The sequence below is a fragment of the Tiliqua scincoides genome, chromosome 2, assembly GCF_035046505.1.
Source record: "Tiliqua scincoides isolate rTilSci1 chromosome 2, rTilSci1.hap2, whole genome shotgun sequence".
Taxonomy (NCBI): domain Eukaryota; kingdom Metazoa; phylum Chordata; class Lepidosauria; order Squamata; family Scincidae; genus Tiliqua; species Tiliqua scincoides.
The window spans coordinates 251,843,312-251,986,109 of record NC_089822.1 but is presented as its reverse complement, the minus strand read 5'-3'; the positions used below and the strand labels follow the sequence as shown (position 1 = coordinate 251,986,109).

Here is a 142,798-nt window from a genome sequence, read left to right as displayed (position 1 = left end):
GTTATCTTTCTTTAAAATAAACTCAACTGGAAAAGGATCTGATTTCCCCATGTCTTTCAGCATCTTCACAGTGTAGTTGGCCTGCTCCACATTTTGGTCACTTTCAACAAGAGCTGCCTGGACAGTTTTTTCCTACAAAATAACAATAAATGCACTTAGCTGTTCCTTGGTCCATGAAAGGTTCCTCAGACAGCAAGCAAGTGCCCTCAGCCATGGAAATATTGATTACCTCCATCATGAGCCAATGCAACCCAAAGTTTCTCAGACCACAGTTCACACACATGCACGCAAAACTTTCATGCCTTTCTCTACTGCTCACCCCAAGTGAGAGAAGAGATGGCTGTGCTTTAAGGGTGAGACCATTGAAGAGTTGTGACAACAAAGGGCTCTGCTGTGCCACTGGCCAGTCTAGGATGCCATCTCACATACCAAACTCACAGATATCAAGAACAACTTGGGTTTTGCAACTACGTGTTCAGAAACCCACACGGAAATCATGCATTAGGAGGGCAAGAAATTGCAAAGAGATATGTTGATATCCCAGGGCACAAGATCCATGGGAAAGAAAACCCACAAATTTTGCATCTTAAGGTTTGCTTTTTTTTCTGCGGAAGATGTCCAGGACTACAGGGATTTCTGCATGTTTGGGTTGGGCCCCAGTTATACAGAATTACTCTTTCCATGAGGGAATTGAATGCCAAGTGTCAATGAAAAAGCAACATTTAACAGCCCAATCCTGTTCAGCGCTGGCGCAGTGGGGCTGCACAGCCCATGCCACACATGTGTAGTTCAAATCAAGATGGACCACACATGTACTTTATACTTGAGGAATTTGTTTGTTTTATTTATCTGCATACTGCCTTTCAGGTCAAAGCTTCCCCAAACAGTTCACGTACAAATAAAACCATGACAAAATAATCAGTATTTCTTCCCTATAGAGGCAGGGGCAGCACTGACTGCTACTTCCTCTTCCTTGTACTACATCTGTAGGTGGCAAGATGGGATGGGAGGATGAAATTGCACCAGTGCTCCACCTGATTCAGGTGTCCTGCTGGCATGTAAGAGATACAGAGAAGCCTTGATCAAAATAGCCCTCAGGTAGATGGCTGGGCCCTCCTTTGATTTGGGCCTGAATCCATCAATGCAGCTGTGACAAGGCGGATTAAGCTATATCCTGTGGGAAAGAGGGGTGTCATGACGCTATGGGAGAGGGAAGTAGGGCAGAGTTCTATTTATTTATTGCCATGGCCTCCTATGAGTCTCCTCAGACCTGAGGCAGCCTGTTAGCAGACACAAGTGAGAGGAGACAAAGGGGGATGCTGGTTGCTATTGGAAAGGATAGCATCCAGTGCCATCCCTCCCACCTCCATCATACCCTCTGCCCCGCTCCACCTTTCTCCCATTCCGTCCTCCCTCACTGAACTACCTGAGTAGTTGGTGGGGCTTCCTTGACCTGCTCCATCCTCTTTGCTGGGGTTCCAGAAGGGCACGGTTTCACACACTGCAGGAGCCGTTTTTGTGACTACCATAAGATAGGAACTGCTGCCAGAACATTAGGAATAGAATTGGGCTGTTGGACTGATGATTCCAGTTTCAGTCCATGCTTCTCTGAGACACTGTGTGATTCTCTGTGCCTTTTTCAGTTCTAGCAGTAAAGCCTGCCCCATCAGGCTCTCAAAGTGATCCCTGCCTGTGCAGTGACCCACCATGCCAAGATGATTGGATTTGGCATCGTGGAAGATGCTACTATTTTTCAAAAAAAGATAATGAGAAGAGTTGGACTGACAGTAAAGTAATGACCGTAATGCTACCCTGGTGATAGCTGAAAATGAAGACATTAAGGTGATATGTGTGTGTGCGCTTATGTCAACTATATGAATACTGCATGTTCAGTGTCTTTAAGAAAGTTCTGGGTTCTACCGTCCATCTCTTCCGGTCTTTTCAGGATTTCATAATCCGTTTCAAATGCTCTGATAACGATAACTATTGGTTTGACCTTGAGAAGAAAGATCAATCCTGGAAGTGGCTGAATTGAAATCTGGCAAAGTGAGTCCTCCTCTTTCCATTGTGGTCTTCAGCGGAAAGACCTCAAAATGAAATGAAATGTCTCTCAGGGGTATCCTTTTGTTTGTTTATGGGAATGGTCTGGTTATAACTCCAAGGAGTAGATAAGCTCTACTATCTTTACTTCATTTAAATTTAATCTGAAATTGGGGCTAGGATGCAGTGTGCCTGAAATACTGATTATGAACTCAGTGGGTCACTGAAGATGAAATCAACGCAATGTTTGTTTATTTAAGATCTCTTAACCCCCATTTTAGTTTGCTGACAGATCCATCCCCTCCCACAGCCTCCCTGCTCCATTCTGTCCTTATCATCTCCCAGTTTTGCCCCTTTCCTTCCCTCATTCTGCCCTCCTCCTCCCATCTTCCCCACTGGCTTACCTGCTCTGATGGGCGTCTAGTGATCCTCCGATGCATGGGAAGGCTCTGGCCTTCCCACCAGCTCTCAGGCAGCATTCTATGCTGCATGCTTCCTGAGTGTGCTTTAGGGGCACTTTGCAGCAGTTGGGCCCCAATAGACTGGCATTATGCCAGGTGGTCAAGGTATCTTACTTGTGGGCAAGAAAATGCACAACCCTTGTTGACTCTGGTTTCTTTTGCAGTGAGAAAGTCCTTGGAGAGGGAGGGTCCTGTGCTTTTGTCACCAGTGCAACCCATTATGAGGCCAGCTCCTCAAGATGCAGCTCTCATTTTCGTTGGATCTGCAGCAAACCTGATGCATTTCAAAATCCAAAGGGACCTTGAAGGAGGTTGGGACATGACTTGGTCTTCACAGCAGGGCCGTAGCTAGGGGGGCCCAGGGGGGTTTTGCCCCCCCCGAGCCAGCAGTTTGCCCCCCCCTAGAATTTTTTCCAACCCTGTCCTCTTTTTGTCTAGCCTGGCATCAGTTGGGGATGATTTGAAGCCCTTTTTGCAACTTTTTTCGTGCACAGGAGGAAAGAGGGCTTGGTGCTTCTGGCAGGGATGGGAGGGAGAGAGAGTGCATGTGTGTAGAGTGAGTAAAACAGGGTGCTGGAAGGCTCCTTGGAAGTTATGACCTGTGGTCACCCTACCCCCATCTAGAGCACATGAAGAGCAGAGTTGGTCAAAAAAAGCTACAAGGAAGGTAGGGAGAGATTTCTACTTGTATTGGCAGGGGAGGTGGGGAGGGTGCTATTTCTTCTACCGTGGAACATGCTAATTACCACAAAGTATTGCAGGAGGGCAGGGAGAAATGTTTCTGTTTGGAGACATCATGATGGGATTTTTGCCTTTCATATATATTTTTAAAATTAATGGCTGCTGCTTGGGGACTGGGTGGAGTCCCAGTTTTTCTGGTGGAGAAAGCATGGAAAGCATTTGAGCTAAAGAGAACCAAGCCGGGGCGGATCCAGGGGAGGCCATGGGTGCATACCCCCCCCCAACCGTCCTGCCAGCAGGGAAGGGCACCCACCGGGATGGAGAGCAAAATCGGGTATCCGGGAAACACCTACTGGGCAGGTGCCAAGGATATTGGTTGGAATGGGAGCCCAGGTCTACCCACCCATGAAATAGCCACAGAGGCTATAAGCTCAATGTGGAGCCCAGGTCTACCCAAGCAGGTAGACCTGGGCTCCAAGTCCAGCAAATAGCCACAGAGGCCTGAGGGAGGACATGAATGAGACATACAAAATTATGCAGGGCATGGATGGAGTGGATAGAGAGAGATACTCTTTTCCTTGTCACATAACACCAGAACCAGGGGACATCCACTAAAATTAAGTGTTGAGAAAGTTAGGACAGATAAAAGAAAATATTTCTTTACCCAGCATGTAATTAGTTTGTGGAACTCAGTGCCATAGGAAGTGGTGATGGTATCTTACCTAGATGCATTTAAGAGGGGATTGGACAAATTTCTGGAAGAAAAGTCCATCATGGGTTACGAGTCATGATAGGTATGTGCAAGTTCCTGAGTTTTGAAGTAGACTACCTTGGAATGCCAGATGCAGGGGAGGAGCAGGAGCCCAGATCTACTTGCCTGGTTAACCTGGGCTCTGCTCATGGTCTCCCCCTTATACAGACACTGGATCCACCCCTGATTCCAAGGAGATTCAACTCTCAGAAAGATAGAAGAATTCAGCTGTACTAGATAGATTCAATAATACGATTCTTCTGTACTTTGGTTTTTCAAAGTAATGAATATTGCAAAAAACTAATGTTCCAATGGCGTTACTGTATTTGACTTGCATATCTTTCCTCTTGCTTTTATGTAAATAAATTGTATTTTAGTATGTATCGATGCATCAGCAATGTGTCATTGGCTAATGAAAGGCTTTCAATACAAGCAAATACTACCTGCTTCGCAGTGATATGTTTTACTTTTGCAGGGATGCAAGCCTGTGTATTGTGCTGGTGTGTAAAATGAAAGGATATGTTGCATGTTATTTCTATGTAGACAAATACATTTTACATTGCATACAGAGTTATTCTATGCAAATTATTGTTACATTGCTTGACAGATAATGAATGCATGTTTCAATATCCCCCCCAAATTATTTTCTCTTCATGAAATTTGGGGGAGTTACTGGTCTTTGATGTTTCTCTGTACTTATCCCTTCATTTTGCACACCAGTATAGATACCCAACATAATTGCCCCCCCTGAAAAAATAGTCACCCCCCACCTCTAGAATCCTGGCTACGGGCCTGCTTCACAGTTGACTCTCCCGACATCTTTCCCTTCACATTCCTTATTGTCGCAACCTTCAGGGGGGTTTGGGGTGCTCAGAGTTCTTGGCTCTCGAACCCTAAAGCCCTCAGGGCCCCCTGTTCGTAGTACTGCCACCACCCTGTATGTGCCAGTGCCTCAGTCCAGGGACACTGAGACCCTCTAGGCTTAATTCTATCCCTTGCAGGCACTGAGCGCTTTCTCCAATTAAAGCTTCAGTCCTCAAGTTACTAGACCTCAATGAGCACGTGGTAGCTTGCTGAACGGCTAGGCAGGATTCTGAACCTTTGTCCCCAACAGACAATGAAACAACCTAGTAAAAGAGATTTTAGTTTATTAAATACATACCGTTACATAAGTTACATAAGGCAGCAAATGCTAGAGGCAAAAACATCTAGGACACGTATCAGCAATAAAATAATAAAGCTAGCTGGCTATCTCTATTAATCCTTATGTCTCACCTGGGTCAGCTTCTTGTAGATCTTTAGCCCCAGGCTACCTGTGAGGCCAGATGCCCATGGTGGACAATGGAGCTCACAGCATGCAAGATGTTGCACCCGAAAACCTCTGTCCAAAGGGGCGGACCCACTCTTTGGGCCTCATTATTATACTTCTTATGCTAATAGTACTGAGGTGACTTCATACCTATTTAGACTGTCCAATCAGAAACTTTTGAGGACAGAACCTCCTCAAAGTGGGCCTGGTTGCTAGCCCTCTTAGTTCTTACCCCTCCCAACTGGAGATCCACAGCTGCATTTCATCAGCTTGATAAGGTGCTGTTCTGTCTGCAAAGGTGCTACATTCCGAAGGATTGTAATTCTTGTTGTCTGTCCTTTCTGGCCAGCAGAGGAGAGACAACAATCTTTGTGTTTGTTTACTCACATTCTTGCAGCAACTTCTCCGTTACCGACTAAGTTTGGTTCAGGCTCCTCATGCTAACCAAGGCCTAACACGTACATATTCATGACACTTATGCAGTGTGCTTCTTTTTGGATTGTAAACACAACATGCATGCTGTGTTGGCATAGTGGTGATCTAGCATACATTAGGAGGAAATGACATTGGTGCTGGCTGTCTTGTGTAACATTTCTTAGATAAATCAGCAAGCAGTCTCAAGAATTTGGGACCACAGGCCAGGTTACCTCAGCAACCCTTCCTTCCATATGAGCCTGAGCCAGCATACCATACAATAGCGAAATCCCTGCTGATAGACCCTGATTAATGTTGGTAGGTGGTGGACCTTGGCAGGGCTTTTCAAATGTGGTGCTTAACTGTGAATTTCCTTCGTCAAATGAATGCCCTGTTTCCTTCTGATATTTTTTCTGTAATTTTGGACACTTTTAATTCCTCAAAATCTCCAGTGCAGGTTCAGCAGCCCCCCACTGCCCCAAAATAAAAAAAAAAACCCACTGGTAAGCTGTCCTTTTGTACTATATTTGAAACTCCATTATCCACTGGTCATGTGTAGATGTGGATTCAAAGAAAAGGGACCTTGGGTAACTGGTCTGCCTAGAGATAGACATGCCTGGCCAATTGGGGTGAAGTGGACAGGTGAGCAAAAGGGCCTACTCCTTCAGTCAGGTAGCTTGATCACATCCTCAAACCTTGGTTACTTGAGCCTAAGGAAGCTCTGTGCATTCTACCCATGATTTTAATTCCTAAGAAGCACAGCCACTGCAGTAAATGTAGGGGCCAAGAATCCTGTAAGTAAACACTAATAGGGATTGTCATCCTAGCTAAGCCGTCTGGGAATTAATTGTTATTTTGCTCTGTTTGCTTTTCCCCCCCTTAAATTGTATTGTATTACATAAACAGAACAAAACAAAAAAAAAGAAAAAGAGAGTATTACATTGATACATGCTTATGAATTACTTTTTAAAAAAGGGGGGGAATATTTATACATTCATGACCAGAGTATCTATATATCAACACTTCATGCAGCTTATGTTTTTATGTCAAGGAGTGACCTCCAGATATCCTCAAATAAATCCATACACAGTTGATGCTGATATGCCATTCGCTCGAATATTGATAAATGTAAAATATTGTTCGTCCATTGGGCATATGTAGGTGGTCATCTCTCCTTCCAATGAAGTAATATAAGTCTTTTTGCTACCATGAGGGCACAGAGAGTTCATTTCAATTGTCCAGGTGTGAGTCTCCAGATAACGGGTAGATAATTAAGAATTACATACATATCTGTAAAAATTAAAGGTTGCTGTAGCACTGTCTTTATAATATCAATTATTTCAGCCCAAAAGCTTACAATAACAGGACATGACCACAACATATGTGTAAGTGTAGCATTCAAACTTGAGCATCTCCGACATCTAGTTTCCTTGCTAAGTCCTTTAAGAAATAGCCTCTGTGGTGTCCAATATATTCTAAAGAGTATTTTTTGCTGTATTAGCTGTATTTAAGATCTCTAGATATCGTGTGTATATTCTTAAGTGCCACAGCCCATTCCACTCAGGAAAGGACATTCTAATTCAGAGTCCATTTAGTTCAGAGCAAATGTGTATCAAACTTAGTACATGACATTAGATATTTATAAACAAATATTACTGGTTTCTTCATATCAACAGACTGCATAAGTACTTCTAGGAGTGGGGGAGTTTGTGAAGCAGATAATGCAGAGGGACCAAATTTAGAAACTAATAAATGTTGCAACTGTAAATACTGCCATCTAGCGGACTTTGGAAGGTGATACTGTTCACTAAGCCTATCAAATGAGAAAAATTCCTGATCCTGATCAATAAGTTGATCTAATGTAAAAATTGCCCTATCAGTCCAGCTCCTCCATAAAAAAAATTCCATATTAATCTGTAAAGTTGGATTCATCCATAATGTTAATCTACAGTGGGAATAGGGATAAAATTCAAACTTCCGTGCCATCATATTCCAAATATACCTAACTGAGATTACTGTCACAGGTACTTGCTGATTATTAACATGTTTAGACCCCAATGCTACCCATTTACACAATGGAGCTAACACAAACATTTCTAACACCACCCATGATGGTATCTCACTCTGCTGGTTATTCCATCTATTGCAGAAAGTTAGCAAGTATGCAAAATGGGTCAGATTAAGATCAGGAAGTCCAAACCCTCCCGCCTTATGTGACAATTGCATCCATTTTAATGAAATTCTTCGAGTTGCAGAACCCCATAAAAACTTCCTAAACAAAATATAGAATTTATTAAAATAACTTTGTGGTATATAAGCTGGTCAAAACAATAAAGGGAACACTTAAACAACACAATGTCACTCCAAGTCAATCACACTTCTGTGAAATCAAACTGTCCACCTAGGAAGCCACACCGATTGACAATCAAGTTCACATGCTGTTGCACAAATGGAGTAGACAACAGGTGGAAATCATAGGCAAGTAACAAGACACCCCCAATAAAGGAGTGGTTCTGCAGGTGGTGACCACAGACCACTTCGCAGTCCCTATGCTTTCTGGCTGATGTTTGGGTGACCTTTGAATGCTGGCAGTGCTGTCACTCTAGTGGCAGCATGAGGCGGAGTCTGCAACCCACACAAGTGGCTCAGGTAGTGCAGCTCATCCAGGATGGCACATCAATGCGAGCTGTGGCAAGAAGGTTTGCTGTGTCTGTCAGTGTAGTGTCCAGAGCATGGAGGCGCTACCAGGAGACAGGCCAGTACACCAGGAGACATGGAGGAGGCCGTAGGAGGGCAACAACCCAGCATCAGGACCGCTACCTCCGCCTTCGTGCCAGGAGGAACAGGAGGAGCACTGCCAGAGTCCTGCAAAATGACCTCCAGCATGCCACAAATGTGCATGTGTCTGCTCAAACGGTCAGAAACAGACTCCATGAGGGTGGTATGAGGGCCCGACATCCACAGGTGGGGGTTGTGCTGACAGCCCGACACTGTGCAGGACGTTTGGCATTTGCCAGAGAACACCAGGATTGGCAACCTTGCCACTGGTGCCCTGTGCTCTTCACAGATGAAAGCAGGTTCACGCTGAGCACATGTGACAGACGTGACAGAGTCTGGAGACGGCAGGGAGAACGTTCTGCTGCCTGCAACATCCTCCAGCATGACCGGTTTGGCAGTGGGTCAGTAATGGTGTGGGGTGGCATTTCTTTGGGGGGCCGCACAGCCCTCCATGTGCTCGCCAGAGGTAGCCTGACTGCCATTAGGTACCGAGATGAGATCCTCAGACCCCTTGTGAGACCATATGCTGGCGCGGTTGGCCCTGGGTTCCTCCTAATGCAGGACAATGCTAGCCCTCATGTGGCTGGAGTGTGTCAACAGTTCCTGCAAGATGAAGGCATTGATGCTATGGACTGGCCCGCCCGTTCCCCAGACCTGAATCCAATTGAGCACATCTGGGACATCATGTCTCGCTCCATCCACCAGCGCCACGTTGCACCACAGACTGTCCAGGAGTTGGCGGATGCTTTAGTCCAGGTCTGGGAGGCAATCCCTCAGGAGACTATCCGCCACCTCATCAGGAGCATGCCCAGGTGTTGTAGGGAGGTCATACAGGCACGTGGAGGCCACACACACTACTGAGCCTCATTTTGACTTGCTTTATGGACGTTACATCGAAGTTGGATCAGCCTGTAGTGTGTTTTTCCACTTCAATTTTGAGTATGACACCAAACCCAGACCTCCATGGGTTAATAAATGTGATTTCCATTGATGATTGTTGTGTGATTTTGTTGTCAGCACATTCAACTATGTCAGGAACAAAGTATTTAATAGGAATATTTCATTCATTCAGATCTCGGATGTGTACATGCCCAATCCCGTCTGATCTTGGAAGCTAAGCAGGGTCAGGGCTGGTTAGTACTTGGATGGGAGACCGCTTGGGAATACCGGGTGCTGTAGGCTTATACCATAGTCTTTCGAGACTGAAGGTTGCCAACCATTTTTGTTTAAGTGTTCCCTTTATTGTTTTGAGCAGTGTATAAAAAAAATTGCACGTAGTACATATATAATATGAGGAATAATATTCATTTTTAAAGTATTCACTTTTCCCCATAGAGACAGATTTAGGGATGCCCATTTATCAAGCTCCAGTGAGATATCAAGTATCAGCTTATCAAAATTCAATTTAATCATCTGCTTGATATCTCTGGGAATAAGAATTCCCAAATACCTAATAAACTCAGGACACCACCTAAAATTCCATACACTAATTATATCTTGCAAAATACTTCTCCAAGAGGCAATACTTCGGATTTGCTCCAATTAATAGTGTAACCAGAAATATTACCAAAAATGTTAATGGGTTTCAGTAATTCGGGTATAGGCATGAGGGGGTCTGCAATAAATAACAATATATCATCAGCATTCCAAACAATCTTAAATTCACTATTATTATATTTAACTCCTTGAATTCTGGAGTTTTGCCTAATTGCACAGGCAAGAGGCTCTAAACTGAGATTAAAGATTAGAGGAGAGAGTGGACAACCCTGACTGGTTCCTTTACCCAAATATATTTTGGGAGATATACAACCATTTGTTATTATTTGTGATGTGGGCTGAGAGTATAAAATCTGGACCCATTGTACAAACTCTTGAGGTATTCTAAATTTTGTGAGGCTAGATAGAATAAATTGCCATTGAACCCTTCTCATTGGGTGGGTGCCATTGAACCCTTCAAAAGCCTTCTCAGCGTCCAATGAGATAATAGCAGACTGATGGGGTTTTTTGATTCCAAAGTAATCAGATCTACTACTAATCTTAGGTTATCAGCCCCTTGTCGACCATGTATAAATCCAACCTGATCAGGATGTACAAGTGTTTTGATAACTTGCTGCAATCTACTAGCCTGCACCATGGATAGAATTTTGGCATCCACATTCATTAACGATATAGGACAATAATTGGAACAGTCAGTATGATCCTTATCAGGTTTTGGAATGAGTATAAAGGGTAATGCGTAATGAGTGTAAATGAGTAGAAGGGGTAATATACCTGATGCAAAAATCTCATTGTAAAATAAAAATAATCGTGGGACGAAAACATCAGAAAACATCTGTACCATTCCAGGGGAATCTGTCAGGCGTTTTTCCTAATGACAACTTAAAAATCGCACTTTTAATTTCGTCCAACTTAATTGGTTCAGCCAAGATTTGTTGTTGGTCCACACTTAACCCAGGCAGCTTCACGTCTAAAAAGAAAGATTCTATATCCTCATTCAAAGGTTCCCTGTCACATACATATAATTTAGAATAGAATATGAAAAATTGTTCATTTATTCCCTTAGGATTAGAACAAAGATTACCATCCTCATCCTTTATAATAGGAATATGTTTGTTGACATGGTTCCCGTGGTTGGGGGACTGCCTGCCCTCTGGAGGTGAGGGGCAGCCTCCGGAGGAGTGTCTGAGCTCTGCCAGGCTTGGATTGTGCTTTAGAGCTCAAAACATGTGACTTCCGGTTTCACGGAAAATCTGGAAGTGACTTTTTAATGCCTTTTAAGGTCACAAGGGCGGTGCCCCAGACCCTATCTGTGGATAACTGAATCTGCGGATATGGGATCCACAAATATGGAGGCCCCCTGTATCTAAATGCATTTCAAAATAATGTTCCTTAAATAAACCACTTTTTAAAAATTTCAAACTTGTGTCTGTGTGAGTACAAAGGAACTGGGATTCATCTAACTCTGGCTTAGGTCACTTAGGGCCTGATCCTGAGCTCTGTGCGCCGACTTACCGCTGGCGCACAGTGTTGCAAACATGCCGTAAGGCACGTTTGCAAGCCCTTCCCATGGGTCAAGCGCAACCCCGCGCTGGGCTAGTTCCAGCTCTGGGCCCACGTTCTGCTGCCTGGCAGAGAGGTGAGTTGGGGGGGAGACAGGGGGAGGTGTTCCAGGACTGGGGGAGGTGGGCGGAGGGCAGGGTTGAGGCTTGGTGGGGGCAGGGAGTGGGGCAGGAGGGGGATGAGACCGGCAGAGCTCAGCTCCACTGGATCCTGAGCTCCTTGTCGAACTGTGCAGCCCAACGTGGGACTCAATTTGACTCAGTGGTGTGGTTATATATAGGTCCAAGGTGGGATTTTAGACACAGAGGACAAGGGAGAATGGGCAGTGATGTGGGAGAGAGAAAGAGACTTTTGAGACCACTGACCAGAAAGAGACCACTGAGGGCAAGAGTGTTAGAAGAGCAGAGTTAATGGGAGAAAAGGGCCAGGACAGATTTGCCTCTTGGACACTTATTCCATTTTGGGTATCTCTTTTGTGAGAAGTGCCACCTTGCCTTGGGTGCCTCTCCAAAGGATCTCTCTAAACTGGCAGAATGGGCAGCAAAATGGCAGATGCGTTTCAATGTAAGTAAGTGCAAAGTCATGCACATTGGGGCAAAAAATCAAAACTTCACATATAGGCTGATGGGTTCTGAGCTGTCTGTGACAGATCAGGAGAGAGATCTTGGGGGGGGGGGTGGCGGACAAGTCGATGAAAGTGTGGACCCAATGTGCGGTGGCAGTGAAGAAGGCCATTTCTATGCTTGGGATCATTAGAAAAGGTATTGAGAACAAAATGGATAATATTATAATGCCGTTGTAAAAATCAATGGTAAGGCCACACCTGGAATATTGTGTTCAATTCTGGTTGCCACATCACAAAAAGGATATAGTGGAAATGGAACAGGTGCAAAAGAGAGCGACTAAGATGATTACGGGGCTGGGGCACCTTCCTTATGAGGAAAGGCTACGGCGTTTGGGCCTCTTCAGCCTAGAAAAGAGACGTCTGAGGGGGGACATGATTGAGACATACAAAATTATGCATGGGGAGGATAAAGTGGATAGAGAGATGCTCTTTACACTCTCACAACACCAGAACCAGGGGACATCCACTAAAATTGAGTTTTGGGAGAGTTAGGACTGACAAAAGAAAATATTTCTTTACTCAGCATGTGGTTGGTCTGTGGAACTTTTTGCCGCAGGATGTGGTGATGGCATCTGGCCTGGATGCCTTTAAAAGGAGGTTGGACAAGTTTCTGGAGGAAAAATCCATTTCGGGTTACAAGCCATGATGTGTATGTGCAACCTCCTGATTTTAAAAATGGGCTATGTCAGATGCAAGGAAGGGCACCAGGATGCGGGACTCTTGTTATCTGGTGTGCTCCCTGGGGCATTTGGTGGGGCTGCTGTGAGATACAGGAAGCTGCACTAGATGGGCCTATGGCCTGATCCGGTGGGGCTGTTCTTATGTTCTTATTCATCATTGCTTTGAACTGGGAATTTCCCTGGTCACTGCTCACACTCATAGTGATTATTTATCTATTTTTATTTGTTTGAAAAATGTATATCCTGTCTTTCCCATTCCAAAGCAAATGCCCAAGGCAGCTTACCAAGTTCCGCAATAAAATATACAATGTATAAAAACAATAAATGAAATCATTTGAACAAACAAATCAAAACAAAACTTTAAAAAGTAGAGCAATTGGGGGATAACCTTTTGGTCCAGAGAGAAACAGGCAAGCCACAGCACTATTAAAGGGGTACATAGGGTAGACGTCAACCCATCACCCAAATACCAGATGAAACAGTCATGTTTGGAGCCCTTGCCGAACAGCTATGAAGGAGGGGGTAGTCTTAAGCCATTTCTGCCCAATGTTGCAGAAATCAACAGGGAACAAATGTGTACACCTGTGGGCTGGGCAGAAACGGGTTAATTCCCCTGGAAGGGAATTCCATAGTTGTGGTGCCACAACAAAGAAGGCTTGCCCCCGTGCCACCATCGTCTAACTTGGGACAGAGGCAGCACTTGAAGAAGAGCCCCCTCAGATGACCAGCTGGGATGTATGGGAGAAGGTGGTCAATCAGCCTGGACCCAAAACATGAAGAGCTTTAAAGGTCAATACCAGCACCTTGAATTGGGATTGGAAATGAGGTCCAGTCAAGTATAACCACAGCCAGCACATCAGCCAAAGCTGGACCTCCTAGCTACCTCTGCCATCTGGTTCTCCAGGGAGAACTGTGAGTCCAGGAACGCTCCCAAATTGTACATCAATTCCTGATTATATTACAACAGTTGTAAAAGAAACATATATTTCCCACCTGGTTAAACCAACTGGGCCACGCAATGACTTCCTCCTCAATGGTCAGTGTGAGGCCTGATGCAGCCTGGGTGTCCAGCTTCCCCATATTTATTCTTACAGCAGATTCATTGGGAAAGGTGACCACATTCACAAGATCATAATCGGCTGCCAGCTCTCCATCTTCATCAAAATAAACTTCATTCATGGTTGTACTGTTAAAGCGAATGCTTTTCAAGAAAGGGTGAAGCTAGAGAGAGATAAAATACCATCATTCTCATAATGCATAGAGACACATCTCTGTTGCTCTCCCTACCTCCAGTTTTACCATTTCTCTGGCAGAAACTGGTGGGGTTAGACAGAAATAAGTGAATTATGACAAGAAATTATGTTTTAGGGACATAGTGCAGGGAAATCATTGTTTTTTTCCAAAATTACACAGCTATTTATCTGATGCCCCATTTGCCATCAGTTTACTAAATGGGAGCATGACCTGAGCAAATAGGCCCCCTTTTCTGCTTTCTTCTTTACTAAAATTGAGTGTTGGGAGGGTTAGGACAGACAAAAGAAAATATTTCTTTACTCAGCGTGTGGTCGGTCTGTGAAACTCCTTGCCACAGGATGTGGTGATGGCATCTGGCCTGGATGCCTTTAAAAGGGGATTGGACAAGTTTCTGGAGGAAAAATCCATTACGGGTTACAAGCCATGATGTGATGCCTCCTGATTTTGGAAATGGGCTATGTCAGAATGCCAGATGCAAGGGAGGGCACCAGGAAGCAGGTCTCTTGTTATCTGGTGTACTCCCTGGGGCATTTGGTGGGCCGCTGTGAGATACAGGAAGCTGGACTAGATGGGCCTATGGCCTGATCCAGTGGGGCTGTTCTTATGTTCTTATGCCTTAGAGCACCTTTGAGGTGCTGCTTCTGGGCAGATGCTCCTGTCACATTCCAAGTGATCTCTAGACATCCTCTCTAGGATGTGCTTTAAGGAAGGGGCATTTTCTTTGGTGGGACTGGAATTGCTTTCTGTTACTCTCAAGAGAGAGGAATCAACAACTGCTCCACATCTCCTTCCAGCAGCAGTTCTAGATTTCCCCCCTTCTGAACACCTTCCCCTCTTCTAAGCACCCTCCCAAAGTCATAGAGAAGCTGAAGAAGATTTGCATTTTCCAAACTTGTTCAAGTAAGTCAATTACATATAGAGGAATCCCTTTGCTCATAGGAGCCTACTCAAGTTTTTCAATCAGTCTTGCAAGCCCTGCTTTATGACCTGCCCTTGGCATGAGCTGAATTTACAGGGAGCTAGGGAAAGGGCTTTCCTTGTGGTAGCACTGCAGCTTTGGAACTCGCTCCTCAGGGAAGAAGGTCCCTGGTCTGTCTTGAAAATTTTGAAATGGGCGGTTAAGACCTTTCTCTTATGCAAGGCTTTGAAATAGCTATTTGACTCTCTGCAGCTGTTTTGTTGTGATTATCTTTTTATTGCTGCAGTTTTAATATATTTTAACTACTGTTGTTAGCTGGTTGTGAAATTTTTAACCTGAAAGGGTACAGATATTTTAAATGAATAATATATAAATAAAATGCTAATAAAGCCTTAATTCTAATGAAACAACCAATAATACTTGGTTCAAAGTATTGGCAATTTAGAGTCCATCTGTGCTTGCAGATATATACACACAGTATTTAGGTGCTACCTATAGGGCATACCTATACCTATAGGGCTACCTATAGGTGTATAACTATAGGGCATACCTATACCTATAGGGTTACCTATAGGGCATACCTATAGGGCTACCTATAGGTGCTACCTATAGGGCAAGACGCCTGCGTTGGCTCGGTCATGCCGTGAAAATGGATGATGGCCGGATCCCAAAGGATCTCCTCTATGGAGAACTCGTGCAAGGAAAGCGCCCTACAGGTAGACCACAGCTGCGATACAAGGACATCTGCAAGAGGGACCTGAAGGCCTTAGGGATGGACCTCAACAGGTGGGAAACCCTGGCCCCTGAGCAGCCTGCTTGGAGGCAGGCTGTGCAGCATGGCCTTTCCCAGTTTGAAGAGACACTTGGCCAACAGACTGAGGCAAAGAGGCAAAGAAGGAAGGCCCAAAGCCAGGGAGACAGACCAGGGACAGACTGCACTTGCTCCCAGTGTGGAAGGGATTGTCACTCCCGAATTGGCCTTTTCAGCCACACTAGACGCTGTTCCAGAACCACCATTCAGAGCGCAATACCATAGTCTTTCGAGACTGAAGGTTGCCAACTACTACTATAGGGCATGTGGGCTGAAATGGGTTTTAAATGTCTGTGATTCTTGCTTGCCATAAGGCTTGCATAAACTCCTTTTTTTAAGCAAGGTGTACAGTTAAGGAAGACATTCATTATAAATAGACAAGCTGCTGGATGCAAAAAACAACCATTTGCTTTCCATATATACGTATGTGCTTGATGCATCTCGGAGACACTCTAATTTGGTAACACAGTAAGGCTGCAATCCTATGCACACTTTCCTGGGAGTAAGCTCCATTGAACACAATGGAACTTACTTCTGAGGTAACATGCAAAGGGTTATGCTGTTAGGTGCATTCCTGTTTAGTATGAAGAAATCACTAGTTTTCTATTCACTTATTTAAAGCTCCATCTGGAAATGCACCAGCCCCATTTGGTGATGAGAGGCAGCCATGAAAAAGCTCCCAAGAGAAGGGAATCAACAACTGCTCCACATCTCCTTCCAGCAGCTGCTCTAGATTTCTCCAAGATTTTCTAATATGTAAAGATTATTCTCCCTTGAAGGTGGATCTAGGTCAGGGATTGGTCAACCTTTCAAATTTAGGACTCCTGGACCTTTAACAGTTATCATCAGTGAGATGCTCCTGCTGAAATTCCCTCTTCTACACAATTTTTAAAGATCTAGAAGCCCTAAAGTTGACAGGTTGGCCACCCCAGTCTAGATTCTGTTGATGCAGCATTAGAACCATTTCAAGCTGTCATGAAGAACTGCCCTTGCTGAAGTTCTGATGATTCTTAGAAGTGCTCATGATACTGAGTTCTCCCAGCCGTTCCCTGGTTCAAGCTCACAGATACGTAGATGTTTGTCTTTTATCTTTTCTTGTGCTTCAGAATTAAAAATGAACCCAAGACAATTGCGAATGCTATGGATTTGTGTGGGCATCGCTGCTGCTTTGGCTGCCCTTGTCATTGCAATTGGTAAGTTACTCAAATGTGGGTGTTATTTTCTTGAAGTTTCTCTCCCAAGATCTCCGCGCATCAAGTACGGGTACCACGTGTCTGAGTTTCAACTGCACACATGTTCTTGTTTCTCTTTGAAATGAACCAAATAGGAGGTGACTCCCATTTTCCTTTCCTTACTACCTTGCAGGTGTAGTGTCCCTTCAGGTGAAGAGATAGTACCTCCAGCCTGCTGTCATCATCTGTTTATTTTTTATTTTCCCATGACTAAGCGTACAAGACTGCTTCTCCCACATGGGAAGTGAATGCCCAGCCTTAGTGAAAAGGCTGCATTTCATTTTGCCTCAGCTGGTGCCTGAAAAACAAAGTGACATCTTTTGAGCGCATATCTTCATCCCTTTACTCAGTTAGTATTCAGGCCGCCCTTTTCCTTTCATCTCGTGCTGACAGTTTCTCCTTCCCTCACAGAACTTGGCTCTAAGGCTGCAATCCTATACTGTACACACTTATCTGGGAGTAAATCTCATTCAGCTCAATGGGGCTTACTGCTGAGTAGACATGCATGGGCTTGCACTGTAACTGTCGTAACAGACACTCCCAACTGTCACCCTCACTCCCAGGCAATTCCACTTCTCACTTCTACAAACTAATCATAATCCTTTCCAGGTACCAGTAATATTATGGGTGTTGTAGTCCCTAAACCAGCACTTTTCAACCACTGTGCCATGGCACATTGGAGTGCAGTAAATGGTCTTCAGGTGTGCCATAGGAATTTGGGGGAGGGTCATGTACTAGCAGGGCCATTGGGAGATATGAGCCCCTAGCCTGCAGTGTGGTGTGCCCTGTCAGTTGTCAAAAACTGATGGTGTGCCTTGTCAGTGTGCTGTGTGATGAAAAAGTTGAAAAATCGCTAAACAAACAATAGGGAAGGTGGGGTTTACATTTCTTCCAAATTCCAAAGTTCCCTCTTCTCCAAGCTGTATTTTTTCCTCTCTAATAATAGTCACACATTAAATATTTAAACATTTTTTTAAAACTTGAATTTAAGATGACGTTTCATGTGCTTTCAATTTTTCACTCAGGTTGCACAAAGCATGAAAATTAGAAATTAAGGTGGTCGCCTTAAGTTTGGTCCCTCATAAACAATAAAGACTTTGTGTTGTCTCATATATTATAATGGTTGTACAAATTAAGGGCCCTATCCTATCCAACTTTCCAGTGCTGATGCTGCATCCTTCAGTGGAAAGGCAGTCACGGAGGTCTCCTCAAGATAAGGAAACAGTTGTTCTCTTATCTCAGGGCTGCATTGTGTCTGCTTTGGCACTGGAAAGTTGGATAGGATTGGGCCCTAAGCCTCATACATTCATTATTTGCTTTGATTGTCTGCTCAATTTGAGCTGGGTGGAGAGGTGACCAGGCAGAAATCATTATTAACAGTATTTGTATACTGCTTTCCAACAAAAAGTTCACAAAGTGGTTTACAGAAAAAAATCAAATAACTAATGGCTCCCTGTCCCAAAAGGGCTCACAATCTAAAAAGATGCAACACCAGCAGACAGCCACTAGAAAAGGCACTGCTGGGATGAGGTGGGCCAGTTACTCTCCCCCTGCTAAATAAAAGAGGAGCACCCACTTGAAAAAGTACCTCTTAACCAGTTAGCAGATGAAACTTCTCCAGCCACAAAAATATACCTTATGAAAGTCTGCCTGATGCATCTCCACAAGGCACAGTTGGTCCCCCAAAGGCCCCCTACAATAGCAAGGTATATCCCAATAGTCTCAAGTAAAAAACTGTTGCCAGCATGGCTGAACACACAAATAAAACCACTCAGACCTAAACTGGCATGTTCTGCACTACAGACTCACACTCCAGTTGCTCAAAGAATGACATATCACCTCCCACCACATACATGGCACATGCAGACAAGACACCACAACATGTTGCACACAACTTGCCAGCCACAAATGCTGACACTAGGTGTTGCATGCATGCAATAGGCAGACGGGCACTCTGATACTTTATCCACAAACAAGCACCTGCAAACAGGAGTTGCAATTCATCAGGCCTGTACTAACCCAGCCATTATTCATCCGAATAGAATGTTGAAGCTTCGTAGCAGTGGGATGTTAAAAAATATAGGATCGCTTTAAATATGCAGGTGCTCCTGTGCCTGTATAATTATGTGTAAACAACATGTTGATCCAATAAATTTAAAAGAAAAGCTGTTGATCTATCACAGCAGGAATCATAAAAACAGCTAAAAATACACAAATGTGCATAGCAGAGGCGTAATACTCTGCCCCAATGCCCAGGGCAGTGACATCACAATGTCACATGATGTTGTGACATCACTGCCAAGTTCTCCCCAGAAGAGGGAGCACTTGCTGTGGTGGCTTCATGCCCCCATTCCTTCTCATTCTCCTCTGGAAGCTCCCCTTAGAAGGAGAAAAAATGGGGGGCATGAAGCTGCCAGCACCTTCTCCATTATTAGGGCAGAGCCTGAGGGGCAGTCAAGCAACCCCAATGGCGTAGCACCCAGGGCATGTGCTTTGCATGCTCCACCCTAGTTACACTTGTGATGTGTAGTTCGAATCGAGGTGCACCATACATGTATTTAATGCTGGTATATATTTTGTTAATCTGTATCCTGCCTTTCAGGCCAAAGCTTCCCCAAACAGTTCACATACAACTAAAAACCATGACAAAATCATCAGTTTTTCTTCCCTTTGAGGCTACAGATGCAAAAGCAGTCCCGACTGCTACTTCATTTTCCTTGTGCAGCAGCACCAAGTGGTAACAAGGGCTGGGGGGGGGGGCGGCGAGATTGAACCAGTGCTCCCCCTGGCCCACGTGTCCTGCTGGCTGTCAGCTTGTAAGAGATACAGAGAAGCCTTGCTGAAAATAGGGATAGACAGCGGAGCCCTCCTTTGGTTTGGACTGAATTCCAGTTTTGGTCCATGTGTCTCAGAGGGTGGGGGCTTGGAAAAGACACCTTATAACTCTCTGTGCCTTTTTCAGTTACAGGGGTATTAATTGTGCGGTTCACCTGTACATGCCAGCATGTTCGGCACACAAGTGTATCTACTAGTAGTGTATCGTGCCCAGATGGCTGGGTTGGGTATCAGGGATCGTGCTACTATTTTTCACACGAAGAAAGGAACTGGACCTACAGCCAGAACTTCTGTGATTCCCACGATGCATCCCTGGTGACAATTGAGAAGAAGGAAACCAGGGTGAGAGGTGCAAATACTTTGCCGCAAATTAATTCTCTTGCAATAACAGCTCAATCCTATCAGTACGTCTCTTCTGCTTGTGCTGACTGCCACTCATCAAAGGTGCTCCAGCAGCACACTCAGTAGCCTTCAGTAGCTCTGGCCTCCCTACCAGCACCAGCAGATCCAGAGCTGCTCAAGATGAGGTGGTGGGAAGAGTGGAGGGTGGGGGGAGGGCAGAACACGGGCAGGGGTGGGCAAAATGGATGAGGGCAGGGAGGCCAATATGGGGTAGGGGTGGGGGATGGGGATATCAGGTCCAGGAATGGGACAGGTCCAGTGGCAACCATCAAATCCTTCAGATGCCATTGAATCCCTTTCCTGGACCCAATCCCACTGCACGGGTGCAAGTGGATCTGTGCCGGCTAAAAAGCTAGCTCAGGTTCAAATACACACACACACACACCTTGTCCCAATGTTAGCCATTTTGGTACTGCTGCATCAAGGGGGCGAATCGGCCTCTGATTGCTTTTTGGTTCATGCGTAGCCTTTTGGAAGCATGAGTAAGCCAGTGTGGTTTCCGAATTGAAACAGATAACGCCTGAAGATTCTAGAAGAATGTCTCCTGATCAACAAATAGGTATCTGTGAAGATTATTTGTTTACATTCCTATTCTTCAGAAATAAAAAAATAAGGTGGAAGGTCATAGGTTTTAGCAAATTCCTCAATCAAATTTTTATAGATGTGTGTGTACGGGTACTTCACTTAAAATATATGTATATCTGTATGTTCTGTTGCTATGGAGTCTTAAAATAATTAAGTTCTACCATCCATCTCTTCTGGTCTTGTCAGGATTTTGTGGCCCGTTTCAAATGCTCCAATAACTATTGGTTCGGCCTCAAGAAGGATGGTCCGTCTTGGAACTGGCTGAATGGAGAACATGCAAAGTGAGTCCCCCTCTTTCCATTGTAGTCTTCAGCAGGGAGAGCTCAAGATGAAATGTTTCTCAAGGGCATCTCTTCATTTATTTGAAGGGCAACCCTTCATTTGTGGGAGGGGGTCCAGTTATTACTCTTAGCAGTAGACAGTAGAGTGATGATAACTGACCGGATAATATGGATAAAATGAAGTACATCTGTAATACCGATCATGAAGCTCGGTGAAGTTACCGGCAATGTTTGTTTATGTATTTAAAATATTGCTACATCCATTTTTAGTGGGTAAGAGCCCAATCCTGAGCTCAGTGCGCCGGCTCACCACCAGTGCACACTGTCGCGAACATGCCATAAGGCACGTTTGCGGGCCCTAGTGGCAGTACTCTGCCAGTGCTAGTCAAGCACTGGCTGGTACTGGGCTAGCACCAGGCAAGTGCCAGAGCTCCGCCGCTCAGCAGTTGCATGGACCGCCAAGCAGCGGAGAGGTAAGTGGAGGCATGAGGGGAAGCAGGGAGGAGGTGTTTTTTTGGGGGGGGGAGAGCAGGAAGGAGGTGGGACCACCAGATTCAGACTTTTCAGCACCGCTGCAGCCCTGCACCCCAGGCAGCTCAGGATTGGGCTGCCCAACTCCCAGAGCAGCTCACATAAAATTGAAAACAAGAGAAAACCATTAAAACAAAACAAAAAATTAGGAATTTTCCTTTTCTTGCCTGAATGGCTCTTCTTTATCCTCATACAGTAGTTGATGGTTCTACTGACCTGCAATTAGCAAAGACACCAAGCTTCCTTCGCCAGGTGGTCAAAATATCTTATTTGTAGGCAAGGAAATGGTCAACCCTTGCTTGACTCCGGTTTCTGTTACAGAGTGAATGTCATTGGAACGGCTGGAGACTGTGCAGTTTTAGAAGGTGACGAAATCGCAGTCAGCTCCACAAGTTGCAGCACATCTCATAACTGGATCTGTTACAAACCTGGCTTATCTTAAAATGAAAGGGAAACCTTAAAGGAGGATGGGACATGACTTTGCCCTTATGGTTTACCTTCCCTGTATCTTCCTTTCCCATTCTTTATGCAATGTGTTTCTTCTTGGATTCTAAACAGAACCCAACATGCATGTTGGGTTAGCACAACAACTTTCTTACATGACAGCATACATAGGGATGGAATTACATTGCTACAAAGCTACCTGTGTAACATTTTTTGGAAAATTAGCATTTATTTATTTATTTATTTATTTATTCATTCATTCATTCATTTATTCATACATACCCACCCCACCTGTCTACCACACATTGGGGCACCCAAGGCAGCTCTTATTGCATGGCCTTTTCATTGCATTGTCTGTGCTTTTACAATGCGCTCATCCTCCTTGTGACAGGCTCCACATTATCTACCTCCTCCGAGGTAGTCTACATCAAGAGGGGCAGGGCATGGCAGCTTTTGGCAGTGGACAAGAGTGCAGCTGTTTGCCACAAGACTAGGGCTTATTTGTCCATTGGCAAAAACCTTTGAGCCCCTCAAAATTCTCTTCCTTATCCCTAAGTTCTGCACCCTGGAGAACCCCTCACTGTAGGTGGCTTACGATGAACTTCATTGGGTTATGTAGTGGGGTGCCTGGCAAAAAAAAAATCATGCCCAGCAAGGCACCCCAGCCACACTTTGAGGAACAGAGGAGAACCACTTATCTGGCTTGTGGTACCCCAAGCCTGGAAGATTAGACCCCCAATTCCTCATGAGTTAAGTGTTTCTCAAGTGCTATTAGTCTTTCTATTTCCTTGTCTGGTCCTCATCCTGCTCTGGCCCCTTTGTTTCTTCTGCTCTGACCCTTCTTCCCACTTGGCTTCTTTCCCTGGAACCCTTTGACCCTTGCTGTTCTTTGTCTCTATGTGCCTTTTCTTCTCACCCAGTATGGCCTCTCTGGTACACTCTTATCTCCTTGCCTTTCTTCTCCCTTCAGACCCACCAGCCCTTCCACCATTCCCTCCCATCCACCTATCCCAACTCTGAAAGACTGAGGAAGAAGGAAAAGAAGCAGAGAAGCAACCAAGTTCCAACCACTGTGTGAAACTATGGCTGAGTCTGCATTCTCTGTAGGCTGAACAAGGGCCATGGGCAAGGAATGAGCCCCTCATTCTTTCTGTATGTTCTCGGGCACAAAAGGTGGTGAAGATGATCTGGAACACCCTAAATAGTTTAGAACCCAGGTACTTGAAAGACTATCGGCTTCTGTGTGAGTCTGCCTGCCCCAGGAGGTCACCTCGGGTGGCCCTGCTGCAAGCGCAGCCATGTTCTCATGTTCAGTGATTGACTTGTGATTGGTCTTTTTTCTATGGCAGTACCTGGCCTTTGGCCCTCTCTGTCCCCTGGAGTTGCCTCATCTCTGATGACCTTCCCCTAGGATTTTTGTTCATTTCATCTTGTTTTTAATCTTGTTTTTAATCTCATCTTTGGCTTTCTTTTGTTGGCTGCTCTTCACTGTTGTATTGCCTCCTGTCACATGTTTTGTTATTGCATTTGCATTTCTTTGTGAGCTGCCTTCAGGTCCCATAAAGGTAGACAGGTGGGATAAACTATTTCAAAAAAATAGATAAAATGTTACATATCTTTTTTTTTTTTTAGGAGTCTTGCATTCCAATATGTTGGGATTTAGTAATATTGCAACATTACTACATGTAAAAATGCATTACTTTTGATCCTTCCTCTAAATATCTCTGCATGCACATCATTGTTTACAATACCTTCCCACTTGCAAGAACCACTCTACATACGTGATTTCCTTCTCCCATATGAGCCCTCCATGGGGTGACCCTGTGGTGGCCCAGTCCTGTGTGCAGTTCTTTTCTGAGTAGAGAGACTGGGTTTATTCAGGCATGGCATACATTGTGAGTGGAAGCTGGTATCTGACACTTGGCAAAGACTTCAGTTCTGCTGCTGCTTGATAAAATACCATGAACCAAATGTTCAAATGACATGATATTCCATGATTTGACTAGAGACCTTGATCTCTGTGAATGTCCATAAAGATGGTTTGTAAATATTGGAAATAAAATAGAGCAGCTTGAAGGAATATTGTGGTTGTTCTTCCTCTCTGTTCTCCACCAGGATTCACTGTCTTGCTCTGATGTGCACTTTCCCTAGATTGCATGAATTGTGTCGCGTCCTCTATATCATACTTATATTGCATATAAAAGATGAGTTTTTTTCATATTGCATGTGCCTGCTGTCAGTTGTATTTGGACTTTGCCCTAGTCCTCCTGTCTGTTTGGCTACATGCTACAGCACAGATTTTGGCAAATCTCCATGAAGCCAGGAGGGAATCTTTCAAGGACAGCCTCTCTCGGCCTGGCTCTTCTCCTGGTGGCAGAAGATTCCATTATTCTGGAGGAAGGCACCAGCCACATTCCAGTCACCGCCCATGTACTGGATTTATTCCATTTATTTATATTTCCAGAGCATCTCTCTCACAGATCCACCTGGTGACAGCAGTGCAGGCTTCAGCAACAATTTTGTTCATACTCAGTTTTCCACAGGAGTTTGATTCAGCTGGATTGGGAAGTTGTAATTTGCAGAAGAAAGGAGAAAGAGCCAGCTCCATTTGTCCCTATGTTTGTTTTTCCTCTGTTTTGTCTCATTCACTTCATTTTTGTACCTCTAGATTTTCCTCTTGGGCATAATCCAAATACATAGAAGGAAGATTCTCTGACTTGGCTGGGGTCAGCCCTACTAAGTGGAGGAAAAATTACCTGATCTATCACAAGGCCAGACAGTGTGATCAACAGGGACGGCAGCTGGACATCTAAATATTAGTAGCAGCAAACCCATCCCAACATACATCCCCAGGGGGTGGCACTTGCCATTTGTTCCTCATCTGTGCGTAGGATCAGGGTACTTGAGTCCCCATGACCATGGCTTCCTTCCATATTTTAATATGATGAGTACATTCTTAGAACAATGTTTCTCAAACTGTGGGTTGGGACCCTCTAGGTGGCTTGTGAGCCAATTTCAGGTGGGTCCCCATTCATTTCAATATTTTATTTTTAATATATTAGACTTGATGCTACCATACTATGTGACTGCATTTGGGGAAATGTTACAGAGCAGTATTTTAACAAGCTACTATGTATATGCTTTTAACAATGATAGTAAATGGGGCTTACTCCTGGCTAAATGTGGGTAGGAATGCAGTTTAGGATTGTTAAAACTCTTCCTGCTTGGTTATGTCACTTCTGGTCATGACATCACTTCTAGTGGGTCCTGACAGATTCCCATTCTAAAAAGTGGGTCCTGGTGGTAAAAGTTTGAGAACCACTGCCTTAGAACCATAAGGAATATGGCCATAGCTAGCTGGCCCCAGGTTGCTCCCATCCACTGCAATTGGCAGAGGAAAGGAAAGGAAGCAGTGATGATCAAAAGGTAAAGTATTTTAGTTGCTGTATTAGAGATTCTTGGCAGCCTGGTGCACTGTGTTCTCTTATTGAAGAATATGGCCCTAACTGGTAGAGAGAGTTATTCACAGTTTGCTGTCTAAAGGAGAGCTGTCCACCCAGGTCCATGTTCTGTTAGGGAATGTGGCTTCTAATCCAACCCAGAGCTGCGATGCCCTTCTGGTAATGTTCTTTATTGAAGTCTGTGAACAACATAATTGGCCTGTCAATGCTGTATCACAGTTTCTGTTTCTCTCTATAGATCTTAAACAGCACAGATACAGACAGAGGGCGGACTCATGTGCAGGCATGACTAATCTTTGTACACTGTACCCACTAACCCCGGCGGTCCCTGCCAAGCTCTGCTTCCTTCACTGACACATGCTTGAGCTAGGCCCCTGCTCACTATACAAACAGTGGTTGCTGCAGGGAAATTATCCCCATGAATGGGAACATAAGGCATGGTGGAAGGTGGGACACACCCAGGTAGCACCAGCCAAGAATCATGCGCCACCCTCACGTTCTTTCAGTCATCACACACTCAAGCACGGTATTATAATGTGTTACATAAATGGTAGCAAGAAATTTAATGGCAACTGCAATTTAATAGGAAACTTTTTCTTTATACTACTGTATTTGTTTGCACAAGCTTCTTTCATATCTCGGATGAAGAGGCTGGTCTATGCCATACTCACCAATTCTTCCTGATTCTGTATCACCATCAACTGAGAGCGTTTTGCTCCGCAGTCTTCCTTACTCTTGTGCCAGGTTTGTTTTTCTTTGGCGATCCAGTAGCACTCCTCAGAGATATGAAAGAAGCTGTGTGGGGATAATTTCTCTGCAGGCAACCACTGTTTGTATAGTGAGCAGGGGCCTAGCTCAAGCACGTGTCAGTGAAGGAAGCAGAGCTTGGCAGGGACCGCTGGGGTTAGTGGGTACAGTGTACAAAGGCTAGTCATGCCTGCACATGAGTCCGCCCTCTGTCTGTATCTGTGCTGTTTAAGATCTATAGAGAGAATCAGAAACTGTGATACAGCATTGACAGGCCAATTATGTTGTTTACAGGCTTCAATAATGAACATTATCAGAAGGACATCGCAGTTCTGGGTTGGATTAGAAGCCACATTCCCTAACAGAACATGGACCTGGGTGGATAGCTCTCCTTTAGACAGCAAACTGTGAGTATCTCTCTCTACCAGTTAGGGCCATATTCTTCAATAAGAGAACACAGTGCACCAGGCTGCCAAGAATCTCTAATACAGCCACTGAAATGCTTTTCTTTTGATCATCATTGCTTTCTTTCCTATCCTATGCGGATTGCAATGAATGGGAGCAGCCTGGGGCCAGTTTGCTATCATGGTTCTAAGGATGCACACATGCTGCAATACGGAAGGAATCCATGATCATAGGAACTCAGGCACCCTGATCCCAGGCAAGCAAGAAGAAGAGATGGCAAGTGCCACCCCCTGGGGATATATCTGGGATGGGTTGGTTGCTATGAATGTTTAATTATCCAGCTGCCGTCCCTGTTGATCACACTGTCTGGTCTTGTGATAAACTAAGGGCATTTTTCCTTTGCTTGGCGGGGGGGGGGCCCCCGCTGGCTCCAGCCAAGTCAGAGAATCTTCCTTCTATATAATTGGATTATACCCAGAGGAAAATCTTGAGGTCATGGTAGGTATGTGCATGCTCCTGGTTTTAGAGGTAGGCTACCTCAGACTGCCAGATGCAAGAGAAGGCACCAAGATGCAGATTGTGTCTTGTTGTCTTGATGCATTTGGTGGCCACTGTGAGATACAGGAAGCTGGACTAGATGGGCCTTTGGCATGATGCAGCAGTGCTCTTCTTACGCAAAGATGAAACAAATGAGACAAAACAGAGGAAGAACAAACATACAGACAAATGTAGCTGGCTCTCTCCTTTCTTCTATAGATTACAACAGCTAGGAAATATAACTGAAGCAAACTCCTGTGGAAAACTGAATGAGAAAAAAATTATCGCTGAACCCTGCACTGCTGTCAGCAAGTGGATCTGTGAGGGAGATACTCTGGAAATATAAATAAATGGCATGAATACAGTATATGCATGGTGACTGCATGTGGGATATGGTTTCCTCTGGGGCAATGGAATCTGCTACCACCAGGAAAATAGAGCCATTCTTAGAAGACTCCCTTCTGACTTCATGGAGATTTACCAGGCAGAAAGGCAAACTAGAGCAAAGTTCTTGCAGAATTCAACTGACGACAGGCACATAAAGAGCTAAAACATAACAAAGCTTATAGCCTCTGTGCCTATTTATAGCCTCTGTGTATACCGCAAAGAAAGAAGGGTTCCACTAAATCCAGGAGGGTGCCTGCATGGCTAACCAGCCAAGTTAGAGAGGCTGTGAAGGGCAAGGAAGCTTCCTTCCGTAAATGGAAGTCCTGCCCTAATGAGGAGAATAAAAAGGAACATAAACTGTGGCAAAAGAAATGTAAGAAGATGATATGGGAGGCCAAGCGAGACTATGAGGAACATTAAGGGGAATAATAAAAGCTTCTTCAAATATGTTAGAAGCAGGAAACCCGCCAGAGAAGCGGTTGGCCCTCTGGATGGTGAGGGAGGGAAAGGGGAGATAAAAGGAGACTTAGAGATGGCAGAGAAATTAAATGAGTTCTTTGCATCTGTCTTCAAGGCAGAAGACCTCGGGCAGATACCGCTGCCCGAACGGCCCCTCCTAACCAAGAAGATAGAGGTTAAAAGAGAAGATGTTTCAGACCTCATTGATAAATTAAAGATCAATAAGTCACCGGGCCCTGATGGCATCCACCCAAGGGTTATTAAGGAATTGAAGAATGAAGTTGCAGATCTCTTGACTAAGGTATGCAACTTGTCCCTCAAAACAGCCACGGTGCCAGAAGATTGGAGGATAGCAAATGTCACGCCTATTTTTAAAAAGAGAAAGAGGGGGGACCCGGGAAACTATAGGCCGCTCAGCCTAACATCCGTACCGGGTAAGATGGTGGAATGCCTCATCAAAGATAGGATCTCAAAACACATAGACGAACAGGTCTTGCTGAGGGAGAGTCAGCATGGCTTCTGTAAGGATAAGTCTTGCCTCACGAACCTTATAGAATTCTTTGAAAAGGTCAACAGGCATGTGGATGCGGGAGAACCCGTGGACACTATATATCTGGACTTTCAGAAGACGTTTGACACGGTCCCTCACCAAAGGCTACTGAAAAAACTCCACAGTCAAGGAATTAGAGGACAGGTCCTCTCCTGGATTGAGAACTGGTTGGAGGCCAGGAAGCAGAGAGTGGGTGTCAATGGGCAATTTTCACAATGGAGAGAGGTGAAAAGCGGTGTGCCCCAAGGATCTGTCCTGGGACCGGTGCTTTTCAACCTCTTCATAAATGACCTGGAGACAGGGTTGAGCAGTGAAGTGGCTAAGTTTGCAGACGACACCAAACTTTTCCAAGTGGTAAAGACCAGAAGTGATTGTGAGGAGCTCCAGAAGGATCTCTCCAGACTGGCAGAATGGGCAGCAAAATGGCAGATGCGCTTCAATGTCAGTAAGTGTAAAGTCATGCACATTGGGGCAAAAAATCAAAACTTTAGATATAGGCTGATGGGTTCTGAGCTGTCTGTGACAGATCAGGAGAGAGATCTTGGGGTGGTGGTGGACAGGTCGATGAAAGTGTCGACCAATGTGCGGCGGCAGTGAAGAAGGCCAATTCTATGCTTGGGATCATTAGGAAGGGTATTGAGAACAAAACGGCTAGTATTATAATGCCGTTGTACAAATCGATGGTAAGGCCACACCTGGAGTATTGTGTCCAGTTCTGGTCGCCGCATCTCAAAAAAGACATAGTGGAAATGGAAAAGGTGCAAAAGAGAACGACTAAGATGATTACGGGGCTGGGGCACCTTCCTTATGAGGAAAAGCTACGGCGTTTGGGCCTCTTCAGCCTAGAAAAGAGACGCTTGAGGGGGGACATGATTGAGACATACAAAATTATACAGGGGATGGACAGAGTGGATAGGGAGATGTTCTTTACACTCTCACATAATACCAGAACCAGGGGACATCCACTAAAATTGAGTGTTGGGAGGGTTAGGACAGACAAAAGAAAATATGTCTTTACTCAGCGCGTGGTCGGTCTATGGAACTCCTTGCCACAGGATGTGGTGCTGGCGCCTAGCCTAGACGCCTTTAAAAAGGGGATTGGACGAGTTTCTGGAGGAAAAATCCATTATGGGGTACAAGCCATGATGTGTATGCGCAACCTCCTGATTTTAGGAATGGGTTATGTCAGAATGCCAGATGCAAGGGAGGGCACCAGGATGAGGTCTCTTGTTATCTGGTGTGCTCCCTGGGGCATTTGGTGGGCCGCTGTGAGATATAGGAAGCTGGACTAGATGGGCCTATGGCCTGATCCAGTGGGGCTGTTCTTATGTTCTTATGTATTTGCTGGGTGGGTAGATCTGGGCTCCAGTTCCAACCAATCTCCTTGGCTCCTGCCCAGTGGATGTTTCCATGACACCTAATTTTGCTCTCCATCCTGGTGGGTGCCCTTCCCTGCTGGCAGGACAGTTGGGGTGGGGGTATGTACCCATGGCCTCCCCTGGATCTGCCCCTGCTTAGAACCTTTTTCACACTTAAGTTCTTGGTTCTAATATATATTAGATATATATATAATAATAGATATAATATATAATATAGATATAATATATAATAGATAATAGATAATATAGATATAATATATAATAGATAATATAATATTAATATATATATTAATGTTCATATATATAATGACATTATATATATGAAAGGCAATGAAAGGCAAAAACCCCACAATGATTTCTCCAAACAGAAATGTTTCTCTGTGCCCCTCCACAGCAATACCTTGTAGTAATTTGCATGTTCCACAGTAGAAGAAATAGCTGCCTCCCCACCCCCTCTGCCAGTACAAATCCCTTCCTTCCTTCCTTGTAGCTTCTCTTGACCGGGCCCGCTCTCCATGTGCTCTGGATGGGGACAAGGTGACCAGAGGTCATAACTTCCAAGGAGCCCTCCAGGACCCTGTTTTACTCACTTTACACACATGCACTCTCTCCCTCTCCCTCCCATCCCTGCCAGAAGCACCAAGCCCTCTTTCCTCCTGTGCATGAAAAAAGTTGCAAAAAGGACTTCAAATCATCCCCAACTGATGCCAGACTAGACAAAAAGAGGATAGGTTTTGAAAAAATTCTGGGGGGGAATAAATAAATAAATAAAAATAATAAAAATAAAAATAATAATAATAATACAGGTATTTCTATACCGCCTTTCTTGGTCCTCAGATTTCTTCCTTAGACTTTATTCAAGGCGGTTTACATAGGCAGGCAATTTTTAAATCCCGGTAGGGATTTTTACGATTTGAAAGAAGGTTTCTATCTTTCAAGAAACCACAACATTCAGATGTTTCTTTCTTGATCTGGCCGCACATTTTGGCTTCCATCCTCCCACGCTCAGAGCAGATGGAATAGCTCGGCTCAGCTGCTTCAAAGTCGCACGGTGCCAGTGGCCTCAAACTGGCGACCTTCGGATGTTATCTTCAGGCAAATGGAGGCTCAACCCTTCAGACCAGACCTCCTGCCCCTGGCCCCTCCCTAGCAACCCCCCTGGCCCCTCCCTAGCTACGGCCCTGGTTCCAAGCTAGGAAGCTTCCTAGGAAGCTCCCAAGGATGTGGCTTTTATTCACTGGGCCAAATGTCCGGTGTAAACAAGGTGCAGTCATGCATGAAATGTGCTTTTTCCAAATGTCTGGCCTGATTTGATAGAGGGGGGGCAGTGGATAATTGCTCTGATAATTAAAAATAATTAAAAGCACTCTGACAATTACGAGCTGCCTCATGGGGGGGACAATACAAAGCCCTGGGTCTGGCTCCTTGCTCCAAGAAGCCTTGAATTGGCCCAGCCAGCACTGACTTTGTGGAAACATCAGCCAGTCCAGCCTTGCTTGCAATCATTCCTGTGAGAAGCCATCACTTCGTTTAAGAAAACCCAGAATGCTTCTGCCGTTGCTAGAATAAAGCCTGGAATTCTGTGGATTAAGGTCCCCAGGAAATAAAAAACTGCTTCAGCCTCCCTTCCCTCCCCACAGCCTGGCTGGTCGTCCCTAGGCCTACACTTTAGGTAATCCATTGATGAAGTGAACTTGTTTTTTTTCAAATCTCCCTATACTTTAAAATTTTTTAATGGTTTTAATTGTTTATCTTAATTTTGTATTTTGCTGTTTTAATGATGATGTATTTGTTTTGTTGTACATTGCTTTGGGTTTTTGAAAAGCGGTAATCCTTTATAAATAAATAAATAAAAGTACGGCCTGCATCTAGGATCTCAAGCCTACTGCCATCAGTCCAGTGTCAAAGTCATGCTTCTGGCCTGAGTTTCATCAGACAACCACTGGACCATATTTTGCAGATACTTCTCTGAGCCTTCCACAAACTATAACTCCCAGGACCCTATAAGGAGAGCTATCACAGCAGTACACAGGCAGTGAAGCTATTTTCCTATTTCTGTGGTCTGTACTCCAACCTCTTCCTCAAAGAAAGACATTTTTCATCCCTGTACACTAGTGGTTCTCAAACTCGCAGGGAGTTCGAGGACCACCATAAGTATGTGCAGGGGAGCAGGGAAGGAGAGGAGAGGAGGGCAGGAACTTGCATGTACTTACCAATCCCTGCTGCAGCCTCCTGGGGGTGCAAAGAGCCCTTTGCAGGGCTCCCTTAGAAAGTAAAAGCGGAGCAATCAAAAGCTTCATTTTCACTTTCTACAGCATGAGAAGCCCTGCAGAGGGTAGCACAGGGCTCCCTGCATCCCCGGGGGACTGCAACAGGGACTGGTAAGTACATGCCAGTCCCTCCAGCCCCCTTAGCGATGCGATCCTGGGGATCACATCACTGCTTTCTTCTGTCCCCGCCCCCTATGGGGGCAAAGTCCAGGGCCCTCAGGCTGGGTCATCGTGACTCCCCAGTTTGAGAAGCCCTGCTGTACACTGTATGAGAGGAACTTCCAGATTACCCAGAGACCTGTCCCCTGCTGCGCTCCCATCCAAGCTCTCAATGCCACTTTACTATTTATGCAGGAGTACTTAGGCTGTTTCTCTCTCAGATGGCTCCTGCACAAAAAAAAAAAAATAAATAAATATTTGAGCACACAGAACAAGAGCCCAAACACAGGGAGAAGTGCCCTCCAAAAAAAGTACACCTCCTCCAAAGGGCAGCCAAGGGAGTTTCAGCTCATTTATGATACCGTGCCCCCAGGTTGGGGCTACCCTCCTCATCAAGAGACCCAGACCTGGTCTTGCCACAAGGGGGAGCGTGTGGGGCCATCAGGCAGAGCAGCTGCCATGCAGAGGTCATGCAGCCTGGCCACCAACTAATGGAGCAGAGGTTCCTACCTGGGGCATCTATCAATTCAGGATCAAATGATCTTCCTTACCTACAAAGATCACATTTTCACATTTCTCCATCATGACAGCCTGATACAGGAACCTTTGGTGTGGACTTGGCAGAGCCCACTCTTCACTGCTGAAATAGACAGCTATTTCTGTGAATGAAATCGGACCCTGAAAAAAAAAGGAGACATGACAACATTGGATCTGCCTGAGCCAAAAGGAAAAAAGGCAGCATTGGACCTGCCTGGGCCAAAAGGAAAAAAGGCAACATTGGACCTGCCTGGGCCAAAAGGAAAAAAGGCAACATTGGACCTGCCTGGGCCAAAAGGAAAAAAGGCAACATTGGACCTGCCTGGGCCATGACTGCTATCCAAAGGGAGGATGAATTCCAGTTTCCATGAAAGGACAAAAGATTTCCAAATTTGAAAACATCCTCACACAGTCCCTCTCAACTTTGCATTGCCATCTTTGGGACTTCCAGCTCCAATGAAGACTCCCACGTTCTCTGAAAGGAGACTCAGGGCGCAATCCCAACTTGTGCTAGAAGCAGGCAGGCCAGCGGGCATTAAGTGTGGGGCCAAAAGCAGTGCAGCCCGAAGCAAGGGGAAAGGTTCCCCCTTACCCTGTGTTGTGCTGCAGCAGCCCCAATGGGTCTGCTTGGACCTGCACCACCTGGCAAGATGGCGCAGATCCTGGCAGCCCAGAGCCGCAGGGTGCTGCCTGGGAACGGGGTCAGAATCTGGCATAACTGATGGCTGTTTGTCCTGATCAGGATGGTGAGAAGTCGACTGTCTTCGAATGAAATGCGTTCATTCTTCTGCTCTCAACACTAGGCGCTTTTTCCCCTCAGGCTCACCAAGCTATTTTTTTTTCCGAGCTCTAGGCTAGAAAACACAGGAGCCTCTTTAGCGCTGCCTTTGAGTTCTGTGGCTGGAAGCCATTTTGTCATTTGTAAATAGAATGGCGATGGAAGCCTGCTGGTGACTGGCGCTTTTCTAACCGAGCAATGAAGGCAGCCACAGTCTTGGGTGGGAGGAGGGCTGGAGAGGAGCTTTGCCTCTCTGCACTGACATGGGGGCTCCAGCAATCCCCTGATATCTGGCTCAGGAGAACAGATGGCTCAATGGGCCAGGCGCAGCAGGGGGGGCTGCAGTCTGGGGGGGGGTCAGAACCCCCAGGGGGCTGCAGGAGGTCCTGAGCCAGGCACTGGGGCTGCCAGTCCAGCCAGGCCCCCTCACAGCTGCAGGAGGAGAGTCCAGGAGGCCCTTCTTTGCGGGGCTCCCAGTGCAGCCACAGAGCCTCCTCCGCCTCTCCCTCCCCCCGCAGGCAAGAACTGCCACTTGCAGGACTCGCTGGGCCTCCACACACCTGCTCCCAGGTGGCCCTCACTGGGTTCAGGCCTCCCACTACACAACCCATCTGCTGCTCACAATATTCCTCTTACATGAGCTTAGAAGACCTCATGACAACACTGGATTATGCTGCAGCAGGGCTGTCATATACGATAGTCTCTCTCTGCTTCTTTTTGAGCTTACACCGCAGGATGAATTTGTCAAATGTTCAAAAGCTAAAAATCACAACCTTTCACCAGCCCAGTCACATGTTAGAATAACAGAGTAACCAGATAGAATGGAGGACAGAGTGCCTATACCTTCAGGGTGACCAGCTATCATAACCGCAAAAGAGAATGAGGCACCCCAAAATGTAGGACATTATTATTATTATTAACAGTATTTATATATCGCTTTTTATGTATATACATCCAAGAAAAATGTAGGAAATTACAAAATATAAGCTAAAAACACTTGTTTATTAATTTTATGTGGTTCATTTGAATACTAGATTACTTATTATTACATTTAAAACTATATTACATATAATTTATTACATATAATTTATTAATTACAAGAAGGCTATGTGCTGCCTGCAGGTGCCTGCCTATAGGGGAAAGGAGAACATTTAAACTCTTTTCTAGGACACAAGGCTAAAAAAGAGGACATGTCCTGGAAAAAGACGACATCTGGTAACTCTATACCTTTGCATACCTTTGAGCAAGGTTTCTCAAACTTTGAGGGAGCTTTACTCCCTCAGTATGTTCTTGGGGGAGGGGCTAGAGCAGCAACACAATCCCCAGGATTGCATCGCTAAGGGGAGCAAGGGGGGGATGCTTCAGACTTACTTGGACAGATGTAGGGCAGCACAAGGCTGCAAGAGTTGCAGGGAGCCCTGCGCAGCCCTCCGTAGCGCTCCCCGAGGCTTGGAATATACAACAGAAGTGGGCGCAAAACACTTCCGTTTTGCAGGAGGTGCTTTGCGCCCGTTTATATTGAAGCTTCCAAGAGTCGGGGAGCGCTGCAGAGGGCTCTCTGCAATTCCTGCAGCTAATGCAGCCCAACATCATTCACAATAAGTCACAAGCATGCCCCCTTGCCTCCCTTAGCGGCCCAATCCTGGGGATTGCATCGCTGCCTCCCTTCTCTTCTCCAGAAAGGGACAGGGCAAGCATTGCACGAACTGGTGCAATGCCTTTGAGCAGGGGTGCCCAAGCCCCGGCCCTGGGGCCACTTGCGGCCCTTGAGGCCTCTCAATGTGGCCTTCAGGGAGCCCCCAGTCTCCAATGAGTCTCTGGCCCTCCAGAGATTTGTTGGAGCCCACACTGGCCCGACGCAACTGCTCTCAGTGTGAGGGCGACTGTTCGCCCTCTCGTGTGAGCTGTGGGATGAGAGCTCCCTCCACTGCTTGTTGTTTCACGTCTGTGACGCAGTAGCAGAAGGAAAGGAAAAGCCAGCCTTGCTTTGTGCAAGGCCTTTTATAGGCCTCGAGCTATTGCAAGACCTTCATTCATTCATATAAGTTCATCTTTAATATATTCATTTATGTAAACTTATGTAAATTTATTCAAATTTTAAATGTATATTAATTCTTTTTTCCCCGGCCCCCGACACAGTGTCAGAGAGATGATGTGGCCCTCCTGCCAAAAACTTTGGACACCCCTGCCTTTGAGCATTGTATAGAAGAGGGAGGTTGGGCAGGTGCAGCTTTTTAAATCCCTTTTAAATCCTTCCATATTGAGCTGCACCTGCCAAAAATTCTGTTGTAGTGGTTCTCACACATTTAGCACAGGGACCCACTTTTTTGAATGAGAATCTGTCAGGACCCACCAGAAGTGATATCATAACCAGAAATGACATCATCAAGCAGGATCATTTTTAACAATCCTAGGCTGCAATCCTACCCACACTCAGTGGCATCACTAGGGTTCACGTCACCTGGTGCAGGAGGCCAGTGAGTCACCCCCAAGCAGTGGGCAGGGCAACACCCCGGATGGTGGGCATGGCGATGTGCCATTGCCCTACTACCACTGGTTTTTTGGCTGTACCTTTTGATAGTAGTAATAGTTGGCAACCTTCAGTCTCAAAAGACTAGATATTTCAACACTGTTTGTTTCATTGTATTCTGCATGAAATTACACATTGATTGATATATAACATGATGGTATTATTCCTCTAGTCTAAACTGTGATTTTAGTGATCTTGGTCACTAGTGGTGTCAGCCCCCCCCCCCCCCGGGGTGTCAACTTACTAACGCCTTATTGCAGCAGTTCTCAAACTTTTAGCACTGGGAACCACTTTTTAGAATGACAATCTGTCCAGGACCCACCAAAAGTGATGTCATGGCTGGAAGTGACATCATCAAGCAAATTAAAATAAATAATTATAAATAATTAAGTAAAGTTAAACAAATAATTAAATAAGGGGAAGCCAGCCCTGTTCCAAGAGAATTTTCTCTTACCCCCACCCTGCCAAAAAAAACAGTAAGGTTTTCAGTCCTACCCAGTGCCCAGTTCAAATGAACTTCTATTTAAACCAGATCACGGTCAGGATTCACGTGGCTTTGCATGTCTGAAAAAGAGAAAAGTTCATCTCATCAGCTGAAGCCTCTGTTTTTATCCTTTTTAGTGGTGGGGGGCTGCCTTCTGCAGCATTTGTTGAGCTCCACGTTCATCAGATAAGGACCATTCTGGTAGCCTCACTTTCCCCTTTGCCTGACCTAACAACGAACCAAGGCACGTTTGCTTACTCACGAGTAAACACAACTGTGTGGCTTAGCTTCACTTTCCATAGGGTTCAAAACAGGGGTGCTCAATACGTGGCTCGCGATCTACGGGTAGATCGCGAGGCAAAATGAGTAGATCGCGGAGTGCCGACCCCCCCTTCAGGTGCCTCTGGGAGGAAACGCCGTGAAGGGCGGTGGGGGAGAGGAAGGCGCGGCACGGGAGCGAGCGAGCGCGACCCCCTCCTCCATGTGAGCATGAGGCGAGGGGTTGCCCGCCCGCCGCCTGGGAGTCTCGGAGCAGCGCCCTGGGCCCAGCCCGCCACCCCACCGGCGGCGGCTCCCAGGTGCGAAGCCCGGACCCACAGCAATGGCATCCAACACGGGCCGAGAGGGAGATCCTCCTCCCCGAGCTCCAGGAGGTAAGGAGCGGCTGCCCTGCCTGCCTGCGCCCTCCTCCCCCAGGCCCCTCCTCGCCTGCCCGCCGCTCTCAGCTCCCCGCTGCAGCCCTGCTCCTGGGCAGGGCCCTGGTAGGCAGTGGGGCTTGCTCCCAGGGAAGGGTGGACTGCAGCCCGAGCCCGATCCTAGGCATGTCTACTCAGGTGTAAGGCCCATTGTACTCAATGGGGCTTACTCCCAGGTAAGTGTGGCTAAGATTGCAGCCTCACAGCCTAATCCTAGGCATGTCTACTCAGGAGTAAGGCCCATTGTATTCAATGGGGCTTACTCCCAGGTAAGTGTGGCTAGGATTGCAGCCTCACAGCCTAATCCTAGGCATGTCTACTCAGGAGTAAGTCCTGTTATACTCAGTGGGGCTCAAGGTACACCAACATACATTGTACACATAAATGTTATATGTTATGATGGTGCGAACATTGTAAAATAACTCTGGTAGATCTCCGGGCCTTGCTTTGTTTCAAAGTAGCCAAAAAAAGTGTGAGCACCCCTGGTTCAAAACATTCACCAGCTTGGAGGGAGGGACCTCCTTCTCGGGTGTTTTTTGGAGGCTGCATTCATTGGATCAGGACCATTCTGGTGTCATTGGAGGAATCAGCCTGCCCTTTCCGATGTACTAAGGCAAGTTTGCCTACTCATGAGTGAATGCACGATATGGCCCAGTTTCACTTTCCATAGGGTTCCATGCATTTGTGGTTTTCTGGGTTTTTGGCAATAACTTTTGATAGAAAGGAGATATTTTACTCCCGTTTTTTTCATTGCATTCTGCTGGAAATTCTGCATTCAACCGTATATGACATGGTGAGATTATTCCTAACCACTGCAATTTTAGCGCATCACCCCCAGTGCGCATCACCCCCAGTGCGCATCACCCCCAGTGTGACCCGCACCACCCACATCCCCGTAGCGATGCCACTACCCACACTTACACAGAAGTAAGTCCCACTGACTATCAATGTTCAAAGAATATACATAGTAGCTTGTTAAAAGTACAGCTCTGCAACATTTCCCCAAATGCAGTCACAGACCATGGTGGCATCAAGTCTAATATATATTAATAATAAAAGATTGAAATGAATGGGGACCCACCTGAAATTGGCTCACAACCCACCTGTTGGGTCCCGACCCACAGTTTAAGAAACACTGGATGGTCAAAGGTACAGGCACTCTGTCCTTCACTGTACGTGGTTGCCAAGACCCTGCTTATGGAAATGCTTAAGGAAATCTGCTTAAGGATTCTTTCTTGGAAAGGGAGACACCCTGTTGCAGAACCAGCCATTGGTTCTCCAGGAGCTCCTCCGCCTAGTGGAAAACTGGACCAATTGGAAAGCAGAGAGGAGTTTCTGGTTGGACACAGAAGGCGGAGCTAGCGGGCAGTTTGAAAATGAGTTTGAGGCTCATTGAATGAACCGCGAGCCTCATCTTGGCAGGTAGGAATGGCTTTCTTGGCTCCTATTTCCGTGTCTGTACGTTGCAGCTGGAATGTGTGTGCTGAGAAGGGGGCACCCTTAATTTGGATGTGCACCTGAATTGAGTGGGGGGATTATACAGGCTCTTGTGAAAGGAAGGCAACTTTCACAGTGGGGTTCTCTTTGATGACCAGTGGAAGACAACGGACTCTATATCACCCTGGTGTCCCTTGCATCCCTTCCAGTAGCTGGTGGCAGGTGTGTGTGTTTAAAAAAGAGTATCTTTGGGACGATTTCCAGAGGAGCAGCAGGAAGAAGAGGAAAGCCTTTTGTACCACCCTCGTATATTGCCACTTTTAATGTCAGCATAGGCGTTTGTGGGTTCCACGTGTTTAGGGAATCCCCTTCTTGATCCTTAGCGATGTGGGATGCTTTGGAAACGGTTGATTGAAAAGTTGTACGTACCTACTGAGAGAAAAGAGTGACTGCCTGCCTGTGGGGGAATGACTTGGACGGGTGCTGGATGCCAAGAGACACATGGGGCTAGGGGGCAATCAAGCAGTGGCAGCTAAGAGCTCAAGCCTAGACATGTCTACTCAGAAGTAAGTCCCATTATAGTCAGTGGGGCTTACTGCCAGGAAAGTGTGGATCGGGTTGCAGCCTGAGAGCCCAAGCCTAGGCATATCTGTTCAGAAGTAAGTCCCATTATAGTCAATGGGGTTTATTCTCAGGAAAGTGTGGAGCCTTAGTCCGGTGTGTGTGTGTGTTTTAAATAAAGGTAACGGTGACTGGTTCCTGTGCAAAGTTTGCTCCTGCCTCCAACGCTCTTGGGCCATGCCCTTCCTGTGGGGGAGGAAGGTCATCTGATGCAGCTACTTACCAAATGCAGGTTTTCAAACCATCATCCATTCTTACCCACCATGTCTATCCCACCCTGCCTTCAAGAAGCTCAGGGCAGCAAACAGATTTCTCCCCCCCCCCGACCCCCAGCGCTTGATCCTCACAACAACCCTTCTGGGTCTGAATCGGCCCCATCAAGCAACTATGCAACAGCTCTGGAGGGTCCAACTGTGCGTGTTTGTTTTTAAAAGTTAGTGGGGGGAGGAGGGAGTAGGGGCTGAGGAAATGGATCCCTAGAGTAGGATGGCGTGTGGAAATGAGCTTTTTCCTCCAATGCCAGATCTGTGCACAGGATCCACCACCCCCTTGCTGGTTTCCCACCAATGGCACAGAAATCGGGAGCTTTTTGTGTGTCTGTCTGCGTGGGAAAATGTTAAGACACCAAGAGGTGCAGCTGCCATGAACCCAGAGCCCCTCTGCCAACAACCTCTAAGGCTGCTCTGCGAGATTCTTCTACAGTATGTGCTGCGCTCAGCTTCTTTTTATGAGACTGAATTTCAAGGGAGCTTAAAACCCTCTTATTTTTGGCAGTGGCGTAGCTGGGGGGGACAAAGCGCCACGTTTTGCAGAGAGCCTCACCACAGCGTGCAAGCGGCGCCTTCCCTTCGGAGCCATTGGGAGGCGAGGCGGAGAGGGGCTGCTTGCACGTTGCACTGAGGCTCCCTGCAAAACTTAGTGGTTTGGCCCCCCCCTTTAGCTACGCCACTGATCTTGGGCATGCTGGAAGAAGCTTCTGGTTTCCAGTTGCGTCTGCTACTCTTGCAAGCGCCTTTGGCAAACATCTCCACCCCAAACGAAACCAAAAGTCCTTCCACTGCGGCTGGCTCTGACGCCAGCCCCTTGCTATTGGTGGCATTTGAAGAATGCTGAAGCAGGGGGCGGAGAAGGGGCGTTGGGAAACTTGCAGTGCAAGCTTTGAATGGAAGCTGCGAGCCTTGGAGGCGCCCGTGTTCCATCCTGGAAGATCAAAGGATTCCACTGGGGTTCTGTGCTGAACTACTGACATCAAAGATTCACCGGGGAAGCCCCTGCGAAAGAAGGGGGGATGGTTTCAGCTCAGGAACAGCCAAGCTGCCTGCAGTGTCTGATGCTTCACATTCCCAGGCAGGGGTGGATGGGGGGGGGGAATGGGTGTGTGGCCTCCCCAGACTGTCACACCAGCAGGAAGGGCACCCACTGGGATGGGGAGCAGCCAAGCATGACTGGGAGCCCAAGTCTCCCTGGCAGGTAGATATGGGTTGCAAGTTCGGGCAGGAGACCAGGGTTGGGGCAGACTTGGAACCCAGATCTACTGGTTCAGCAAACCTTAGCCACAGAAGCTGGTATATCTGGGGTCCCAAGTCTGAACACTGGCCACAGAGGCCAAAGTTCAGTGTGGAGCCCAGGTCTACCTGCCTGGTGGACTTGGGCTCTGGCATTAAGGTAGTGATCATTACCCCCCCCCCAACTGGATCCGCCCCTGTTCCTAGGAGAGTGGGAGTCTGGATCAGGGCCTCTGAGAAGAATTTTATCAGGGGGTACAAAGTGTCTTTTGCGCCCCTTCTCAAAAGGGGGGAGGGGATGAAACAGTGCGGGGGAGGGTGATGACAAGGGTGGACAGAGCAGGGATGGAGAGGGGGCAAAACAGGACAGAGGGAGGGTGGTGACAGCTTGAAAGGTCGTTGGAGCTCAGGTCTACTGGCCTTCCCAATGCAGAGCCCAGGTCTACCTGCCCATGCAACTTCTTCAGCTAGATTTAGTAATATGGAAGGCCGAATGTACTCCTAAGTCTCTCTAAAATTTTAGAAATATAGAAAATCATTGCAGAAAATGAACATCATTGTATTGAGGCTAGTACAAAAATGGGAAGTGTCCTGTTTGCACCAAAACATACTTCTACAGCAGCTGTAGTCCTGTATCTGTGTCCCTGAGCTCCTATACACTCCTTCTTGGCAAGCAGATCTACATACAAAGAGCTACTGTAGCAGGCCAGTTTCCTCCCAGATCTGACACTATGTTAAGGAGTGGCATGCATGCATTCCTTGGCCCTGCACTTACAGTTTTTGGTAGCAGCAGTTGCATACCTAACATTTCACCCGGGCAGTGGTCCAGCAAGGCTGCAGCGAGAGGGGGGGCCAGGGTGGGCAATGCCCACTCTGAGTCAGCAGCTTGCCTACCCTTGCATTTATAGGTCTCTGATGTTTCTTCATACTTATTATTTAATTTTGCACACCAGTATATATACCTGACATAATTGCCCACCTTGAAAAAATAGTGCCCGCCCACCCTTAGAATCCTATGGGCCTAGAGTCTGCCTGAGATAGGAAAATATGGTTTGGTTGGCAACCTACAGTCTCGAAAGACTGGTATAAGCCTACAGCGCCCAGTATTCCCATTAGCTTCTGAGATCAGATTCCAGGAAATTTCTGGGACCCCTTCTTTGGCTCCTAGGGCCTCTTTTTAACTCTGGGCCCAAGTACTTTACCCTCCTCTCATGGGCCCTGGTCTGGATGGTACCCACACAGGATTGGAACTGGTTCTTGCCCTGTGGGCATAATGTACAGATCTTCATGTTGCAGCTGCCAACTCTTTTTGAATTTCAGCATGAATTTAAATTCATGAATTTCTTGTTGCACATTCTATATGGCAAAATTATTCTTGAAAAGTGTCTTGTGAGTTGAGGAGGGGTTGAATTTGTTTTTCATATTTTATACTGCCCTTCTTCAAGGTGCTTCAGGTGGTGTACATGGTTCCTTCTTCCTCACAGGGTTGCTGTGAGGACAAAACAACCCTGTGAGGTAGGTGCTGCTGAGAATTAGGGAGGTTCTTGCAAAAGAAGGTACCTCCCAAAGTGGGGCTTCCTTTACATTAAGCAGAGAGAAAGCAACTGTTCCTGTATCTGTGTATATAGCATCTCTTCCAGTAGCTGTGTGTTGGTGTCTTTCATGTGATCCCCTTTAAAAATAATGATTTTAAAAAGCCTTTCTGAATCAACTTAAGGTGTAGCAACAAAAATGACAGATTGTACCTGTAGCACCTGTAAAGGTTATTTATTTTGTGGACTCCAGGATAGAGAAGCATCTTATTTCTTAACTATGTAAACTGCTTTGACAGCTTTTTGGTGAAAAGTGGTGTGTATAAATATTCAAAACAATTATAATTATTCCTCACAGGTATTTGTGGATCTAGTGATTCTGGGCAAAAAGCTACACCAAACCTGAATATTTGCAAGAACAGAAGAGCAGTGACAGCATGCAGGCAGATCAGGATCCATCCCTGCTATCCCTAGGTAGGACGGGACAATTCCTCTGAAACATATCTGAAAATAATCATCTGGTCTGTATTGACAATACTGTACTGACATAGATGCACCAAGGATATGACTTGTGTACAGGTGTTTAAAAATGGTTTTATTTACTCAGAAGTAAGCCCATTGTGTTCAGTAAGACTTAGGATTACATCCTATCTTACTCACTGCAAACAAACACCTCTCGGCATAAGGCAGCTTCCTATGACAAGTCTAGCTGTGCATATATTCTTTCCCAGAGTGGTGTCTGTAACGTAATGATTTCCTGCAACTATCTATATTTATAGAAAAGAGAAGTACTGACTGCAAATGGATGCCCTTAAATTAGTTTTGCGGTTGTTGGGGTTTGTTTAACTAGCGAAGAACATTGTAGATTATAAAACTGTGTACTGTGTAAAAACTGTTTTAAAGTACTTCATTTTTTGCCCCCAAATTTATGTGAGTTCCTTTCCTGTGTTGTGCCAGATCATTATCAATGGGGGCTTTTGGAGCTTTCAGAGAGGGAGAGTGCCCATCCTCAGCTGGCAGCTTATACAGTGAGTTTCTCTACCCTCCAGTGGGACCTCAGAGCAGTACAGGGACTTTCTCTACCCTCCAGGTGAGCCTTAGAGCCGTCTGGGAGAGGGGGATTGGGTCACACCCTGGTCCTCCTCTGAGCCATCGGGTTGGAGTCTTTCTCCTTGGGTCTGGTTGCCCCTATGTGGCCCTCAGACTTTACCTGACTGCCATCCTCATTCTTAACTGCACAAAGGAAATTAAAAGGTTGTCAGGACTCCACCCATTTCAGACTTTCTGCTTTGCCTCCCCCGCCCCCCCCTCCCGTGGTCTGGGTGCTGATCCCTCTGGGAGAGAAGGAGCCTCTCTGGCACCACCTCTTGCACCACGCCAATTAGGATGGTCTCCAAGAAGGTAGGGGGGCTGCAGCCAACACACACCACACATTTGGCCAGCTGCGCACATGCTGCAGGTGCCAAAAATGTCCCCTTTTGTCTCCTTAAGAAAAGAGTTCCAGAGTCTGGACACAACTGCAGAGAAGGCTGTCTCAAGTCATAGTGTGCCATTTCAAGCTGTAGCCAGGAACACTTAAAAGTTGGTCTCTTTGGGAGGAGGTGCCAGAGGTTTCTCCTGTTTCAAAAATCAGCTTTTTCTTGAAGAATGACAGCTTACTGTAAGAATAGGTAGGGGAGATGCCTGATCTTGACTGGTCTTAGAAGCTAAGCAGGGTCAGGCCTGGTTAGTACTTAGATGGGAGACCACTTGGGAATACCAGGTGCTGTAGGCTTCTACCAGTCTTTCGAGACTGAAGGTTGCCAACCAGGTAGGGGAACCCTGAATAAATGAAATCAGTAAAAGCCGGTACCTACCCCAGAGGAAGTACTGCCCCAACTCCTGTCAAGTGATCTATGTAGCAATGTCTGAAGCAGCAGCAGTGAAGGGTGTGAGAAATTGGTAACAACACGGAAGACGGCCTCCTGTTTTCCTCTCTGCAGTTCAGTGCCTCTGTTGGGCAAGGTGGGCAGGGAAAAGGCTACAGATGAATGTAGTCTGTGGCATATGTGTTATTTCCAAATGTTTGTCAACATGGTGTCCCTAACCTTCAAGCACCCTACCAAATGCTGTTAGCAAATTACTAAAAGCTGAATTTCAAAAACTCATTGAGGGGCAACAATACAAAGTTGCCTTAAAATCCTGAGTTTATATGATTAAAAAGCCCCAAACCACCTGATGCCTGAGGCAGCATGCCAAATGCTGCCTGTCCTTTACTGATGATATACGGGGTGGGGGGCAGTATCTGCAGTTCCTATATCCGCAGATTCACTTATCTGCGGTTCAGGTCTGCAGCCCCACTAGCGTGTGCCACCTCCAGAGGCAAGCTCTGTTCCCCTCACCTCTGGAAGGTTCTCTGAGCCCAGAAGAGGTTTTTTCTGAGAACCAGAAGTGACATTTTTTTCATTGTAAAGCTCAGTCTGAGCCCAACAGAGGCCGCAGATGTCTGTCCATGGCCTCTGCTGGGCTCAGCTAACCTTCTGGAGTTCAACTCCCCAAACTCCAGAGGATGGAGTTATCCTCCAAACTCCGGAGGATAAGACATCTCATATCTGCAGATTCAAATATCCATGAAGGGTTCTGGAGCAGAACCCTCACGGATATGGGGGCATGCCTGTACCAGTCTCCCAGTCACCTTAGCTAAGCACTCTGCTTCTCTTATTTCCCCTCTACCTTTTTCCAATCCAGGGAGAGCAAGGGGAAGGAGGAGCAGTGGAGGCAAGCAGGCAGACCAGTGAGTGCCCCCCTACCAATCTTCTGCCTGAGGCGACTGCTTCAGTTGGCCTCGTAGATGGGCCAGCCCTGATGAAATCCTCCAAATATCTGAGTTTGTGGTGGTTGTACAGTTGTAGCCCTGTATCCACAAGAGCTCTGTTCTGGACCCACCCATCCCCCACAGATACTGTGAATTAACCGATATTGGGGACACACATCAAAAAGGAAGGGAAAGTAAAGAAAAAAGCTAAAAACTGGAAAAAGCTTGCAATGCATTTTGGGGCAACACTGAGTGAAGGGGGGATACTTGTGTGGCCAGGAAGAAGCTGCAGGCAGCAGAGAAGACTGCCTGAAGCCCTTCAAACAAAATGGTTTTTCTGTGCAAGGGTAGGCACAAGTATTTTAAGTTTTTTTTCTGTCTCTTTGTTAAAGTGCATCCCTGGTATCCATGGAACTGCAGGTAACTGAAACCACGGATGCTGAATCTGCAGATACCAGGGCACACCTGTAATTTTCTGCTGAACCTTGCTTTTGTATAACGTCTATAAATCAATCTGTTTTATGCAAGATCCTTATTTATTTAAGGAAGATGTTCATTCTAAATTGGTTAATTTTTTTTGCATAAGTAACTTCATATTCCCACGTATGCGAGAATTTAATTGCAATTGAGTAACTGTTCTTAATTGACCTATATTTCTGGTGGTTGTGAGGAAATACATTTTTTTCTCTTCCCTTCTTTGAAGTCCCTGCAGGAAAAGTTATGGCTCCACAAAATGAAGAAGTTCAGCTGCAGCCATCCACACCATCCCCCTACAAGAGAAAAACCCAGAGAAACCCCACATCTTCTTGCCCCAGCTGCTGTGTGTTGTTCCAAGACACTCGGCATCTGGGCTCTCCTGAAGGTGTGTCAAAATTCTATTTCTTTGGCCAGTACATGCTGCAACACAGAGCAGTCCTTATCTGAATTGTAGTGGCTCATGCAGCTGTTAACCCTGAATTTTCCCAGTGCTTTGCTGGGTCAGGCTTGTAAACACTTACTCAAAAGTTGGTCTCTTAGGGAAGGGGTGCCAGAGGTTTCTGCTTTTTCAAATATCTGCTCTGCTTAAAGAATGACAGCTTACTATAAGAATAGGTGCAGGAACCTTTCGTAAATGAAATCAGTGAAAGTTGGTACCTCCCCAGATGTTGTATTGCCCCAACTATCACCAAGTGATCCATGCAGCTGTGTCTGAAGCAACAGCAGTAAGCTGTGGGAGAAATTGGTAACAACACAAAAGATGGCCTCATGTCTTCCTCTCAGCGGGGCAGCACCTCTGTCGGGTGGGGTGGGCAGGGGGCCGATAAATCTAGGGCTGCAGATTATAGTCTGTGGCATGGGTGTTCTTCCTTTCTGGTTGTCATCAGTGTGGTGTCTATAACTGTGCAGCTCCCTACCAAACACTGTGAGCAAATTACTAAAGGCTGAATTTTTAAAAATCATTGAGGGGGTAAACAATACAAAGTTGCCTTACATCCTGCCTTAGGTTTTCTGCCTAAGGCAGGAGGTTGGACTAGATGACCTATTAGGCCCCTTCCAACTCTATGATTCTGAGTTCTTACAGTTAAAAAACCCAAACCACCTGAGGCAGCATGTCAAATGCTGCCTCCCCTTTCCTGGTAATATGCCAACCTCCCATTCTCCAATATACCTGCTAAGCACTCTGCTCCTACATATTTCCTCTTCCTCTCAGGTCCTTCTTCCTTTTCCAATCCAGAGAGTGCAAGGGGAAGGCAGGTGTTCATTTCAAGCTAGTTAGTGTGTTTTTTTTTGTATATGTTCTTAATTGAGCTGTATTTCTGGTGGCTGTGAGGAAATACACTTTCCCCCCCTCCTTTTCACTTCCTTGAAGCCCCTGCAGGAAAAGTTATGGCTCCACCTAATGAAGAAGTTAAGCTACAGCCATCCACACCGTCTCCTTACAAGAGAGAAATCTGGAGAAACTCCACATCTTCTTGGCCCAGGTGTTGTGTGTCACTCCAAGACTCTCTGCATCTGTGCTCTCATGAAGGTGTGTAAAGGTTCCATGTCCTGTATTTTACAGCCAGTACCCTTATCTGAATTGTAGTAGCCCATGCAGATGTTAACTCTGAATTCTCCCAGTGCTTTGCTGGATCAGGCTTGTAAACTCTTCTGAGTTTGTCTGTTATCTCTTCTTGGCTTCTAGCCTTCATGAAGTTCCAGAAATATCTGTCTGTGAAAGATTTGATCATTGTGGTGCTCCTTAGTGTTGTTGTGATCCTTGCATGTGGTAAGTTGTCCAAATGTGAATGTTTTCTTACAGTTCACCTGTTGCCAAGTATTCTTATCTACCCTGAACCCACTAAGAAATGTAGGTCATGCTCTGACCCATGAATGTATTCTAAACCAACCCCTGTCCCATCCCAAAAGGGGTGGGTTTGGGCAGGACGCCTTGTAATTCTTGGTTCCTTTCTCTGTTCTGTGAAAAGTTGAAACACCCAAGCAATCAAACTGTGAATTAGCCTCGCCTGCACACTACGCTCTTCCATGCCCACGCCATTGGATTGGATATGAGGGAAAGTGCTACTATTTCTCAAGGGAAAAACGGAGTTGGGACTTCAGCCAGAATTATTGTTCTTCATACAATGCTTCCCTAGCTAGGATTGACGATGGAGAGAAGGTGAGAGATGTCTCCTTTGGGCAAGGAATACTGCAGCTCAGTTAGTCGTGCTGTGTTTTTAGGCAGCCTGTTGACATTCATGATATCTGTATGAGACTAACTCCTTATATATGGATTGATAAATATATCCAGCTTTTCTGCCCCAAAGGGCATTCAAGATGTTGTCTGCCAAGATGTTTGTAACAGCACTCAAAGTCTTTTAAGAGGGAAGCAAATTCGGGAGTGGGGTGGGGGGTGATGATGATTTAGAGAAGTGGTGTGGAGGTATACTTAGCCCAGACTTACCAGGGTCACAATGCCCCCACAGCCTCAGCTGGGCACCACCATCTTGGATTGTACAAAAGATCTTGCAAGATCCAAAATGGTGGTTACCAAACCTTGCAAGACCTTGGAATCACCCAAGATTTTGCACAATCTAATATGGCAGTACCTGGGACAGCCGGTAAGAGGCCACTGCGGACATGCCGTGGTGCCCCTGTGGGTGCACAGCAGTGCCATAAGGTACCATGGTGCGGTTTTGGGAACCACTAACTTAGCCCTTTTCCTGCCAGCCATTCTCCTCAAGTTTTCTCTCCCCCAGATACATGTTTACTGATAAACATTTATTTATATTAATCTATATTCTGAATTTCAATGCAGTAATTATAGGGTGGCTGGAAAACTCGCATCTGGACATGTGCACACTTGCAGGAGGAAAGGCAACTTGAGGGGAAGTATATGGGGCTTGAAGAAGTATACCCCTGCCTGCCTCTTCCCTGTTCTAATTCTCCACTCCTGAAGTTGTGGTGCTTTTAGAACCACCATGTCTGAGTCTTCAGACCTGTCGATGGAGTTGTGACCATATTTCAAAGAGCTGAGTGGCTTCTGGACTGTGGAACTGCAGGCACTTCCTTGCCAGCTGTTCTTCTACTCCAAATTCCATCACCACCACCTGCTTTCCAATTGTGAAGTTCCAGATAAAATGTTTAACCTCAGAGATGCCACCAGAATTTGTTAGGGAGAAAAGTAAGGTGTGGGTGGAGGGGGAATATGTAAATTTCAGGACAAGAATGGCTAGTATAAACTGTTTTAAGCACTTCTTGACATACCAAGCAAATCATGTGCACAATATGGTTATCTTGCAACAAGGTCCTGTGCACACTTGCCTAAAAGCAAGTGGTAGGTTTGCTACCTACATTTGGTAGGTTCCCAAGTAAGTGTATATAGGACTGCAGCTGAAGTCATTCCATGGAGAAGCATCATGGTACCAGCAAAGAAGATGTGCCTGTCTGTGAGGGAAGGAGGGGTCAACTTGTAAATAAACCCTCTACGTGAGGTCTCAGTTCAACTGTATTAATTGCTGCCTTTATTTTTTATCTAACACATGTTCCTGGGTGTTCGTTTTCAAGACTGTTGGTTTGTGACCTGTGATTCTTCCACTCTTTAAGGATTTTGTGGGCCATTTCAAAAGTGAAGACTGTTATTGGATTGGACTCAGGAGACAGTCAGGCCATGCCTGGAAGTGGCCAAATGGAGACAATTCAACGTGAGTCCTTTGCTTTCTCACTAGTTGAGGTCTGTCTGTGCCATCCTGTCCCCCCCCCCCAATAATGGTCAGCAAATGGTGGTGAATGGTTGCAAGAGCTTGATCTGCCGAGCCTGGAGAAGAGATGACAAAGGAGAGACAGAACAGTCTACAAGTATCTGAAAGGTTATCTGACAGAAGAAGGGGAGGACTTCCTCTCTGGCTGCTGAGGGCAGGACAGAACCAATGGAGTAAAACTATAGGGAAGCAGATTTCAACTACACAGAAAAGGTGTTTTCAGTCTGGAGAACTGTCCAGCACTGGCACAGTCTCACTCATGAAACAGTAGAGTCTTAACCACTGCCAGATTCAAGGTGGCTTTTGGGGTCAATTTCTTTGGGTCCCAGGTAGCAACCAATAGTCCCAGTTTGTCAATGCATCTTATCCTGAACCACTGGGGGGGGGGACCATTTTGTCTCTGTTTTTGTATAATCTGGCAGACAAGAGGAGAGAAAAGTAAGTTTGTCGTCCCCCCTTTTTTTTGGGGGGGGGGAACTAAAATCTGCCTCTTGAGTTGGTATTAAAACACTTTTCAAACCCAGTTGTCAGGGAGTTTTAATGAAATTTTATTCTAATGCATATTTACTTAGGAGTAAATCTAATGGAAATGAATAGGGATTTCTCTTGCATAACTGGGCATAGGACTGCAGCCTTGAACATCTGAAACTGCCTTGCACCGAATTAGAGTACTGGTGCCTCTGTTCCAAGCCCTTTCTCCTCTGAATGGCAGTGGATCTCAAAGCTTCAGGTAGAGTGCCTTCCTAATTCTACTGTCTGAGAGCCTTTTAACCAGGGAATTATAATAATAATAACAACAACAACAACAACAACAGTATTTATATACCGCTTTTCAACAAAAAGTTCACAAAGCGGTTTACAGAGAAATCAAATAACTAAATGGCTCCCTGTCCCAAAAGGCCTCACAATCTAAAAAGATGCAAAAGAACACCAGCAGACAGCCACTAGAAAAGACACTGCTGGGGTGAGGTGGGCCAGTTACTCTCCCCCTGCTAAAAAAAGAAGAGCACCCACTTGAAAAAGTGCCTCTTACTCAGTTAGCAGAGGTTAATGATTAAAGAATCATTAGACCACAGCAATGTTAGGATAATGGTAAAAGCAGATACCGAGCTGGAGACAACTTTTCCTATTTTGTAACGGGAGTATTCTTAGGGGCAGATTGTGTGCATGTGTGGCGTGGGGGACACTGGACAAATAAGAAAAGCAATGCTGGATCAGGTCCAGGACCCATCTAGTCCAGCTTCCTGCGTCTCACACCGGCCCACCAGATGCCTTAGGGAGCACACAAGATACTTGCATCTAACTGCCACTTCCCTGCTTCTGACATTCTACTTACCCTTGCACCCCCAATGAAGAAAAATATATATATAAAGCCAGCAAGCAGTGACCCCCTGATAACCTGTACGGTTTCCTTTTTGTGGGTTTCCTGTGTTGACTAGCAGAATGTTCTACATCTGTCTTGGATGATTTGGTGGTGTCCTCTCCTGGAAACTCCAGGCAGAATTAGGGTGTGGTGAACTACATTTTTGTCATGGCTGCAGTTATATCAGAGCGTTCACAGCCTTGGTTAGTTCACCCACACTACCTGCAGTGGCTTGAACCATTGCACGACTCTCATAGAAGCAACAGGAAACTCTAGCAAATGAACTACATTTTGACACTGTTTGCCTTTTTCAAGTGTTTTTTTTTTTTTTTAACAAAGCTTATTTCTGTGACTGGTTTCAAGATTTGGAAACCCAGAGCCTTATTTCTTTGCCAGTTTTTTCTCCCCTTGTTTGTACTAGACTGAGAAAATTTAAAGAATCATATGTCTGTTTCTCATAATACTTATACTTAATGTTCCTGACTTAGTCCGATGCTTTTCTTTCAACAAAAGCTTCTTAATGCTTCCTTGTTTCTGTGGTTTCTGCTGCAAACCCAGTAAACTCTTTTTCCATGTGTCAAAGCAGCCCTTTAGCCGAGGTTACTGTTTTAGCTTCTGGAACTTCCTTCTCTGCTGTTTAGTGACATCTTCATTACATTGCACACCCCACAGTGCTCACGTTTCTGAAAAGTGTGCAGACTACATCCTCTGAAATTGCTATTGCCATATACTAAGAAAACTATATAATTTGCCTTGCTTGCTGAGGATTTGTCTTCCCTATAAATGTTTGGCTCAGACCAATCTTGGCACAGTATTCCATGCTGGTGAGCTGACATTCAGAAATACTCACATACTGGATGCATATGGAAAGCATATCTTAGATCTAGACTTCCCTCTTTCTATGAACACATCTGTTTAGGATCTTGCCTATGGATTTATCCCTGGAAAAACGGAATTGATAACCAGATTGCATGTAACATTTTCACTGTGGCACACTCTCTACTTGAATTATTATTGAGTGTATTCTTTCAGGTTGTCAAGATAATGTTGTTTTGAAAAAAAAAAAGTATCTTGCTTGGATCCAGCTACATGGTATTTGTCTTGCAGGCTAGTGGTAATTGGCGGAGGAGGAAACTGTGTGTATATCGACGGTGAAGTCAAAGCCTTCTCCTCGGGCTGTCTTACAGAACTACCTTGGATCTGCAGCAAACCTACTACATGTATGAATTGAAATGGGTCAGCAGACTTGTAACCTGAAACCATCTGTGTGTGGAAGCAGGTGCAGCAGGTTTAAACATAATGCAAAATATTGTATATAAAAGATAGGTTTGTATTTTTCATATTGTTGCAATGCAAGGAGAATAACAAAGGCAGTAGCATGATGCTCTGCAATAAAGACCTGGGCTATGAATTGTCACCTTGTTCCTGATGGAGTTGCACTTCCCTGGAATAAGCTGGCCTGAGGTTAGGGTTATCAGTGCACTGGCAACATCTAGATGGGCCTATTGGTGCCCCCTCTTAAGCCTAGGAACTTCAATGAGGACTGAACGCAGCTGCTAGGATTCTTATGGGAACTAGGGACTGTGTCCATATCACAGCCCCACTAATCCTTCTGCACAGGCTGTCTGTATGTTAATGATATTTATACAGTGTGCCACTTTTCAACAAAAGTTCACAGCATTTTACTGACAGAATCAAATGGCTCCCTGTCCCAAAAGGGCTCACAGTCTAAAAAAGATGTACAAGAAACTCTAGCAATGACTACCAGATACCCAGGCTCTTTATTTCATCCTGCTTTTCATTGATCTATCCTCTTTGGCTCTCTTTTGTTGGCTGCTATTCATTGTTGTATTGCGTATTGGTTGTGATTTGTTGGTATGGTTGTGTTACTGTATCTGAGTGTGAGCTGTCTTAAATTCCTGTACAGTAGAAAGATGATATTAAGTCTTCAAAAAAATAAATGAAATTGTATCTTTTAAAGAGTTCTAAATGTCTTGGAATTTAGGAATATTGAATTTCTCTGCTCTTGATCTTTCCTCTAAATGTCTTTTTATGCACAGGCGCACAATTCCCTCAGTGCCTTACTGTGTGGTCCACATTTTCTCATATGGATCTTCCCTCCTAGAGAGGCCCAGCCACAGGTGTAGTTATTTTCTGAGTCAGAAGAGGCAGAGCTTAGTCAGCCATGGCACATTTCGTAAGTGGAGCCTGGTTATCCGTCACTTGGCAAAGACTTCTGTTCTGCTGCTGCTGCGTAATGACACTGTATTCAATGACATCGCTGTGTTAGAAGCTATCTGTATGAACACTAAAAACAGAGCAGCTAGAAGGAATATTATCGTTCTGTACTAGGATTCACTGTGCTGCTCTGATGCGTTTGCATGGATTCCACCATCCTTGGTAAACCCTATCAAAAATATCAACATTCTGTAAGTCTTTTTTAAAATGCAGAAATTTAACCATATTTTAAAAATGTGAAAGACAGCTACTTCTTATAACAGGAACATGTCCCTTGACCCCATAGCACGTATGGTCGTTGTCATCCAAGAGCTTCTGGGTTTAATGTAAGGTGCTTGTGGACCAAGGAACTCCAGTGGGATGAGAACCATCTCCCCTTTTCCCCTAAGAACCCAGCTGCTTAGCCCAAGATGCCCGCTTTATGGAATGGGAACTGGTAGTTCCAGTGGGTAAACGGCTTTGGACCCAGGTCACATTCCAACAACACGGTCAATGGTATCAAGAGAAATGGGGCAGGTAGAGAGTGAAGAGACATCTCTTCACGCGTCATTCATTGCCGTATAAGGGCCCAATCCTATCCAACTTTCCAGCGATGGTGCAGCTGCAGTGCAGCCCCCAGGTAAGGAAACAAATGTTCCCTTACCTTGTGGAGGCCTCCATAACTACCTTTTCACCACAAGATGCAGTGTGCACCCCATTGGCATAGCTACACCAGGGCTGGAAAGTGGAATAGGATTTGACCCTGAGACAGTCCCAGGGTATGCCCACTACACTCTGACCCAACTGGTTTCTCTTAGCATTTTCTGTAACACTCCACACCCATTTGGAAAGGACACCATGGCCAGATAGACAAAATGGCTTGTCTAATGGAGTCCACAGAAGGTGCTTGGATTTTTAATTGGGATCAATGAGGGAGTTGTGTCAGTGATTACTTGCTTTAACCATTTTTTCCCCCCTAATAAAATCCTTTGTTAAGTTTTCGCTCTTCATGTGCCTGTCATCAGTTGAATTCTGCAAGAGCTTTGCTCTAGTTCTCCTTTCTGCCTGGTAAATCTCCATGAAGCCAGAAGGGAGTCTTCTAAGGATGGCTCTATTTTCCTGGTGGTAGCAGATTCCATTCTTCTGGAGGAAACCATCTCCCACATGCAGTCACTATGCATATACTGTATTCATGCCATTTATATTTCCAGAGCACCTCGCTCACAGATCCACTTGGTGACAGCAGTGCAGGGTTCAGCGATAATTTTTTTCTCATTCAGTTTTCCACAGGAGTTTGCTTCAGTTATATTTCCTAGCTGTTGTAACCTATAGAAGAAAGGAGAGAGCCAGCTACATTTGTCTGTATGTTTGTTCTTCCTCTGTTTTGTCTCATTTGTTTCATCTTTGCGTAAGAAGAGCACTGCTGCATCAGGCCAAAGGCCCATCTAGTCCAGCTTCCTGTATCTCACAGTGGCCACCAAATGCTTCAAGACAACAAGACACAATCTGCATCTTGGTGCCTTCTCTTGCATCTGGCAGTCTGAGGTAGCCTACCTCTAAAACCAGGAGCATGCACATACCTACCATGACCTCAAGATTTTCCTCTGGGTATAATCCAATTACGTAGAAGGAAGATTCTCTGACTTGGCTAGAGCCAGCCATGCCACACACACACACACCCCCAAGCAGAGGAAAAAACTCTCCAGGTCTATCACAAGGCCAGACAGCGCGATCAACAGGGATGGCAGCTGGACAATTAAGCATTAATAGCAACCAACCCATCCCAGATACATCCCCAGGGGGTGGCACTTGCCATCTGTTCTTCATGCTTGCCTGGGATCAGGGTGCCTGAGTTCTCATGACCATGGATTCCTTTCTTATTGCAACATGTGAGAACCATGATAGCTAACTGGCCCCAGGCGGCTCCCATTCATTGCAATTGGCAGAGGAAAGGAGAGGAAGCAATGATGATCAAAAGGTAAAGCATTTCAGTGGCTGTATTAAAGATTATTGGCAGCCTGGTGCACTGTGTTCTCTTATTGAAGAATATGGCCCTAACTGGTAGAGAGAGATACTCACAGTTTGTTGTCGAAAGGAGAGCTATCCACCCAGGTCCATGTTCTGTTAGGGAATGTGGCTTCTAATCCAACCCAGAGCTGCAATGCCTTTCTGGTAATATTCTTTATTGAAGCCTGCAAACAACATAATTGGCCTGTGAATGCTGTATAACAGTTTCTGATTTTCTCTATTGATCTTAAACAGCACAGATACAGACAGAGGGTGGACTCATGTGCAGGCATGACTAGCCTTTGTACATTGTACCCACTAACCCCAGCGGTTCCTGCCAAGCTCTGCTTCCTTCACTGACACATGCTTGAGCTAGGCCCCTGCTCACTATACAAACAGTGGTTGCTGCAGGGAAATTATCCCCATGAATGGGAACACAAGGCATGGTGGAAGGTGGGACACACCCAGGCAACACCAGCCAAGAATCATGCGCCACCCTCACGTTCTTTCAGTCATCACACACTCAAGCACAGTATTATAATGTGTTACATACATGGTAGCAAGAAATTTAATGGGAACTGCAACACAAACATTTTCTCCCCATTTGTCTTGCAAAAGATACTACTGTATTTGTTTGCACAAGCTCCTCCTTGCAAATCTTGGACGAAGAGGCTAGTCTATGCCAAACTCACCAATTCTTCCTGATTCTGTATCACCATCAATTGAGAGAGTTTTGCTCTACAGTCTTCCTTACTCTTGTGCCAGGTTTGTTTTTCATGGGAGATCCAGTAGCACTTGTCCTCATGAAGGACCCAGTTCAGGGGGCAGAGTTTGCAGTTGGAGATCTCTGAAAGAAAGTAAACCCCCCCCCCACACACACACACACAGATGTTGAGCTCTTATGAGTACTTCTACGAATCTTGAGAATCTTAGACATCTTAGGGCACAATCCTAACCCCTTATGTCAGTGCTTTCCAGCGCTGGCAAAGCAGTACCAATGGGGCATGTGCTGCATCCTGCAGTTAAGTGTCACCCACGGAGGTCTCTTCAAAGTAAGGGAATGTTTGTTCCCTTACCGCAGAGCTGCATTGCCCTTATGTCAGTGCTGGAAAGGGTTAGGATTGTGCCTTTAATGTTTTAACTGTAGAAAACAATTGTTTATATGTAACTTGTTCAGATAATTTATACAGAAACGTTTATCTAACGTTTACAGAAATGTAACTACCTATCAAGTCACAAATGTGTTTAAAACAATTGTCTCCCCTTTGATTTAGCATTAGATTGATAGCTCTCTTCATACTAATGAGGTAAACACAACTTTACATTGAATTTCAGACTCATAATTTACAAAAAACCTACCTTCAAAAGTGTTTCTATCAGAGACAACAACAAAGCCTAAAACAATTGTTTGACTGTGCTCTTGAGTCTTGCAATTGAGAAACAACACTGAAGTTACCTGTTGTGTTGTCGTGTTACCTTGTGTTGTGTTGTTACACAAAAACTGCCGCACATGACACATGTTTCCCATGCATTGATTATTTTCTGTTCTTTGTGTGGGTTCCTTGGTTTTCTCCAGAGCATCCTTAGGTTGCCTTCCCTGGAAAGCTTCAAATAAGAATGCCTATTTAGGTGATCAGCACGTAGAGAAGGTAACTCAAAGACCATTCAGAGATTGTGCAGCAGCACTGAAACTCCAAGTTCAGCCAGTGGCTGAGCTATTATGGTGTCTTAGGGCACAATCCTAACTATATGTTAGACCTGCACAAGTCCCTTGCACAGGCCCAGGAAGGTTGCAAATGTGCCATAAAGCATGTTTGCGGCTCCTCAGGAGTTGGGTGGGCCAGTGCAGGGACTCACACTGACCCACGGAGGCTGCATCCAGCCTCCGCACTGACCTGGGGAGGGAGGGTTGCGTTGCGTTGGCCGATGCAGGGATCTGGGGAGGGTGGGCGGAGGGCATTCCAGGGGGCAGACAAGGTGCAGGAGGTGAGGCTGGGATCCCAACCCAGTTTCCCGAGCAGCGCGGAGCAACTCGAAACCGCTCCATTCTCCCCTGACTTGTACACCTCCTGAGGTGGTGCAAGTCTAAGGAGACCCATTGGGGCTGTGGTGGCTAACCCAGGGGTAAGGGGAAGAGTTTCCCCTTGCTTCCGGCTGAGCCACTTCTGGCCCCAATCTTGCCCTGGATACAGCGCAGGCCCCCTGGCCTGCCTGTTCCAGCGCAAGATAGGATTGCACTGTTAGAATGTTCGCAAACTTTCTAAGTGCAGAAGGAACAAAACTCTCTTTAACAGATTCACATATATAGTCCGAATGCTAGGAGAGGTCAGTCTGAATGAAGAAAACGCCCTTCACGTGAACTAGGAACAGAAGGAGTTGTGCAAGCAAGTTTAATCCCATGGAACCAGGAGGAAAATGGGTTTCTATACCCAAGGCTGTGAATAATGGATAAGTGGGTACAGTAGTGGTTCTCAAACTTTTTGGTTTCTGGAGCCTTTTACAATTCTAAAAGGAGGCTTGGGGAGCCCTTCTGGCGGATGTAGTTTCAGGGAGCCCCAGAGCTCCTGTGCATGAATGGAGTATCATGGCAGGGGGGCAGCCACTTATGGAGTGCTTATGGAGCTCTTGAAGGGGTCTCTGGGAGCCCCAGGACTGCTAGGCGCACACTTTGCAAAACGCTGGCATAGAGTATGATCACATAGCATTCTATTTGTATTAACATTTGAAGAGGCATTGGGGCTGGTGTCTCACTTGCCAAGAGTAATTGTCATACTTTACATTTTTGTATTCCTTTTGTAAACCACTTTGGTTTAAGCTGCCACATGAGTCTTCGTGGTTCTTTGAATGACATAAGCTGCATGTCTCTTCAGGTATCCTGCAATGTTGAACATCCAAGTGTGTGTTGTCGGCAAGCCTGGCTAAATTCCATAGCTCCACCCTCCTGATCAACATGCTTACAGTGTTTCCTCATCCCAAGAATAATCTCTTCCCAAGCACAGTACTTATCTATATAGACAAATATTGCAAGAGCAGAAAATGCAGCTATGGTGTGTGTCTGCAGTGGGTGCAGGGCTTCCTGGTGTGCTCCCAGAAACCATGGCAACTTTCAAGGTTTCTTACCTTCTAGAGCAGGGGTGCCTAAACACCGGCCCTGGGGCCACATACGGCCCTTGAGGTCTCTCAATGCAGCCCTCAGCGAGCCCCCAGTCTCCAATGAGCCTTTGGCCCTCTGGAGATTTGTTGGAGCCCTCACTGGCCCGATGCAACTACTCTCAGCATGAGGGCGACTGTTTGACCTCTCATGTGAGCTGTGGGATGAGGGCTTCCTCCACTGCTTGCTGTTTCAGGTCTATGATGCAGTAGCGGCAGCAAAGGAAAGGCCAGCCTTGCATTGTGCAAGGCCTTTATAGGTCTTGAGCTATTTCAAGACCTTCATTCATTCATATAAGTTCATCTTTAATATATTCATTTATGTAAACTTATGTAAATTTATTCAAATTTTAAATTTTAAATTAATTCTTTTTTTCCTCAGCCCCCAACACAGTGTCAGAGAGATGATGTGGCCCTCCTGCCAAAAACTTTGGAAACCCCTGTCCTAGAGGATGTTAGCTGTGCATTGTTTTACTCAGGCAGCAATCTCCGGACCAAGGGCCAGATCACACAATACTTTCCTTCCTGAACTGGCCTCTCACACTTACAAATGTGTGCTCATGGCACATGCACATCCTGGCCGCCAGTAAGCTGTCGCCAAGTCAGTGGGGCCACCTGTTGGCCGACAAGTGGGCCCAGCTCATTACTTGAGTGGTGCACCAGCTGGTGTTTCCAAGGTGCGCCAAGGTGTGGCAGACCAGTGAGTGGCACATTCAAGATACTCTGCATAAAAAGTGGCAAGTGGTGTGCTGCAGGTTGGCCACCCTTGTTGTATAGCATCATACCTTTTAGTTAGCTGAGTAACTGATCTAAATACAGTGGTGCCTCGCCTAACAAAATTAATCTGTTCCACAAGTCCTCTCATTATGCGAGTTTTTCATTTTGCGAAGCGCGTTTTCCCATAGGAATGCATTGAAATTTAATTAATGCGTTGCTATGGGCAAGAAAAGTCAGAAGTCAAATTTGGTTTACAAAGTGTTTATTAAGTGCTCTTTAAAGGCATACATACTGTACAGAGGATTTCAAAAAAGGGGGGATGCTGAATGGGGAGCTTGAAGGCTGTAATCCTGTGTACACTTTCCTGGGAGTAAGCACAATGGGACTTACTTCTGAGGAGACACACACAGGATTGTGCTCTAAGCTGGGGAGGACAGAGCAGCTGCACTCAATTGCTTGCTTTTGCCGTGATCATGGGGGGAAATGTGAAGGAAATGGGGCAGTGAGAGAGTGAATGAGCGATGGGGGATGCTGAGTGGGGAGTTTGAAGGCTGTAATCCTGTGTAAACTTTCCTGGGAGCAAGCACAATGGGGCTTACTTACATAAAGATCTGCCCCTTACTAGGGTGAAGGGGATCATAAACTGGCATGAAGATCCACCCCTTACTAGGGTGAAGGGGATCATAAACTGGCATGAAGATCCGCCCCTTACTAGGGTGAAGGGGATCATAAACTGGCATGAAGATCCGCCCCTTACTAGGGTGAAGGGGATCATAAACTGACATGAAGATCCGCCCCTTACTAGGGTGGACGGGATCATAAACTGACATGAAGATCCGCCCCTTACTAGGGTGGACGGGATCATAAACTGACATGAAGATCCGCCCCTTAAGTCAAACCAAAAAAAAAAAATTCGTCTTGCGAAGCAGGGGTCATAAAAATTCGTTGTGCGAGTTACCAAACTTTGCAAAACGCTTTCGTTCTGCGAGTTTTTCACTGCGCGGGGCATTCGTTATGCAAGGTACCACTGTACTTGAAATGTGACATTCTGATCTGCATGGAGCACACACTGACAAAGCTATGCCCAATGCACTGCAAGACAACACCGTTGTAATGCAACACTATATCAGTAAAGAGTAGTAGGCAAAGGGGACACTTGTCTGTTCCAAATAAATCTGTTCTAGACTTACCCAGCACTATCACAGTGACCACCAGGATGACATTTCCAGTCCATCCAATCCAGAGAGCAATCCAGTGCCAACGGCATCTGCACTGGGAGGCATCTGCAAATATTATAATGCAAATAAAGAGGCCATCATAAGGTGGCCTACAGAGGCCAAAATAATTCAGAATCCAACCATAAATGTAACACTTCATGCCATCAAGTGCATAAATTTCACACTTAAAGTGAAATGCATTTCTAACTAGCACCATAAGAAAACAAGACATTTTCAACTTGTTAAGGAAGCATAGAATATGAGGGTGAGTAATTTTGTCCAAGATATGACTCATGTTGTGCAAAATTGACAACATTGCCTATGAACCAAATTAAGTACAAAAATGCAATACCACAAAATTGCTGTTGTGTTTTTTTGGTGTTTTTTTTAAAAAAACATTTGCTCTTAGTTGGTAAGGTAAAGGTAAGGCAGGATACACATTTTAAAAATCACCTGGTGCAGCCCACACACCCCTAACGACACAACTGGTGATATATAACAATATTACCTGTTGATCAGAAAACAATTAGCACTTGTCAAACTATGCTCCACAGGTTTCAGTGACAAAGAAGAACTAACATTTGACCAGAGATTACCAGTTCCTATGACAATTATTTCTCTGTTGCTTCCTTGTCCCTCATATGCTTGTTGCATAAGACAAGATGTTTGAATATAAAATGGCATCTAATGTTCGACAAACTGGTGATAGAGACCTCTTAGAGACAATAGTATCACAAGGTAAAAATGTCACTGTTGATGCAACTGAAGTAATAAAGTCACAGATCAGATCATTGAAATGCAAGAAGGGAGCCTGATCTCTCCACCTTCACAACAGTTCCCAAAGAATAAATATATCTTCAGTCAGGTAATGAATGCTCTGTCAATGATTGCCCTAGCCCATGGCTTCAAATCAAAGACCATGGAAAGAAAAGAATCAAGCTATTAATTAAGAATTAAGGACTATTACTAATTAAGAATTAATAGCATTCATCCATGAGACAACAGAGATGGGTGAATTCTGTTTATTATGCCATTGGTTTTGTATGCTTTGGAAGCATATCAAGAGATTAAGCAATTCTCTGTAGTGGCCAGAAGCACCAGAGATACTGCAAGCAGATTCCATTGAGAAGGATCAACCTGTTAGTTTGCTTTCTTGAACAGATCTCAGAGAGAAAGTACAGACTAAATGCAGTTTGGTGGCTATTCTCTTAAAATTGTTTTTTTAGAGCGCAGTCCTGCACTGGAACAGGCAAGCCAAGAGGCTTGTGCTGTATCCAGCGCAGGATTGTGGCCAGAAGTGGCTTAGCCAGAGGCAAGGGGAAACTTTTCCCCTTACCCCTGGGTAAGGACTGCTGGCCCCAATAGGTCTCCAGACTTGCGCCACCTCAGGAGGTTGCACAAGTCCGAGGAGAGCGGAGTGGCTTGGAGCTGCTCTGTTCTCCCTGGGAATGGGGGTTGGGATCTAGCATAACTGCCAGTGCAACCTCATGCCTCAGTGCAACCTCTGCAATCCATTGAGTTTGCCTTATCAATGTTGCCATCCATGTGCCACCTTCAGAGAGCAACTGATGCATAGGAAGAAGCTAATACCTTAAGGCAGTGCTTCTCTAACTTTTTAGCACTAGGCCCCACTTTTAAAAACAACAATCTATTGAGATCCACTAGACCAGGGGTCGGCAACCTTAAAAACCCAAAGAGCCACTTGGACCTGTTTTCCGGAAGAAAAAAACCTCAGGAGCCACAAAACCCTTTTGACATCTAAAATGAAAATAACACTGCATATATAGTTGTTTTTTTTTTTTTTACCTTTATGCTCTTATAGGTCCCATTTTTATAATGTCCCTCTTGTAGCTTTTAGTTAGTTTTGTCATATATTCTTGTCCTGTGTTTTCAGACGCCTGGTCCTCTATGGTGTTTTGCCTTATTCCAAGGCCATTCTCTGCCTGGAGAATTATGCCCTTTAAGCAAATTAGCTCCCCTTCTTTCCCCCAACAAATGACCCTAGTTCTGCCCTGCAGTCCTGCTGGACCCCACCTCCAGGGTAGCTCCTCTGTTCAACCTGCAGAGGTCCTCTCTCCTGCCAGCAGCCTCCCACCACTACAGCAGACCCTGGGTCCTCAGCAGGTCTTAGACACAGCAGCCACACTTCAAACTCCAGTGTCTCCAGCAGTCCCTTAGTCACAAAGTCAGTCAGAGTATCCAGGGCAGAGTCCAAAGTCAATAAGCCAAGTCACAGTCCAAGGTCAGATTCCAAAGTAAGTCAGTCAAATCAGTCAAAGTATCCAAGTCAAAGTCAATAAGCCCAATCAGTCTCCTGTCCAACCTGCACTCCTTCTCCAACCCACATCCCTCTTCCTGCCTCAGGTGCTCCTTATATCCCTGAGGGCCCTATTGCCTTCAAGTGGCTGCAGCTGTGCAGCACACTCTGCTGGATGCCCAGGCCTTACCCTTAAAGGGGCCACTGCTGACACCACAACTACCTCCTCACCAGATCTTCCAGGATTCCAATACATGTGTGGGTTATGACATCTGCTTATCTTACATGGATACTAAAGAACTCTCCCCATCTTCCAGAGGAACCCTGCTAGAAGGAAAAAAGGACACAGACTCCAGAGGTGGGGAAGAGAAGCCAGAGCTGGGGGGGGGGCAGCCACAGGCCAGCTTCTGCCCTGCCTGCCTGCCTTCCCTCACTCAGGCTGCAACCTTCTCCACACTATCCTGGGAGTAAGCCCCATTGACTACAATGGGACTTCTGAGCAGACAAGTTGGTTGGAGCTCTCAGGTTGTAGTCCTCTCCACACTTTCCTGGGAGGAAGCCTCACTGACTACTTGTGAGTAGACCTGCATAGGAGGGGGCTAAGGCTGCCCCTCCCTGTCTACTCAGAAGTCAGCCCCACTAGAGTCAACGGGGCTTCATCCCAGGGAAGTGTGGACAGGAGTGCAGCTCACCTTGCTCATTCCTGCCCATTGCCTCAGCAGCGCTGCCTCTCCTGCACTTCTCCGACCAGCCTCACCTCTTCTGTTCAGCCCCCTGCCCGCTGCAGGGCGAAGGAAGGAAGGGCGCAGGGAAGAGGTGCCCGGCTGCCCCCCCCCGCACCTGCTCGCAGTGGGGCGCGGAGAGCAGGTCCAGGAGAGCGCCGCTGCCCCTGCCTGCCTGCCAAGGAAGGAGCTGCTGTGCACACGGGAGGGGGGCGCTTTGCAGGGAAGGAGCTGCAGGGAAGGAGCTGCAGCTTTGCAGGGAGGAGCAGCGCCCCGGCCCCGCACTCACCAGCAGCCAGCGCCCACAGCCCGCTGGAGTGAGGCGCCCTCAGGGCTGGGCTGGCTGGGCAGCGGCCGAGGGGAAGACGCCCCGCTTCCAGCCCCCACTGGGGAGCCGCATCAGAGGACTGAAAGAGCCGCATGTGGCTCTAAAAACAAAGGTTGCCGACCCCAGCACTAGACAAAAAAGAGATCTAGAAATAAATAATACTAACTAGTAAATTAGTAATTAATAATAAGTGAGGTCCTGTGCTCCTGAGGCTGCTAGAAACCTTGCATGTGTGCATAGACAATTGCTAGACTTTTCTTAGAAATGAAGTGCAAGGACTGTTCCCCCAAACCTTTACAGTCATTCTAGGGTACCCAGAAGGCTGGACAAGATGCAGGATGTACAATTAGGGACTTCCAGGCCAGACTGGGTTCTCATGTGATCTATGCCAAACCAATAACTAGAAAAAATTAGAAAATGTGGCATTTTAATTTGGGGGTATGAAGATTACCTCATATCAGTGAACTATTTTCTTCTACAAACCAGGCAAGTGTACTTACAAGGTTGTTTTTTTTTTAATGTTTCAAAAACTTTTCACAACCCACCAAAGATCAGTTCAGGGTCCTGACCCACAGTTTGGGAAACATTTTCTTAAGGGTGCCCCTAAATCACCTCCTTGGATGAAACAGCTGCTCACATCCTTTTAATCAAAAGCCTGCTTTGTTTACCACACTGCTGAGATGAAAAATAAAATGCAGCCAGGAAAACAACCTCTCTACAACTTTCACAGAATTGCCACATGGCATGAAAGCCTGCTGTCAAAGGAGAAAATGCTGTCATATTTTGCCCATGCCAAAAGTAACTCTATGGTTATCGCATAGAGAGAGCGACTAAGAAGATTACTGGGCTGGGGCACCTTCCTTATGAGGAAAGGCCTCTTCAGGCATTTGGGCCTCTTCAGCCTAGAAAAGAGGCGCCTGAAGGAGGGCATGATTGAGACATACAAAATTATGCAGGGGATGGACAGAGTGGATGGAGAGATGCTCTTTACACTCTCACATAACACCAGAAACAGGGGACATCCACTAAAATTGAGTGTTGGGAGAGTTAGAACAGATAAAGAAAATATTTCTTTACTCAGCATGTGGTTGGTCTGTGGAACTCCTTGCCACAGGATGTGGTGATGGCATCTGGCCTGGATGCCTTTAAAAGGGGATTGGACAAGTTTCTGGAGGAAAAATCCATTATGGGTTACAAGCCATGATATGTATGTGCAACCTCCTGATTTTAGAAATGGGCTATGTCAGAATGCCAGATGCAAGGGAGGGCAACAGGATGCAGGTCTCTTCTTATCTGGTGTGCTCCCTGAGGCATTTGGTGGGCCACTGTGAGATACAGGAAGCTGGACTAGATGGGTCTATGGCCTGATCCAGTGGGGCTGTTCTTATGCCATAGGTGAAAACCAGGATGGTGTAATAATTCAAGAGTTAGACCCAGAAGATCCAGGTTCAAATCTCTGCTCAGCCATGAAGCTGCCTGGGTGACCCTGAGCCAGTCACTCTCTCTCAGCCTCACCTACCTCACAGGATTGTTGTGAGGACAAAAGGAGGGAAGGAGCTACATACACTGCCCTGAGCTCCTTGGAGGAAGGGTGGTACAGAAATGTGAAAAATAAATTAATTGCCTCTGTCCCAGAGGCGTAGCTAGGTCATTTGACACCCGGGGCCCATAAATTTTTGTCACCCCATATGACATAATTAATTAATTATTAATTAATTATTAATTCACATTTTTATACCACCCTTCCTCTAAGTAGCTCAGGGTGGTGTACATGGTTCCTCCCCTTATTTCGTCCTCACAACAACCCTGTGAGGTAGGTGAGACTGAGAGATAGTAATAGTCTTGACATGAAATGAACAATAATAATAATAATAATAATAATAATAATAATAATAATAATGGCCAGAAAATAAATGCAGTGAATATTTCCCCACAAGCAATTGATGAAATTCTGCATCAAATGGTATATGACATGATGGTATTATTCCTAAAAGCCACGATTTCCAGAATTTTGGTCACTAGGGTGTCACCCCCCCCCCCCCGATGTCTCATTGGCCTATCTTGAGTTAAGGCAGTTGTTCTCAAACTTTTAACACTGGGACCCACTTATTAGAATGACAATCTGTGCAGGACCCACCGGAAGTGATGTCATGGCTGGAAGTGACATCATCAAGCAAAATAAAATAATTATAAATAATTAAATTAAAGAAAAACAGATAATTAAATAAGGGGAAGCCAGCCCTGTTTCACCAAGTGAATTTTCTCCGTAGCCTGCCTGCAATAACATCCCCCCCCCCACAAAAATATCAGTGAGTTTTTTCAGCCCTCTCCAGTGCCCAGTTCAGTGTGAATTCTTATATTTCAAGCATAGCACTATCAGGACCCACCTGGCTTTACAAGTCTAAAAACAAATAAAATGGACCTTACCAGTTGAAGCCTGTTTTATTCTTTGGGGGGGGGGGGGTGCTGCCTTCTGGAGCATTTGTTGAGCTCCACTTTCATCAGATGGGGACCATGCTGCCAGCCTTGCATTCCCCTTTGCCTGACTCGACCAGGAGCCAAGGCACATTTGCTTACTCACGAGTAAACACGACCTTGTGGCTTACTTTCTCTTTCCATACAGCTCATTCAAACTGCTTGGAGGGGGGGACTTCCTTTTTGGGTGTTTTTTGGGGGCTGCTCTCATTGGATAGGAACCATTCTGGTGTCATTGGATTTCTCTCAGCCTGCCCTTTCTGACGAACTATGGCAAGTTCGTCTACTCGCCAGTAAACGCGCAATATGGCTCGGTTTCATTTTTCATAGGATTCCATGCATTTTTTTGTTTCCATTTTTTTGGCCATAACTTTTGATGGAAAGGAGATATTTCAATCCGGTTTTTTGCATTGCATGCCGCTGGAAAGTCCACATCCAATGGTATATGGTATGATGGGGTTACTCCTAACCTTCGCGATGTTAGCAATGTTGGGGCATTTGTGGTGTGTCACCCCCCAAGGGTGGTGCCCAGGGCAGACCGCCCCCGCCCCCCACTAGCTACACCACTGCTCTGTCCCACTCCGACTGAACAGAAGTGCACCTGTTCAGTATGTGACAGAGCTTTCTTCTTTCCCAGCTGCAAGACCCAGAATGTGGAACTCTTTGCTGCAGGAAGCTAATTCTGCATCCTCACTGTTGATTCTGCCATCTTACAAAGCCCATCTTGATTCAATGAGCCTTCCATATGCTGCAGGTTCCCCTCCTTATCTGAAAGATAGTTCTGTGATGCAGATTTTTGTGTGCTTGCTTATTTGCCGACAACCTATTTCTCAGGCTGCTCTAAATGAATCTGTTTTTGTTCCATTTATAGTGACCTTGTTATTTTATTCTTTGGTTTATATAACCTACGATTGGTTGTTGGTCACTCACATAAAAACCCAATTCCAGCACCTTTTCGTTAACAAATTAACATGCACACAAGAACAAGATTCATACAAAATTCTACTCCTGTGGCTTTATGTGCTCTAAAAATATTTCAGCCCACAAAGTCCTACCTTGCGACAATTAAGAGAAACCAATTGACGCCTTCATCACATTTTTTGACAATATGGAAACTTACTGAAAACTTGAGATGGCTGAGACAGGCTTGCAGGGCTGGGTTCTGAAGGGTGGCCGAGTTCAGCATACACGCTTTCTAGTGCCACAGCCATGTTGTGAGCAGCAAAGAAGAGGCAAGACCCTGTGTGCGTATGTGTGAGATAAGGGACATATAGCTGCAGCTAGTGAGGTTGTCACTATTTGTCAGACTAACCAACCCATGCACGTTCCAGTCAGGAAGTGCTACGTAGCTGAAGTCTGTATAATTCATCAGCCTTCTACAGGCTGAAGCTGAGTTTTCTATTGCAAAAAAAATGAAAAGGATAACAAGATCCGGAGTCAACAAATCATAGATAGCCCATGTTGGTCCATTAGTAGAAAAATCCACAGTCCTAAATGCTTCATTTAGGACCAACTAAAAACAAAGTTGAAAAACAGACCAATGAGTTTTTGAATGCTACAGAATTCTTCATCAGACAGATAAGAACATAAGAACAGCCCCGCTGGACCAGGACATAGGCCCATCTAGTCCAGTTCCCTGTATCTCACAGAGGCCCACCACCTGCATCCTGGTGCCCTCCCTTGCATCTGACATAGCCCATTTCTAAAATCAGGAGGTTACACATACACATCATGGCTTGTAACCCGTAATGGATTTTTCCTCCAGAAGCTTGTCCAATTCCATTTAAGTGCCATCACCACATCCTGTGGCAAGGAGTTCCACAGACCAACCACATGCTGAGTAAAGAAATATTTTCTGTCTTAACCCTCCCAACACTCAATTTTAGTGGATGTCCCCTGGTTCTGGTGTTATGTGAGAGTGTAAAGAGCATCCCTCTATCCACTCTGTCCTTCCCGTGCATAATTTTGTATGTCTCAATCATGATGCCAAGCAAAAGATCAAGGCAGAAGGCAAAAGGAGTCCCCACAGTTTGCACTCTGTAAAACCTAAATCAGTTTTTCTAAATCAGTGATTTTCAACGTTTTTCTTCTCATGGCACACAGACCTCTATGGTCTTCTCTATAGTCTTCACCTCTTGTGATGTCACTTCCAGCTTCCAGGGAACACTTCTGACTTCTGCAGCTGTTTCTAGGGCAATAAACTGTCCCTCTTCCTCCACTGGCTAATTTCCAGCAACCTGGGCCTGGCATCGACAACGGCTATCCCCTGCCTCTGATCTCCCCTTACTATAGTCAAATTAAGATCCACCATAGCCTGGCAAAAGCAGTAGCTGGGAGCAACACAAACATATACACGGCAAGAGTCAGGCCCCTCTGCCTGCCCCCTGCCCATAATTTGAGCATGGCTGAAGGATTATCCATCTGAACAAGGGGGGAATGGAAGCATATGGTATGCATAGAGGCCTTTGAGATTGCAACCATAATTATGTCAGTCTTATCTGGACTCAGTTCCTGTTTATTTCTCCGACACTTATTTTGCGTCCTCTTGGCACTGCTCCTAGATTTGATGGAAAAGATAGGTGCACCCTGACTATTCTCAGCATGTTACTACATCAGCCCTTCAGCTGGTCTCACCCATCACTTCAGGATGAGTGCTAAAAAAAAAAAACATTGAGGACAGAAAAGAAAGTGGTAGAACCCTGTCAGTTAATTCCCATGTGATGATATCATAAAAACTCAGCATTCCTGGGCCTGAAACAATGAATATGAGTCTCCTGAAAAGCAGTATGAATTGATCCAGGTTCTTTCACAGGTCCGAATAAAACACAATTTTATTTGCAATTTGCGCAATTTGGGCACAAACCAAATTTCCAGCACTGGCATATCGGTGCCAGTGGGGCATGTGTGTTGGGGAATAACACTGAGTAGTGGTTATCAGTTGAGTATCTGGTTCTTTAAAATTGAAATTGTATGTGGTCCCTTTAATGGTCTTTCTAAAGGGTGTGTCCCCTTGCTGATTCCTCCCTATGTATATATAGCTTCTTGTTTGCTGACCTTGGCAGGACAGGAGAGTGTACTTTAATCTCTGTTTTTAAGCTATTGGTTTATTATATTTGTGTGCTTCCAGGGGTAGCTTTTTGGGGCTCCTGGTCTTCCAGTTTTAAGAATCTTGATATGAGAAAATGTTTGTATAAGTCTGCATCAGATTGTAAGTAAACTGCCTTTGGTCTTAACTTTTAGATCTGAGTTTTTGTGCCTTGGTTTGCAAGCAGCCTGGGTAGATGACTTTAAGAGTTTTTGCCTGAACCAACAATGTGCTGCATCCTGCAGTTGGGGGACAGTCACAGAGGCCTCCTCAAGGTAAGACAATGTTTGTTCCCTTGCCTCAGAGTTGCATTGTCTTTATGTCAGTGCTGGAAAGTGGGTTAGGATTGTGCCCTAAGTTAAGTTGCATTAAAATGTCCTCTGTTACCAGTTCAAGCCCCAGGCCCCACCTGCTAGTCACAGAGACATAAGAGAGATTCTCGAAAGGTCCAGTGGGCAAGTCTGTTACAACTGAAAAGTATGGGCTTACTGGTACTAAATGTTTATTATAGTTATTATGTATGCCATGTGCTCCAGTGATGTAAGGCACATTTCCAACTGTTAGTCAACACAGTGTATCTAGCTGTTGCAAAATGCAACACACCAGTATGCACAGCTTGGCCACCACTGTGAGCAGCGAGCAGCCTACTCTGCACGCCAGCAGACAATGGATGCCTGCTGCCATCAGTAAACTTGTGCTGACAGTGAGTGGACAGGGGTGAAGGTGGGCAAAACAGGGTGGGGTGGGCAGAATGGGGTGGTGGTAGGGGTGGGGAGGAGGGTGGAAAGGGACCAGGAAGGGGGTAGTTTTGGCAACAGTGCTGTGCACCAAAACACAGTACTCTTCTTGGCCTTGATTCTCCTGACCCAGGTCCATGTGGCCTTGTGTCAGAGGTCTGAGTAGATCTGGCAGGTTTGCATGGGCTTACCCTGGGACAAGGGAACAGATGTTCTCTTAGCCTGAGGAGGCCACTGAAAGCAGAAACTCTACTGTGGGATAAAGTGGGTGCTACATTGGCACAGATGTATTGCCTCATGGGCAGTTGTATTGGATTGGGCTGCAAATCCAAGGAATTTCTTAACCCAAACAGCCAAGAAGTATGTTACTACAGGATCTGCTAGCTCTCCCCCTAGCCCCTGCTTTCATTCCTTTAGCTTACAGTGACATTTTTGAGGGGAAAAATTGACTTGATCCCAGTTGCCTCCCCCTGACCTTCTTCTCTGGAATTGTCACCCTGTGTTGATTCACATTTTATGGAGATTCCACACAGCACTGTTTCAAAAAAAGATGCAATCCAGTGCTTTCTATGTTGGCTGGTGACAATAGACAGGTGTCCATAAGGCAGGCGAATGCTTATGTGGTATTATCAAAAGGGTGAAATAGTCTGACAGCACAATCCTACCTTGCCCTGGAACAGGCAGGCCAGGAGGAGGAGGCCTGCGCTGTATCCAGCGCAAGATTGGGACCAGAAGTGGCTCAGCTGGAGGTAAGGAACAACTCTTCCCCTTACCCCTGAGTAAGCCACCACGGCCCCAGTGGGTCTCCTTGGATTTGCACCACCTCAGGAGGTGGCATTAGTCCAAGGAGAATGGCATAACTTCAAGCCTCTCAGAATTGCTTGGGGAAAAGGGTTGGGATCTGGCGTAACAGCTGGATTCCATCACTGCCTCCTACTGGTCTAAAATAAAGGCAGGTTTGTGATAACAGTTGGAGGGTGATATTTCTTTCCTCAAAAGTCCAATGTATTCTTTGATTAAACGAGCTTAGCAAAATTTGGAACTTAAACGATTTTCATTTTTACCCATCAAATGTCAGTTATTTGACAGACGATGTGACACAGCCCCACTCCAGAGCCAGCCATGGGATCCTTCAACCATTAAGTCACAGGCCATTGACAAAGATCTGGCAAAGAGGATCCCACACCTGTGTAATAAAACTGTCCTGTTGAAGGAACATCAGGGTACTTCTGCTTGCACGTCTTTTCTTGTGAGTTACTCTTTATGGGTAAAGGAACCACACTGTAGCTTGGTCTGAAGGATGCTGCAGCTGTTCAATTCCTGGAATACAGGAATCTTCACCCCTGCAAAGCAATATAGGGCTTATGTTGACATTTTTGGACTCTGGATTGAGTCTTGGGCGTGCAAGCACATGTGCAAGCAACTGCGATAGTAGAAACTGGGTGAAGTCCAAAGGGAGTTACTCCCAATATCTTGAAAGAAGCAGCCATAAACTGATGTCATCAGACTGCACTTTGGCTGTCAAGATTAATGTAATAAAGGAATGTTCATTCACAGCTGACTTGGTGACTCCCTTGCTAGAGCAAACAAAGTCTTGACTCTCGGCAACAATCTGCTCTGTCTTCTATGGCAGTCAGCTGAGAAGCATTTGTGGCTACAGGGCTGTGACAGTATTCTCAACAGGAAAACAACAGGTGCCGACTCATGCTTTGACAAGCACGTTCTCCTCCTTGCAGTTCACAACTTTGCTGCTGAAGAGGAATCCCTCCTGCACTGGTAAGCAGAGGGAAGACCAGGGAGAGGGTGGAAGATGGGGATGGGGGAGAGTTATGGACATGGAAAGGAAGAGCATGTTTGTTAGTGCTGCAGGTCCTGCTTGAAACCGCCTTGGAACTGCCTGGCTTGTTTTAATGACGGATGGGTTTCCTTGATCCCCTCCTCCTGTTGGGCAATAGTTTCTTGCCATTTTGTGGTTCCTACAACCTACTACAAAAGTGCATTTAGCCTTTCCTCGGTTTTGTCATGAAGAGGCTCACTTGGAGAATGTCAGCTAAAGCCAGCAAAAGATCCCAGCACAGGCAGCCCTGAGTGAGTTTGCACAGCCAGGGAATGAATGTCTGTGTGGGGAAGCAGCAGGACCCCAGACCCAGAAATTGCTGGAAGGAGGAGAGTGGACCAGGAAAGGGTCTGGCTGACTTGGCACAGCTATCAGGTGAGGGCAAAAAAGAGGTTTTCTTAGAGTTTGAGAAGCGAAAGACCAGATCACAGGAGTGAGAAGAATAAACTGTGGGAAACTTTCTCTCATATGCAGAGTTTAGTACTCCTGATTTAGTACACAGTTTCCTGACTCTATATTCTTCCCAGGACCTTGTGCACATCAATCAACAATTTGAGGTGGGAGGGGGGGGGAGACCAGTGTATCAAGTGTGGGGAAAAGTTTTGGATAGAAAATACTTTTCTTTTTCCTCAATTGCCCCCAAAGTCTTGGGTTGTTCTGTGGCGGAATAGCGGCTGCAGATGTCTGCTGCCTTCCACAGTTCTTTGACACTGCCATGCTCCAGAAATTGAATCCTGGGGGAATTGTGGGCTGGGGTTGAAGTCTCTCTACACTGGCAGTGTCTATGCCCTCTTGGGATGAGAGGGAGGGAGTACCTGCTGCTTGGCTAGTTGCTTTCTTGTCTCTCCTCTTTCTTCTGAGACCACTATCCATTCTCATGCACCTGACCTCCTCAGAGCACTCATGTACCTCCAGTTCAGACACTGTCACATACCTAAGACAAGAATTGCAGACCACACTCTAGACTGAAGGCACATGATACAGCAGTCTTGTTACTTGCTAAGTACGTCTGGTCTGCTCAGTGCTACATGCCCTGCCTTGAGTGGTGGTGAAGAAAGGTGGGATAGAGACATATAGGAAAGGAGAGCCAATGTGATGTAGGGCTGAAAGTGCCAGGCTAGGTCTTGGGAGACCTGGTTCAATTAGCTATGAAGCTCACTGAGTGACACAGTGCCAGTTACTGCCTCTTGTCCCAATCTCCGTCAGGGGTTGTCATGAGGATAAAATGGGGGGGGGGGAGGATGACGAAGAGCTATGTGTGCCACCCTGAGCTCTCTGGAGGAAAGGCAAAATAGAAATAAGTCCTTTTGACTTCAGGTTAATGACCCAAGACAGCTATTCCTCTTCTGCGTCGGCAAAACACGCTTTGCAACAGCGTTACAGGCCGACATGCCAGCAAGAAAGCCTTCCCACATGTGCTGGCAGAGCGAAGGACACCCACCAGACCAGGTACATTTGGTGTGGGGGTGGAATGAGGCAGGGGAGGGTGTCGATGAGGACCAAGGTGGACAGATCAGGCCCCGGGGATTAGCTGCACTGGCACACACCATATCCTACCCCTCCTTCCTGGGCCTAATTCGCCTGCACAGATCAATTCAGATTTGCACCAGCAACATTGCTGGTGCAGGTCCAAGTTGACTCATAGTGGCTGCTGGGACAAATGTCCCCTTATCCCAAGGAGATTTCCAGCAGCTGAAATTTCCCTGTGGAATCCAGCCTAGTCCACGCTGGTGGTGCTGCATCGCCACATGAAAATTTAGTTTTGATTGGGCTGCTTGACAATCAGTAGAGAGGAGACAGTGCAGGACAAGGTGGAGTAGATCTGCTCCAGACAGATGCTGCTCTATAAAGAGGTTTGATGGCAGATCTTCTGTAGGCTCTTAGCCAAGAGTCCATGTTTGCCTCCCAGTCCTTTCTCACCACACATATCACCATCAAGACATATTTGTTCAGCATTTAAAAATTGCTAGCAAATCAAACACACCCTAAGTGAAGCAAACAAACCTAAGAAGCCAACAACTTTCTTTAGTGACCGTTTTTATTTCTTTATTGTTCATGCTTCCTTCTCTGAGCTCTGCTCAGCTATGATGATAAACAAGTGAGCAAAAGGCAGCCCACTCCTATCCTTATATGATAAAAATATGAGACTCATTGTCACCAAGACGTTGCTCACTTGTTTGTAGAGATCTCCTCCTGCTCCCCACCTAGGCCCCATCAGATGTAGACATGCTCCCCGAGCTCGGATCAGATTGGGTCGGGAAGTTACAAGCAGTAAGGGAGGACTCTTAGCAAGCTGTTTGTTGCCCCTTGAAGAGTTCTAAATTTGCTCTTGATAGCCAAGCCCCTCTATGGGTCTCTACACTCGTCTATGAGCCCCCAATACTCCATGCGGGCTCCCAAACATCAACCGGTAGCTGTTCCAATTGGTGCCGTAGAAGCCTCTCTCTGCTGTTCTCTCATCCTCTAGCAGCTGCTCTGACTGGAGGAAGTCTTCACTTATCTTCCATCCTCATCTTGTCATTCCTGACACAGGATATGAGGCTAGAACACTACTGAGTACTAGAAGGATGGGGGAAATACCTTTACCAGGGCTCCTTTATCAAATGTTGTACTGGCAACATTCTATGTGGGAGGAGGAAAAGAGGAAGGAAGGAGAGTGAAAGAAAGAGTACTTAAGGGTTTTCTCCCTCCCACGGCTTCTGTCTTCAACTGGAGCCACTGCAGTAGCAAAACCAATGTGAATCAGAGAGTGAGCAGGTCTGTGAATGTTGGAGGGAGGGAGCGAAGGGGTTCTTCTTCAGCTTAGATTAATATTTTACTCAGAGAACTCGGGACTGAAACGCTCATCTGAGTCCCAAACTGGAGCCATTGTGAATCAAAAGTGAAAGAACAGGAAAGAGGCAGAGTTCGGTTCCATTTTGTTTTATTTGTTAACTCTAGACAAGGCTCCATTTTGTTTTATTTGTGAAATTTTGTAGTATTTTGTACTTCCTTTACTCTTGAAAAGTTGGTTGCTCAATCTATATTCCTATTTGTTTAGCATGGAGCTCAGTTCATTATTAGGTTTACAAATCTGCATTACAAAGGAGATAGCCCTTGAGGCCATAGACCACTCTCAGGAAGCAACCTTGGGTGACTTCCCCATTTAGTTCAGTTGCCACTAAGCATATATTTTTTAACAATGAAGACTGCTGCCCTGTTCATTCCACTCCCTGCCCCTATCCTTCCCCAAACAACCCACAAACTCTCCTCTTCATTGCCTTACCTGCATCAGTAGAGCATCTGGGTGGGTCTGGCATGTGCTCGGATCCTCTGGCCATTTCTGCCAGTGGATCTTTGGCAGGCAACAGTGACACAACATTTGCACTGTTGCAAGGTGACTTACAGCAGTGAATGACTGAATCTGCTGCCATAAGCCACCCGTAGAACTGGGCCATTAGATAACTTTAAAAGGGATTTGAGAAATGCATGGAGGTCTATCAGGACCCATTTGCTGTGATATCTATAAATGGACTCTCCAGGTTGCTGGGGTGGATAGAAATGTCTAGTTGCTGGGATAGATGAGAAGCATAAGAGGCTCAGTGCCCTGCATGTGGGCTTCCCGGACACATCTAGCTGGCCACTCTGGAGGACAGGGTGCTGGAGTAGATGGGCCCTTGGACCAGGCAACTGTCTTATGTTCTTTAAGTAGAAGTGATGCTGCTCTGAAGAAACGGCCGGCGGAGACGTGTAAAAAAATGGAGGCCCCTCAAGAAGCGATTCAAGGTAGGCTGGAATAACCTCGTATATCCTCCATGACAGGTCTCAGGGCACCTGGACTCAATGTGTTGTCCACAAGGCAATTCTATTCTTATACAAGCTTCAAGAGACTTCTTGGCACCTGGCTTTCATTCTAGCCCTTTCTAAGTATTCAGAACATACAGAATGAATGTCCATTGATAGAGAGACCGCATTGTGGTGGCAGCAGTGCTGGGGTGGGAGAAGGTGATCCACTGCCTGACACCTCTGCTACACATCCACTGTCCACCGCTAGGTTCTATATGTAAGCCATTGCTATAAAGCAGGAAAAGAAGGAGGAGGAAGAAGGAAAAGAGGGGTGCAATGGCTTGAGTGTTTGGGGGTGGGAAGGAGAACATAAAAAGAGTTCAAGACGCTTTTTATCAAACAGAAGTGTGTATTTCATTTGAAACGTATTTTCTCTGGAAACTACTGGTCCCCTTGTTATCATTCAGAAGGAAATATTTATTAATAATTCCCCCAATCCTGCTCCTTTAGTAACATAACCCACTATGTGGGATCACTGTCATGAGGATTTTACAGCCCAATCCTAGCCATACTTTCCTGGGAGTAAGCCCCATTGACTCTAATGGGACTTCTGAGTAGACATGCATAGTTAGGCATTTTGTTCATGTAGCCAGAGTAGAAACATGCCGGTTCCACATGAAATCAATACTTTCTTTTCCTTCCTATGGAGACTGTCACCACCAGCATCATTTATGTGTTGTTTCCTTTCAGAGAATCACTGTGGCTGGTTGAAAACAGTCCTTCTTATCATAGTATTACCTATCGTGATTGCTTTTATCATGCCTGATATGTTGTTATGGCCAGGTGAGTCTTCTCTTCTAGGCCTCTTCTAGGTTACTTTGATGTTGCCATTTAGTTACCTGTCTTTGTTTTAGCAGTTTGGCTTCCAAGGACAATGCAAAGTCTACTTCCTTGTGGCTTCTTCCCAGTCCCACTAGGAAGGCAATGCTGGTCTGCTTTTATTCTTCTGTTTAAATGGCTGGTCTTTGTGGACAAGCCTAGTCACATTTTTCATGATCTTATTCACAAAACTGGTCCAATCCCTGTGAAAATCTCTGCCCCACTGAGGCAGCCAGTTATGGGCAAAAGTTGCTTCAGGAGTTGGGGAACCCTCTTCCAGGAAGAATGTCAAGAAAAGATCAGGCAGTGGCATGGTGAAGAAGGCCCACCAACACTGATAAGTCAGCAGGATGGGCAAACAGGGTGGGCAAACAGGGCAAAACAGGGGGGATGGCTAGGGGAATGTTGGAAGCAGGAGGGGGTGGCACCCAGATGTGGGTGACTTGTGCCAGATATTATCCACCTGGAGTGAGCCGACACACTCCCTTTATTTCTCAATGGGAAGCTTTAAAATATAGATGTACGGAAAGGATGTCAGGCACATACAAGCAGGAGGCAGCAATTGCACAATACAAAGAGAAAGGAATGACATCATTATTCCTTCCCAAGGTGTGTGTCCCACAAAAAGGCAAGCAAGTTTATGGAGTTTGAGACTTGAACTGTGTTTCAGGAAAAGCAGTGTCCAAAGTTAATATACTATAACCCATCTGGAGTATATAGATTAACAGAAAAAAAGTAATGTAATATTGGTAATAACCGATGTGGGCAGGCAAGGCTGACCTGAGTGGTGAACATAAGAACAGCCCCGCTGGATCAGGCCATAGGCCCATTTAGTCCAGCTTTCTGTTTCTCACAGTGGCCCATCAAATGCCCCAGGAAGCACACAAGTCAACAAGAGACCTCGTCCTGGTGCCCTCCCTTGCATCTGGCATTCTGACATAGCCCATTTCTAAAATCAGGAGGTTGCACATACACATCATGGCTTGTAATCCATGATGTTTTCCTTCAGAAATTTGTCTAATCCCCTTTTAAAGGCATCTAGGCCAGATGCCATCATCACAACCTGTGGCAAGGGGTTCCACATACTAACTACGTGCTGAGTAAAGAAATATTTTCTTTTGTCTATTCTAACTCTCCCAACACTCAATTATAGTGGATATCTTGGTAATTTTAGTGGTGCTTCCTGGCAAAAATGTATACACTGTCAATGATTCACAGATTATATGAATATGGGGGCGTAATACAGAGGTAACACAAAATAGAATGATGAAATGCATCTGTTGTAACATTCATCTTTTGATAAAGGAATTGTCTTTTACTTTCTGCCAGGAGGTATTTCCCCTTGCTTGTGTCATTCACTCAAGCTATGCTCCTTGCGCCCTCCTCACATCTCTTCGCTGAATCACCAAACTGCCATATAGCAATGGGGTTGGGAAGATGATCTATTTGATTCCTATGAGCCACAGGAAAAAGGCATACTCCAAGATGAAACTTTTTCTTTTTCATATCAGCACAGAAACAGCAGTGCCCTCCTGTGGCATCACCCATAGCATGTCCAGATGGCTGGCTGAACTATGAAGGAAGGTGCTACTTTTTCTCAGAAGAAGAAAGAAGCTGGACTTCTAGCCAGAATTTTTGTGCTTCATATGAGTCTTCCCTGGTCATAATAGAGAATGGGACAGAAAAGGTGAGACCAACAAATATGTGTGAGAAAATTTTGAATATGTGAGAGAATTATTCCCTCAGGTGCTCAAGACCATCTGTACTGCCCCTGAAATAAGTCCCATGAAGACTTCAAATGTAACTTGCATTACCATAACTTGGCATAAACCTTCTTGGCTTCTTGGTTCTCCTTTTTGGCTGTTGGAGGACCACAATTTCAGCTGACAGTGTTTCCAAAAAGTTCAGCGAGGATCTTGAAGAGCAGGATTTGGGAAAAGTATTGAGAGAGACACGAGGATGTTCTTTATTTACCTGCAATGTGTGAGATAGGCTAGAATGGTCCTAGGACCAATCAGGTGCAATGGACTATTGATTAGAGCAGGGGTGCCCAAACCCCGGCCCTGGGGCCACTTGCGGCCCTCAAGGCCTCTCTATGCGGCCCTCAGGGAGCCCCTAGTCTCCAATGAGCCTCTGGCCCTCCAGAGATTTGTTGGAGCCCACACTGGCCTGATGCAACTGCTCTCAGCGTGAGGCCAGCTGTCTGGCCTCTCGAGTGAGCTGTGGGATGAGGGCTCCCTCCACTGCTTGTTTCATGTCTGTGATACAGTAGCAGCAGCAAAGGAAAGGCCACCCTTGCTTTGTGCAAGGCCTTTTATAGGCCTTGAGCCATTGCAAGACCTTCATTCATTCATATAAATTCATCTTTAATATATTCATTTATGTAAATTTATTCAGTTTTGAAATGTGAATTAATTCAGCTCCTGACACGGTGTCAGAGAGATGATGTGGCCCTCCTGCCAAAAACTTTGGACACCCCTGGATTAGAAGACTGACGGAGTTACCATGGCTCACATAGTGGTTTACAAGAAGAAATTGCAGTCAGTACACCTTGTCAGGTCCAGCGGTGTAGTTGAGGAAGAATGGGAGAGTGGAGCTGCTGCCTCTGAAACAAGAGGCAAACTGAGACATTTGCCTTCAGCAGATGTTAATGTCTAGAGGTCATCCTTCTTTTCCAAGGGCTATCTGAGACTATATAATTCATATTCTATTAATGCCCCAATCCTATTGGCACCCGATGCCACAGGAACAAGTGTTCTGGTGGCACTAGGCACTTTCTGGCTGTTCAAAAAGGCAACACACCATAGTACATATCCTCACCACTGCGAGAAGCTGCAGTGGCCAGCTTCACATGCCAGTGAGCTCCAGATGCCAGCCCACCCCAGTGAGTTCATGTAGAGAGTGAGGCGGGGTGGGCGGAATGGGACGGTGATGGCGGTGAGGAGGAGAGTGGACTGGGAATGGGAAGTGGGGGGATTCACCACCAGCAGCAGCATCTACAGAATCCAAACCCTCTTCCTGGTCTCAGTCCCCCAACCCTGGTCCATGCAGACCTGCACCAGCTATAGAGTTGGGCACAGGTCCAAGTAGACCCAGTAGCTTGGCACAGGCTTACCCCAAGGAGACCCCTGGATGCCAAAACACCATGAGATTAAGCAGGTACAATGTTGGTGCTGCTATACCACCACATGAGTAGTTAGTTAGGATTGGGCAATAGAGCTACAATCATCTGGAAATTTACCTAAGTCCTATTGAACGCAGTGGGACTTACAGCTAAGTAAAAATGCCTATGGGATCAATCCAATATACCTCTTATATTTTTCTGGGATTTTTTTTTGAGTTTCATTTTTCAGTGTTTGCTTCAAACTATTGCAAACCTCTCCAAGCGTGGGGAAGGAAGTGAGCTAGATTTTTAAAAGAAATCTAATAAGATTCACAGGAGGAAAAACAGGCAAGAGAAGAAAACACTCAAATGAAGACATTAAAAGATGACGTTTCTGTTGAATAGTCTTGTGAGATTTGGCTACAGGGGCTGTCAAGAAGAGCTCCTGCACTTCTAAATTTACCAGTACATTAGTCAGGCCAGACACCACAAGTCCCAGAGCTTCCTGTAAAAAGATACAAAGGGGGAAAAGTTAAACTGGTCATGCACATACCGGTAATTATGCAAAGTGGCTGAATGGGTGGGTTAGATTTCTTTCTAAATAGCAAGATGGGGGAGAGGCTCAAAAAGTGGGGAAACCACATGTGGCAGGTGAAAGGATCCTTTAATGCAAACCTAGCCACATCTACTCAGAAGTAAATTCTCTTGAATTCAGTTGGTCTTATTCCCAAGTAAATGTGCATAAGATTTATATAAATTCCCTTATATTATTTTATAATAAATTATGTACATTCCCTCTGTATAAGATGGGGGAGGCTCAAAACTTGGGGAAACCACAGCAGAGGAAAGGTGTCTTTAGTGCAAGTCTAAGCATGTCTAATTAAAAGTAAATTCTCTTGAATTCAGGGAGTCTTAGGATTGCAGTCTTTGGTATTTTGATCCCAGTCAATGCTCCCCCAACTGCACAGAATTTTGATATGGAAAAAAATCTTCCATTGTGGTAGTCATGGTAATGGGCTTGGAGCCTGGACTGGGCCATTCCAGGTCTAGTAAGGTTAGCCATTCCCTACTGGTCCTTTGGATTGGTATTTCTTGATTATTTAGTTAAAATAAAAGCATGTTGCTTTGAGAATATGAAGACAAATGTATGTGTGGTCTGCTTCAGCTGTCTTCACCACAAGGCCTTCTCCATGGCCTTGACCAGAACTCAAGAGTTCTGGGTGAACACCTTCCTCTGGTGCTGTCTAGAGCTCAACTGAGGTCTTCAGTGTCCTGATGCCTAACCTATCCCCCCTAGGTAATGCCACGACAGGGGTTTCGTAAGGGGGCAGCTTCTGGTCTGCAAACTTTTTCCATTCCTCCTGTTTAGCCTGTTCCTGCTTTGCTGCCAGCACCTCTGAGCAGGTGTGAAGGCATGTGGGATATGGACAGGGCTTAGGGATCTGGCTCTGATTGCAGGCTGAGTGCTCTTCTCCCAGGGGCTCCTGGCTCATGGGTCCCATATCCAACCTAGATTGGGAGCCTGAGTCCAGTGCTGATCCTACATCAACAGTCTCTGACTATAACCTACAATACTAAGTAACGCACTCCAGGTATTCAAATGTTGCAACATAACAGCAGGTGGCAGCCACTCAGTAACTGAAGAAGCCATTTTGATTATGATCAGCAGAGGGCAGCATAAATTGGTTGCAACAGTTGGATTTTGCTAGCAAGAATAAGGCCCATAACAATCATGCAGCAATTCCATGGGGAAAAATACATCCGTTCAGGCATGTATTGTACACCAAGGTTGCATATTAGATCGGAGTCTGGTTCTAAAGTCGTAGCCCGTAAGGCAAAAATTGCATGTAGACAAAATTACTGTAGTCAGTGCATACCTTTCAACACTGTGTAAGGCAAGGAGAACTGAATCCGACTGAGGAAACAGCAGAGTCATGTCTCCCATCTCACTGAGTGGATGCTCATCCTGGGGAATACACTCATTGAGTGAAATAGTGGGTGCAATAACTTGCGCTATTTAAATTGTTTTTCTCTTTTCCTTTTGGCCGAGTGTGTAATTAACAGAGGTTAAATGAACACATGATTCAACCCCACTATACTGTGATTCCTTCCCTGACATTCACAAGGAAGTTTTTTTTCTTCACATGTTTTGCAATTCTATTCTTCAACCAAGAAAGTGGGGGTCCCCTGAAGGGAAACCCCTTTTTAAAAAAATGGGCTCCCTTCCCTGTTTCCGAGCAGGAAGATTCCACCAAAATCAAAAGTTTGGGGCGGGGGAGGGGGGGGAGGGGAGACTGACTGGGAGGTTTCCTAGGGCAACCTTCCTGTTCCAAACCAGGGAAGAGAGCTCTTGAGTATCATCTACAAGTGTAATCTCTCCAGCATAACTGATTTGCACATAGTGGAGGCAGGTCGAGCATGCTGCTGACTCACCTTCTGCATTACAACTTCTGGGGTCCACAACAAGAGGGAAGATTGGGGGGGGCGACTTCTGAATGGAGAACATAGTCCAAGGAAGGAAAGTATTGTGAAAACCACACCTTTCACATGCACCAATTTGTCTGATTTTCTTTGGGCAAGGGAAAAAACAAGCCCCATGACCACCTAGGGCACAACTGCATATGGGGGCTGGTGGTGCATGTGCTAGCTTGCCTGATGGCCTGCCCTTCCCAGGATGGTGTGGCTTCACTGTTCTGAATCTGTCTTTGTGTGTATCTCAGGTGTTCTTGCTCCGTTACATGGGAACTGCTGGTCATTGGATTGGACTACAGAAGGACCCTCACCAGACCTGGAAATGGGTGGATGGAACAGAAATCAACACCTTGTGAGTCCCTGGTTTTCATTATCTTTTGTGTGCAGAAACCGCAGGAGGAGGAGAGTCCCAGGATTTCTACTATCCTTCAAGGGGGAGGGGCCACCATATTGATCTCACCTTTAATAATACATACTCTTTGATTCCCTCCCTTCCAGCATCCCCAACCCTTGACCCTGATAAGCAGCTGCCTTCGCTGGAAATTTGCACTGGGGAACAGGCTGTGGGGAGAAATGGATGGCAAACTTGTCTGGCAAATGTTTAATTTTTTGAAAGACCTGCAAAGATACATAGACAGTCCTGCTTCCTAAGGAGCACCCCTGGGATCTCCAGTACCATGGAAATTCCTCAGGAGTTGGCTTCCCCCTTTGATTTCAGGTTGGGGAAAGCAAGAGCCTGAGATGTTGCATGGGAAGAGAGGAGGACACGCAAATCCTGATATGTATAAATGCTTTTGGCCAGCATGGAAGTGAGCAGGAGAACCTGACACGGCTGTGGGAGTCAGGGAAGCCATAGCTTCTAGCTGCACTCAGTCTCACACACACCAGTACACTCCTGGTACACTCCTTGGCATTCCTGGAGGAGGCGGGGAGACAAATGCCCTGGGACACCATGCTTTCAAAAACTGGAAGTAGTGTTCAAAGGCCCCCTGGAGACCTCAGAAGGTTTTTGGAGGGTCAGAGGATGTCATGTGAGGTTCTGAAGGCTCTGGTAAGTAGGAGGGTGGTGTTCTACAGCCCTGGCCCCAGGTGGCGCTTGGGCCAGGATCGCAACAGCATGCGTGCGCTCTCTCAAACACTCACAAGTATATTGAGCCACCTTAAGAATGGGATACATTAGGGCAGGGAGGAAGCCTTGATCTCAGCAGTCACAGCTTCTTCCCACTCCTCTTCAGAGACTGCAGCCCTCTCCCCTTGTCAGGAGCTTCTTGTTTCCTAGTGGGACTTCCCTGCACCTGTCAAATCGTCCTTCCCCTCCTTCATGTGGAACTCTGTCTTATGAGGAGCTGTTCAATGGGTGCGAACCCAGAAGCCAGTCAGTTGGCTGACTTCGGCTTGTCCTTCTCTGACATGTGCCAATCTCACTTTTAAAGGGCCACTCTGGCTTTTGTCCCACCACTCGCAGTAGGGCTGAAGAGCATTGAGAGTAGCAACGACCCAGAGCAGTTGCTGGCAATATCACACTCCTTGGAAAGGGGTAGCTCCCTTGTTTGGCTGTTTTCAGCCACTCCAAGTTGCTTAATTGTGTTCACGCAAGCAAAAGGGACCACAAAAGAACAACTTGGAGCAGCTGAAGACCACTGAGCCTGGGCAGTGCAGTGGTAGTCGTGTCACCCCCAAATTGGTGTCACCTGTTGCCCTCTGCACCAGCCACATCACCCAAACACTGGTGTGAAGGAATGGGTTAAGCTCATGTTTTCTGTCTTGACAAAATACACTGCATGATTGATGCAACTTTGAAGTATACAAGGAGACAATAACCCTGTCTTCTAAATATGCAGAGGGCAGAGGCTTGGGGGGGGGGGGGTTGAACACAAGTCTTTTTAAGGAATGGTAATGGAATACAGCTTTGCTCTGACTTGTATGGTTTTGAACGTCTTCCCCTGGCTGTGAAGTAGCCTGGTTTGACTCCACCATTACCTTGGTGTGCTGCAGGTTGGAGGTGATAGGAGAAACTGGAGACTGTGCATTTCTAAGCACTGGCTTTGCCATGTCCTCTGACTGCCAAATAGCAAGGAAGTGGATCTGCAGCAGGCCTGATGCTTACACAAGGAGTAAGAGTACCAAGAAAGGACACTGACAAGCCAGGGGCTGCTATGGTAAATGTAAGTGTGACCTGACCCCAATGAAAAGTTTCAGGTATCAGATAGCGCAGGCAGTGTTACAAACACCCTCTTTTTCCCCAGGCATGCATACAGTTGTCATTCAATATTGGATTTCTGGACAGGCATTTCTGAGATCAAGATGCTGGAACCCTCAGGAGATTTGTTAATTCATTAAGGTTGGAACCTGGGACATCTGCACATCTCCTTCTTCCTCAGGTCTTGCAAATTCTGTCTCTATTGTGACAATAATTGCGGTGCATTTCAAGTCCTGCCTGCATATTAGCACATTTTTGCCTGTCTCACCTTTGTGCACATTTGGTTCCTGTTGCATATATGCAAGGTTGGGCAGAAACGGCTTAAATTAAGCTCCAATTGCCACAGTTTGGCAATCTTTTCAGTCTCTGGCCCAAGAGGTATCTCCTATTAAACAATCTAAACTTGAGGTAGCACTCACGTTTGTCATGCCTTTTGTCACTCAGCTCATCAAGCCTTTTGTGTGCTCCTGGAAGGGCACATTCAAACTCAGTCAAGTCCAGGAAACCTGGGCTGCATAGTTAAAGAGAAATCCCAAACTCCTTTTTCTACCCAGGAATGCTTTGTTTCCTTTATGCAAATTCCTGTAGCTTCCCTTGCTCCAGGCAGAACTGGGTCACCTCCAGCAATTTATCCATACAGGTAGGACCTCAGTATCCACTGATTTGGCATCCACTGATTTAACTCACCACTGATACTGGGGTCCACCTTTAAATGCCTTCCAACAAGGAAAAAAAGCACCAAAATCCAAGTTCCTACCTTCATGCTGTTAAATTACACTGGTTGCATGCTTCTTGGGGTTAAAGATAGCTTTAAAGACTCACTTCCAGGTTTCTTGTGCCTCTATTTTTCGCCCCAGAATGCATCGTATGGATGCTATACTGCATTCAGCCACTAGGAGTGTCAAACATAAGGCCCAGGGGCTGGATGTGGCCCACGGAAGCTTTTTATCAGGCCCTCGGGCTCTCAGCTGCTTGGCAGTGCTAAGGTGGCACTGCTGAAAGGGCAGCCCACATGAAAATTAGGCTTTCCTATGCCTTGAAAAATGATCAAGATTTGTGTGTTTTCTCTTCTGTCATTTGCAGCTAATGAGTTCCTAAATGAGATAAAGTATTTATTTTTGGTTATGAGCTGTTTAATGACATCACTTCCTGCCGAATGGCATCATTTTCGGTCCTCAGCAGGCATTGTAAATGCTATTCGGCTCTCGGTATGAAACAAGTTTGACACCCCTGCACTAGTGAATAATGAATAATGGAATCTAATGGAATAATTTCATTCCATTAGATTCCATTATTTATCCCATACAGTGGCTGAATGCAGTATCGCGCCTATACCAATGCATTCTGGGTGACAACGGAGGAGCAAGAACCCTAGAAGTGGGCCATTAAAGCTATTTTCCACTGGTTTTGTATTCACTGATTTTTTTTTAATTCACTGTTGGTTCCGGCAGCCCCGTGTGCACATCACCCTACGCAGCCCGCACCCCCAGTGAAGCCACTGCACCCTGGTAAGAGTGTATAGGAATGCAGTCTGAATAGACCACTTGGGTTTTTTAGAATTCCAAGCAATTGTGCTGATACACCAACCCCCTGCCCCCCCCCCCCCCCGGCCAACTGATGGAAGAACCAGATAGATGTAATCAAGAAACTTTGTATAATCAAACCCTTATTCACCTTTTTCCTTGAGATGTACAGATATATAGAATTAAGCATTTAAGAATTAAGCAGATATTAAGAACTAAGCCCCTCTATGTTGCCAATGATAAACTTGACCTTTATAGACAAGAGGGAAAGTTGCTATAGTTGCTAAGTTGCAACATACTCTGTGACCACACAAGACGCTAAAGCAATAGCCTCCAAACCATGGCCCACAAGCTGGATCCGGTATGCCAAAATTGCCTGCCCGGTTATGGTGGTGGCAGAGGCTTTCCATTCTCCATTGTCAAAGTCACCATGTTTCACTGCTGATCTTCTCAGAAACTGGTGCTGGACAGCTGCTTCCACCCAAAAATTGCAGCACGGAGCCTGCTGGTATAACGGGCAGCAGAAGCAGCTGTCTGGTGCCAGTTTCTGAGAAGATCAGCTGTAAACATGGGGGCAGGCTGTGCAGAACTGAAAGCCACTGCCACTGAGACGCTGCACCTGGACCAGTGAATTTGGCATGTAGCAGGCCAAGGTTTGGAGACTAGAGGCAGAAAGACTGGAACCTCATCAACCCAATCTCAGCTTCAGAAAACAGGGACCAAACTCAGGTGATTACGGAGGATAGGGCCCCAACCCCTGTTGTTTGAGCAAACTTCTCTTCTGGGGTAAGAAAAATGGGAACTGCTGATGAAATCAACACAGCTATGTAATTCTTACATAAAAAATAGAGCATCCTTGTCGTCTCTCCTTTCCTACATATCACCTAAAAATAGAGCAACTTTGGGCCCAATCCTTTCCAATTTTCCATCCCCTTGCTAATGGGCTTGCACTGCATCCTGCAAGGGGGGGGGCAGTCATGGAGGCCTCCTTGAACTAAGGGAGCATTTGTTCTCTTACATCGGAGCTGCATTACACCTGCATTGGTGCTGGAAAATTGAATAGGATTGGGCCCTTTGTCTCTTTCTACTGACCACTGTAGACAGGGCATTTATCAGCACATTCTCCAGTGCTGGGCCACTATCCCATCTACTTTACTCCTCCCACAATCCCACACAATTTACCTGTTTCTCATCGTCCTTTTGCCGCCCTTTGTTAAATTAGGATTGCAAAGCTGAGTCAGAATAAGGAAACTGGGAAAAGTGAGAGTGAGTTAGTGCTTCTCCCCAGCTGTCTTCCTCTGTCCCTGTTTTGTCGCTAGAGAGATTACATGTCTGCAAAATAGCTACTATTGATCTTGTTCAACGCCTATCACACACTGACTGTATTTGGTCCTTCACTCCATAGATCTTTTCCAGACACATTTCTGAAGAACAGCTGTGGCTCCTTAACAGCAACTGGAATCAATCCTGAGTTATGCTATACAGAACTCCAGTGGATTTGTCAGAAAGAATCCGTATTCATTTGAGTAAATTAAACAAAACTGTTGTCCAGGTTTTGTATGACTAATATATATATATATATATATATATATATATATATATATATATATAGGCAACCTTCAAACCTTCAGTCTCGAAAGACCATGGTATCGCGCTCTGAAAGGTGGTTCTGGCACAGCGTCTAGTGTGGCTGAAAAGGCCAATCCGGGAGTGACAATCCCTTCCACACCAGGAGCAAGTGCAGTCTGTCCCTGGTGTGTCTCCCTGGCTATGGGCCTTCCTTCTTTGCCTCTTTGCCTCAGACTGTTGGCCAAGTGTCGCTTCAAACTGGGAAAGGCCATGCTGCACAGCCTGCCTCCAAGCAGGCCGCTCAGAGGCCAGGGTTTCCCACTTTTTGAGGTCCATCCCTAAGGCCTTCAGATCCCTCTTGCAGATGTCCTTGTATCACAGCTGTGGTCTACCTGTAGTGCGCTTTCCTTGCACGGGTTCTCCATAGAGGAGATCCTTTGGGATCCGGCCATCACCAGAAAGGTGGCCATGTTACAGCCCAATCCAATCTGTTACAGCTGAAGCGACAAAGGGCATCTTATAGCACCTTAAAAATTAACCAGTTTATTTCAGCATTCAAGGACTGTACAGTGGTGCCTCGCATAACGAATGCCCCGCACAGCGAAAAACCCGCAAAACGAAAGCGGTGTGCGAAGTTTGGTAACTCGCATAACGAATTTTTATGACTTATGCTTCGCATAACGAATTTTTTTTTTATTGTCCTGGTTTGTCTTAAGGGGGGGGATCTTCATGTCCCTTTATGATCCCGTCCACCCTAGTAAGGGGCAGATCTTCATGTCCCTTTATGATTCTGTCCACCCTAGTAAGGGGAGGATCTTCATGTCAGCTTGCTCCCAGGAAAGTGTGCACAGGATTACAGCCTTCAAACTCCCCACTCAGCACCCCCCCATCGCTCATTCACCCTCTCACTGCTCCATTTCCTTCACATTTCCCCCCATGATCACGGCAAAAGCAAGCAATTGAATGCAACTGCTGTGTCCTCCCCAGCTTAGAGCACAATCCTGTGCGTGTCTCCTCAGAAGTAAGTCCCATTGTGCTTACTCCCAGGAAAGTGTGCACAGGATTACAGCCTTCAAGCTCCCCACTCAGCATCCCCCCCTTTTTTGAAATCCTCTGTACAGTATGTATGCCTTTAAAGAGCACTTAATAAACACTTTGTAAACCAAATTTGACTTTGTTCTGACTTTTCTTGCCCATAGGAACGCATTAATTAAATTTCAATGCATTCCTATGGGAAAACGCGCTTCGCAAAACGAAAAACTCGCATAACGAAAGGACTTGCGGAACGGATTAATTTCGTTATGCAAGGCACCACTGTATTGGCACCTGAGAAACTGGACAGTTAACTTGGGCTGTTTTCCCTTCTCCTCCTCCTCTGATGGATATTACTGCACATTATCACTGAGAATGCCACTACAGTGATGGAAGAAACCACATCCACTAATGGGGGCCCTTCACAGGAGAGACTGCATGTCTCTTTTGACCAAGTGCCACCTGCTCTGATGCTGAGGTGTCCTGCAGTGACTTTTTGAACTCACAAATAGGGAATAGGCTAAGCAGCTTTCATGACAATGTTGAGCTTTAAGTTGGCTGAAGACATTCCAAGCCAAGGCTATCACCTGGGCATTCAGGGTTAAAGCCAGGTCCAAAAGCACCCGCCCCCTTGCACTGCAAACCTAATCAGGAATTGGATGCAACTGTGATTCTTTAGTTCGGAGGGGTCAGAGTGGGTGACTGACAGTGGGCTTAAGCGATGAGATCATTTTCCAGAAGCTTTGAGTGGTCCAAATCTCTGGTTGGCTAAGAACTAAGTTTAAGGTATTAAAAAAAAAAAAAAAAACCCCACTAAATCTAACACTGTGTGTATTCAAACACCAGTGGACAAGGGTTAGTTTAAGAAACCCTACCCTATTGGATTAGATTTGGGGGTATTTCCCCCAGGCAAATCTGCAGGAGTGGGTGAGGGCATACTACCTTCTCCCTGCTACCTTGGTAAAAGCTAGAGTGGGGGATGTGGCAGAGGGGATCTTGGTCCCATGTTGTATTCTGCAAAGGGATATGTAAGAGCTCTCGTGGGGTTGAGGATGTATTTGGGAGTTGTGCTGTAAGCTGTTGCAACTGGGGAAGAGGTGGGAAGTGTAAGGCCTTCTTTGTTTTCTCTCCCTCCTCAACCCTGCTGGTTGGTGTTATGTGCTTTGGCAAACTAGGGGGTAGTGCCACAGTTTGAAGGGCAATAGGCAAAGGGAGATAATGGCAGTGGAGGTCAGGCAGGCTGTTACAGGAGGAGGATGGTTGGTCAGTCAAAGGCAGACCATCTCTCTTTCTGGCCCTTCCTCTGTCCTTGGTAGCCCTAACATCTGCCCTATAGGCCTGAGTTCCGGGTCAGTGATTAATAAGACAGTCATTTCTCTTGCTGTGTTAACTGCTTTGTGAACTTTTGTTGAAAAGTGGCATGTACATATTTTAAATATTCATAGACATCTGTTTTATACTGAATCAAACTTTTGGTCCATATTTTCTGCCCTCCTTGGAGCTGTCATGGATTGAATCTGGGACCTTCTGCATATGAAGCATCTGCTCTGTCACTGGGCCATGGCCCTTGCCTGTATAATAAGAATAAAAGAGTAAGAATTGGTGCCTCCCTTTCCATTTTGTCACTAACTACGTCAGTGCTATTGGCTGTGTTAGCATTTCTGCCCATCGTGGTTGTCACTAAAGCACAGGTCAGAAACAGTCTGCAAATGGTTGCATGTTCCAACAATGGTCAGCACAATTGCCAGTGCATCATAATGCCAAGGTACACAAAGTCATGGACAACCTCCAGTTCATGCTCAGAGATTGTAATGCAGGGAGGTGAGTCCGCATCCTGAACCATGACCTGTGTTTTCTTCAGGCTGATTGTCAGTCCAAAATCTTGGCAGGCCTTGCTAAAACGATCCATGAGCTGCTGAAGATCTTTGGCAGAGTGGGTAGTGACAGCTGCATCGTCGGCAAAGAGGAAGTCACGCAGACATTTCAGCTGGACTTTGGATTTTGCTCTCAGTCTGGAGAGGTTGAAGAGCTTTCCGTCTGATCTGGTCCGGAGATAGATGCCTTCTGTTGCAGTTCCAAAGGCCTGCTTCAGCAGGACAGAGAAGAAAATCCCAAACAAGGTTGGTGCAAGAACACAGCCCTGCTTCACTCCGCTTCGGATGTCAAAAGGGTCTGATGTGGAGCCATCGAAGACAACAGTGCCCTTCATGTCCTTGTGGAAGGATCTGATTCCGACACTCATTCTCTCGATACCGAGCTAAACAAGCGCATCGGTAAAGCAGCTACCACGCTTTCCAGACTCACAAAGAGAGTCTGGTCCAACAAGAAGCTGACAGAACATACCAAGATCCAGGTCTACAGAGCTTGCGTCCTGAGTACACTTTTGTACTGCAGCGAGTCATGGACTCTTCGCTCACAACAGGAGAGGAAATTGAGCGCTTTCCACATGCGCTGCCTCCAACGCATCCTCGGCATCACCTGGCAGGACAAAGTTCCAAACAACACAGTCCTGGAACATGCTGGAATCCCTAGCATGTATTCACTGCTGAAACAGAGACGCCTGCGTTGGCTTGGTCATGTCGTGAGAATGGATGATGGCCGGATCCCAAAGGATCTCCTCTATGGAGAACTTGTGCAAGGAAAGCGCCCTACAGGTAGACCACAGCTGCGATACAAGGACATCTGCAAGAGGGATCTGAAGGCCTTAGGGATGGACCTCAACAAGTGGGAAACCCTGGCCTCTGAGCGGCCCGCTTGGAGGCAGGCTGTGCAGCATGGCCTTTCCCAGTTTGAAGAGACACTTTGCCAACAGTCTGAGGCTAAGAGGCAAAGAAGGAAGGCCCATAGCCAGGGAGACAGACCAGGGACAGACTGCACTTGCTCCCGGTGTGGAAGGGATTGTCACTCCCGGATTGGCCTTTTCAGCCACACTAGATGCTGTGCCAGAACCACCTTTCAGAGCGCGATACCATAGTCTTTCGAGACTGAAGGTTGCCAATACAATACATAATGCCAAGCATCATTGTTTAAAAAAAGAAGTCTTTTTAGTTTCCAAAACTTATAGTTTTGGGGGCAGAGAAAATCCTGTTTTTCAACCACCTTTGCTGGCCCATTCATGAGGCCAATTGAAGCAGTTGCCTCAGGCAGCAGATTGGTGAAAGGATGCCCATCTCTGTCCACCTACTTGCCTGCACTGCTCCTCCTCTTCCTTCTATTTCCTGGATTGGAAAAAGAAGAGAATGACAGAGTGGGAAAAGAATTGTGGAGGGGAGGAGAGTGCTCAGCTAGAACATTGGAGAGTGGAGGGGCAGAGGCTGGCATATCATCGGGTAAGGTGAGGCAGCATTTGACATGTTGCCTCAGGCGTCAGGTGGTGTTGGCCTGGCCTTGATCCATAGTTGTTGTTGGCAACCTTCAGTCTCGAAAGACTATGGTATCGCGCTCTGAATGGTGGTTCTGGCACAGCATCTAGTGTGGCTGAAAAGGCCAATTCGGGAGTGACAATTCCTTCCACACTGGGAGCAAGTATAGTGTGTCCCTGGTCTGTCTCCCTGGCTATGGGCCTTCCTTCTTTGGTTCTTTGCCTCAGTCTGCTGGCAAAGTGTCTCTTCAAACTGGGAAAGGCCATGCTGCACAGCCTGCCTCCAAGCAGAACGCTCAGAGGCCAAGGTTTCCCATCTGTTGAAGTTCATTCCTAAGGCTTTCAGATCCATCTTGCAGATATCCTTGTATCGCAGCTGTGGTCTACCCATAGGGCGCTTTCCATGCACAAGTTCTCCATAGAGGAGATCCTTTGGGATCTGACCATTGCCCATTCTCACTACATGACGAAGCCAACACAGGTGTCTCTGTTTCAGCAGTGTATACACACTGGGGATTCCAGCTCATTCCAGGATTGTGTTTGGAACTTTGTCCTGCCAGGTGATGCCAAGGATGCGTCGGAGGCAGCGCATGTGGAAAGCGTTCAGTTTCCTCTCCTGTTGTGATAGAAGAGTCCATGACCTGCTGCAGTACAGAAGTGTACTCAGGACGCAAGCTCTGTAGACCTGGATCTTGGTATGTTCTGTCAGCTTCTTGTTGGACCAGACTCTCTTTGTGATTCGGGAAAACGTGGTAGCTTTAGTAAGAAAGAGAGATTTACTACTCTTCCTTGAGATGGATGCCTGCCAGGTCACACTTGGGAAGGCAAGTTGAAGCTCTGTTCTTCAGTTGTAAGTACAACCTTTGGGTGAGAGGAGTTAGTTTTTTATTATTTTTAAGTCTGATATGTATTGTCTATGTTCTGTCAGAGTTTCATCTAAGTGCCTGTCTTTGTTTTTTTTTGTATTTGTCTGTAACTTAAAGTTAAATTCTTAAATAAAACTGTATATATTTACAGAAGTATTCTAAGGAGTATAGGAGAGGGTTGGGGATGTATCTAAATTCGTTCTTGGCTATTCAGCCACTAACACAGTGATTGTCAACCCTTTTCACCTCATGGCACACTGGGAAGGTATTAAAATGGTCACGGCACAACATCAGATTTTTGACAACTGACAAGGCACACCAAACCGCTGGTGGGGGGCTCACATCCCCCAATGACCCCATTAATAAATAATTATCTCCCAAATTCCCATGGCACACTTGGAGACCATTCATGGCATACCAGTGTGTCACGGCACAGTGGTTGAAAATGGCTGCACTAACATAGATGCCCTGTTTAAGCTGCTGTTGGACCCTAGGGCCTCTGGCCAAAGCCAAGCCCCAGGTTGGGTCAGAAGTTGCTTGGTGTTAAGTGGCTCCTTGTATTATTGGGCATTACTCTGTTGGTGTTTTAGAATCTTTAGCTGTTCAGAAGGGTTGATTGGTTTCTTGCCCTGTCTGGCTGCTGGAGACAGACCTAGATCAATTCTTGGGGTTAATTATTGCCCTGGCTGATCATTGGAGACGGACCAGCTGAAACTCATATCTAGTGTAATCCTTAGTGTTGAAAGACTAGGCTAATGCTAAGCTATGCATGGTGCAGGTTAGGGGTGTCAAACTCATTTCATATAGTGGGCTGAATAGTTTTCATGGTGCCTGCTGAGGCCTGGAAGTGAAATTGAGCAGGAAGGGATGTCATTAAGTAGATGATGGCCAAAAAGAAGCACTTTGTTCTCATATAAATGTATTAGCTGCAAATGACAGAAAAGAAAATGTGCAAATCTTAATTTAAATATTTTTTTTCAAAAATACTCATGTATGTGTATGCAGAAATAGCATTGGATCAGTGGTTCTAGTGAAGAGGCTGCCTAATCCCCTGCCCCCCCCTCCAAAAAAAAAAAAAGGTCAGGTGGGAAAAACCACAAAAGATCTATTTTTCCCTAGTGGAGTCAATAGTGACATCAAGGGAGAATTTTAATTGTCAAAAGTGAAACAGATGAAAGTGGTTAAAACTCCCCTTTCATATTGCCCTTATTCAATTTCCTACCCCACCCTGCCACCTGCTTTTGTTTTCTAGAAAAAACACTGACATGTATCACCATAGCACAGAGAGATCTGCTCATGGCTGCCCTGTGTTTGCCACTGAAGTATTGGCAGAACCTCTGCCTTTAACAGCTGCAGAAGTCCAGAGGTCACTGGGCTGTGGAATAGCTGTTGATTGGTGCCTGTTATGCAACTGGTAAAGCTGTGGAGTCTCTTTTCCTTTAAAATAAAAGCATTCTTATAGATTTGAGTAGTCGAATGCAAAGGGGGAAAGGAAGGTTGCTGTACTCTAGCAACAACAATAATCATATTTCACACATACCCTTTGAGATACAGGACTTCAAGTTTCAGAATGAACCACACAGACATTTTTCTCCCTTTAACTTCAATAGGATTCTGCATAGAAAACCCACAAAATAAGCAAAATTGCTTGTAATACAGAAAGTTAATCTCTTTCTGTTAATAAAATGTTATACTCTCATATCAGAGCTATTCCCATAATCAGAATGACCAGATACAGTGGAAGACAATGCCTCTACCTTTAACCATTGCATAGAAGAGGGAATTTTGGCAGGTGCAGCTCAACATGGAAGGGTTTAAGAAGCAGCACCTTCTTCTATACCAGGAGTGTCCAGACTTTTTGGCAGAAGGGCCACATCATCTCTCTGACACTGTCAGGGGAAAAAGAGTTAATTTACATTTAAAATTTGAATAAAGTTACATAAATGAATACATTAAAGATGGAACTTATATGAATGAATGAAGGTCTTGCAATAGCTCATGGCCTATAAAAGGTCTTGCACAAAGCAAGGCTGGCCTTTGCTGCCACTACTGCATCACAGATGTGAAGCAACAAGCAGTGGAGGAAGCCCTTGTCCCACAGCTCAAGTGAGAGGTTGAACAGTTGGCCATCATGCTGAGAGCAGTTGCATAGGGCCAGCATGGGCTCCAGCAAGTCTCCGGAGGGACAGAGCTCATTGGAGACTGGGGGCTTCCAGCAGGCTGGATGGGGAGTTCTTGAGAGCCACAAGTGGCCCCAGGGCCAGGGTTTGGGCACTCCTGCTCTAAACAATAGTTAAAGGCATAGGTACTCTGACGTTTATTGTATCTAACCACCCTACCCATAATGCAAAAGGGCAAAAGATTGCCTTGCAACTTGGGTGGCATTTACAGTAGTTTCTTGATCATGTGTGAGGGCACAGTTCTGATGAGCCATCAGTAATGGCACCTTTTCAGATGAACAATTGGGAGAGGATGGAGGGTGTGCCAGGAGGGAATGAAGTATGTGTGCCATCCCACTCCTATTCACACATATCATAGGAATGTAGGCAGCAGCCTTACACTGTGTCACCCTATTTTTCAACTTCACTTTTTCAAGCAATCTTCCATTCTGTAAATGGAAGCTGATCTTTCACAAATTAGAAAGCCAGTTCTTATCCAGAATCTTAGACAGCATGGTGCATATACTGGTCTGACCCTGGCTATAGTTCTTCCCTCCCCTCCCCTCCCTCAGTACTTCAAGGACTGTGCCAAACACAATAGCTTTGAAATTGCTTTAAGGCACTTCCTCTTCTTCCTTTCACCAGCACTGCAGTCTTGAGATTGTTTGCTCACACTGTTTATATAAGGTCTGATGTCAGGGACGCTGGCAACTTTCTCTTGGATTAACTTGCAGCCATCCCATTACATACAGCTCAGGGAGAAACAAGTCTGAGCTTTTCAGAAGTGCCTGCCTGCCTTGTACTGGGGGAGAGAGGTAAGACTCCATTTGGATCTTCAGATTCTTTTGCTGTGCTATTCAGATCTATACGGAAAGATAAACGTCTTTGGCTCCTTTATCAGGATATAAAATTTGCTACTGTTCACCAGCAAATGAAATGGTAGAGAAGCAGGAGCCAGAGCCCAATCTGATGCATGCCTACTCAAAATGAAGTCCCATTATAGTCCATGGAGACTTACTCCCAGGAGACTAAGATGACTCCTGGAGAAGTGAGAGAGAAGGATCCAGGAAAAGGTGAGAGGGTCATAGTCATAGTGGGGCGAGGTGACTTCAATATTCAGAGAGACCTTGGATCACTACGTAGGACTAAAAGGCTTTGGTGGATTCAGTTGTTGGCACTTTGCAGGACATCTGGCAGCTATTGGTACTGGAGAGAGAACTGTGACTCCCAGTTGCATCTGGTCAGAGGATTCTACGAGGCATCTGGCACCGGGATAGGCAGCCCTGGAGTGAGTGTTGGCAGAAAAGGAAACGCATGTCTGTGCCCAGTAGTTTTCTAGGCTGCTTAGTCTGAAGTGGCTCCCAGACACGAGGCAGATCCAGACTTCCCAAGAACCCTGTTTCCCACGCTGTTGCTACACAGTAGCAGCATTTCTTGTAATCCATTTTAATTGGCAGCACTACAGGAGTAGGGCAACACCAGTGCTCTTGCCAGCTGATGATCTCTGCTATTCTTGTCACACTTAAGGAAGAGAGGTGTCAGCCATCAATGCTGCTGTGGCTGCTTTCGCTTTCCCACTCTCATCCTGTTGCAACCTCCTCCCTTTAGAAAGACTAGCGGCCCCTATTTCCTGTAGTAGTTGGAATCGCCATTTTATACTCTGTGATAAAAGCACACACCCAGCCTGGGTGAGTATACCAGGGTATGGTGGTGATGGATTTAAAGGCTGACTACTGTTGGCAAAAGCTACATTTTCCATTTCTGCAGTCCTTGACTGCACTGCCTGTTTTCAGCAAGCTTAATTAATTCAATTTTGTTAGACACACAGAAACTGTGTTTGGTTTGAAACATTTGTATGTTTTATTTATGTTTCAATTTATATTCCACCTTCCGTAATAGCTAACAAATTTAAACCCACAATTTTTTTCACACACATACATCATAAAACTTAACACAGTAGACAATAAAACATCCAGCTATTGCATGAAAACAGCATTTCAAGAGGCTTCTTCCAATTATCCATTGAGGGTCTTGCAAAATAGATAAGGTTTTAGACATTCCCGAGGGGAAGACGTTGCAAACCTCTTGTGGCATGGAATTCAAGAACCTGAGGGCTACCACAGAAAAGATCCTGGCCCATCGGCCAAGCTAGTTGACTCTCAGCCAAGGATGACATGTGGAGCAGGACTCTTCCAGAAGACCTCAATAGACAGGCACATCATGTGGCAGTAAGGGGGTCCTTCAGGTATCCAGGGCTGAAGCTTTAAAGGGAACAACGAGCACATGGAATTTAATCTAGAAACACATGAGAAGCTGAAGTAGATGGAATCAAAATAATTTGCTCAAAGTGGGAGAACTGCCCCGCCCCCAACACATCAACAATCTGGTTGCAGCACTTTGAACCAGTTGAACCTTTTTTTCATGCCACATACTGCAATCTCAACAGTTCATAAATTCTTGGCTAGAATTTGAGAATCCAAAAGATGCCAGTCCAATCACCTGGTAGACTGTGAAAGTTTAAATAACAACAACAGGGTAGGGGGAGAGAATAAACCATGTACCACACAGAGGTCCTTGGAGAAAGGATAGGATAAAAGTGTAATAAGAATTTCCAACTAATCTTGCTTTGTATTTTAAATCACCATTAATCAGAGGTTTCTTTTTATAAACCAATTTACAACCAATAGCTTTCTGTCCTTCTGGTAATTTCATGGGAGTAACCACTCTGTGCATGCTCATTGACCTCATTTCTTCATCCATTATCTCTTTCCATTTTTGCTGTTCTGCTCTAGGTAATTGTAAAACTTCCTGGTAATTTTGAGGCTCATAATAAATGTGACACACACTCACCTCCCCAACTGTGAATCTGTCAGGGGGAACCCCTTTACTTGCTCTCTCTGATCTGCACAGAGCAACAAGTTCCTGTTTTACCTGGTCCTCATCAGTTACTTTGCTCTCTGAACTAGCAGTGTCTTGGGCAATTTGTTGCTGTGGCAATGGCTTTTCACCTTGTGGGGGACCTTGACTGGTAGCAAGAAAAACTTCAGAATTGGCATGTATTTTCCCCCAGTTCTAATTTTCAGAGAGATAACCCATAGTTTGGTCACAATGTAGTTAGATTATTGCAGTGCACCCTACTTGAAATTGCCCGTGAAAAGCATTCACAAATGTTCAACTTGAGTTGTCCCCCTAAAGTTCTGAGTGTTTCATAACTGATTCCAGATGGGTCTGGGTCAGGAGCTGAGCATCTGACAACCATTTGCAGAGCATAGTGTTTCTCATGAGCTGTGAGAGAGTGTTTGAATAGAGGAAAGATGGCATCAGAAGAAGTTGCTCTTCGTGAACGGAGGTCTCTCGTGGAACCTGGGGGAGCATCTCATCAAAGAAATAGAGAAGGTACTGGTGATTCTTTTTTTCTGGAAACAAGCGGTACAGAATTTAATGAATTGAACAGACGTAACAAGGGTGTACAGACTTAATATGTGAAGACTTTGCTGCTGCATATCTGTCCCAGCTGTGCTAAGTACTAAGCTTAGTAATACAGTAATATTTTACTGCTTGGTTTCGAAGCATTTGTAGCACATTTTGTAGTAGTATTCTGAGTCATTTTTCTGTATTCTAGATTTCATTGTTTATTTACCTCATTTCTATCATGCCTTTCTCCCCCTGAGGGGACCTGAAGATGCTGCACTGTAAATTGTTGCAGAAACAAATATTTAAGTGTTCATCAAAACCTGTGCAGAGCATCATTTTCCCATGTTGGGACGTCAGGATGTGGGTGGTCCATAGAGGGGCTTCAGATGAAGATCTTAGCCTCAGGCTATTTAGAAGGCAAACCATAATGCAGTGGCTTGCCATGCTCCTTGCATGACACACCCCATGGCTACACCCCCTACTCTCCCCACATTCAGTGCTTGTCGGCAGAGACAAGCATTAAACTCTTCTGGATTCGGAGTTTGCCTGTGTGGATGTTTGAACGTGTGGAGAGCAGTATGATACTGGAAGAATGCATGAAGATGGCTTTTGAGTACACCTGGAGGGCTCTTAATTTCTGGGCATACTCGTGTGGGAGATGATCCTTGTATGTGAAAGTAGTACTGAGTTGTTGACCTAAGGTCAGTATTATAAACCAATGCTGAAGTAGTATAACCGGTTTTTCAGAACTGCTGTTATCTCTGCTATAGTAGTTCACTAAAATCTGAACTTCCAATCCCAGGAGCAGTAATTAGTTTTCTCCTCAATCTTATGATTTAGCAATTTGCAAGATCCAGGAAGTGCTATCAAATGAAAGAGTTGTCAAGTTCATAGCTTTGTTGTATCGTGTAATTAGCCTCTTCCTCCTCTTCGCCATTGCGACTGTAGTCGGTAAGTTTTGAAAACTTTGGTGCTTTTTTCTTGAACCTTCTGTTGAATAGCAGGTAGAAAATAGGGGCTTGAGTATCCTCTGCCTCCAAAAAAAAAACCCTTCCAAAACCTATAGATCAGCAGTTCCCAAACTTCTCAGTGCCATAACCTACCTCATCCTCTGCAGTGGGCCACAGTGTTCCTGGTGGTGCCAGAGGGAGCGCAAGGGAGCCTCCAGGGGAGCTCCTCTGGGTCACACCAGGCTGCTAATCCACTCTGTCAGTCTCCACAGGCCTCAGAATGGCTCACAGACTCCTCCAAAAGCAGTTTTCAGACACATATGGGTGTCTGCTGGCCTCTTTGACATTTTTCAAATCATGTCTGTCCTGGGCTGGTTGGCAACCTTCAGTCTCGAAAGACTATGGTATAAGCCTACAGCACCCGGTATTCCCAGGAGGTCTCCCATCCAAGTACTAACCAGGCCTGACCCTGCTTAGCTTCCGAGATCAGACGAGATCAGGCTTGTGCAGGGTAACAGTTGCTGCCACACCAAAGAGCAGAGAACAGAACTTGCAACCTGAACCGGCACTGTAAATCGGGAATGAACGCAAGATCTTCTACTGTTCACACTATACAATACACTGCACAAGTGCATCTTGTATTCGTGCTATATACACACCTCCTCTGTTCATACTTCATGAGTGCTCCTTCTGCAGTCCATAATGTGCAGCCTGCTTAGCTCCACACACTGCCGCTTTCTTCACTTAAAAAAAAGTCTTGGACAAAAATGTCTGGATTTTGGAATAGATCGAATTTTAGATGTCTGGATAAGGGATAATCTACCTGTAGTAGCAGATTCTCATGAAACAGGAGTGTCTGAAAGCATACATAAAAATCTGCACATATGAGCTTTGTTAAATGACAGGCATACCAAATTTGAGAGCCATTATGTTGGACTTGGAGTTCAAATCTCTGCTCAGTCATAAATCTAGTGGGCAACCTTGGGATAGTCATCCTCACTCAGCCTAGCATGTCTCACAGAGTTGCTTTGTGAATAAAAGAAGTGTGTGTGGGGGGGGGAGCCATGTATACTGCTTTGAGAAAGAGCATTATAGAAGTGTGAAAAATAAATGTCTGTCTTTTGGCTTGTGTGGAATCAGGGTTCCACACAACCCTGCATACAAGCCATGATGTGTACATCCCGGGGTACAAGCCATGATGTGTATGCGCAACCTCCTGATTTTAGAAATGGGCTATGTCAGAATGCCAAATGCAAGGGAGGGCACCTGGATGAGGTCTTTTGTTATCTGGTGTGCTCCCTGGGGCATTTGGTGGGCCGCTGTGAGATACAGGAAGCTGGACTAGATGGGCCTATGGCCTGATTCAGTGGGGCTGTTCTTATGTTCTTAGGGTTGACTCCTTTGGGCCCCACACCTGTTGAGGACCCACTGCTCAATCCCCAAGAACTGGATTGCTCTAGAGAACAATATTTTTCAACCTTGTCCCCCAATGTACCACTTCTATCACTGTCTATCTTCTCTTAAAGTGACATTAACCCATGGCCTCTTCCCTTCCAGTCCCACTGTGCAGAAGCTCCCAGGGAAAGTGGGAAACCATTCCAAGAGGTGCACTCTTGCTGGCAGCTCACCAGCTGAGTGTCAGAACTGCTGCTGCCAGTCAGCAGGTGACCAGGGGCAGTGGCATAGCTAAGGACTGTGGAGCCCAGAGCCAAGCACAAAATGATGCCCCCAGAAGTGACATCACACCTAGAAGCTATGACACACCCACGCTTTTTTAAAAAAAGTGAAAAATGAAGAAAAAAATCCCCCCTTGCTCTGCCACCTTCCCCCAGCCCCAGCCTTCCTTTTGCTTGCCCCCGGCACCCCAATCCCCCTCCCCTGAGCAAGAGGCAGCAAGCAGCCAGAGACTGTGTTCGCTACTACTGTCTCTAGCAAAAAAGTGCCTTTTTTCTTCCTTTGGAGAGGAGAAAAGGCACTCTTTACAAGAGGCAGCAGAGTGACGAACACAGTCTCTGGCCACTCACCATCTCTTGCTCCGCTACCTCCCCCCAGCACCTGCCCCCCCAAGTACCTGTTGTTGCTGCCACCACCTCCTGCAGGCTGCAGTCTTAGGTGCACGTTGGCCACCATCATCTTGGCTGAGCCCAGTGTGACACCCTCCCATGAGTGGAACCTGGGGCAAATGACCCTTCCCCCCCCATTTTAGCAACACCACTGAAACAGAAGCTGATCCTTCAGCCAAATTCAGCTTGGGCTTCTCGCTCAAGAACAAACCACATTCCAGATGAATCTTTCACAGTCTGGTATCATTTCTGGCCATGGTTGCCTCCCATGTTGACTGATAAACAGCTCCTTCTCTCACATGGAAGGACAACAGAGACAGCTTCTTCTCTCTGGAGCAGCTGGAATGTCTCAGCTCAGCTTGTCAGTCACTTCTTGAGGTCTCACTGCTCACAGAAACTTCCAGTGATCTTGAACTGGTGACCTTCAGATGTTATCTTTGGCCTTAATGGCGGCTCTACCACCAGACCTCCTGCCCTGTTAAAATGCCTAGCCCTGCCCCTCCTCTGTTAAAATGTGAATTTTCTTCCCATCAACAGTGGTGATCCTTAAAGGAGTTGAGACCAAAGTTTCTTTCTCTGCTTTGCGTTTCATGATAGGAGGGACTTTAGCTAAGAAAGTAATCTACAGCTCCATGAGCTCATTAAAATGAGGGCAGGAGGTCTGGTCTAGAGGGTTGAGCCTTCATTTGCCTGAAGGTCCCTCCATCTGAAGTTCGCCAGTTTGAGGCCACCGGCACCGTGCGACAAACTGAGCCGAGTTATTCCATCTGCTCTAAGCGTGGGAGGATGGAGGCCAGAATGTGCAACCAGATCAAGAAAGAAACATCTGAGTGTTGCGGTTTCTTGAAAGATAGAAACCTTCTTTCAAATTGTAAAAATCCCTACGGGGATTTAATTTGCCTGCCTATGTAAACCGCCTTGAATAAAGTCTAAGGAGAAATCTGAGGACCAAGAAAGGCGGTATAGAAATACCTGTATTATTATTATTATTATTATTATTATTATTATTATTATTATTATTATTATTATTATTATTATTATTATTTAAAAGAGAGAGATCAGTTCTAATCTGCCCACCCCAGTTTCTGTCCATGTTACAGGAGGTGGGGGATAGACTGGGCTGGACGCTATCTAATTTTGTTCCTTTCGCAGTCCTAGCAGGAAATCAAATAGAGCAGCTGGCTCGTGCAATGGTTTCCCCTGCACACTGTGGTCCACCCTGTCCTCGCCACTGGATTGACTATGAGGGGAAATGCTACTTCTTTTCAAGGGAGAAAAGGAATTGGACTTCCAGCCAGAATTTCTGCTCTTCATTCAATGCTTCCCTCGCCAGGATTGAAATTGGGGAGAAGGTAAGAAGTGCAATTATTTTCCCCAAGGTATTCCTCCCACCCTGCCAGAAAGTTTCTCTTAGCTCACAAACCAAAAAACCCCACACAAACAATAAGATTATCCAGGTCAATTCTATGTTGACCCGCCCTGGGTCCCTTTAGGGAGAAGGGCGGGATATAAATAAAGTTTATAAAGTTTATTTATTATTATTTATTATGTTCCAGCTAAGGTGGCTGCCAACATGACAGGGCATGCGCGGTAGCAAATTGTGCCAAATCATGTGGAGAGGCATGCACATGTCTGTGTCTTCCTCCTCCATCCCGCATGCTGTTCTGCGATGCATAATCCAAGAAAGAGGGAAGAAAGGAAAACTTGATTGACATACTCCTTTAAAGTAGTCTTCAAAGTAGATGAGGGCCCAATCCTATCCCAGGCCAGCACTGGTCTCCTGCATGCTGCCAGGGAGGTGGCAGTCGCAAACCTGCCCTAAGGCACTTAGTGACAGCCAGAATGAGGGAGGCACTGGCGTGGAGGCCAGTGTGGCTGGGCACTGGGCCTCTATGCCAGTCTTTGGAGCCCCAGGGCTGTTGGTGACAAGTATCCTGCCAAGTGGTGCAGGCGTATTCTGGACAGGGGGGAGGTGGAGAGGTGGCAAAACTGGGTGAGGGGAGGGCAGGGGGAGGCGGGGATGGTGGAGGAGACCTCTGCTGCATCCAAACCCCATCCCAGACTGGAAAGCCCTACACAGGGCTACTCGGTTCTGCACCAGTGGTTCAGCTGGTGCGGCTTTGAGTAGATCCATGGAGGCTGCTGGGGCTTGACACAGGATAAGGGTCGCAAGGAGACCTCTGGTTGCTTCTTTGCCTGTGCAGGATACAGCAGCTGCTGTTTCAGTGCTGCTGGTAGCCTGAACAGGATTGAGCTGTAAGTAACCTCCATGCTTCGGCTGCATACTTTGGTGTAGTAGGGGATAGGGTTGAGTTGTTATACATGTAAGTATGTTCTTTAGTACCTTTACTGCATAAGTAACACATCAGCGTTTTAACATTCATCTTTTGTCACTTTTGAAGGATTTTGTGATGCGCCTCAAATGCAAAGATATCAGTTGGATTGGCCTCTGGAGGAATTCAGATAACTCCTGGTTATGGTCAGATGGGGAAATGTCAATGTAAGTTCTTCTCTTCCCCTTTACTCTTTAGTAGTGAAGTGTCAGTTGATGAAATGTTGACTTTGTGCAGGTCTGCATTTATTTATTTAGCGTATGGCATATAATACATGGACTTTTTATCAACTAGACTAGATCAAATGTCAATGTCTAGTTCGTCCAGCCATTCAAGGACAGAGTTACCTTCATTGAAAAAGTTAGACCATGGGACAGTATACGCCCTCAGTTTGCAGCCAGACACAGTGTGGTATATGGTTTGGTGGGAGAACTCACAATCACACTGGGGGTAGATACTAGCCCCCATTTAAACATTGAGTCCTGACAAACACTGTAGGGTATGGATCCTGTTCAAAGTTTTCCAGTGCTGGGTACCCTGCACATACCTTATCTTGTCTGATCTCAGAAGCTAAGCAGAGTCAGGCCTGGTCAGTACTTGGATGGGAGACCGCCTGGGAATACCGGGTGCTATAGGCTTATACCATAGTCTTTTGAGACTGAAGGTAAGGTAAGGTAAGACTTACCTTACCACTGAGGTAAGTCAAAACCTGGCACCTTAAGTGTAGGATCATCTATAACAGGGGTGTCCAAAGTTTTTGGCAGGAGGGCCACATCATCTCTCTGACACCGTGTCGGGGGCTGAATTAATTTACATTTCAAATTTGAATAAATTTACATAAATGAATATATTAAAGATGAACTTATATGAATGAATGAAGGTCTTGCAATAGCTCAAGGCCTATAAAAGGCCTTGCACAAAGCAAGGCTGGCCTTTCCTTTGCTGCTGCTATTGCATCACAGACATGAAACAACAAGCAGTGGAGGGAGCCCTCATCCCACAGCTGACTTGAGAGGCCAAACAGTTGCCCTCACGCTGAGAGCAGTTGCATCAGGCCAGTGTGGGCTCCAACAAATCTCTGGAGGGCAAGGCTCATTGGAGACTAAGGGCTCCCTGAGGGCCACAGAGAGGCCTTGAGGGCTGCAAGTTGCCCCAGGGCCGGGGTTTGGGCACCCCTGGTCTATAACATGTCTGCAATTAACTGTTTTTAGGAGGGATCCTGTAATCATTCTTGCTAGTGTATTTCTGCCAAGATCTTTAAACACCGTCACTAATGCATTTATGGCTATCAAGAAACGCTCAAACCTTGCTTGACTCTAGTTTTGTTGTGCTTTTGTTGCAGCTTAGAGGTTATTGGAGAAGGAGGAGACTGTGCTTATCTAGACAATGAAGGCAAGGCCATTTCTTCTGGGTGTCACACAAAGCTACCTTGGATCTGTAGCAAACCTGCTGCATATACAACTCCAAATACAGTATGAGCCACATAAGAAGATTAAATCAGAGATCAGGGAGGAAAAAAAGGACAACCACTTGCCCACAAAAATGCATGCTGCTATTCATTTCTTTGGACTGATTGATTGTGTAGCACAGGGGTGTCCAAACTTTTTGGCAGGAGGGCCACATCATCTCTCTGACACTGTGTCAGGGGCAAGGGAAAAAAAAGAATTTACTTTTCAAATTTAAAGAAATTTACATAAATGACTATAATAGAGATGGAACTTCTGTGAATGAATGAAGGTCTTGCAGTAGCTCAAGGCCTATAAAAGACCTAGCACAAAGCAAGGCCGGCCTTTCCTTTGCTGCCACTACTGCATCACAGATGTGAAACAACAAGCAGTGGAGGAAGCCCTCGTCCCACAGCTCAGGTGAGAGGTTGAACAGTTGGCCATCATACTGAGAGCAGTTGCGTAGCTCTCAGCTCACGCGAGAGGTCAAACAGTTGGCCTGCTGAGAGCTGTTGCATCAGGCCAGCGCGGGCTCCAGCAAGTCTCCGGAGGACCAGAAGCTCATTGGAGACTGGGGGCTCCCTGAGGGTCGAATTGGGAGTCCTCAAGGGCCGCAAGTGGCCCCAGGGCCAGGGTTTGGGCACTCCTAGTGTAGCATATAGCCTGGTGGTACATGGCAAATCAAACTAGATTCTCCCATGTTACAGTTCAAGCTACATTTTGAGTGAAATATATAAATAGCTCCACTAACAGAAAGCGATCTGAAAACAGTTCCACTAACACAAAGCAGTCTGCTGCTGGGAAAGCAAACTTCATTGGGGTGGCAAGTGATTTGGCTTAATGTACAAATGTATTAATGTACATGTAATGTAATGTAATGTATTTCCATTGTAACATTTTTTTTGACCACTCCTAAATCACCTTGAATATAAGTACAGGCACCCCCCTGTATCTGCGGGCCCCATTATCAGCAGTTTTACTTATCTGCAGTTCTCAAATCCCCCCCCCGATCATGCTCATGACTCTCCTCATTTTTCAAATGCTTTGCAAAAGGCAGTTTTTTCTCCCGTTGGAAGCAGACAGGGAGAACCTAGATTCATAGCTACTAAAGGAATGCTAGAGGAGGCAATAGCAGCAGATGTGGTCTAGTGGCTAAGCAGGAACAGTTCCAGATGAATTTTGGATGGGATATCGGAAGCTGACAAATCAAAGACGACATAATGGATGCTAACCCAGGAGAAAGAAAGTGTTTGCAACATGGTGAGTCTGTCACGCAGTACTGTAATTCAAAGATTAGAGGACATTGTCCATCAAATTGTAGACAAGGCAAGCCAGTTTCAGCTGCACTCTCTGGCTCTCAAGGAGTCTACAGATGTATGTGATACTTCGCAACTCCTGTTGTTCCTCCATGGTATCAACAATGAATTTAATGTGACTCAAGACCTGACATCAGTGCATCAGCAAGCACTGTGTGCAAAATATGTGAATGTGACTTGTGTTCTGAAAACTGTGGTAGATACAGTGAATTACATCAGGTCTCACGGGCTGAATCATCACCAGTTTTGTGAGTTCTTGAAGGACAGGGGTGTCCAAACCCTGACCTGGGGCCATTTGCAGCCCTCGGGGACCCCCAATTTGGCCCGTGGGGAGCCCCCAGTCTCCAATGAGCCTCTTGCCCTCCAGAGACTCGCTGGAGCCTGTGCTGGCCCAACGCAACTACTCTCAGCACGAGGGCTGACTGTTTGCCCTCTTGCACGAGCTGCAGGCCGAGGGCTCCCTCCGCTGCTTGCTATTTCACATCTATGAAGCGGCAGTAGCAGCAAATGAAAGGCAGGCCTTACTTTGTGCAAAGACTTTTATAGTCCTTGAGCTATTGTGAGACCTTCATTCATTCATTCATAGAAGTTCCATCTCTAATATATTCATTTATGTAAATTGATGTAAATTTATTCAAATTGGAAATGTAAATTTTTTCCCGGGCCCCCAACACAGTGTCAGAGAGATGATGTGGCCTTCCTCCCAAAATGTTTAGACAACCCTGCTGGAGGAGACTGATTCAGAGGTTATGGACTTGTCCTATTATATAGCAGTCCGATGGCTCAGTCATGGAAGGTCCTCTCGCTCAGAGAGGAAATAAAATAACTTCTGCTTGAGAAGAATCACCCTGAGGTACTCCTGTCTGACACTGACTGGCTTATGAGACTGGCTTTTTTTTTTTTTTTTTGCAGACTTGACATCCCATGTGAACCAACTTAATATCAGTCTACAAGGAGAAAAATCTGATCAGATTTGTCTTCTCACTTGTGAAGGCATTCAGGTTTAAATTGCTGCTCCTGGAAAGGAATCTACATCACCAGAACTTATCCAGCTGTGCAAAATTACATGCTGAGAGTAGAGCACCATTTCCATCCTCATTTGCTGCAGAAATAATCGGGGGCCTGAACAAGCAGTTCCAGAAATGCTTCTCTGACCTGGAGGCTCATGCAGAGGAAATAGAAATGTTTCAAAACCCATTTGACTGTGGTGTGGACAGATTACTAGGTCAGTTTCAAATGAAAATAATTGAACTGCATTCAAACAAGCTGCTGAGAGCAAGGCACAAGGAAGGAGACCTAGCATAATTCTATAAATCTCTGCAGCCTGAGCGATTCCCAAATTCGAAGGAATTTGCTTGTGGATATCTCTATATTTCTGGGACAACATACCTCTGCGAGCAGACATTTTCAAGAATGAAATATATAAAATCAGAATATAGGTCCTCTTTAACTGATGAGCATTTGAAGTCATTATGGATCATTGGCTCCCCAAAACTAGAACCAGATTACAATGGAGATTGAGAAGAGATTTCAACCTCTTCATAAATGACCTGGAGACAGGGTTGAGCAGTGAAGTGGCTAAGTTTGCAGACGACACCAAACTTTTCCGAGTGGTAAAGACCAGAAGTGATTGTGAGGAGCTCCAGAAGGATCTCTCCAGACTGGCAGAATGGGCAGCAAAATGGCAGATGCGCTTCAATGTCAGTAAGTGTAAAGTCATGCACATTGGGGCAAAAAATCAAAACTTTAGATATAGGCTGATGGGTTCTGAGCTGTCTGTGACAGATCAGGAGAGAGATCTTGGGGTGGTGGTGGACAGGTCGATGAAAGTGTCGACCCAATGTGCGGCGGCAGTGAAGAAGGCCAATTCTATGCTTGGGATCATTAGGAAGGGTATTGAGAACAAAACTGTTAGTATTATAATGCCGTTGTACAAATCTATGGTAAGGCCACACCTGGAGTATTGTGTCCAGTTCTGGTCGCCGCATCTCAAAAAAGACATAGTGGAAATGGAAAAGGTGCAAAAGAGAGCGACTAAGGTGATTACGGGGCTGGGGCACCTTCCTTATGAGGAAAGGCTACGGCGTTTGGGCCTCTTCAGCCTAGAGAAGAGACGCTTGAGGGGGGACATGATTGAGACATACAAAATTATGCAGGGGATGGACAGAGTGGATAGGGAGATGCTCTTTACACTCTCACATAATACCAGAACCAGGGGACATCCACTAAAATTGAGTGTTGGGCGGGTTAGGACAGACAAAAGAAAATATTCCTTTACTCAGCGCGTGGTCAGTCTGTGGAACTCCTTGCCACAGGATGTGGTGCTGGCGTCTAGCCTAGACGCCTTTAAAAGGGGATTGGACGAGTTTCTGGAGGAAAAATCCATTATGGGGTACAAGCCATGATGTGTATGCGCAACCTCCTGATTTTAGGAATGGGTTAAGTCAGAATGCCAGATGTAGGGGAGAGCACCAGGATGAGGTCTCTTGTTATCTGGTGTGCTCCCTGGGGCATTTGGTGGGCCGCTGTGAGATACAGGAAGCTGGACTAGATGGGCCTATGGCCTGATCCAGTGGGGCTGTTCTTATGTTCTTATGTTCTTATTGAGACAACAGCTCCACCACTCGCATTGAAAATTCAAAGTTCTCATAGTTTTCAAAGTAGATAATTCTCATGTGTTTTGTCTATGTAATAGTTCTCATGTATAAATAGTATTTGTGTTATAAATAAGTTCAGTAAAATTCATGTGTTCATATAAGTTCCATCTCTAATATATTCATTTATGTACATTTATTCAAATTTGAAATGCAAATTGTTTTCTTCCACAGCCTCCGGCCACAGTGTCAAAGAGATGATGTGGCCCTCCTGCCAAAATGTCTGAGCACCCCTGCTCTTGATTAACCGAGAAACATGACTTCAAGACCAGGGGCGTTACCAGGGTTTGTGTCACCTGGTGCGGGAGGCCAGCGTGTCACCTCTGCGATGGACCTCCTCCCATGTAGTGGTGTTACGTGAAAATCCCTTTTTCCCTTCCAGGTTGTGATTTTTTTTGTATTTTGGACTAAAATGCAGGCCTAAAACTTCTCTTTCAGGCCACAAAAGGAGTCAAATCATAAGCTCACTCATTTCTCATGTTGTTGGCCACCTACAGTCTGAAAGACTCATCTTCTGGAGAGACACTGGAAATGTCTTTATTGTTCAAGTCAATCACTGAATATGCAAACACATTAAAGGAGGAGAACTTTGGCAGCAAAGTCTATTGTTAACTAAATCACAGCCATTAAGACACCTCCAGACTCAAATCCAGTAGCAACAGGAAGTAAGCTACTCCCCCTCCCCCAGAGTCAAGCTTGCTGATAGCTGAGTTCTGGACCCTTCCACCTTTTCTTTATTTACTCCAAGTGTTACTGAGCATGCCCACAGCTCTGGGATACTTCCGGTCAGTGTTGACTTCCAGGTCAGACAACTCTTATAAGAGAACGCAGAGCTCAGGTCTCTCTCTCTCTCTGACTGCCCACCTGCTAGAGGGGCCATACACAGGACTCTCTTCATTCAACTGCTCCCCCCCCCACAGGTAAATATATCGTGCGTCTAAACTTCCCCCCCTTCTTTCCTACCTATTCCTCCCTTCTCCCCCCATCTTTAGTCAGCAACTGGGTTTAGCAGATTAAGGAACCCCTAAAATACCTTCCTACACCCTAACCATTTCTGTTTCCTTTTCGGATGCACACAAATACATAGCACATGCATCCACCAAGAGTTAGGTACACCAGACAAGTACTAGAAATCTATACTTATCGATTCTCCATGTGTATTATGTTACCTTTGTGTGTTTTTGCAATAAAAATATAATCCTTTGATTGAAAGTTACCTTTCTCCCAGTCTCCTCATTAAGCTAAACAAGGGATTTCCTTGCTCTACGCTGTCTTGTATCCAGCCTATGGTCCCAAAAGTTTCCAGAAGGCTAATATAAATAATTCCCCTAAACAAAACAGCCTTTTTGGTAACAGTGGGCAGGGCAATGACCATGGTGACAATGACCGCCCCACTGGGTTTTTGGCTATACATTTTGATAGAACACAGATATTTGAACGTGGTTTTTTTAAAAATTGCATTCTGCTGTAAATTACACATCAAATGGTATACAGCATGATGGTATTCCTACAAACTGTAATTTTGGTCACTGGTGCATGTCATGCATCCCTCCCGTGCGTGTCACCCGTACGACTCACGTACCTCTCCCCCAGCGTCGCCACTGCTTAAGACTTTAACTGTTGAAATGGACTGTTTAGGTGTCAGTGGGAAAAGGTCATGAGAGAGCCTGAAAGTGGTGAAGAAGGTAGCTGGTTTAGGAGGGATTTGTGCTTTGAGCTAAAAAACTTTTCTTCCTGCACTACACAAGGCTGTTTTTGGAGAGAGGAAGCACTACAAGGCTAGCTGAACACTTCTCTAAGAGGCTGGCAATACACAGCAACACTTTTCTTGCGGTTGCATAATACTATGTATTTTGTAATAAAGGATACAATCCTACACGCACTTTCTGAACATAGTGGGACCTTCTGAGTAGACATGCATAAGATTGTACTGAAAGCTAAGTTGCACCACTGGAGTCAAAGAACAGCCATAAAAATGTTTTTGGATTATATTTGGAGTAGAAGAGAGAGTCAGAATCTCTAGATATTGCGGTTTTGATAAACTGTTTTGTATAAAACATGAAAAACTCTGAAACCTGAGCCATAAGCAGATTCTTTATTTTCCCTCCCCTGAATAAATGTGAATTAAAATAAAATAAAAGTACTAGTAATAACAGATTTTTTTTTTGCCATTTTATTGTTTTTGCATACATACATGGCATGTGGAATCTGAGCAGAGTCATTGATGTTAATTAAAAAACAAAAACCACACATACCTTGAAACAAACTGAAACTGATGTAGTATGTACCAAGAAGGGATTTTTGCAAATATGTGTACCTGTAAGTAATACAGGGGTCAGTTTGAAGATCTCTCAGTTCCTCAGCACACAGCTGCTTTGGGCCCAGTGGCATAGCTCCATAGAGCCACATGGTGCCAGGTAGCACTTTGGGTCTCCTGGGGGACATCAGGTCCTCCTGCCCACCTCTCCCAGCAATTTGCACACACACACACACCCCCAGAGCCTTTGGCCACTGGCTGCAAGAGTGCAGTCACTCACTCAGTTATGCTGCACGTGATCACCCCGAGACTGGCTTTGGCCTCCTCCAAAGCCAGTTTCAGAGCCACCACTCTTGGAGTGATGCCACCCACTTCAGAAGAAGCAGGCAGCATCACTCTGAGGCATGGTCACTGGGAGTGAAGACATTTTTTCTTCCAAAAGGGCCGCCTTCGCTCCCAACGAGCATGTAGACAACTGGCTGCAGAGGCAACAGGCAGGTTCTCTGCCCCACCCCCCCAGTCATACTCAGAACAAAGTCAGTCACTTCAGAAGAAGCAACTGGTCTTGCCCTGAGCATTCAGGAAGTGAATCAGGTGATATCATCAATTACAGGTACAGGTATGGCATTTACAGATGTGACCCGGGGTGTGGCAGGCCCCAGCTGTTTGGGCCAAATATTACATCGCACACCTACATGCCACCATCGCACCATCAGGTGTCACCATCGCACACCTGAATGGTCACTTTTAGGCAGTGTCAAGAGGGGGCACTTTTCAGTGAAGAAAAGGCAGGAAGGGGTAATTAACCTTTCCAACTTACTGCTTTCCACTTTAAACTCTCCCCTCTGTCTTTTCAGACCAGGATCAGTTCTGGAACCCAATGAAAGGAAAAGGGACTTTGGAAAAAGTTTTTGTGGGGAGGAGGCAGACCCACCTTGCCATTTCTGCAGGGCAGTCAATAGCCAAGACAGACTTCAAACCAATTGGACCAATTGGGTCTCATGCCCAAGGGCCCCCACACTAGGGTAATCTACTGAAGTCTTGTCAAATACACACAACAACACATTGCAACAAACATTTTGCATTTTTTTCTAAGCAAATAATAAAATTAATATTTTTACCAAATCATTTCACAGTTATTAAAACGAGTGGTTTTGTAACTATTTACTTTCCAAAGGCAATCTACACATTTTGTTTGTTTACTTGTAGGCTTACAAATGTATTCAATTTTATTATAAAATGTGCTTATCCACTTGGTCCATTAACTCATATGTACTTTTCAACTGCACATTTTGATTGCTTTCCATTCTACCATAGAGATACAAAGAAGTTCACAATAAATTTTATTTATACTGCTAAGATTCTTCAGACCTTGGCTGTGAACCTGGGGCTCCGCAAAATACTGTTCCAGTTCGGCCCCACAGCTCCTAAGTCTGGCCCTTCTGATAGCATTCAGAAAGATGGCAAGCTACAAGGATGACAGACTGCAAGACTGGCAGTTTTCAAAATTGCTCAAACATGGTAAGGGCAATTAACCATTCTGGAGAACACTTGCAGCCCCTGGGTGTGATCATGCTAGTTATTCATATGTGGAAAGCTTTTGTCTCACAGATCCACATGCTTATAGTATTGCAGACTTCAGCACTAATTTGGTTCCCATTCAGTCTCCCACAGAAGTTTGCTTTAACTGGACCTAGTTCTTGAAATCTGCCAAGCAAAGGGGAAAACATTTGTCAACAACTGGGTAGATCTAACTGGTAGTGCATCTTTTGTATGACAGATTATTTGTGTTTTACTTTCTAGATCTCAATATTAACATTTCTATATCTTGTTTACTACTGAACATAATCTGGGGGGTCCTCTGTCAGGATCACAAATTGTGCAAGCCTAAAAGGAGTTTATGGCATAGGAGGCATCTGAATTGAAAATATTTCCTTATGTTGCAAGTGGTATTTGGTTATTATAAGATGAAAATATATAGCTGAGTTTTTCCAAGGATGATTGTAAACTAGGCCCAGCATTTTGGAATAGGAAATACTTCCAAATGATAGCCAGATATCAAAATTGGCATTAATTAACAGCCCAATCCTCTTGCAGCCCAATCCTAACAGCCCATGCAGTGATGCAGCGGTGCCAGCACAGCTTCCACAGCATCATGCGGGAGATTTTCAGCTGCTGGAGATCTCCTCAGGATAAGGGGATATTTGCCTCCCTGTCCCAGGTATACCCCAGCAACTGCTATGGTGCAACTCAGACCAGTCAGTGAAATCACTGGTGCAAGTACACATTGTTCTATACAGGTGGATCAGGTCTAAGAAAGGGGTTTGGATTCAATGTTCACTGCCACCATTTAACCCACCCCCTTTCTAGGCCAATCCACCCATTCCCAGCCCCATCTCCCCATTCCAGCCCTCCCCCCACCAGGCAGGCAGCTGCACAGGCGTTTGGGGGGCAAAACAGGGCAGGGGGAGTGATTTTGCTGCCCCTCCTGCGTGGCACCATGGGGTGCTTCCCCCCTGCCCCCTAGGAATGCCACTGCTTTCCTCCCTTGTCATCCTCCTCACTGTAAGCAAGGGAGAGGGCAGGAAGATCAAGACCATTGTGTTATGTGACACCCCTTACATTTAAAGTATTATAGTGGTCATTTATTTAAAATGTAGCATCTGTTAATGGTTAAAGGTTTCAATAATGATTTGCAAGTTCTTGGACAACAATGTCTTCCATTTGTTTGGAGCCGAACTTTTACCTAAACCACTTTCCGTTTGGCAGGAAGAAAGAGTAGGTAGGAATGTAAGACAAAGAATTTCAGTGGACCTACCAGAGAAACTTGATAAACCGGTGTGGTTCACAAACCACCTGCTCAAGAATAAATGGTAGGATGAGATACTCACAGTTTGTCATCCAAAGGGGAACCTTCCACCCAGGTCCATTGTCTTTCAGGGAATGTGGCTTCTAGTCCAAGCCACAGCAGCTGTGCACCTTCAGTAATACTTTGTATAAAAGCCTGTAAGCCACACAATTGGTCTGGCAATGCTGTATTTGACATTTCTTATTCAAAAATGACTAAAAAAATAGGAACATCCAATTAATCCTTAGCATTGTGAATATTTATTTCAGCTCTCCCAATGGCATTGGTAACTACCTTGCTAATATCATAGCAGTATGATTTGAGACTATTGTGCTTGCCAACTACAGCTCCAGTCATGATCCCTGAAGGGTCCGCAGACCTGTTAAATATAGTATGGGCTTTCTGTATCTGCAAGAATTTGGTTCTGGAACACTGTACAGATACCAAAATCTAAGGATGTTCAAGTCTGCAGAAGTCACGCCAGCAAAATAGCATCCCAGTTGCATAAATGCACACAATTTGCATCACGATTTGTGTAAATTACATACATTTGTTCAAATTGCCTACAGCATACATAAACTGCCTCAACTTGCCTTAATGGGTAGGCGCAAGGTAAATGAGGCTACAGTAGAGTATGTGAATTTTTAAAAATACATTTTCAATCCGTTGGTTTAATCCACAGATGTGGAGTGCAAGGATAAGGTGGGCCCACTGTACAGCTCTCAGACAAATGTCTTAGAGTTTTCTTCTAGTTTCAAGCTCACAAAACACCTGTCCGTTGTTCTCAAGTTTGGTCATTCAAAACCACACCAGTTACAGCATCTTCCCTGCAAACACTTTCACTATCATCACGGGACCAGATAAAGAGCTTCCACAATCTGTCTGTTTGACACCCCTGTTCTACATCATCATCCATCATCGTGCATTCTCCTGCACCATCATGAACAATTGTAAGATGTCATTTGTCTGATTCTACACTTACCACTTCTTCCTGATTCTGTATCACCAGCAGTTGAGAGAGTTTTGCTTCGCAGTCTTTCTTACTCTTGTGCCAGGTTTGCTTTTCTCTGGAGATCCAATAGCACTTATTATTATAAAGAAACCAATTCTGAGGACAGAGTCTGCAGGTGTTGGAGCTCTCTGGAAGGAAAATAAAAATTTAAAAACAGATACTTGCGGTGCAAACCTGTGTTGCAAAACAACTCCTCTGATCTGAGCAGCATAGAATTGGGGGCAAAGTTCTTGCACTGGTGTTTCTTGAAATATACTGGAGAATTTCCAGAGCTATTCCATTGGTGCAACTTAGCCATTCAGGGCGCAATCCTAACCCCTTATGTCAGTGCTTTCTAGCACTGACATAAGGGCAATGCAGCTCTGAGGTAAGGGAACAAACATTCCCTTATTTGAGGAGGCCTCCGTGAGTGACACCCAAATGCAGGATGCAGCACATGTCCCATTGGCACTGCTATGCCATTGCTGGAAAGCACTGACATAAGGGGTTAGGATTGCGCCCTCAAAAGTCAAAAACGGGCAGACATGAAGGTAGGACCATGAGGACTGGTCTTATGTCAACTGTTAGGTCTTATGTCAACACTCAGATCTTGGCCAATTCTCCCCAGTGATGTCCTAACATTACGCTGATTTCAGAAATAGTAAAATCAGAGTACTCACTGAAATTAATGCACAGCAAAAGGGTCACTATATCTCTGACTTCTGACATTATGGAGAGTAAAAGTCAGGGTAACATTACAGCAAATCACAGCATATCTACCCCAGTATATGAATTTCAACAGGGAGACCACAATTCAGATGACAGGGCATGTGGAATTGGGCTATTGTTGCACAATTGTCTCTGGTCTCATGTTGCACACAATTAGAGCACACAAGGGTGAACTTTGTTGACAGGAGCTATGGAGAAAGAGTGCTTTGCCTAAAAAAGGGACACTGCTCAAACAGCTTAAAAACTGCCCTCAAACCATATTTGAGGGATTCGCTAAGATTCAGCCTCTCAAAACACTGATGAGTACAGGACTTCAGACAAGACAAATGTGTTTCAATGTAAGTAAGTGTAGAGTAATGCACATTGGGGCAAAAAATCAAAACTTCACATATAGGCTAATGGGGTCTGAGCTGTTTGAGACAGATCAGGTGAGAGATCTTGGGGTGGTGGTGGACAACTCAATGAAAGTGTTGACCCAATGTGCAGCGGCCATGAAGAAGGCCAATTCTATGCTTGGGATCATTAGAAAAGGTATTGAGAACAAAACGGCTAATATTATAATGCCGTTGTACAAATCGATGGTAAGGCCACACTTGGAGTATTGTGTCCAGTTCTGGTCTCCACATCTCAAAAAGGATATAGTGGAAATGAAAAAGGTGCAGAAGAGAGCAACCAAAATGATTACTGGGCACTCATAATTACTGATTACTGATTACATGCTTAATGATTACTCATTATTTCCCTTATGAGGAAAGTCTACAGCATTTGGGGCTCTTCAGTCTAGAGAAGAGGTGCCTGAGGAGGGACATGATTAAGACATACAAAATTATGCACAGGAAGGATAGAGTGGACAGAGAGATACTCTTTTCCCTCTAACACAACACCAGAACCAGGTGAGTGTTGGGAGAGTTAGGACAGACAAAAGAAAATGTTTTTTTGCCCAGTGTGTAGTTGCTCTGTGGAACTCCTTGCCACAGGATATGGTGATGGCATCTGGCCTGGATGCCTTTAAAAGGGGATTGGACAAGTTTCTGGAGGAAAAATCCATTATGGGGTACAAGCTATGATGTGTATGTGCAACCTCCTGATTTTAGAAATGGGCCATGTCAGAAGGCCAGATGCAAGGGAGGGCACCAGGATGTGGTTATCTGGTGTGCTCCCTGGGGCATTTGGTGGGCCACTGTGAGATACAGGAGGCTGGACTAGATGGGCCTTTGGCCTGATCCAGCGTGGCTGTTCTTATGTTCTTAAGACCCTTATTGAAAGAAAATGTTGATGTTACCTGGTGCGCTGTTGTTAAATGGCTTACACAAAAACTCCCGCAAATGTGACATGATGTCCAAGCACAGCTTACATTCTGCTTCCTTGGTGGATTCTGGAGAGACACAGGTTTTTTCTGGAATATCTACAGTTTCCTTCATCTTCCAAGCTTCAAAAGCCAATGAGCATTTAGGTGATTAGCAAATTGAGAAAACAAACAGATGTATCAAAAACAAAACTTTATCTTGCAGTAAGTAGGACCTGCAACAAACTGCATCCTCAACCCATCCTGTTCATGATCTAACCAGCAGTGATGCTCAGGCCATTCAGGAGGAAGGGAGTTTCAGAGGGGAAATAACTCTTTTTTTTCTCCCCCCAGTCCTTTGAGGGCTTTTCCCTCTGTGCTGCATAGTGCTAGGGAGTCAACCTGACAACTCAATCCTAGCCCAGAGCCTGAGCATTCTATGACTATATACATTATTTGCCATTTTTCGTCTAGCCTGGTGTCGGTTCTGGAGAGCAGAAAAGGGAAACTGTAGCTCTCAGTGGCGTCACTAGAGTTTGCATACCCAGTGCAGGAGGCCAGCATGTCACCCCTATGATGCAGCTCCTCCCATGCAATGGGTGGGGCAACAACCCAAGTGGAGTGCATGGTGATGTACCATTGCCCCGCCACCACTGGCTTTTTCGCTATACCTTTTTAATAGAACACAGATATTTCAACACAGTTTACTTCATTGCATTCTGCTGTAAATTACACATCGAATGGTATACAACACGATGGTATTATTCCTACAGACTGCAATTTTAGAGATTTTGGTTACTAGTGGGGTCACCCGCTCTGTGCGCGTCACCAAATGTGGCCCACACCCCACCCCCCCGCATTGCCACTGGTAACTCTTTTCCTTTCCTTTCTCTTGAAAATTTCCATTGTGCAGGGAGTGGACATTTTTTTAAAACCTTGCAGGATACATCTCCCCAGTCCTACTTTCCAGCCCCCACCCATGAATACTTAGTGCAACTTATTGTATATGAGCATTATTGAGCAAACCAATTCCCTCTTTCCATCTGCTCTTCATTTTCCTTTCTTTAAAACCCAATCAACTAAAAAACTGGCTCAAGAGCCTCAATGTTCCATTGCTTGGTTGGCAACCTTCAGTCTTGAAAGACTATGGTATAAGCCTACAGAACCCGGTATTTCCAGGCGGTCTCCCATCTAAATACTAACCAGGCCTGACCCTGCTTAGCTTCTGAGATGAGACAAGATCAGGCATGTGCAGGGTGACAGTTGCTGCATAATGTAGAGCTGGGAGAAGACAGTTTTTGTTTTTTTTGGTGAATGCCTGTGTTTTCCAAAGATAGAAGCACAGAAAGTGGTGTTATGTGTTTTTATTCAAAATTTATATTACAATAAAGATTGAATTAAAAGTGTACTAGGTGGGCAATATAGGTGGTATAGTGTCAGCAGATGAAGTCACAGTCATTACCCATGCAATCCCCCCTCCTTAGTAGTTGGCAACCTTCAGTCTCGAAAGACTATGGTATCGCGCTCTGAAAGGTGGTTCTGGAACAGCGTCTAGTGTGGCTGAAAAGGCCGATTCGGGAGTGACAATCCCTTCCACACTGGGAGCAAGTGCAGTCTGTCCCTGGCCTGTCTCCCTGGCTATGGGCCTTCCTTCTTTGCCTCTTAGCCTCAGACTGTTGGCCAAGTGTCTCTTCAAACTGGGAAAGGCCATGCTGCACAGCCTGCCTCCAAGCGGGCCACTCAGAGGCCAGGGTTTCCCACTTGTTGAGGTCCACTCCTAAGGCCTTCAGATCCCTCTTGCAGATGTCCTTGTATCGCAGCTGTGGTCTACCTGTAGGGCGCTTTCCTTGCACGAGTTCTCCATAGAGGAGATCCTTTGGGATCCGGCCATCATCCATTCTCACGACATGACCGAGCCAACGCAGGCGTCTCTGTTTCAGCAGTGCATACATGCTAGGGATTCCAGCACGTTCCAGGACTGTGTTGTTTGGAACTTTGTCCTGCCAGGTGATGCCGAGAATATGTCGGAGGCAGTGCATGTGGAAAGCATTCAGTTTCCTCTCCTGTTGTGAGTAAAGAGTCCATGACTCGCTGCAGTACAGAAGTGTACTCAGGACGCAAGCTCTGTAGACCTGGATCTTGGTATGTTCCGTCAGCTTCTTGTTGGACCAGACTCTCTTTGTGAGTCTGGAAAACATGGTAGCTGCTTTACCGATGCGTTTGTTTAGCTCGGTATCGAGAGAAAGAGTGTCGGAGATCGTTGAGCCAAGGTACACAAAGTCATGGACAACCTCCAGTTCATGTGCAGAGATTGTAATGCAGGGAGGTGAGTCCACATCCTGAACCATGACCTGTGTTTTCTTCAGGCTGATTGTCAGTCCAAAATCTTGGCAGGCCTTGCTAAAACGATCCATGAGCTGCTGGAGATCTTTGGCAGAGTGGGTAGTAATAGCTGCATCGTCGGCAAAGAGGAAGTCACGCAGACATTTCAGCTGGACTTTGGACTTTGCTCTCAGTCTGGAGAGGTTGAAGAGCTTTCCATCTGATCTGGTCCGGAGATAGATGCCTTCTGTTGTAGTTCCAAAGGCCTGCTTCAGCAGGACAGCGAAGAAGATCCCAAACAAGGTTGGTGCAAGAACACAGCCCTGCTTCACACCGCTTCGGATGTCAAAGGCGTCTGATGTGGAGCCATCAAAGACAACAGTGCCCTTCATGTCCTTGTGGAAGGATCTGATGATGCTGAGGAGCCTGGGTGGACATCAATCTTGGGGAGAATCTTGAAGTGGCCATCCCTGCTGACCATCTTGAAGAGGCCATCCCCCTCCTTAATAATAAATAAAAACCCAAATAAAACACTTTTATTTTTTTCACAGATTTTGGGGTTTTTGTTTTGTTTTACAAAAATGAGAAGTGTAGGAAGCACTGCTATGTGTTTTTAGACCAGGCAGGAGGTCTGGTCTAGAGGGTAGAGCCTCCATTTGCCTGAAGAGTAACATCCACAAGGTCGCCAGTTCGAGGCCACCGGCACCGTGCGACCTAGAAGCAGCTGGCAAGCTGCAGCTGAGCTGTTCCATTTGCTCGGAGCGTGGGAGGATGGAGGCCAGAATGTTAAACCAGATCGGAGTGTAACACCTTGAATGTAGTGGTTCTTGAAAGAAAGAACCTTCTTTCAATTTGTAAAAATCCCTGCGTGGATTTAATAAGCCTGCCTGTGTAAACCGCCTTGAATAAAGTCTTGAATAAAGACCAAGAAAGGCGGTATATAAATACTGTATATTGTTATTATTATATTATTATTTCGTTATCATTGTTTTCTCCCACCTCTATCCATAATATCCTGGAAGTTCACAAGGCCATTTTGAATTCTTAAAAACGTTTTCTTTTTTTCAATTTACAGACTTGTGTACTTCTGTATAATGAAGGAGTCCCCTGAACATGCCAGTAAATCTCCACTTTACTTGTGGATGAGCCCGATTTTGCATTCAAATATTTGCATTCAGTGCTTTTAAATGGAATGGCAATAATACTTTAAGGCAGTGGTGCTCAAACTGGTGGGTTGAGACTCACAGGCCTGTGTAACACTGCCCCTGTTCTTTCAATGGGCGGGGGTGGGGGAAAGCAACAACGTGATCCCCAGGACTGCGCCGCTGTGAGGGCAGAAGGCCTTTTTTCCTAATAGAACATATCTCCTGCTGGAGTCCGGGGAGTGCAGGGAGACTTTCGAAGTGCTCTGCAGGACTCCATGCAGCTTGTAGAAAGTGGAAGTAGCAATTGTACCCATTTTTGGTTTCGTTGCAATTGCTTCTTTCATTATTTACAAGCTGCGGCGAGCCCTGCAGAACACTCCGCAGGGCTCCCTGCACCCCCCAGACCCTGGCAGCAGGTAAGTTCTGTTAGAAAAAAACATAACTTAAGGGAGTGCAAAGAGTAGCAATTGCACCGGGCAACAAGCTTTAGGGGGGCAATAAGTGGAGCTTGACACTAGTGGTCAAAACTGTGAAAACTTTGAAATATATGAATAATACCATCATGTTATACATCATTGGAAAGTTAATTTAATGTAGAATGCAATGAAACAAACATAATTGGAATATCTGTATGCTATCAAAAGTTATGGCCAATTAACCAGAAAATGAAAACACAACCGCCTTATGGAACAAAAAGTGGATTCCTTTAACTCAAAACTAACCTATAAGACTGATTGTTCTGAGAGCCAATGAGATGTTGTTATGATACAGCATGGAACCAATAAGGTGCTAATATTAGTCAGCTCTCATTTCCATGTATTATAATACAGTTACCCCTGCTAACTGGGTAAAGAGGCACTTTTTCATGTAGTGCTTCTCTTATATTTAGCAGGGGGAGAATAATCATCCCTCTTCACCCCAGCACAGTGTCTCTAAGCAACTAGGGGCACATTTTTTAATTTATTTACTTAATTAAATTTGATATTGTCATGGGGAACTACAAAATCTTTTTTGACCCCAGGCAGCAGATACATGCCTTAGCTATGCCACTGGCTGGGAAGATGCGGCAGAGCAAGTGGGTGATGAGCTGCTGGGTGGAAGAGGTGGATTTTCCCCTGATTTTTACTCTTTTAAAAGCCTGGGCATGATGTCACTTCGGGTTGTGACATCACTTTCAAGGCATCATTTTGAGCTTGGCACTGGGCTACACAATCATTAGCTATGCCACAATCTTGGGGATCGTATTGTTGCCTTTATCCCTGCCCCCGCACAAACCTACCTCAAGAGATTTACTCCTGAGAAGTTTGAGAACTCCTACTTTAAGAATTTGGCGGTGGCGGCACACTGCACTACCTGAGCCAATGCAATGCAAGGACTGTTCACAGACTTTCTAACCATAAGGGGGAAAACTACACTCTACAATACCATGTTTGCAAAGAGTCTGGCTGGTGTGAGAGATAATTTTGGCTGAGTGAAGCCCCCTTCAAGCAGTTTGTGTATTATTGGAGGAGCTGCTTAAGCAGGCAGGGTATCATTTAGTCAACACAAGTGGCATTAGATATATTTATTCATATATGATAATATATAAATATAGCTGTATGAATATACCCTGCATTTCATCAACAATACAGCTTGTCTGTGATGCCTTGATTTCAGCTGTGCCCTCATTTCATCTCTAGAGGATGAGAATTTGAGCCTGAAAGTAAGGGTGCAAAAACTTTTTAGAAATCTCCCTTCTCCTGAGTCAGACCATTCAGTGGTGGACCTCCTGTTAAAGTCTATGGGGCAAATGCCCCAGGAAAGGAGCCTCATATGCCTTTAGGACCTCGCCAAAGCCTGATGGGGTTGGAAACTGTGCTTCAGTTTTTCCGAAAGCACAGTTTAAAGCGTCGGGGAAGCCCCAGGAAGTTTCCCCTATGCAGTTTGCGGATGCGCGAGATTCCGTGAGCTTCTCGTAAGTGGGGGGCAGATTTGCATGCAGGGGGTGGCGACAGCCAGCGGGAAGGGATGCCATCATGAACCTTTGCCCTGGGGCATGGGGCTGGGGTGGTCCACCACTGAGACCATTGGGCCATAGTATCTGTCAGTGGCTCTCCAGGGTTTCAGAGAGGAATTCTTTTCTCTGTTGCACATGGAGATGCCAGGGATTGAGCATCAAAACTTTGGCATATAAAACCTGTGCAATACCACTAAGCCATAGCCCTTTACCTATCCTCTCTATGCATGTAATGCACACCTAAGTTCTTTGGGCTGAATCCTATCCAAATTTCCAGCACCGAGGCAGCTCTGAGGTAAGGGAACAAATGTTGCCTTACCATGAAGAGGCTTCAATGACTGCCCCCCACCCACCCACACTGCAGGATGCTGCACTTGCCCCACTGGCATGGCTGCATTGGAGCTAGAGAGTTGAACAGGATTGGGACCTTAGTCTGATGTATTTCATTTTCTTTTTTTTTAATAGCTTGCCTAAAAGAAAACAAAAATAAAGCTTACAAGTCCTACCTACTTGGTTTAACATGATATCATGAACTCAACCACTCAGTATTGATTTTTTTCTCATTTTTATAACTTCCTTCCTCCAAGAAACTCCAGGTAGTGTACATGGTTCCTCCCCTCCTTTTGTCTTCACAACAACCCCGTGAGGTAGGTTAGGCTGAGAGAGAGTGACCAGCCCCAGGCCACCCAGGAAGCTTCTAGGCTAAGTGGGTATTTGAACCTCCATCTTCTGGGTCAGGGGTGTCCAAACTTTTTGGCAGGAGGGCCACATCATCTCTCTGACACTGTGTTGGGGGCCGGGGCAAAAAGAATTAATTTACATTTAAAATTTGAATAAATTTACACAAATGAGTTTGCTAGAGATGGAACTTATATGAATGAATGAAAATCTTGCAAGTAGCTCAAGGCCTATAAAAGGCCTTGCACAAAGCAAGGCTGACCTTTCCTTTGCTGCCACTACTGCCTCACAGAAATGAAACAGCAAGCAGTGGCCCCATCCCACAGCTCACACAAGTAGTCAAACGGTCACCCTCACACTGAGAGCAGCTGTGTCGGGCCAGCATGGGCTCCAGCAAGTCTCCTGAGGGCCAGAGGCTCATTGGAGATTGGGGGTTCCCGAGGGCCGGGTTAGGAGCTCCTGAGGGCTGCGTGGCCCCAGGGCCGGGGTTTGGGCACCCCTGTTCTTGGTCAAAGTCCAGCGCCAGAACCACTACAACATCCTGGCATCTGTTATTGTTTATATCAATATGGCTGCATTCTCGGATGTATCTTGGCCTTTTTCAAACAATGATTCTTCAAGCGCAAACTGTACAATATGTGGGGTTGAGCTACTCACCCCAAACACCCAAGGCTATCACAGCTCCCAATAGGAGGAGGATCGCAGCACATGCAGCCCCATCAGTCAGCCGACGTTGGCGGTGATGCCTCAGCAATACTTCTGCAACAGTCAGTGTTTGAGAAAAGATCCTCAGTCTCAAATGTGTGGAAAACTAAAAGCCATTTCTGCCCAACGTTGCAAATACGCGCAGAGACCAAATGTGTACACCTGTGGGCTGGGCAAAAATGGGTCAATCATGCACAGAGATTTAACTACTATGCTTTTGATGAATTATGTGCACTGTGGAGTAACAAGGGCTCTCATAGCTTCAAGGCACAATCCTAACATACACTGGTACAGCCAGACCACAGTGGCCTGCACTGCAGTTGTGGTCTTGACTCTTGTGCTGCCCAGAAGCCAAGACCATCAGAGCCGTCTCCCCCACCCCCACCACAATTACCCGGAAGTAATTGCAGTGACGTGATGAAAGCTTTTGTTTGCTTTTTAAAAAAAGTGGACATGCGGCTGCTCCAGCTGTGCTGCCTGCTCTCCCCCTCCCCGCTTGCAAAACAAAGCCCCCAGCTTCGTCCTGCTGAAAAAAAAGTGGGTGCCTGTAGTGGCATGCAGCTGCTCCAGCCACACCGCCGACTTCTCCCCACCCCATTTGCAAAAACACACAAGAAAAAGCAAGCAGGTGGCTGGAGCAGCTGTATGCTCGGCCCCCTTCTCTTCCTGCCTTTTTAGAAAAATGCAGACGGCCGAAGCGGTGGCAGACTTTGTGCCATGGGGGCACTGCAGCAGGAGCGGATGATGGCATGCTCCCCGCCTGTGCTGCCTGGGGCACTTGCACTCCTTGCCCCCTCCAGTACACCAGTGCTGTGCTGTATCCAATGCAGGTTAGGAGCAGGCTGGAGGTGACCTTAGAGTAAGGGGCTATTTTTTCCCCTTCCCCTGTGTAACAACCCAGCCTGCCCTATGGGGCTAACTTGGATCTGTTCCAGCTCTTTAGCTGGCGCAAATCCAAGCAGCCCATGTAGGGCTCAGAGTCCTGGGGGTTAAAATATGGTGTGTGCTGCCACTGCCAATGCTGCCCCCCTCCCAGGCCCAATCCTCCCCCCATTCTGCCCTCCCCTGCTCAGTAACACTCCCTCTCCACCCCCGGAATGCCCTCCTGCCACCCTCTCCCACTCCTTGCACAGCCCGGTGTAAACCTTTCTGTATCAGCCAGCACAGGATAAGGATCAAGATCCGGCACCAGCAGGTCAACACACATCCTTGTGCCGGTGTGGGCAGCTCTTGAGTTGGCGCAAATGTGACACTTGGGAGCTGGCGCAAGAGGCCTGTGCCGGTTCAAGTGCAATATAGCAGAAACATTTTGCTATACTTTATTCATGTAGTTCATCAAGACAGTGAAGAATTCAGCTTCTTCCACATTGGGTGCTGCCAATCCAGAATACCAAACCCAGCTAAGCGTGCCATCCACCTCCTGTTCAAATGAATGGCAATGTTCCTTTCACCAATTCCAGACTGCAGTCTATTAGCTCAGTTCTGAAGCAAAGGATTTACCCCAATCAAACTGCATTGAGTTCAGTGGGATTCCGGACTGTCGTTAAGTGTTTGTAATTTGTAATCAGTGTTTTAAGATGCAAAAATAAATTTATATGGAAAATAAATAATCAGGAAATAAAAGTACACTAGTATGGTTTGAACCTGATAGGTTACATGAACTTTGATAGGTTTGATACACGAAATTTGATAGTTACATGAACTTGCACAATTATATGCAAGTACAAACACCATCTATTTTTCTTAATTACTTTAATTGAAGTGCAATAGCAGATTAAACTGCCCTTTAATTGAAAAGATCCCATTGGCCCATATTACAACTAAAGGCAGGATGTCCCATCCAACCAATCTTCTCAAGTACTTCTAATCATCGTATCCTTCCATGAGAGAGGAGGTGTACTGTGTAACAAATGAAGCAATTCCTGATGATTCTTTCAAGCCATCTGATTCACCAGAAAAGGCAAGTGGGGAAAAAGTTCCTCCATCTGGCCGATACCTTCTTGACTCGACTCTTAAATATTGAAGTAGCCACATCATGAACACTGAGTTCTCAGAAACAAAATGGAGGCATTGGTGGCCAAAATACACCTGAAGAATTAATGTTCATACCATTTTTTTGTCTATATGAGGTACTATATAAACCATAACAATAATATCTTTTTTCTGGTTTTCTGTTGTTCCACCTCAGTTCCCTCACTTCCATCAGTTCCCTCACTTCCACAGCACATTATGCCCCCTTGTCTAGCACTAACTTCCGGAGTTTGTCTAAATTCTAAATTGTCTAAATTTGCCTCCATGACACTGTCTAACCATTTCATCCTCTGCCACCCCCTTCTTTTGCCTTCAATTTTTCCCAGCATCAGGGTCTTTGCTAAAGAGTCCTCCCTTCTCATGAGATAACCAAACTATTTAAGTATTGTCCTGTAACCTCCAGTAACTACAGTTCAAACAAAACACAACCCTAAGTGTGTGCCTTCAGCTTCCAGTTGTTTCATTTTTAGAAATAGTGCTGGGGGGAGGGGTGAAACATGGCAAAAACTCATTGGGGTGGGGGTGGTTTTCCCCTGTGGTTTTGATCCTGATCGTGCCCTCCTGCATGCTATTTTGACTTGAAAACTATATAATATGGCATCTAGTCCTTCAACCTGAGCTATGAGGAATGGGCTCCATAAAGTTTGTTGTATGAAACTCATCACGGCAGTCAATGGTTTAATAAACAGAATGATAATACTTATGTAGCATTTTCCTTGAGTGCTGAAAAACTGAATCTGAATACTTCAAATTCTTTGTCCATACATTTTTATGAAATCAGGACTGTTTTCATGGCTGTTTTCTCAGTAGCCCTCCTTATTGCAGACCTGAACGGTATGCCCATTCTACCGAAAAGAGATTGAGACAGAAACATTTGCAGCTTGCTAACACAATGCCTGATCTGAGATTTGAACCAGAGATCCAATTCAGAGATCACACATTCCCTAGGCCAGACTGACTGACTGACTGAAAATCAGGAGCATAGCGAGCAGTTGGGCAGCTAGCTGCCTGCAAGCCATCGTGCCCTTGTGGAACTGCCTCAATTTATCTAAGTAAGCAGAACCACCTAGAAATCTGAGCCTTCTTCAGATGCTCCACTACTTAGCTAAGACCCTATGAAGCACCCAAGCACTGTATTCTCTTCTATGTCATTTGTGTCTATGTTTTGATCTCAGATTCTGTCTCTTTTTTCTTATTTTTGTTTGCTTAAAAAAAAAACTGAGTGTAAGTAATGATAGATGTTTTCCCCCTTCGGAGAGATATGACAACAAGACTTGCAAATTGACTAAGACCTGCCAATTCCTATGGCTAGGAATGTGTTGGAGATATGGTGCACCATGGATGCTGAGATCCTAAAAACCACACGGTGAAAACCTAGAAGAACCAAGTCACACATCCAAGCCCTCATTTACCTGGCACCTGAGATGTCGGCTTCTCTCTTTGCAGCTCTTTTCTTGGCTGGAAATGAAGCGCCATGTAGCCTCCTTCCTCATCCTCCATTAATTAAGATGCTCCCGGGGTTGATTTTCCCACAGATGCGATTTACCTTGAGTGGAAAAAGTACTGGACAAAGCACTTGGCTTTTCTGATGTTCAAGTTCAGCTCTGCCTGAGAACCAGCATGCACCAATTATCACAACTGAGGGGAACGGCACAGGAAATGAGGCCTCTGAACACTTGATCTCCTTTCAGTATCTCTGCTATGTTCCTGATGACCTCAGGTTGGCAATAGTGTTGTTTTTTTTTTCAAGGAGTGTGAAAAAGCACTGTGCACATATTTGAATGCATGCCCGTTCATGTTTTTAAACCTTTGCTCTGTTTGCGAGATATATATCAATTCCATTCTCAAATTTTACTCATAAATAAATTGACAAAATACACACAAATAACACAGAGGTACAAAATTGTGCATAGTTTGTGAACTCAATGTGCCATACTTCTGAGTAGTAATGCTTAGCATTGCACTGTAAGAGACCAGCCTTTTTTATTTGAGTCTTGCCTCTGCCATGAACTCACTATTTGGCCTTGGACAAAACACACCTTCTCAGCCTCAACTTTGGGGATAATACTTACATTTACAGAATGGTTGTAAGTGCTATATCAAGGCAACACATGCAAAGCACTTTGTACACTCAGCAAGCACTATATAAATGCTAAGTATTTGTATTATAATGGTCAGGAGGAGCCTATGCCATGTCCAAGGAAAATGTGCATTGATGGGTAATTTTCTTAATATTTTTTCTGTACTGAACTTCTATTATTGGCAGAGCCTTGCCAATGAAAACATGACCCAAGGCTAACACCTTTTAGCCAAACTTTTAGGTAAACTTTTAGCCAAAACCACACCCTGAGTGGATCAAGCTGAAGTTCATAAGATGTTGTCCTGCCAGATCACACCAAAGATTAATCTAATCCAGACTTCTGTTTCCCAGAGTGTTGAACCAATTCTTTATAAGAAGCAGGCAACAAAGAGCTTCCTCCTATGGTTGCTCCTCAACAACTGACATTCAGTGGCACGCTGCCTCCATACATGATGATGTCACATCACTATCATGAGTAAAAGCCACTGATGGAGATAATCTCCATGAGTGTATCTAATAATCCAACACTATCTGAAGCTGGTTTTGATGGTCACAAAGGACAAGTCAATCAGTATCAGGCACAGCTTCTCCAGAAAACCAGAAGTTTGAAAGTGCATATTGAAAGTGCTTATGAAAGCACTTTTCTGAACTTTTACGAAGTGTCCTAAAAGAAGAATGTGTGAGTTCAGGGTGGGCTCAACACTCAAGATATGTAAATCTGTCTTCACTCTCAAAGAAAGCAAGTTCTTTCTGTTTGGATCAGGACAGTCAGGTACAATGCAGAGAAAATGTGTTGTACTTGAGTTTTCTTGAGTCCAATGGAGCTTAAGTGCATTCCATATTCTATAAGATTGTGCCCATTCTTTAAGCAGCAGTTCCATGAATTTACCCTTGGAAAACATCAGGGTTGGGAACTCAACTCAGATGACTTGGACTTAAGTTGCGAAAATGCATGTTTTTAGCTGACTCATTGACCCATGAGTTGCGTGCGTGGAAGACTCAGAAAAACACTTGAGTCAGGGGCCCCCTGACTTGGCACTCATCCCCACGCATGTAGACTCAAGTTTGCCTCTGTCTGGGTGTGTTTGCTTACCATTTTCATGGTGTGAAAAACCTTGTGGGGCCATCATTCAGACCGGGCAAGCAGCAGGGAATTTCTACCCATGAGGCAGGGAAGGGTTAATGTTTGCTTTTGCATGGGGGGATGGCGGGAGGTAGGACTGGGTTCTCTTTTCCTTCAATGATCATTGGACAAAGGATGGGGAGTCTGGTATTTTCTTTGGCTGAGGTAGGGCAGAAGGAGGAGCCAACGTGTTCTTGCCTTACGATTGACTGGAGAAGCCCAGGGATGGAGAGGAGGCAGGGAAGCTGGGGGGGGGAGGCAGTTCACAGCAATCACACTTTTCACCGTATGGCTGCTGTGAGGCGCTGCATTATTACTTGGGCAGAGGAAGCAGTGGGACTACTTCTGAGTAGAGCTGCCAAGTATTGTGTCCTCCTGGTAAGCTTCGCAGTTGCTGTGCGTGACCCTCTTGCCACTTCTGTCCCTGCTCTCTCACAGTCCCTCCCGCCCTTTCCCACCTGTTTACAGATGGGCAGGAACAGCAGGGGAGTGTTTAAAGTGAACTCTGACACATACGCACACACAACCCGGCAGCAGCCCCGTTTCCCTTCGCAGAACCACGGCAGGCTTTTAAAGGGGAAGGGCAATTCAACTCAAGTCCTATCTAATCGCAAAAGGGTAACTTGGCAACTCGGAAAATGCCCTCGTTATGACTCGTTTTCAAGTCGATTCGCAGGGGGTGGAGCCTCTAGACTCAACTTGAGTCACGCAACACTGGTTTTCCCATCTCTGGAAAATATGATGGCAGATTTCAAGTGATAAAAGTGGAACTGACCTGGCAAGATTTGAGATACTACTTTCTTATTTTTTTTAAATATAATTGGAGGGACGTTTCCACTCGAACAACTGATGCAAACCGCTATTTTTCTGTTTCACGTTATGGAAACAATAATGGTTAGGAGCTAGCTACTACCCTCACCATTGCCTTACTCTTTCTTGGTTAACCACTCATATGTTTGTGTCCAGCCACTTCTGCAGCTGTATTCTACATTCAGCCCACAGTTTACATCGTTGCTGCTGCAGCCGTCACCACAAAATCTCTTAGTTCATTGTGCACAATAGAAGACTAGAGGCTGAAGAGAGAGACCACAACTGCAGCCCATCTGTGGTCTACAGCTCATAAGGATGGAAGTGATACTGGGGCTATTCTTAGCCTCACCCACTCCTGCAAAGTTGAGGTTTTCCCTGGCATGTCCTGATGTCTCTGTCCTGCAACTAGGTTTTACAGGAGAGTATGCTAACTAAAACAGTTTAAGTCTGTAGTCTAGACCAATGTTTCTCAACGTTAACCCTCCACTGTACCACTTCACATGGTCCACCTACTCAAAGTGACACTGGAAGTAACATCATTGCTAGTTACTTCTGGGTTGGGAGGCCACATGTGATGCAGCAAACACCAGCAAGAGGTTCAGAATGGAGAGGAGGGTTTTTCTGAGTGCAAAAATGTATGCTTTGGAGATCTGCCCACAAAGCCAAGGCTCCTACTATTGTTTGTTGTGTCACATACCTGGTCTCACTGCCAGGCAGCAAGGACCCTGGGGTCCAATGAGTACCACCAGACACCACCTCAAGTACCACTGGTGGTATCCATACCACTGGTTGAGAAACACTGGTCTAGACCACTGGTTCTCAAACTGGTGGGTCACAACACCAGGTCGTGTAACACTTCCCCCATCCCTTCCCAGTCGCTGGGGAAGAGGAGAGGCAGGGATGTGATCCCCAGGATTGCATCGGGGGGGGGGGAAAGCAGGGGTGCTTGGACTCAGTGAGAGCTGCTGGAGGCTGCAGGAGGCTGCAGGACATGCCTGCTAAATCCTGCCGCCCTGACACTAGTAGGCCCACTGTCACCCATATATCTGGTGCAAATGACAATGGAACAGTATCTTAGTACATATATTTCCAGTGTGTTCTTCCTTCTCTCTTTGACCTTCGAGTCAGAATTAAAACAATAATAAAACAAAAAGACAACATTAAAACAGAAAGACAACAAAAAAAAAAGCATAAAAATTGTAATTACAATGGAGAACAGTGGAGATGGAAACAAACACTTAGTTCGGGTCTATAAATGCCTACATTATATGTTGTATTGTATTGGCAACCTTCAGTCTTGAAAGACTATGGTATCGCGCTCTGAAAGGTGGTTCTGGAACAGCGTCTAGTGTGGCTGAAAAGGCCGATTCGGGAGTGACAATCCCTTCCACACTGGGAGCAAGTGCAGTCTGTCCCTGGTCTGTCTCCCTGGCTATGGGCCTTCCTTCTTTGCCTCTTAGCCTCAGACTGTTGGCAAAGTGTCTCTTCAAACTGGGAAAGGCCATGCTGCACAGCCTGCCTCCAAGCAGGCCGCTCAGAGGCCAGGGTTTCCCACTTGTTGAGGTCCATCCCTAAGGCCTTCAGATCCCTCTTGCAGATGTCCTTGTATCGCAGCTGTGGTCTACCTGTAGGGCGCTTTCCTTGCACGAGTTCTCCATAGAGGAGATCCTTTGGAATCCGGCCATCATCCATTCTCACGGCATGACCAAGCCAACGCAGGCGTCTCTGTTTCAGCAGTGCATACATGCTAGGGATTCCAGCACGTTCCAGGACTGTGTTGTTTGGAACTTTGTCCTTCCAGGTGATGCCGAGGATGCATCGGAGGCAGCGCATGTGGAAAGCGCTCAGTTTCCTCTCCTGTTGTGAGTGAAGAGTCCATGACTCACTGCAGTACAGAAGTGTACTCAGGATGCAAGCTCTGTAGACCTGAATCTTGGTATGTTCCGTCAGCTTCTTGTTGGACCAGACTCTCTTTGTGAGTCTGGAAAACGTGGTAGCTGCTTTACCGATGCGCTTGTTTAGCTCGGTATCGAGAGAAAGAGTGTCGGAGATTGTTGAGCCAAGGTACACAAAATCATGGACAACCTCCAGTTCATGCGCAGAGATTGTAATGCAGGGAGGTGAGTCCACATCCTGAACCATGACCTGTGTTTTCTTCAGGCTGACAGTCCAAAATCTTGGCAGGCCTTGCTAAAATGATCCATGAGCTGCTGGAGATCTTTGGCAGAGTGGGTAGTGACAGCTGCATCGTCGGCAAAGAGGAAGTCACGCAGACATTTCAGCTGGACTTGAGGAGTTGACACCAGTCACTGAGGAGGAGAGCTCAAGCAGCATACAAGGCCTGTCCCAGTGAGTGCAACCTGCAGGTCTTCCGAACTGCTCGCAGCAAAGTCCAACAGACTGCCATGAGATGTGCTAACGACTACTGGCTCCAGCTCTGTTCCGAGATACAGATAGCAGCTGACACGGGCAACATCAAGGGGATGTATGACGGTATCAAGCAGGCCCTAGGTCCAACACAGAGGAAAATTGCCCCTCTGAAGTCTGCCACAGGCGAGGTCATCCAGGATCGGGTGCAGCAGATGGAACGCTGGGTGCAGCACTACTCTGAGCTATATTATATGTTGGATTCATTTATATTGTTGGTGTATTTGTTCAGCATTGTAACTATTCAATTTTTGACCCAATCGTATTTGTGGGAAACAATGGTGGATTTCGTGATCAGCCATCATATCATGCAGGCCTCAGGCACAACCACAGATCTGCCACCAGAATAAAGGCCAGAAGGCTACGCTCATGGATGGTGGTTTGCAGAATCTCTGCTGTCACCGGTAGTTGGCAGCAGGGCAGACTGGGATGGGGATTGGGCAGAATCAAGGGTGGTTTTGGGTCAGGACAGGGGTGGTTCTTGGTGGCAGTTGTGCACTGGATCCTATCCCCAATGGTGTACCTGGGGAGTCCACAGGTGCAAGTGCTCCCGGGCAACACAGCTGGGGGGGTTGCCCCTGAGAGGATGCCACTGGTGCTACCCCGAGGGCTGCCCGCGCCTGCTGCCTCCCCCGTCCAGAGGCATTCTGAGAGCCGGAGAGGCCATGTGCCACCTCCCTGACCCTCAGAAGGCTTTCTAAGGCCTCCAGAGGGCCTTAAAATGTCACTTCCAGTTTTCTCTGAAAATCCAGAAGTGACGTTTTAAGTCTGAAAAGGCTTCTGGATGCGGGGGGGGGGGGCATTTTGTGGTCCTGGCCCCGGATGGCAGACATTAAACCAGAAATAATGGGGGGGGGGGAGAGAGATTTGATCAGGGAGCATGTATGTAAAGGGTTACCTGGGTGTAGGTCCTGTGAGAGGGAGAGTCAAGGGGGTAATTTTTACCTGGGTTCAAAAAGGGGGCCCATGAGCCAAAGTAGGGGGCCCAGAAATTTCCTGGGATCTTGCATTTTCTATCTTACCTGGACATGCTTCCTGAGGAGGATACCGTGTCACGCAGGGGCAGCCACTGCTGCAAGCCTTAAACACTGGACCCAGGAATTCATACATGACACTTCTTAATACAGTGTCACATCTGGGAGAAAACTGGCCTGCTGCAGTAGCTCTTTGGCTTGTGAATCCACTTACCATGAAGGAGTATATGGTATTGCTTTTATGTCATTCATTACATACAGTTTGATGTTATACATTATTGTCATACATTAAATGGAAAAAAAACTTGCTTCTAAACAAGGCACTAAAATGGTCAAGGCACACCACCAGGTTTTTGACAATTGACAAGGCACACCATGCTGCCAGTGGGAGGCTCACATCTCCCATTGGCCCTACTAATAAATGATCTTCCCCCAAATTCCTGTGGCACACCTGTGGACCACTTGCGACACACCAGTGTGCCACAGCACAGTGGTTGAAAATGGCTGACTTAGAGGCAAAGGAGACAAATAGGGCATCCATCCACAAGTGACCATCTCTCAAGGGCAAATAACACAACCCCCCAAAGATGATACCTGTGTTAGTTTGTGGCAGCAAAAGCAACCAAGAAGTTTGTGGCACCTTAAAGACTGACAGCCCGATCCTACTTAAATTACAGCACAGTGATACAACATCGCTGGTGTGGGCTACGCTTCATTCTGCAGGGGATTTTTGGCTGCTGGAAGTCTCCTTGGGGTAATTTGTCCCCTTGTCCTGAGGTAAGCCTCAGCATCTACAATGTTATCATTGGTGCAAGTCAGAGTTGATCCATGCAGGCGGATCAGGCCCAGGAAGGGGGTTTGAACTTGGTGCATACCACCAATGAACCCATTTCCCTCCTGGGCCTGATCTGCCCACATCATCCCATCTCCTCTGTGTTCCACCCTCCCCTGTCCCATTCCACTCTCATACAGGGCTTATATGTTCTGAAAGATCTCCATTGTTCCACTGGTGCACATGGGAAGGCTCCAGCCTTCCCTCTTGGTGTGCTGGTTCCCTGCGCTGGTTGGCAACTTTCAGTTTTGAAAGACTATGGTATAAGCCTACAGCACCCAGTATTTCCAGGTGGTCTCCCATCCAAGCACCAACCAGGCCTGACCCTGCTTAGCCACAAAACATTTTACAGTGCTTTTGCAGCAGCCAGCACAGGTGAAGCATGCATTGCGCTAGTGCTTCCTTTAGTCAGGACTGGACTGCAAATCAAACAAGAGTTACTCCTTGGTATGTATGCTGAGCATAGATATCACACCTCCCATCAACACTGAAAGGAGAGATCTCGGAATGGCTGATCACAGGTGACGGGAGGTGTGATATTGATCTAGTCTCCCTTTAGCCATCAGAGCTAACACGACCATCACCACATCCTTTGGCAGATAAATAAGCTACATATCTGAAGTGTGAGGTATTTCTTCTTTTTTTCCATTTGGTCACTCTGGGTTCTACCATTAACAGAGATAAAGAAAAATGCATCTATCCACACTATTCAGAATTTAGGAATTTCTCCCAGTTGCTATTTTCTAAATGAAAGAGTCCCACCTACTGCAGCTTCTCTTCATAAGGTGCTCCTATCCCCTTGGGATCCATTCAGAAGTGTGCTTAACTGCACAGGGACTGCACTCCACCTGCCCTTCCCTGCCCCAGAACACCTCCCTCTCGCCTCCTCCCCGCCTTCCAACACAACCCTCCCTGCCAGAGTCAGTTCAGAGGCTGGATTCAGCTTCCGCAGACCAGCGAGCATGCCTGCACCGGCCCACCTGACTCTCAAGGAGGTGCAAACATGTCTTATGGCATGTTTGCAACCCTCCTGGGCCAGAGCAAGGGCCCTGCACTGGCCCAAGGCACTCTCAAGATTGCACCATTAATTTATATAATGTAATCAGAATTAATTGGTTATAAACAACATGTAGGGAACTGTGAAATGGAACACAATCATGATTTGATCATTTGTACCCCGTCTATGCGGCTTTTTTAAAGTGCAGGAGGTGTGGTCCGGAGGTTGAGCTGCCTGAAGCCTGCCTGAAACAAAGTGGAAGCAGCTGGATTAGTGCCTGGATGGGAGAAGACCAGAAGTGACTGACAAGCTGCCATGACCCTCAGTGAGAGAGAGGAGTCGCTGCTGTGCATGTCGCGGTGATAGGGTGGGCCAAAATGTTGAGAATGTCAGTGGGCAAAGAACAATAAAAACTAGAGATTCCCTGCTTAGAGTGATTTGTGGCTGTCTGCAGAAGCTCAGGTCATGTGCTGTGCAGCTGAGAGAGATTACTATACCATGGAAGGAAAACATCTGGAGACAGCAGGGTTCTACATATAGAACAATACTGTAAATAACCTTATCGGGTCTAGGCAGGGCCTCTGAGAGGAATTTTATCAGGGGGTACAAAGTTTCCCCCCTCCCTTCCCAAAGAGGGAGGGGGGTGAAACAGAGCTGGGGGGGTGCAATGGGGGTGGACAGAATGGGGGAAAAACAGGCAGGGAGAAAACAGCCTGAATAGTCTTTGGAGCCCAGGTCCACCAGTTCTGGTGTTGGCAGCTAGATACAGTAATACAAACACACTCCTAAGTCTCTCTAAAATCTTTCAAGTATAGAAAATCATTGCAGGAGATTAGTATCATTGAATTTAGGCTCACACTAGAATGGAAAGTGTCCTGTGTACACCAAAACAGACTTCTGCAGCCCTGCAGTCCCAAATCTGTGTCACTGAGCTCCTATACACTCCTTCATGGGGAGCGGATCCATAAGCCAAAGAGCTACTGTAGCAGGTCGGTTTCCTCCCAGATGCGACACTGTTAAGGAATGTATGCATTCCTGGGGCTGGGGTGCATGGCTTGTGGCTGTAGTTGCTACCATGTGCCCATGGTAATGCCTGCAGTGTTGGCAGTGAGTCTGGGCGAGTTTGGAAAATTCCTGGGCCCCCTCCTTCGGCTCCAGGGCCCCCTTTCAGACGCTGGGCCCAGGTACAAATTACCCCCTTTACCCCCCTCTCCTAGGCAGTGGCATACCTAATGATCCTGTTGCCCACAAAATGATGCCCCTTCATTTGGAAGGTTTGGAATTCATACCCACTTTTCAAAATGTGAAAAATAAAAAATGTGCTGCGTCCCCCAAGCACCAGCACCTCCCCCAGCACTCAGCTACTGTCGGTCTGACACAAGCCCTGTGTGGGTGGCGGGCAGAGCTCAAGTCCTGCAGCTGCCTGGGGGGGGGGAGGCTGCCACCCACTCGCTGGCTCACAGGGCTGGGGGGAAGAGGTCTCAGGGCAGGCAGGCGGGGGAAGCCGCGCCTGACCTAATGAGGCCCCAATCATATCCGCACTTCCATGGGAGTAAGTCCCACTGACAGAAGGGGACTTACTTCTGAGTAGATGCGCCTAGGATTGGCTTTGAGTGAGTTCATGCAGGAGGCGGCGGCAGCAACGTGCCTCCTCCTCCCCTCCCGCTGCTGCAAGGAGCGAGATGGAGCCGGTTGCAGCCCCACAGAGGAAGCTCCCTCACCTCAGCGCCCATTGGTGGGGTGGCTGCTGGTTCTTGGGTAGGGGGGCTGCAGCACCAGCACTGAGGTAGCCCACAAAGATCTTCCTCAGCCCCGCCAAGGTCTGGGAGCAAAGCGGAGCTGGCTCTTCTGGCCGGGAACTTCCCCTGCTCAGCTTCTGCCTGCAGTCGCTGCCTCAACCTCCTTCCCAGCTCTGCCACAGGCAGGCAGACAGGTGGGTGGCCTGCCCCACACCCAGTTCACTTTCCCTTCCTGTCCAAGTGAGGGCAGCCCAGGCTGGACTTCCCCAACCCCCCCTCCAAGGAGTTTCCCTGCTCCCTCCCAGCTAGAGGCTGCTGGGGAGGGCAACAGTGTAGTCCGTTGCAGCATGTGCGACTTAAACTCAGCTGTACTCAGCAATACAGCAGACAACTGTTGCCCCCATAGTCCAAGTTGCACATGGGAGTTGTTGCCCCCCAGCCCCTGATGCTGCCCCTCCAGCAGCTGCAGCCCAGTGCATCTGCTACCCCCTGCACCCCCTTAGCTACACCACTGCTCCTAGGCCTTGGGTCTAGGTCAGTATGCCTATGTGAATTGCCTTGAAAGTAATATCTGATGAGAAATCTGATGGTAAGAAAGGCAGTATACAGAAACAAACAAAAACTTTCATTGACTTTCAACGTACGTTTTTCTTTTAAAAATACAGAGGGACACAACTGGGATCAAATTTGCAACAAGGGCAAACTACTTAAGCCTCTTTATCCCCTGCCAAAGTTTCATTCCATTTCACACATATCCCCACTTGCAACTGATGATTAAGCTCCAGCCCCTGATCAGAGCAAGTGGTGTGATTACCATATGTCTAACTGGATAAGCTGCTCTTTCCCCCACCATTTCCAGCTCTACAGCATACTTTTTGAGCTGGAATAAACTGAATTGCACACAGTATTTGAAATGAACCTGTGCCACACACTGATTTAAAGACAGTTTTATGGCAGTTTTATTCCTTGACTGTGGAAAGTTCCAACTTGAGTGAGTGATCAGCTCTAGCACGCATAAAGTGGAAAGGTAACGTGTACGTCCCTTCTGTTTTCCCAGGCAAAAAGCAGGGATTCTAACCTATAGTAGGTCAAATCCTGGAATTGCTTGTATACCATAACCATCCAAATGGACAGAAGCACCACACACAAACAGAGGAAGATGCAGGACTCATTCACTTGAAGCAGTTTGCTTGTAGTTTGGGTCTCCTGGGTAAAGGAAAGAGGCACTGTTGCTGCATGCACATCGGAGTCCTCTTCATGCACCTGATCAGATGAGAACAGCTTCCCCTTCACAGACCCATTCAAATTCATCTTCACACATTTCAGAACGAATTTCACCATTCATAAAAACAGCACAGCCATCGGCATTTGTTGGAGTAGGTGGTGTGAATCTGGGGAAAGAAAGGAGAGGTTCTTCGGTGCCAACTGGGTGGAACCATTTATGGAATTGAACCAAGTGGCTTATAAGCAAGCAGTACCAGAGTGTACTTAGAGACAGGCTTAGAGACAGGCAACTCACTACCTCCTGAGTGAACACAGACCTGGCAGATAAAACAGTCAAACTACTTTAATAAAGGGTGGAGAAATCAAACTAATGGGTGAAAAAGGCAAGGGATGAAAGCAAGGCACTGATCAATTGGCAAAAGAGTAAAAGTGGAGAGGAGAAGCCAAGGAACCAGATGGTGAAGGATAAACATATTGACAAGGGGAAGACCACTCTGGGCCCCACCATTAACCAGAGTATGGGGCTGCTGCAGGGAGCTTTCCTCCCCATCCCTGCCTGAAAAGAACTCTGTTCCAACTGCCAGTTGCCTTTGGACAGAAGAAGCAAGTAGAGGCATCGGCCAGAGAACACAAGGGCTCCTGAGTTATGTTGGCTCCGAGTTATGATGGGGGGGCACTCATCATTTTGATCAAAAGGCAGGGTATGCATCTATAATAAAAATGCTTTCAGCCTCCTGATACACCTCCCTTGCAGGAAGGGAAAGGTGGGACACAAATATTTTAAGCAATCAATCAAATGTGCAATTCACCCCACACATCCATCCCAATGATCTGACTGGGCAGAAGGCAATCATGTCACCCTTCACCAAAGCTCAACATGTGATCCAGCAGTTCTGTGAATCTTTAATTATGAAATATTGAGTGGAGTATGAACAGGGCTTTGTTACATTCATCTAACTATTCCTTCAGTAATGGTCCTGTCCCAGACCATAATAATGAGGAGAGACCAAAGTGGCTCAAAACCCAGCCAGTCAAGTAGTGCTTTTCCCTCCCCACCAGCAACAGAGCCAAGGAAACTCACTAGGAGCTGCCCTAAATGTGTGCAGTGAAGGCTCCTGAAATGAAATGATAGTGAGGAGAGAATCATTCCCAGAGTGCCAACACGGAGCACAGCAGCCACTCCATATGTATGTGTGAATCAGCTTATATTCTGAACAACCAACCAGGAGGGGTAAGGGCAGTGGTTCTCAAACTTTTCCGGCTCTCACCTCCCCTGATCCTTGTAGCCATTGGCCACAGCTCCCCATTACAACACCTCACCTCAGTTACCCCCAAAGTGGAGATGAAGGTGTTATAATTATACACTAGAAACAAGGCTGCCAGCACTCTGAGGCTGCAATCCTAACCACACTTACCTAAGAGTAAGCCCCACTGAACAAAATAGGACTTACTTCTGAGAAGACCTGGTTAGGATTGTGCCCTGAGTTTGTTAGCCGCACATCTGGATGGTTTTGGAAAGGGGGGGGAGTGATGAATTTGCTGGGGGAGGGGAAGACTTTGTTTTGTGTGTATCTGCTAATTAAAAACTGTTGCAAACTGAGACCCAGAGGCTGTTTGGTTGCAATCCTAACCTCACTTTCCTGGGAGTAAGTCCTATTGAACACCATAGGACTTACTTCTGAGTAGACCTAGCTAGGATTGTGCCTTTTGTCTTACAATAGCAGCCAACAGAGTACCCCCCCCCCCCCCCCGGAAAAGGAGGCAGGAGGAAAAAGAGGACTGGCTAAAAAGAAATGGGAATTTTTATTTTTAATCAATTTTTGGAGACAAAGCCATCAAGAGCGGCTTTTTTCTTTTTTGAAGGGGGAGGAGAAAGAGAAAGGTGAAGATCCTGGGTTAAGCTGACACAAACCCCAAGCCTAGGTAGGTCTACTCAGAAGTAAGACCCATTTGAGTGGGCAGGAGGTCTGGTCTAGAGGGTAGAGCCTCCGTTTGCCTGAAGATAACATCCACAGGTCACCAGTTTGAGGCCACCGGCACCGTGAATGGTGAGACCTTGAAGCAGCTGACAAGCTGAGCCGAGTTATTCCACCTGCTCTTTGGTGTGAGCAAAGAAGTGTCTTGGCTGCCCTCCATGTGAGAGATGAAGAAGCTGCTAGTCAGCTTGCGTGGGAGGAAACTGGAGGCCAGAATGTGATACCAGATCAAAAAGATCCATCTGAAATGTTGTGGTTCTTGAAAGATAGAATCTTTCTTTGATTGTAAAAATCCCTAGGGGGATTTAGAACAGCCTGTCCATGTAAACCGCCTTGAATAAAGTGTGAGGAGAAATCTGATGACCAAGAAAGGCGGTATATAAATAATAATACATGTATTAATAGTAATAGTAATAGTAATAATGAGTGAATGGGGCTTACTCCCAGGAAAATATGGAAAGGAATGCAGTCACATACAGCAAGATTACAACTCACCCCAAAGTAGATGGGGGCTGCTCACACACATACACCCAACATGCAGATGCCACCCCTGTCCCCCCCAGGCAAGATAGAAGGATGCAGGCTGGGCATTTGGACACCCCCCCCCCCGCCACTAGGAGCAGGCTGGTTCCTTCCTTTCCAAGCAGAGGGAAGCACTGTGCTGCCTGTACTTACTCTTCCCTCCCAGTTAGAAGCCTGCCAGGAGTGCACCCTGTGCTGATGAGATGCAGCACCTCAGCACTCCTCTCTCCTCCAGCCTTGACCAATCCCAGGATGCCCAGGGCGAGAGGCACACTGGGAAAGGTAGTCCTTGGGGCAAGGTTGCACATGGAGATAGCTCCATGATGAGATGCGGAACCTCTGCCTGCCCAGCCAGCCTTCTCTCCCACCTCACCCCATCATGTTTCACACACCCTCCCAACCTCACGCTGCCCCACCCACCTCGTTCACAGCTGCAGAAAAGCAGCAAGTCAGGAGGCAGCACGTAGAGCAGAGCAGCCTCTCTCCCCAGATGCCTGGCAACGCCCCTGGAGGCTAGCCATGCCTCACTAGGGCGGCGGGACGCACAGATTGAATACTTCAGGGTAAGGGCATTCCTACTTCCAATTGTTCTAGCCTGCATTATATTGTGTTTTGTGAAAAACTTTTGGGTGACTTATGAAAATGATTCCAAGCAACTACAAACAGTAAACCAAGGAAAACACTTACAAAGTTGGATCTAATGGTGAGTTATTGACCCAGATCCACTTGCCTCTTGAAGATGCAACATGAAGTCCAATCCAGGCACCTCTCCCCTGCATCCTATTCTCTATGAATTCCTGCTAGGCACATGAAGATGCTATCATTCCCACAGTTCAAAATGACATTACACTTTAATTTTCCCTGAAGCGCCTGACCTCTGAAATCAATTTGACACACATTCAGTGTCCCACAAAACATCCAACTTCTATGATCTGAATAATTTTTTATTTATTATTTTTGCTGTTGGGAGCCTGAATCACCTCGATCCAGCTAAAGGACACACATGCATAGAAGATACATGAGGGACCTTTTCTGCATGCATGAGCTTCCTCTATCCTATCCAACAATCAGGATAGTGCAAATGAATCCTGCTACCAATGTATTGGTATTGGCAACCTTCAGTCTCGAAAGACTATGGTATCACGCTCTGAAAGGTGGTTCTGGAACAGCGTCTAGTGTGGCTGAAAAGGCCAATCCGGGAGTGACAATCCCTTCCACACCGGGAGCAAGTGCAGTCTGTCCCTGGTGTGTCTCCCTGGCTATGGGCCTTCCTTCTTTGCCTTTTAGCCTCAGACTGTTGGCAAAGTGTCTCTTCAAACTGGGAAAGGCCATGCTGCACAGCCTGCCTCCAAGCGGGCCGCTCAGAGGCCAGGGTTTCCCACCTGTTGAGGTCCACTCCTAAGGCCTTCAGATCCCTCTTGCAAATGTACTTGTATCGCAGCTGTGGTCTACCTGTAGGGCGCTTTCCTTGCACGAGTTCTCCATAGAGGAGATCCTTTGGGATCTGGCCATCATCCATTCTCACGACATGACCGAGCCAATGCAGGCGTCTCTGTTTCAGCAGTGAATACATGCTAGGGATTCCAGCACGTTCCAGGACTGTGATGTTTGGAACTTTGTCCTTCCAGGTGATGCCGAGGATGCGTCAGAGGCAGCGCTTGTGGAAAGCGCTCAGTTTCCTCTCCTGTTGTGAGCGAAGAGTCCATGACTCACTGCAGTACAGAAGTGTACTCAGGACGCAAGCTCTGTAGACCTGAATCTTGGTATGTTCCGTCAGCTTCTTGTTGGACCAGACTCTCTTTGTGAGTCTGGAAAACGTGGTAGCTGCTTTACCGATGTGCTTGTTTAGCTCGGTATCGAGAGAAAGAGTGTCGGAGATCGTTGAGCCAAGGTACACAAAGTCATAGACAACCTCCAGTTCATGCGCAGAGATTGTAATGCAGGGAGGTGAGTCCACATCCTGAACCATGACCTATGTTTTCTTCAGGCTGATTGTCAATCCAAAATCTTGGCAGGCCTTGCTAAAACGATCCATGAGCTGCTGGAGATCTTTGGCAGAGTGGGTAGTGACAGCTGCATCGTCGGCAAAGAGGAAGTCACGCAGACATTTCAGCTGGACTTTGGATTTTGCTCTCAGTCTGGAGAGGTGGAAGAGCTTTCCATCTGATCTGGTCCAGAGATAGATGCCTTCTGTTGCAGTTCCAAAGGCCTGCTTCAGCAGGACAGCGAAGAAAATCCCAAACAAGGTTGGCGCAAGAACACAGCCCTGCTTCACTCCGCTTCGGATGTCAAAAGGGTCTGATGTGGAGCC

At 45.9% G+C, this 142,798-nt stretch overlaps 4 protein-coding genes and 1 pseudogene across 9 annotated transcripts; 3 read left to right on the top strand and 2 right to left on the bottom strand.

Annotated features, from left to right (window-relative positions):
- Positions 1–37,391: 37,391 nt before the first annotated feature.
- LOC136641500 (C-type lectin domain family 2 member B-like) lies at positions 37,392–52,895 on the top strand. 2 transcript variants are annotated; one of them, XM_066617329.1, is made up of 8 exons: positions 37,392–37,429; positions 42,925–43,040; positions 46,064–46,222; positions 47,210–47,368; positions 47,525–47,608; positions 47,808–47,998; positions 49,426–49,523; positions 52,051–52,895. In XM_066617329.1, exons 2-8 carry the CDS (start codon positions 43,004–43,006, stop codon positions 52,172–52,174), a joined length of 852 nt encoding a protein of 283 aa, XP_066473426.1. In that variant the 5' UTR covers positions 37,392–37,429; positions 42,925–43,003; the 3' UTR covers positions 52,175–52,895. The 2 variants fall into 2 exon arrangements, with proteins under 2 accessions (XP_066473426.1, XP_066473427.1); XM_066617330.1 differs by lacking the exons at positions 37,392–37,429; positions 42,925–43,040 and adding an exon at positions 43,589–43,656.
- An 18,553-nt stretch (positions 52,896–71,448) lies between these two features.
- Positions 71,449–87,147, top strand: LOC136642017 (C-type lectin domain family 2 member D-like). 3 transcript variants are annotated; one of them, XM_066618181.1, is made up of 7 exons: positions 71,449–71,631; positions 75,384–75,457; positions 76,208–76,300; positions 77,848–78,023; positions 82,160–82,263; positions 83,907–84,076; positions 87,040–87,147. In XM_066618181.1, exons 2-6 carry the CDS (start codon positions 75,430–75,432, stop codon positions 84,049–84,051), a joined length of 546 nt encoding a protein of 181 aa, XP_066474278.1. In that variant the 5' UTR covers positions 71,449–71,631; positions 75,384–75,429; the 3' UTR covers positions 84,052–84,076; positions 87,040–87,147. The 3 variants fall into 3 exon arrangements, with proteins under 3 accessions (XP_066474278.1, XP_066474275.1, XP_066474277.1); XM_066618178.1 differs by having other exon boundaries at positions 75,381–75,457; XM_066618180.1 differs by lacking the exon at positions 87,040–87,147 and adding an exon at positions 84,158–84,206 and having other exon boundaries at positions 75,381–75,457.
- An 8,173-nt stretch (positions 87,148–95,320) lies between these two features.
- LOC136641243 (C-type lectin domain family 2 member B-like) lies at positions 95,321–107,744 on the top strand. 3 transcript variants are annotated; one of them, XR_010793856.1, is made up of 7 exons: positions 95,321–95,436; positions 97,887–98,017; positions 98,876–98,986; positions 102,201–102,400; positions 103,451–103,548; positions 104,724–106,086; positions 107,055–107,744. XR_010793856.1 is itself a non-coding variant. In XM_066616944.1 (6 exons), the coding sequence occupies exons 2-6, from the start codon at positions 97,936–97,938 to the stop codon at positions 104,857–104,859; spliced, it is 627 nt and encodes a 208-aa protein (XP_066473041.1). In that variant the 5' UTR covers positions 95,321–95,436; positions 97,844–97,935; the 3' UTR covers positions 104,860–106,461. The 3 variants fall into 3 exon arrangements, 1 of the variants encoding a protein (XP_066473041.1); XR_010793855.1 differs by having other exon boundaries at positions 97,844–98,017; XM_066616944.1 differs by lacking the exon at positions 107,055–107,744 and having other exon boundaries at positions 97,844–98,017; positions 104,724–106,461.
- LOC136643280 (5S ribosomal RNA) lies at positions 99,395–99,511 on the bottom strand (annotated as a pseudogene).
- Positions 107,745–112,636: 4,892 nt separating the features above from the next.
- On the bottom strand, positions 112,637–117,042 carry LOC136639046 (killer cell lectin-like receptor subfamily F member 1). The gene is made up of 4 exons (XM_066613073.1): positions 116,904–117,042; positions 114,884–115,041; positions 113,945–114,057; positions 112,637–112,760 (listed from the first exon to the last, which is right to left on the bottom strand). The coding sequence occupies exons 1-4, from the start codon at positions 117,040–117,042 to the stop codon at positions 112,637–112,639; spliced, it is 534 nt and encodes a 177-aa protein (XP_066469170.1).
- Positions 117,043–142,798: the final 25,756 nt, after the last annotated feature.

What these genes read in the sequence shown, in the direction of transcription:
- LOC136641500 (XM_066617329.1), top strand. Translation starts at nt 43,004, where the DNA reads ATGCAGGCAGATCAGGATCCATCCCTGCTATCCCTAG. An exon ending in GCATCTGGGCTCTCCTGAAG is followed by an intron (nt 46,223 to 47,209) that starts GTGTGTCAAAAT and finishes ACTTCCTTGAAG; the next exon opens with CCCCTGCAGGAAAAGTTATG. An exon ending in TGTTGTGATCCTTGCATGTG is followed by an intron (nt 47,609 to 47,807) that starts GTAAGTTGTCCA and finishes TTCTGTGAAAAG; the next exon opens with TTGAAACACCCAAGCAATCA.
- LOC136642017 (XM_066618181.1), top strand. Translation starts at nt 75,430, where the DNA reads ATGGAGGCCCCTCAAGAAGCGATTCAAG. An exon ending in CCCTCAAGAAGCGATTCAAG is followed by an intron (nt 75,458 to 76,207) that starts GTAGGCTGGAAT and finishes GTTTCCTTTCAG; the next exon opens with AGAATCACTGTGGCTGGTTG. An exon ending in GGAACAGAAATCAACACCTT is followed by an intron (nt 82,264 to 83,906) that starts GTGAGTCCCTGG and finishes GGTGTGCTGCAG; the next exon opens with GTTGGAGGTGATAGGAGAAA.
- LOC136641243 (XM_066616944.1), top strand. Translation starts at nt 97,936, where the DNA reads ATGGCATCAGAAGAAGTTGCTCTTCGTGAACGGAGGTCTCTCGTGGAA. An exon ending in CGCCATTGCGACTGTAGTCG is followed by an intron (nt 98,987 to 102,200) that starts GTAAGTTTTGAA and finishes TTCCTTTCGCAG; the next exon opens with TCCTAGCAGGAAATCAAATA. An exon ending in TCAGATGGGGAAATGTCAAT is followed by an intron (nt 103,549 to 104,723) that starts GTAAGTTCTTCT and finishes CTTTTGTTGCAG; the next exon opens with CTTAGAGGTTATTGGAGAAG.
- LOC136639046 (XM_066613073.1), bottom strand. Translation starts at nt 117,042, where the DNA reads ATGAAGGAAACTGTAGATATTCCAGAAAAAACCTGTGTCTCTCCAGAA. An exon ending in TACAGAATCAGGAAGAAGTG is followed by an intron (nt 114,058 to 114,883) that starts GTAAGTGTAGAA and finishes TGTGGCTTACAG; the next exon opens with GCTTTTATACAAAGTATTAC. An exon ending in TCCCCTTTGGATGACAAACT is followed by an intron (nt 112,761 to 113,944) that starts GTGAGTATCTCA and finishes TTTGCTTGGCAG; the next exon opens with ATTTCAAGAACTAGGTCCAG.